This window comes from Aphelocoma coerulescens, assembly GCF_041296385.1.
Source record: "Aphelocoma coerulescens isolate FSJ_1873_10779 chromosome Z unlocalized genomic scaffold, UR_Acoe_1.0 ChrZ, whole genome shotgun sequence".
Taxonomy (NCBI): Eukaryota; Metazoa; Chordata; class Aves; order Passeriformes; family Corvidae; genus Aphelocoma; species Aphelocoma coerulescens.
In genome coordinates this window covers 39,123,748-39,267,926 of record NW_027184085.1, presented here as the reverse complement: position 1 = coordinate 39,267,926, position 144,179 = coordinate 39,123,748, and the positions used below count along the sequence as shown (strand labels likewise).

Genomic DNA, 144,179 nt, shown 5'->3' with positions numbered 1-144,179 from the left:
ACCTTTGCAGCATCTCACTCACCCTCCTCTGGACATAGTTTTATTTCCTTATGTTGTGACACTCACAGCTGCCCCCAGCACTCGAGGTGAGGCTGCCCCAGTGCAGAGCAGAGTGGGACAATCCCCACCCTTGCCCGGCTGGCGATGCTGTGCCTGATGCACCCCGGGACAGGGTTGGCCCTCCTGGCTGCCAGGGCACTGCTGACTCAGGTTCAGCTTGCCATCAATCCAAGACCCAGGATCTCTTTCCTCAGAGCTGCCCTCTAGCCTCTGATGCCCCAGTCTGTAAATACAATGAGGATTCCCCCACCCCAGGTGGAGGATACAACACTTGTTAAATTGCATTCAGTTAGTGATCACACAGACCTTTTTTCTATCCAGTTCTCTCTCCACTCTCAAAGGAGTCCAGAGCTCCTTCTAATTGAGTGTCACTGGCAATCTTACCTAATGTTCATTCAAATCCTTTATCCAGATCATTTACAAAAACACTGAGGAGAACCACCCCTAAAATTGAGCTCTGAGGAACTCCATTTGGCCACGAGCCTGTTGAAACCTCCTTCACTATAACACTTTGGACCAGACCCATTCACCAATTGTTCACCCATCCCATTATGGACTTGTCTAGTTTACATGCTGTGTGAGGTACTATCTAAAGCTTTGCTAAAATCCCAAACCGCCACATCTACCATCTTCCTTTGGCCAGTTAGATGGGTGGCCTACTCACAAGGAAATTAAGGTGGTTAAGCAAGACTTTCCCTCTGTGATTCTGTGCTGCCTATGACCACTGAAGACTGCATTGTCTCTCAAGTGTGTGTCTATAAATTGCAGAAAAACCTTACCCATAATTTTGCCAGGCAATAAAGTGAAACTGACAGGACTGTATTTACCAGGGTCTTCCTTCTTATACTTAAACTTCCTTCTTGAAAATTGGGATACTTTATAGAATCATAGAATTGTAGCATGGTTTGGGTTGAAAGGACCCTAAAGATCATCTAGTCCAAAATCCCTTCCAGGGACAGGGGTATATTTCACTCAGGCAGGCTGCTCGAAGCCCCATCTAGCCTGGCCTTAAACACTTCTAGAGATGGGGCATCCATCACTTCTCTGGGCAACCTGTTTAGTACCTCACCACCTCATATTTGCCAGCCTTTAGTCAACTGAGACCTTTCAGACTGTTGAAAAGTAGAGGAGAGAGGTCTTGTGATGACATCAGCCAGATCTTTCAGTACCTCGGGATGAGTCCCATTGGGCTCCATAGACTGATGTGCATCCAGCTGGATCAGCAAGTCACAAGCAAGTTCGAGTTAACTGGGAGTTTATAGTTCCTCCAGTCATCATCTTCCAGCTCTCCAGGCTCTGGGGCCCAGGGACCATAATTGCTGTTGAAGATGGAGCCAAAGAAGGCATTAAACCTTTCTGCTTTGTCCACATCCCTATTTGTGCCAGCCTCATCAAGTAATGGATCAGTGTTTTCCCTCCTTCTCTCACTGTTAACATATATTAAAAAGCTATCTTTGTAGTCCTTCACAGTGCTAGCCAGCTGGAACTCTAACTGAGTTTTGGCTACATGAATTTTTGTCCTACAAAGGCAAACAACATCTCAGTAGTCCTCCCGTGTTGCCTGTCCTGGTGTCCAGTGTCCATGCACTTTCATTTTCCTCCTAAGTTCTAGAAGATCCCTGCTTGCCCAAGCCTCATGACCCACTTGCTTGACTTCCAACATTTTGGAATTGCCTGCTTCTGCACTCTTAAGATAGGGGTCTCAAAAAGCTACCAGCATTCATGGACTACAACACCTTCAATCTTTAGATGTTGTGCCTTGCATTTTGTATATCCTTTGGTAGGGCAGGAAGAGCATTTTGAACTAATGCGGATCTTCGTACCCCGTATGTTGTAGATGAGCTGCATCTGTAAGGTGGAGGTGGAGTTTCCATTGCCAAGGCTTGCAATCTGTGTGGATCCCTCACACTATGCTCTGACAATTGCAGTGGTGTTCATGTTAACAGTAAAGCTCCTATTGATGTCACCAATGTACAAGCCCAGCCAGCCAAACCTACCTGGCTGCTGGATGGCATTTCACATAAACTATTGCCAGGAGCAACCCTGTGGTGGTAGCAAGGACAAGAGCCAGCAGCAGACCTCCCTGCTAAATTTTCTGAGCTTGGGCTTGGTCATGTCATGGACAAGGTGATATCAGCTTCTCAGAGAACAGTGGGAGATGTTTGTCCTTCAGCAAGGCATTGTCTTCTCTGGACCTGGTTAATCTGATTCTCCTGTGGGGTCACTTGTCGCAGACACTGACCTCAGGCAGAGCTCCAACCTGAAGCTGAGCATTTTCTCTCCTCACATGAAATTGTCCTGGCTACAGAAAATACAGTTTTGATGTGATTCCAAACATATGATTACCTAGTAATCAATGAAAGACTGTTTTTTTCATGTTAGCCTTCAAACTGAGTAATTAACTCTCCTCCTTTTACAAGGAAGGGTATTTTCTCAGCTTCAGGTCAGACTCCAGACTGTGATTCATTTAGGGTTTTCACAAGAAGTCAGTGAGAAAGGAAGGATTCTAGAGTCACTGTAAATACATTTCCCAGATGTCTTACACTTCAGCTGGGATTGGTACAAATGGCCTTTGAGACTAAATGAACCCCACTAATCTGCAGTGCAAAGCTGCCTCTATTGCATTTTCTGTTTGTTACCACAAGCAGTAGGATGACAGCTTGATTACATTTATGATGTTTAAGGAGCCAGGACTTCCCTTCTGTTACCAGACGAAGAGAAATCACTTGCTTTGAAACAAAAGAGGCTGAAAGTTCATATTTTGAGCCTTAATCAATAGCTCTGCGTGAATTTTTTATTTTAGAGATTAGAGGAAATTATCTCAGACTAAAGGTATGTGGTTATGCATTACCGTGAAAAAAAGTGGTATTCCACACTAGCACACCATTCAAGGACTGCAGTTAAAACCAGAAAGAGTAAATGTCACAAAGCCATAACTTCTGCTCGCAACTTCAGACTGATTGAAATGCGTGACCTTCTTGTATTACAAGTAAGAGTCAGCCTTTCTTCAGAGGACAGAGCAAATCCAAGGAGTGACACACACAGCATGTATCTCAAGTAAGAAGTAATGAACTTAAAAGGAAATGTAATTCAAATAATGGATGCAGTGTATTTTAAAATTAGAGTCTGCCTTCACTGCAGTTTCAGAGCTCCCACTGAAGTCTCTAAAGTGGGCAGTAAATAATGGAAATACAGGGCTTGATCTTCAAGTGACTGCTTCAGAAGGGGCAAAACTTCTAACTAAATTCACAGTGAAAGGGGTATGTTCAGCAGGAAATTTTCTGGAGAATGAATAACGCATGTCATTTTGTACTGATTTGAAATGGCTAATCGTATCAATCATTCTTTTGAATAGTCCTTCTGCTTATCAATCAGATTAATCATTTTTGGTAAAGAGAGTTAGTTCCGCTGGAATCAAAAGAAAAATTCTCATCAGGACAAGTAAGGCTGTGTCCATTACTAGTTTACTCCAGACAACCCCATCCATTTTATTTAGTATTTGCCGCTTTGTGTTGAAATTTCTGCATGTCTGTAAAAAGAGAGGAAAGACTTGGAATGGTTGGAGGGGACTGTGGAGGTGGTAATCTTTATGAAGATACTTGAATCTTTTCCACACTTAATAAATCTGGCAGTGTCGTCTGGTAATGCCCTTTACTTTAATATGTCTTTCAGGGTTTATCAAGACACCCTACTGTTCTTGATGGATGCACTCTTTCCTAGCATGCTAAAACTATATACATATATTAAAACACAGTTTAACTATAATGTAATTCCCAGAGCAGGTAAGAATTTATTTGGTAATACCAGTGACATCTGTCCACTGATTTCCTCTCTTAATTTAACTCACAAACTACTCGTTCCTTCAGAACTTATAAATGAGTGCTCAGGAGTCTGGTACTTATCTTATTAAGGAAAATAAGTTAGTTTCAATTGCAATAAAGCTTCAGATCTCAGAAAAAAGGCTCCCTTACAATAAAATCCTTAAAGCAATACGATTTTTTTAATCAATGGCAAATAACCCTATTTTGCATTGGCAAGAGTAGAGAGGAGAAAAGGACATGCAAAGGCACATCCATTTTACATTAAGTTAATTTTGGTTTCTGCAGTCACTGGGTCACAGTTGTCTACTGGCTTAGGTAGGGATAGACATCAGTCATTCATGGGTATCTTAGCAAGTAAAGACTTAATGAATCTTAATGAAACAATATGTAAAGCATTGTAAGAGAAAAAAAACATCAAATTTTCCTGGAAATGGTGAGGCAAAAGCAAAAAAGGCCAACTGTTTCCGTATATTTTTGCATGTATTTTCATGCGAATCCCAAGTAACTAGTGCAAATCTACCTATTTCTGATACTCTGATTTTAATTTCCGCAGGTACTGATTTTTAGGTTTCTTTGACTTATTTCCAAGCAAAAAGAAGCAGAACCAAAATCATAATTACCTCCATATGCAAATAAGTGCCTCTGTTTTATATTTCTACTCTCTTTGAAAGGTAATAAATGCCATTTATTACTTCCAAGATTGTCTGTTTTAAAGATAATGAAGTATATGTCAAGAAGTTATCTTGGATTAAGCCAAAAGATAGTCTCTACCAGATCTAGCTGGGCAAGTTAAAGATGATTTCCCCTCCATTTCTTTCCTTCTTTTTTTTCTAACATGTTTTGCCAGAATTTACCAAACCTGGCAAATGTCTGTAACCAAGCTGCCAGCACCACTCACTCATTTCCCCACCAGCAGGGTCAGGGAGAGAATTGGAAGGGTAAAAGCCAGAGAACTCATGGGCTGAGATAAAGACACTTTAATAGGGAAAGTAAAAGCCATAAACACAAGCAAAGCAAAACAAGGAATTAATTCACGGTTTCCCATGGGCAGGCAGGTGTTCAGCCATCTCCAGGACAGCAGGGCCCCATCATGTGTAATGGTGACTTGGGAAGACAAATGCCATCACTCCAAATGTTCCCCCTTCCTTCTTCATTCCCCCACTTTATATCCTGAGCATGGTGTCACATGGTCTGGAATATCCCTTTGGTCAGCTGGACTCACCTGTCCTGGCTGTGTCTTCTTCCAGCTTCCCCTGCACCCCAACTTCCTCACCAGCCTGTCAGCACAAAAAGCAGAAAAGTTAGAACTGTTGTTTGTGTAATGAGTATTCAACCAGGAAATCAGAAAAAGAGAAGGTTTAACATGTTTAAAGAAAAATGTTGTGAACACAAAATCCCATAATGATGCATTTTCTGTCCTGCAAAAAACATGCATTGCTTAGTGAAATTAATAGTTCCTGTGTTATTACTATGCTGTGTAAAAAAAGACAGGCACTATGGTACCTCGGCAAATACAACACATCATAAACTGTGTGTATAAATTAGGTTATCATAATAAATTTTTGCCATGATGTCAGCATAAATAATATCCAGTAGAGCAATCTTCCTGGCTGGTGTTAAACTGCTGTCCTTATTGCACCTTGTATGAATAGTCACAATTATCTTTTTTACCCATAGTTTAAGTGCCTCCTAGCTTAATAGCCATGTCAAAACCAATCATAGCTGCCTTCTATTTTCTAATTTTTTTAAATTTTATTTCAAGGTATTACAATATTTTACAAAATATATACTAACTGTGATCATTTGAGTTTTCTAGCTATTCATTAATAAATCACACACTAAGAGCTGTGTTATTTTTGCTATTCTGGTTAGTTTGAGCTAGTCCTACTGGTCCCAGATTACTTGAGCATGCAACAATATTTCTGACAAGAATACTTGTAATTCCAAATTTAAGTGTTCTTCTCCATGAGTACGTATGAATGGGAGTCTTTAAGTTATTCTTTTGGATTAATGTAAGTTAGTTGTGTGAATGGTAATAGTAGGTTATACAGATGAAGGGGAGACAATAAAAATCTAAAGTAGGAGTTGCATGGTTTTGTATTCAACCATTCCTTTCAGTTCTATAGAACTATACAGCTACTTTCTAAACATTTGCTTCTTATTCTTAGGATTGAAAACTCTATATAAGGACGAGCCACAAAAAGGAAACCAGTATAGGAACATTGCCTGGAGCATTCTGGGTTGGTGCTACTCCTGATTATGAGCCACAGCTCAGAGCTGGCTTGTACAGTTGCAGCTGGAAGGAGGTGGAAAGGAGAGATTCTGTAACTACTTTATGAGTAAGCAAACCAGGAAAAAAATCTGGTGTCTCGGTTTGAAAGACAGGTGTCTGCTAAGGAAGGCAGGAGCCTCCCTTGGAGTGGCAGAGATAACCCCTTTCCCTCTGAGTTATTATAATTTTGAAATCAAGGGTCTTTAGGCAAAGATGTGGGAAATAGGAATAACAGTTCTTTACTATATATATATAGATATATATATATAACTAGTCAAACAAAACAGCAACAACTATGACAGTAACAGCAAACACAAACCCAGTCCCAGCCTTCTCGGCTGTCAGGCTATTTCCCCTTGGGTGCAGTTCCGCTCGCAGCCGACAGGGATCGCTGGTGGCTCCCGGTGAGCAGGGCAGGTGCGATGGTTCCCCCGCGGCTGCAGGGGGCGCTCCGGAGCGAGCTCGGGGAAACACGCGGCCGCTCTGATGCCCTGGGATCCCGGGGAAGGATGGAACAAAGGAGCTTCACAAACCGGTGGGCAGCTGGTCCCGGTTCCCGGAAACAGCAGGCTGGACTGGTAGGCTGGAGCGGCAGGCACAAACACAAATCCCGGGTGGCAGACGAGATGTATCCAAAAGGGGAACCCCCCCCGGGGCTCCAGGTAGGCAGGGCGAGCACGGCTACAGCGTAGCGAAGGCTCAAAGCAGCAGCGGGGCGGGCGGCCACAGCCCAGCCTCCAGCAGGGCAGGGAAAAGCAGCTTTGGGATCCCCGGTGTTGTTCCCAGCAGAAAGGAAAGACGCCGAAAACAGGAACCAGCAGCTCTTCTCTCCGCGGCTTCTCTCTCCAGACGCTGAGAGCGAACTGAACTGCCCGCCAGGTGAGAACAAAAGCCTGGACGGGCCCTTTTGTCTTTCTTAAGTATGGCTATCTCCTCTCAAGTATGGCCATTTATCTCCTAGCAACATGCTATGGGAAAAAATTCCTTTAACAGAAAAAAACTAGGACTAAACTGAAACCCCAACATCTGGGTAAAATTGGGCAGGCTGGACTGGATGACCTCCAGAGGGCCCTTATAACCTGAATGATTCTGTGATGCTGTGAATGTGCAAACCAAGCAGCAGTAGCCTTCATCAAAACTGTTCTAGACAATTTTACAGAAAAGCATTCTTCATTCCAAACTGCTTTTGTCAGCAGGGAGGTTTTGTTCTTTGCAAACTATTTGTGTTTTGAAGTTGCATTTTTAACCAAATTCAACTTTTTTCTCTTGCAAACTCCATTCTTTGTGGATATCACAGTAAGCCTTTTGAAGGGTGAAACATTCTTAAAAGCATCCCCCAAACTGTTTCTAATTAGAGCATTCAGCAAATAACTTGAACAGGAATATTTCAATCTCAGTGAACTTTAAACGTGAATAATCAACAGAGCAGTTCAGAAACTGAAAGTTAAAACCATATTTGGGTGTTAGGTTTGGACTACAGCTCGGGAAGGCAAAGGGAAACAGCATCATTTCTCTCCTTTTGAGCCTGAGGAATTGCAGTCTTTATTGTAAGGTAAACATTTTCTGCAGTCTTAATACCTGAATGTTAGGTAGTCACAGACTAGAAGTCCAGAAATAGTTCGGAGAAAATCGTGGAAGGTCCTCCAAATAAGATACTGTTCCTTGCCATCAAAAGTTACAAGTTTTCCAAGCCGGAGGGAAAATTAGGCATGAAAGTATACTAGAAAGCTTGTTGGATATACTAAGTGAAAGAAAAAATCAAACGTAAAATTTACACTGCTAATACAATGATCTAAAATACAAGTTTACAGTGTCTTAAAACAAGAATGAATGCTACCCAGGAAACTAATGAAGAAGACAAGCCAAAAGAAGATATAACTTCTCAGTGAATCCTTAAAATTTGAACAAATAAGATTAAGCCTGTGATTAACCTTATCTGGAATCATACAGCTCACATTCCTATAGTGGTACAGAAACTATTTCAGAGAGCTGAAGTAGGATGCAATGTTTTGGAGAATATGGCATATCAAACGCCCCAACTCAGCCTTCCTCAAGAGGAAAGGTGTCTGTAGGACAAACTGCCATTCTCACAAAGTGTAATTGTTTGTCAGACTATTAAGTTGTCTAAAAAGAACATGGCTATAGAGAAAACAATATTGTTTCCAAATTGCTGTTATGTCAGAATTATGACAGAGATTTAGCAGTCTTCTGATGAATCTCCTGAACATTTCTGAGTGAGCAATTACTTTGTTTCAGTATCCATCTGACGAGGGCAGAAAGCTGTAGGTTTTCACAGCCTAAATAGGTTATCAGTAAGACAGAAGAATTCCTGGAAAGGCTGAGGAGCAAGATTGGGAGTCCAGGTTTGGTGTCACTGGATGCAAGATCAAAGTAGAACTTTTGGGGTCTCTGGAAGGTCTGTGACTGCTCAAAGCTTCAATAGGATGGATTTGGTCACTCAGCATCCCATATCAAAGTGTCTCTGTGTCTGTCCATCTTCAGTGTTAGACTCCACTGAAGGTTAGACACCATACCATCAGAAGAAATCTAGGATAGACTCTTGAATGTTTACAACTATTTTTTTCACTTATAGGCATACCAATAATTGCTTTTCTTGAATTTAATCTGCTACTTTTACATGAATAAAGCAAAATAGAAAGGGAAAGAAAAAGAACAATTTCAGCTCACATAACATCCACATTTCAAAAACCCATCTGGCATTTATCTTTGTTATTAATTGACTTCACATCTAAAGACTTCAAAGAGGAGCTGTGTGGGAACTGGTAATAATGTTATTTCAAAATTTGTTTTCATTTAAACTCAAATCAATGTGCTATATTTAGAGTTTTATTATAAAAACAGGATTTAAATAAATAATTTCAGTCTTGTAATATTACTTTAAAAGGCTATCAAAATAGTTCTTTTTAATTTTGATGGTTTTCTCCTGTTTTCTTGTTTATTTGTTGAAATATTTTTCAAATGGACTTTCATGAAAGAAAAAAATCAGAATATTTTCTTCAGACTTCTGAAATACTTCACACTGGTTTAGTCCATTCTGCCTTCCCAGTCATGACATTCCCATGTTTCAGTGCAGATTGAAAACCACCCTTTTCAGTGAAAAATTTGGTGAGATCTGTCTACAAAGAATCAGATTTCTAGAAGATGTTGTCAAACAATCTTTAAAAAAATAAAGAGAAATTGTAGAGATATTTGTACTGACTGGCCCTCATCATTATTGGTTGACATCACCACAATTTCTTGTCCATGTCCTATGGATGTTCCATCTGATCTGTGCTCCTGCCTGCTTTAGTCATATTGTCCGTAGGCACAAGTGATTCTATCCTGCAAGTTTCTGGAGCATTTCGTTGAAACTGGTTGTACACTATCTACAAAATTCACCTTATTTTGTAATGTGCTCAAAAAGGTGATGATACACATATACCATGCCTTTGTAAACTGACTTTCACTAAAGTAAGCTAGCACTGCTTGCTTTCAATTGCTTTTGTCTCATTTTGTTTCAAAAAGTCAAAACACGTCATTGTAATAGTAACAACCTTCATTTCCAAACCTTAATTTAAAAAAAAAATGCATTCCCTAAGGAATTTTAGTTTGTAAAAGGAAAGGAAAAAATCATCTTCAGGGAAAGCATAAGAAGTTTCCAGGTCATAGCTTTACTGGAAGTCAGAACCTGCAAAATTGCATTATAAGTTACTGTCCATTTTCAACCTTAGTGGAAGCTTTGCATTTCAACTGCAAAATTCAAACATTTTATGTATACAGTGTTATTATACAGTAATTTTTATGCTTTCCACTTTACAGATTAGAAATTTAAAAAATTAGAGTCCAGTTTATTTCTGTGACAAGAATTACTTGCAGATCTTCTCAAAGTGTATTCCACATGTGTCTGTGATGCATGCCAGAAACAGTAAAAGAATGTCATTTATGGTGGCTCTGTTGTTATCTACCGTTACAGAGACCAGGGGATAAAGCTGTGCTTTTGAAAGTTTGTGAAGAGCATAATTATTGTTAAAAGTTCCGTTTTAGCTAGAACGGGATGGGTAAGAAACAGGCAACCCATGGGGGATTTTAAAGGCATGACTAGGATGTAAGCATAAGCTTGAATTCACAAAACAAGCTCCAAAGGATTGCAGCATGTACAGAAGCTGTTGCCAATGCTGTGGTGCACATATACAAACACACACTGATAGACAAACCTAGATTTTCAAGAGAATATCCAAGTTTGGAACCACATTTTTTTACATCATCTGACCCCAGCCGTCAGCACCACACACGTGAAAATCTGGCCCCATGACACGCAGGCAAACAGCACACATGCCACTCTGTATTTAAATGCAGCTTCCAGATTAATTGATAGTGGGGCATTCAATTTTGCAGATCACACTCATTTTTAGCAAAGGTTAAGAAAGCTGCTAAGAAAATCCATCTGAATCTCAGTGCATGTCTGAGACAGTGTTCACAGCAAATGTGGGTGGGCAGCTCGGAGCTGTTTATGTATGCTGGCCTAGAGACAACACCAGGAATGCCAGCTGCTGGAAACCAGATGAGAAGGTACAGACAGCTTAGTGGTACCATTTTCCCTGAAGAAAGCATTACAAGGAAAAACTACAGGTCAAAGTCACATCACATGTAGCATTTTCAGACCTTTCCTGACTGTTTGACAGACTGCTTTCAAAAAGTGTGACTTGTCCAAAATTGTAGCTATTAAAAAAATAACTACAGTGCAACTCAGTACAAAAGTAGAATAAATGGAGACTGGGGGAAAGGCTCCCATTATTTTAAAATGTGTTCATAAAATTTTAAGGTAGAAAGGCTAAAGGAGTTGTTTCTGGGGCTAACACATTTCACAGTGTTTTCAAGTTGTTAACTTTTTGTCATACACTCCTTTGAAGAAAAGGGGGAGGGGCAGAAAATCTCATTGAAACTATGTATTTCTTCACAGAAAAAAAAACCCAAATAACAAAACTTTTCTCAGAATTCACATGAAACTAACTCCTATTGGGTATCTTTGAAAATTTCTTCTCTGGCTAATTAGGCATGAAGAAAGGAAGTGAGCCAGCATTCTTTTGTTGATAGCATACCCATGCCGATGAGACTTAGCCACAGCCCCCCATCAAAGGCAGCTCTCTGGAAAGAGGACTCACAGGAGGGGACAAAGAATAAGGGATGGGTAGGAATTTACTCTGTCACAGTACTGACACACTGGTATTTAGGTTTTGACATTGAGAGAAAGTTAAACTTTCTAGAGAACAGAAGAAACAAAAGAAAATCCATCTCCAGGCCATTAGGACTGCAGTCATAACTGAATTTATTATCTGACAGGGGAATGAGGTTTGTTTCTTTTTGCTTTTCTTTTTTATTTTCTTTTTTTTTTTTTTTTTTTTTTTTTTTTGCTGTGGGATGATGTAGGATGGTTGAGGAGTATGAGAGAATGAGAAAGGAAGATAGACTGGTGGAATCAAAACCTGGTCTCCCTGAGACAGGAGCAGCCACCAGAAATGGAGTGACTCACTCAGAGGACAAGGAAAGGATTACAGATATCATCTATCTGGACTTCTGTAAAGCCTTTGACATGGTTGCCCACAACATCCTTCTTTGTAAATCAAAGAGAGATGGATTTGGTGGGTGAACTCTCAGGTGGATAAAGAATTGGGGTGAATGGTCACATCCAGAGAGTAGAGTGGACACATCTGGTCCCAGTGGACACATCTCAGAGTCGTAGTGGACATCAGCGACAAGTGGTGTACGCCAGGGGTCTGTAGTGGGACCAGTGGCATTTAATAGCTTCATTAATGACAGATGGGATAATAGACAAAGGGATCAAGTGTACCCTCAGCAAATTTGCAGGTGACACCAAGATGAGTGGTGCTGTTGATGCACCTGAAGGATGGGGTGGCAGCCAGGGACATCTGGACAAGTTGGAGAAGTGGATCGATGGGAATCTCATGAGGTTTAAGAAGATCAAGAGCAAGGTGCTGCCCCTGGGTGGAGTTAACTCCCAGTACCAGCACAGGCTGGGGGCTGAACAGATGGAGAGCAGCCCTGGGGAGAAGGACTTGGGGGTGCTGGTGGGTGAGAGGCTGGACATGACCCAGCCATGGGCACTCACAGCCCAGAGAGCCAAACGTGTCCTGGGCTGCATCCAAAGCAGCGTGGGCAGCAGGGGAGGGAGGGGATTCTGCCCCTCTGCTCTGCTCTGGTGAGACCCCACCTGGAACACTGCATCCACCTCTGCGGACCTTAGAGCATGGGAAGGACATGGATCCATTGGAGTGAGTCCAGAGGAGGGTCATGAAAATTAGAGGGATGGAGCACCTCTCCTTTGAGGAAAGAACTGGGATTGTTTAGCCTGGGTAAGAGAAGGCTTTGAGGTGACCTAATTGCAGCCTTCCAGTACCTAAAGGGAGCCTACGAGAAAGACGAAGAGGGATGCAGTGACATGCATCAAGGCCATGCAGTGACAGGACAAGGGGCAATGGATTCATATAGAGTGTAGATTTAGATTAGATGTTAGGGAGAAAGGGAAAGGGAAAGGGAGAGGGAAAGAAGAAAGGAAGAAAGAAAGGAAAAGTTCTCTGTTACTCTGAAATCTGTCTTACAATATATGTATATGTGTGTATTCATATATGTGTATTCATCTGTGTGTGCATCTATATAAAAGAATATATTTAAGGGAAGCAGAAAAGATGTTATTTAAGTAATGATGAAAAAGGCCAGAGAGCATTTAACTCTCAGAGTGGATATAATTTTTCATAGGTGATTAGTGACTAATGTTTATGTTGGTTCTATATCATATACCTTTTAAGCTAGGATCGTATTAGTAGAGTCTGTCTTCAAACGATTTAAAACTATTCCTCAGCTCCCCTCTCTTTGCCCTTAAAAGCAATCATTGGTAACAAAAAATTCTACTTGCAGAACCTGGGTTCCTATGCTAACTGAAATTCAGTGCAAGATAGCTGGCTTGGCTAATGCATGACCAAAAAAAAAAAAAAATTAAGCTATGTTGATGCCGCAGTGGTAATTGCAGTAACATGAAAGAGGGAAATGTTTCCTCAAAAAAGCAAATATGTATTTCCTGAAGCACTTACTAGATAAGCAGATCTGTGGAATTAAAAAATTTTGCTTTCCTAATTTCAGAAAGCTGCTGAATTTCACACAGCCACATTTTGTTCATTTTAGAGAATCACAAAAGCTAAATGATATTTAAGAAGTTTTAGGGAAACAGGACTCCATGATTCTGAACACAGAAAAGCTGATGTGGATTTCTACACCCTGGCAAGAGTAGAATCATCCTGTATCACCGAAATGTCTGACAATGGCTACTTTTTAGAGAACTACTTTCTCAAAATAGACCTGCCTTGTAAGTGTTTTGGTAAGTCATCATAGACCAATAAGCTACTTTTCAATAAAATAGATAGTTTAAAATTACTAGCCATACTAGTCTCTTTTTGTGTGGTGCAAAAAAAAAGATAATGAAAGAGGAAAGATGCTGTGGAGATGACCATAGCAGGGTGTTAATCACCTATTGTAATAGCAGTTGCATTCTGAGTGACAGGCTGATGGAGACCACCAAGAGGAGAGGGAAAAAGCTGCTTAATAAAAACTTAATGGAAATAATAGAAATTATATTTAATTTATAGACATAAGTGATAAGAGGAATTGAAATATATGTATTTACTACTTGAACTTTTATTAACAGCAGTAAAACATCCCAACAGGAGTTTGACAAAGGCTACACTTTTTTTTTTTTTTTTGCCTTTAAAAAGCATGCAGTAATTTCAACATTCACTTTTATTTTCTTTTGTTGAAAAAGGCTTTAACAAGTGACAGATTTAATCTTCCATAGTTCTGGAAGCAAGACATTCTTTGATAAGAAGCAGGTTTTCCCCTCTTAATATTCTTATTCTTTAAACATGTAGCCAAAATTTATTATCTGAAATGACCCTGATAAAATAAGAGGGTAAAGGGGAAAAAAATTGCTCAATCATTCTTTTTTATCAATCTCAGAAAGAAACGCTTGGCTTATGAACACCAGGTAGGACGACTAGCCCAAATCCAGCACATAGAAGGCATCTTTCTAGAAACTTCAAGGAACACTGAATTCTGAAGAAAAGTCACAAGCCTCCAGCAAAAGTCTGGCCCTTGCTTAATCACAAAAACCCAACAGGAACAGTCTAATTAGTGGCAAATAACAAGCCCCCTTACAGTCTCTTACACCACAAGAATAATTCATGCTCTGGAATCTGGAATCACTCCACAGCCACTAACTATGCATCTAACCAAAGACACTGCGAGTGCATCTTGGCTAGAGATGCAGTTGTGCAGGCAAAATATACTGTTGAAACCAAGAGTGAAATATAAGATGAATGTCCTTATGCTGAAGGCTGACGTGGGGATAAGCTTCGCTGAGGGAAGACCATGGAGAGATGAGTGGTGGTTGTTAGGACGAGAAAGGTGGGAAGGGTGAAATTCATTGAGTGGTCCTTAAGAAGGAGTTGCCCCTGTCCTGTGGAGCCGTGATCCCCTGACTCAGACCTCTCTTGCAGCCACAGAAGTACTAAAGACTCCATTTGAAAGACTCGGAATTAATCTAGATTTCTCTTTCGCCGCTCTTTGCAATCTTCTACAGTGGACTGCTGCCTGGTTTTCTTATCCTTAAATTCACAATGCCCTGATTCATTACAAGATGACACTGCAGAATGATGTCCATCTGCTCCTTCCTTTTTGAAAAAAAGGTTTAAAAAAGCATAGTCTGCCTTCTAAAGTCTTCTCATGGAGACCCAGGGGCTTACAGTCCTGTCCTGGGTTGAGGTGTATTCTATTACCATCCTCATGAGCCGTTGAAATCAGGTGGGGCAGTGTTTCCTTGCCTCCTCCCCCCAGACTATCTTTCTGTTAATGGCCCATCATTGTCCTGCTGCATGACTCAGAGATAACTCCCTCCAGACTATCTTCTGTTAACGAGCCTAATCAACACTTGGCCTCATGACTCATTACCCCATTGTGAGATGCTCCAACCAGAGGGAGGAACCAAGCATCCCATCGTGGATATAACTGGGACTCTGAGCATCAAAGGGGGGACTCCACTGGATTTCCAGAGGACAGGAGCTACACAGCCACCGCTGGATTTTCTGAGGAAGAGCAGACCCCTTCTACTACAGGATCACCACTTCAGAGGATTGCAGCCACCATTCCACCAGACTGCTACCACTACCCTGCCTAACAGGGACTCAGGTTGTATCTTGACTCTGTCAGTGTTTTCTTTTACTTTCTTTTCCTTTTCTTTAATTTCCACTAAATTGTTATTCTGACTTGGTGCCTCTCACTGGTTTGTTTTCAAACTAGCACATAATTTGGCGCCCAATGTGGGGCCAGGCTGCTGAGAAAAGTCAGAATTACAATTTTGTATTGTAGAAGCCATCTACTCACTATGGTGCTCAACATGCTTACATGGGTCTTGTACCTAGCTCTCTATATTTTTCTGCACATGGGGACCTATCTGCCGATTGTAATGCTCCTGTGTAGACCAGGGTATGGTATAAAATTTGCTTTATTAGTGTATTATGCCTACTGCATGATAACCTCCGAGACAATGAACATAATTCGGAATATACACTCAACTTTGTCTGCCTGTCCTACTTTAGGCTGCTACATCTGGGGCCTCAACAATCATACTCAGCCCCTGGGGGGAGGATTAAAGAATGCTTTTTTCCAGCCTTTCAGACCGGACACAGCAGTTTTTGAAAATATTGAGTTCCCTGTGGATGTTAAGGATGGCATAATCTTTTTGGCAGTTCTTTTCTCTTTTTTCTCCATGACCTGCACTGTGTACACTATGCTTAGGATCAGAGCTATGGCACAGCATCCTCAGGATGAGAGGAAAAAAAGGAGCCAAGCAACAAGCACAGTGTCTACACCGATTGTCGCAAAGAAGAAAGGAACCAAAAGCAAAGTGACAGCATCCATCTCTACTCAGACTGTCACAGAGGAGAAAGAACCCAGACCCAAGACCACAGCGTTCATGTCCACGCAGACTGTCACAGAGGAGAAAGAACCCAGACCCAAGACCACAGCGTCCATGTCCACGCAGACTGTCACAGAGGAGAAAGAACCCAGACCCAAGACCACAGCGTCCATGTCCACGCAGACTGTCACAGAGGAGAAAGAACCCAGACCCAAGACCACAGCGTCCATGTCCACGCAGACTGACACAGAGGAGAAAGAACCCAGACCCAAGACCACAGCGTCCATGTCCACGCAGACTGACACAGAGGAGAAAGAACCCAGACACAAGACCACAGCGTCCATGTCCATCCAGACTGACACAGAGAAGGAAAAAACCAAAGGAGCTGTAAGCATCTCCACACAAACTGTCACTGAACCAGAACAGCCTAAACCGATTGCAGTTGCCCCCGTTCAGAAGAAGAAATCAAAACGCAAGTCAGTCCGCATAGTGACTGACGAGGATGCAGCAGGACCTTCGCACCCAGCAGAAGAGGCAGAGCCGGAGATCATCACTCGGTCACTATCCCTGGGTGAGCTGCGTGACCTGCGGAGGGAATTCACACGCCAGACGAACGAGTCCATCCTGACCTGGCTGCTCCGCATTTGGGACGCTGCAGCCAATGACACCATTCTGGATGGAAGTGAGGCCAGGCAGCTGGGATCTCTGTCCCGGGATGTGGTCATTGACCAGGGGATCGGGAGAACCCAAGAAACTCTCAGCCTCTGGCGGCGACTGCTTACAAGTGTCAGGGACAGGTACCTTTGTAAAGAAGACCTCCAGGTGCACCAAGGGAAATGGAGCACAATGGAGGGAAGGCGAGGACAGGGTGGGCGTCTTGGTGAACAAACTGAGGATTTACGAGGACACCGTCACAGCCCCGTTTCGCACCCATGTCTCATCCGTGGAAACAAGTCTTTTGGCTGAGCAAGTCCGGAGTTTGATTGAAGAAGGCCATCAGAAATTGAAAAAGGAACTTAAGGAAGAGATTTACCAGATCTCGCCAGAACCAACAAGAGTTTCTGCCATTAGGAGCCGGCGTCCCCCAACCAGGGAGAGAGGATACACCCCACGAGGTAATCTCTGGTTTTTCCTTCAGGAACATGGAGAAGACATGAGTAAGTGGCATGGAAAACCCACCTCCTCCTTAGCAGCCAGGGTACGTGAACTAAAGAGAGGGACAAATACCACAAGAAGCGCATCTAGAGTCAACATTGCTCCGGTCTCTCGCACACAGAACTCCAGACAATACCAGAATGATAGTATGACTGATCCTCTTGAAGGGACCTCAGGAACATACTCACCGGAAGGGAGCAACATGCACCAGAACCAGGAATAGAGGGGCCCTGCCTCTAGCCAGGTAGAGGAAAGGGATAATCGGGTCTTTTGGACTGTGTGGGTCCGATGGCCTGGCACAGCTGACCCACAAAAATACACGGCTTTGGTTGACACAGGCGCTCAATGTACTCTGATGCCATCAAGGTATGTGGGAGCAGAACCCATTTCCATTTGTGGGGTGACAGGAGGATCCCAGCAGCTGACTGTACTGGAAGCTGAAGTGAGTTTAACTGGGAATGAGTGGCAGAAACACCCCATCGTGACTGGCCCGGAGGCCCCGTGCATTCTCGGCATAGACTATCTCAGAAATGGATATTTCAAGGACCCAAAAGGACATCGTTGGGCTTTTGGGATAGCTGCTGTGGAGACAGAAGATATCAGACAACTGAGTACATTGCCTGGCCTCTCAGATGACCCGTCTGCCGTGGGACTGCTAAGAGTTGAAGAACAACAGGTACCAATCGCCACAGCAACAGTTCACCGTCGGCAATACCGCACAGACAGAGACTCTGTGGTTCCCGTCCATGAGATGATTCGTAAACTGGAGAGCCAAGGGGTGGTCAGCAAGGCCCATTCACCCTTCAACAGCCCTATATGGCCAGTGCGTAAGTCCAACGGGGAATGGAGACTGACAGTGGATTACCGTGGCCTGAATGAAGTCACACCACCATTGAGCGCTGCTGTGCTGGGCATGTTGGAACTTCAGTACGAGCTGGAGTCCAAAGCAGCGAAGTGGTACTCCACTATTGACATTGCCAATGCCTTCTTCTCCATTCCTTTGGCAGCAGAATGCAGGCCCCAGTTTGCTTTCACTTGGAGGGGTGTGCAATACACCTGGAACCGACTGCCCCAGGGGTGGAAGCACAGTCCCACCATTTGCCATGGACTGATCCAGACTGCACTGGAAAAGGGTGAGGCCCCAGAACATCTGCAATACATCGACGACATCATCGTGTGGGGAAACACAGCAAAGGAAGTATTTGAGAAAGGAGAGAAAATCATCCAGATTCTCCTGGAAGCTGGCTTTGCCATCAAAAGGAGCAAAGTCAAGGGACCTGCCCAAGAGATCCAGTTCCTGGGAGTAAAGTGGCAAGATGGACGACGTCAGATTCCCACCGAGGTCGTCAACAAGATCACTGCGATGTCTCCACCGACCAGCAAGAAGGAAACACAAGCTTTCCTAGGCGCCATAGGTTTCTGGAGGATGCACATTCCTGAGTACAGCCAGATTGTGAGCCCTCTCTACCTGGTTACCCGCAAGAAGAACGATTTCCACTGGGGCCCTGAACAGCAGCAAGCCTTCGCCCAGATCAAACAGGAAATCGCTCATGCGGTAGCCCTTGGCCCAGTCAGGACAGGACCAGAGGTGAAGAACGTGCTCTACTCTGCAGCCGGGAGCCATGGTCTGTCCTGGAGCCTCTGGCAGAAGGTGCCTGGTGAGACTCGGGGCCGACCACTGGGATTCTGGAGCCGAAGCTACAGAGGATCTGAAGCTAACTACACTCCCACAGAGAAGGAAATCTTGGCCGCCTATGAAGGAGTCCAAGCTGCCTCAGAGGTAATCGGCACAGAGGCACAACTCCTCCTGGCACCCCGACTACCAGTGCTGGGGTGGATGTTCAAGGGAAAGGTTCCTTCCACGCATCATGCCACCGACACCACATGGAGCAAATGGATTGCTCTCATCACACAGCGTGCCCGTATTGGAAACCCGAATCGCCCTGGGATTCTGGAAATTATAACAAACTGGCCTGAAGGTGAGACTTTTGGATTATCTTCTGAAGAAGAGGAAGAGCAAGTGACTCGTGCTGAGGAAGCCCCACCATATAATGAGCTACCGGAGACTGAAAGACGTTATGCCCTCTTCACTGATGGTTCCTGCCGAATTGTAGGCACTAACAGGAAGTGGAAAGCTGCAGTATGGAGCCCCACACGGCAAGTTGCACAAGCTACCGAGGGACAAGGTGGATCGAGTCAGGTTGCAGAGCTTAAAGCCGTCCAGCTGGCTTTGGATATTGCTGAACGAGAGAAGTGGCCGAGGCTCTATCTCTACACTGACTCGTGGATGGTAGCTAATGCTCTGTGGGGATGGCTGGTTCGCTGGAGAAAAGCCAACTGGCAGCGCAGAGGGAAACCCATCTGGGCCGCTGAGATTTGGCAGGACATCGCCGCCCGAGTAGAGAAGCTGACCGTGAAGGTTCGACACGTGGATGCGCACGTACCCAAGAGTCGGGCTAATGAAGAACATCGCAACAACGAGCAGGTGGACCGAGCTGCCAAGGTGAAAGTATCACAGGTGGATCTGGACTGGCAGCACAAGGGAGAACTACTCCTAGCTCGTTGGGCCCATGATGCCTCTGGTCATCAGGGGAGAGATGCAACATATCGATGGGCCCGTGACCGAGGGGTGGACCTTACCATGGACAGCATCTCACAGGTCATCCACAGTTGTGAGACCTGTGCTGCAATCAAACAGGCCAAGCGGGTGAAGCCTCTGTGGTACGGTGGACGATGGTCAAAGTACAGGTATGGGGAAGCCTGGCAAGTTGATTACATCACCCTTCCCCAAACCCGCCAAGGCAAGCACTATGTGTTGACCATGGTTGAAGCAACCACTGGATGGCTGGAGACCTACCCTGTGCCTCATGCTACAGCCCGGAACACCATCTTGGGCCTGGAAAAGCAAGTCCTGTGGAGACATGGCACCCCCGACAGGATTGAGTCAGACAACGGGACCCATTTTAAGAACAGCCTCATCAACACCTGGGCCAGAGAACACGGTATCGAATGGATATATCACATTCCTTATCATGCAGCAGCTGCCGGAAAAGTTGAACGCTGCAATGGACTACTTAAAACCACCCTAAAGGCACTTGGTGGGGGGACCTTCAAAAATTGGGAAGTGAACTTAGCGAAGGCCACCTGGATGGTCAATACCCGAGGGTCCATCAATCGAGCTGGTCCTGCCGAGTCTGAACCCTTGCACACAGTGGATGGAGATGGAGTCCCTGTGGTACACCTGAGAGGTATTTTAGGAAAGACTGTTTGGATTAATCCTACCTCAGGCAAAGGCAAACCCATTCGTGGGATTGTCTTTGCTCAAGGACCTGGTTGCACTTGGTGGGTAATGCAAAAAGATGGGGAAACCCGTTGTGTACCACAGGGAGACCTAATCTTAGGTGAGAACGGTGTGTAGGGTTTCATTGTATATATATATATATATATGTATGTGTGTTTAGAGTTTAAGAAGGTATTGATTTGGGATGATGTAGATGGTAATAGAATAAGGGGTGGATAATGTCCTGGGTTGAGGTGTATTCTATTACCATCCTCATGAGCCGTTGAAATCAGGTGGGGCAGTGTTTCCTTGCCTCCTCCCCCCAGACTATCTTTCTGTTAATGGCCCATCATTGTCCTGCTGCATGACTCAGAGATAACTCCCTCCGGACTATCTTCTGTTAACGAGCCTAATCAACACTTGGCCTCATGACTCATTACCCCATTGTGAGATGCTCCAACCAGAGGGAGGAACCAAGCATCCCATCGTGGATATAACTGGGACTCTGAGCATCAAAGGGGGGACTCCACTGGATTTCCAGAGGACAGGAGCTACACAGCCACCGCTGGATTTTCTGAGGAAGAGCAGACCCCTTCTACTACAGGATCACCACTTCAGAGGATTGCAGCCACCATTCCACCAGACTGCTACCACTACCCTGCCTAACAGGGACTCAGGTTGTATCTTGACTCTGTCAGTGTTTTCTTTTACTTTCTTTTCCTTTTCTTTAATTTCCATTAAATTGTTATTCTGACTTGGTGCCTCTCACTGGTTTGTTTTCAAACTAGCACAAGTCCCCATGGAATGGTTGTCTACCTGCATCATACATCAGAATCTACTGCTACTTGATCTGATAAACGTACATGGTGTTTGCATCAATCTTTCTGTTCCAGAAGAATAATGCAATTTAACCACACTCCTGTCGTAGCGCCAGGACTTTGCTTATTTTCAATAATAATGTCCAGGACAAAGTAGATTTTTAATGGCGTAAGACTTCCATGCTGGGTAAAAGACATTGAGATATTTAATAAAAGGTTTACATTGGACTAGAGTATTAGCAAAAGTGTGGCAATTGTTCTAAGCTCCACATTTTTCTAATGTCCTTGATATTAGCAATATTTATGCAAGATTCTATATTGATTAAAAGTAACACTACACGTATCAGGGTGTAATTTTCTTTCCCCTCCTCTTTAGATCCTCTTCATAAAGAGCTCAATGAGTGAAAAGTTCAGAGTATTGTCAAATCATGTAAAATGCACAGCCATATATGTAATTTCCTCTCTTCTGAGTAATTGTTTACAGCAGCACCTCTCTTTCATGGTTTTACATTAGAGAGTATATTGTAATTATTTAGCCAAGAGTTGAAATTGCCACCAAGATGATGGCATTTCCACATCTCTCAGCTGACATTGGTCCCACAAGGACATTGTATGGACCAAACCTATCCAACCCAATAGATTCAGATATTTAACAATGTGAGCAGGAGTCAAACTCCAACCATTTACCAAACAATTAGATGAATCTCTGTTACACACGGTGACACAAAGGGAGTGTAGATTTATCCACAGTACTTCAGTGAAATTCAAACCTCAGAAACACTAAGCTAGTCTACAACCAAAGTACTGATTCAGTTCTGACAGAGTAATATTAAAGAGAAAATATTACAATCTAACAATAAGCTGAAGGGGATTCCGAGAAAGAAGTTCATTTAAAAATAGATATATTATAAAAGATAGGCAGATAATTATTTCAGAGGGCCCCAAAACCTGAGTTTCAGATAAGCATAAGCTTAATTGTCTAACAATTACCTCACCCAAAGCCAATTTAAAAATCAAAAGGATTTAGTGTACACATCTCATACAAAGTGATATCACATCACATATATAGTGATGCCACATATATTCAAGCATATATGAAGCATTTTAAACCACAAGCCAATATGGCAAAACTCTATTCTATCATACTTTTAAGTTTGCCTATATGTTAGAACAATAAGATCCCAGAGACTCAGTTTTAGATAACACTGCAAGTTAAATGTTTGTTAAAAAGATTATATAATAAAATGAGATATAAATCTATGGTTTATCCATAGCATTAATCCAAGCATTAATTCAGTGAAGAAAAATTACAGCATTTTCTGGGATCAGAGATAGCTTTGAATGTACAGTAGTTCATTTGTTAATGAATGCAGAATAGCCAGGAAATAAGAGACCTGCTTCATTATGGCTGCCCCACAGTTACTCTAACCCTTATATTGCAAGAACATGAAGAGAATAAAAACTTCTTAAGATGGTTGTCCTTTACTCTGAGACAGGATAATCTTTGAGAAACATTTTACGGTGCATCTTTTGAAGAAAAGTGCATTAGTCTTTACTGAAAAAACATTTGGTTGACCTTGAAAATAAAGCATTCATGAGAAGTATGAGCAGAAGTTTTCATTATTCCTTAAGCCCTCCCTTCAGAGAGACAAAAAATTCCTCCCTCCATTGCAGCTCCACAATACCCAGTTGCCAAGCAACTGATCTTTTATGGTGGATCTCCATGGCAACTGATGTAAACAAAATCATAAATCCCATTACCTAACTAATACTAAGGCTGTGCTATAAAAGGAGAAAGAATCATGCAGAAGTTTAAAGACATAATATAAAAGAGTGACAATGAGATTTAAAAAAAAAGCTGTTGCTGAAATTACAGTTAATATGGTTCTTCTTACCAAACTTTCTCATTTTGCATTTTTCTGAAAGGAATTCCAAATAATTTTTCTCCTGATTTAGTAAGTGCATTTTCAGCATAATTATGCTGCATAAGGAAACCACTACCCTTGACAGGTAGACCTGCAGTCACCATTAGGACCAACCTGTGCACAGAAGAATTGTGCTAACATTGTTAGAGTGAATTGAAAAGCATTTGGGTAGATAAAACAAAGCTGAAGTTGACTGGTAAACTAGGGTGGCTAAGCAGGTTCCACCATCCTTGCCTATGAGAAAGTCAAAATAGAAGTTACAACACAAAGTTCATCTTTGCTCCCAGTGAGAAATTCAGGCTGGTCAGAACCAGGTCAGAATGGAACACAAGCTCACGAACTCTTCAGAAGGGTCTTGTAGTTATGGCAAAAACACCAGGATGAGGCAACGACCTGAACTGTGCATGCAGCATTTTCTTAACTCAGTGGTTGTAGATGTAATGCCCGCTTGGACATCCTTGTCAACAAGGATTTTAACAGAGTCCTTTAAAGATGGAAACAATGAAATTTTGCATCTTTGAGTGGAATAAGCTTCATTTGCATTTGTGTGTTCTACTTAGTCTATATTTATATCTTGCCCTGTATGTCACAGACAGCAAACATCTAGGGCTTTTCTCTACTTAAAAACCTCCTTCTGCAAGGACTGTGTCTTTTAAGTATCAGTTGGGACTACAATCTCCCGTAAGAAGGCATCTAGTTAGATCACTAGGCTTTTTGTTACTAGCCAGGCATCTAAAAAGTGATCCATAGCTGGCATTTTTGCGACTACTTTTACTTTTAAATGATTGGCTTACAATATTTCCATATACAAAAAAATCAGCATACATACAGATCTGTCTGTACTCTTTTACATCTGACCATAAGATTTCTTTCTTGAGCAGTGTGCATTCAAGTCATGCTTCCAAGAAGGAAAGAAATTTTTGCACCCAAAATATACAACACGCTTTTCTTGTCTGAATTTTTAGTGCAGATGAACGGATCAATTGTAGAACCAGGTATATGATTTGTGTTACATATTTAATGATATTTTTTTTTAAGTATGCTAAAGTTAAAACTCATGACCACAAACTAATAATAGTAGCAAGGGTGTTACAGTTTTGGGAATATACAAATTATTCTAAAGTACAGATTATTCCTTACGTGAACACCTCTAGCCTTTTAAAAACTGTATACATTAAAGGAGATGACCATTAAATACCATCTACCTCTCTTGGGCTCCTGCTCCCTCCAGGGTTCTGTCCCATGGCACTCTACCAAGGAGGTCCTTCAAGAGGCCAAAGTCAGCTCTACTGAAGTCCAGCACAGTGAGCTCCCTGTGTGCTCTCCTTGTTTCCCCAAGGATCTCAAACTCCACCATTTCACGGTCACTGCAGCCCAACCTGTCCTTGGACTTCACATTCCCCACCAGCCCCTCTTGTTGGTGAGAACAAGGTCCATCTTAGCTCCTCTCCTCCTTGGCTCCTCTATCAGTTGGAGAAGGAAATTGACATCAATGCATTCCAGGAACCTCCTGGATTGCTTATGCTCTGCTGTGCCCTCCGTCCAACAGGTACTGGGGTGGTTGAAGTCCCTCATGAGGACCAGGGCTTGTGAATGTGAAGCTGCTCCTATTCATCCACAGAAGGCCCCAACAGCTCTGTCTCCCTGGTCATGCAGCCTGTAGAAGATCCCCACAATAAAACACCTGTCCCTGCCCTCCCTTCACTCCTGAGCTGTAAGCTCTCAGTCAGCTCATCATCTTTCCCCAGGTGGAGCTCCATGCACTCTAGTGTCTTCTCAATCCACCTGGCTTTCTGACCACAGCTGTGATGGAAGATCTTTCTGCCATTATGTAAAGAATCTTCCACCTTCATAAATCAGTAAGAAATTATAATACATGGTGTTGGGTTGTGTAGGAGAAGTAGCCAAATACTTAAGTTTCTGCTTACCTTGATATTGTTTGGATGAGAATAATAATAAACACACACAGCACCAATTGGCAGTTGCCTACATCACAAAACCACCACAGAACTTGGCAAAATCCAACAGTTTCTGTTTCTTTGTGACTCAGGGCTGGAAACATATTGATGCTGTAGGTCACATATTTGTTAGCAGACTGTGTGCAAAAAATGTCTCTCCTTTTGCGGACTGGCCAGAACAAAAGGTTTACACCTTTAAATAAGTGTGGCATTCTCCCAGTATTTCGGAAGGCCATGGATAGTTATGGGTCTTGGTGTTAAATCAGGGTTAGTATTACATTCTACACCAGCTTCTAGTTCAACCAGAATACATAGGAACGAAGCACCTGCAGCAGTACCTCTGCACATCTCACATGTGCTGATGCACATGAACTAACAGAAGAGTAGAATAGAGCCTGGAAGATATAACCTACACAATGGAAGTGAGGCATTCAGAAACATACACATAAGGCGGAGACCCTCAGCATCAAAAACTCTGAAGGCCTTACTGTTTTCAAAATTATGAATTACAGTTCTTCATAAAAGGGGAAGTATGCTTTTTTTTTTTTGGTTGACTCATATTGCAGTCAGGAATGTCTTGATTTCTTCATATTCAGGGCTTTATTGCATATCCCTGCTCATTTAACTGGGAAAAACATATTGACTTCCTATGAAAGATGCTTGAAGGAGATTGTCACCTTTCCTGCTGCTATTATGCACTCCACCAAGAGAGATCATTGGATCCTACAAATAGATAAAAAAATAATGTAGTGGCAGATCCTCCTGCCTTGCTCTAAGGTCAAACCATCCCCTACTAGCCATTCCCCAAGGCCTCTTTTCTTCCCATTGGTAAAATGGTATCCAAATAGCAACATAACAAAGAAGCACCCATGCTTGCTGGGGACATTCATTGAAATTGGCATGTGGCTAATCCTTATGGTGGATATAACTTTTCAAAACCCAAACTGAACCAGGAAACATTCCAGCCTTCCAGCCCCACTGGAAAAGGCTGGGAGGGGCAGGTTAGGAGGTCTTTCTGCAGAGCTGAATGGCTCAAGCCTTGTATGACTCCTGTGTGCTCAAGTAGAGACCTCACAGACAGCCGTGTGTGTATTGAAAAGTCAGAGTATTATACAATTTGACATCTGCGCCTCAAACCTAGCTGTATCCCTGCAAATGTTTATGCAAACCCTAAATAAATAACCAGTCTTTCAGGAAACCCCAGGTTCATCCTTGAAAACACTCAGCATGTCCAAGTATTTTCTTAAAACTACCCTGCTCATCAGAAAATCCCACATGACCAAATAGAGAGCAAATGAGCAAAAAAGATTTTTAGAAATCTGTAATAAAGATTAGCCACTAAATTAATTCATGCCTTTTTGACATGTTCATTGTACTTACTCAAATTCAGTGTTTAAAATTGTTGTCAAAGTGATTTTAAAAACAGAAATTATTTTTGTCCTTTTTTGTCAATTCAATCATATAAGAAATCAATTTTGTAAGTGTTGTGTATAGACAGATTTAAATTATAACAGTAAGACCTCGTAAACTCAATTTCCATGTGCAACCAGATTGCCACCTATATGTGATCATCTGACTTTCTGGATTTCGAGAAGGAATTGAATTGTGTTCTTACTCTTATAGTTAAATCAGCTTTGCTACAGCTGTGGAGCTTCTGCCTGGGAATGTAACTATGCTCAGTAGCAGAAATAACATATTAATAACAGTTAATTTTACACACAGACTTCACAAAATTTGAAAAAACTCTCAACTTGCAATTCAGTATAGGGATTGTATATCTGTAAGTCATCACAAAATATTGTTTAGAATATCTCTATAGGATTAATTGTGCCTCTCCAATGCTATAGAATAGACTGCTTATTTTATTTTGTTGTTGTACCAACCTTACCTCTAGAAAGTTTCCCCGTAGTGCCTTCTAAGTACTTTTTAGATTCTCTTATGTCTTTTTAAGAACAGTTCCCCATTTTAACAAGGACATTATATGGAAGTCGATGGAAATCCTTATGCCCTTGTATTGATCACACAGATCATATGCGATTTTATATTCAAATTGCATATTCTACTCTGACCGGTCCAGAGAAGAAATACCTCCTTCACAAATATTAGATCACATCTTTTATGTCTCAGAGATGAACAGAAGAGGGAGTGGTTTGCCATCATCTTTTTGTTTTTAAGGGTTTTTTGTCTAATCTCAGAGTCCTCTTAAGCAATAAGATAAAGGTGCTTTTGATCACTCTTTCCTATAAAGCTCAAGAAAAACAGAAAGTAAGGAAAAAGGAACAAACAAAATTCACAGGCCATTGTTTAGTTCCAGAAGTGAACAAAATGTCTCTGTAATTCACAGCATACAGTTAAGCTCTACAAATACCAGTGCATTTGATTTGAGAACATGGAGGGTATAGTGCAGCCTAAAGATGATTGTCACAGAGCAAGTATTAATCTCCAGAGAAATATATCATATCTACCGCCCAAATAAAACATGCAGACACACAATGAATCCACATGGTTCCCAGATCAATTAAGGTGAAAATATGATCTGTTTCTTCCAGCACTTCAAGTGATTTGATGGAAAGGAGGTGGGCTATTCAACCAAGATGAATAACAGTGAATACTGGTAACAACCACATACAATTAAGAGAAAATGTTTCATAGTCATAATTCCACTCCAGTCACTCAAAGGAGGTATTCCCAGTTTTTCTAGAAAACGGCAGGTGTTCAGTAGAGGTACTGACTTCATGGTACTTTACAATCTTCCTGTGTCTCTTTCCCCACCATACAAGCATTAACACATTTTTTCCTCCATTCCAATGAATCGCTCTACTGTCTTATTTTCTGTCTGTGTTTGGCTCAAGCATCTCTTGCTCAGTGTTGTTGACAGCCTTTCCTGCTCAGGTACTATAATTAAGCAGCATTACCACAGTTACGCGAAAACAATTACACTAATTTTTATTTAGGATAGACTTTCCTGCTTCTTCTCAAACTTACTGGAGGAGTACTGGCACGCAAGGCTTTGCCTATGTTTTCCACCTATAGCATCTCATCTAGCGAGATAAGACCTTTTCCTATAGTCTTCCATGAAGAAAATAGCTCTCCATGTTAAGAATAAACAGAGCATATTGACTAGACTCATCTTAAGCACATTCCGCTTATATGAACATTTTAAAATGTTTTTAAGAGAGAAGAGCTAAATAACTGACTAATTCAGTAAATTACACCTCTGTATTTGCTTTCAGATACTTTTAAGGGGAAAATCTTTGCTTCTCTATCCCTCCTGCACAACTGCATAGTTCCTTGGTGGTTTGAGCAATGTTGGGGTATGGCAGAATACCAATTGAGTGTGAGGCTAAGAGCTTAGCAGGATTTAAAAAAGAATTATACATTTGTATGGATAATCAGACCTTCCAAAGTTATTTTAAACAATGTAAAAGTTAAAGGAATAAACCTTAATTCTTAATTTCTGACAGCAACTGCTATCTAGTTAGGACCCAATGCAAAGATTTTTACCAGTAAGTAGGTTACAGCAGAGTTATGTGACTAGCGTGCTGTTGCAATAATAAAATTCCTATATTCCTTTATTGCTGTGCAATCAGGCCTGCTTTAGTTGCACCGGTGCTGGACTGCAGTTTGCCACCTAAAAAAAATGGATACAATTCTATCTTGGAGAGCTTTTATACTTTAGAACTACTAAACCAGTAACATTTTCTGCAGAAAAAGTGGCAAAAATGAATATGTTAAGTGTACTTAAAATATAGCAATACTTGCATTTTTTACAAAGGAAAACAACTCCTTCTGACTTTTTTTGGTGCTAAATTCCAAAAGCCTCCTGTTCTCTTCTATAAACTGGCAGATTAGAAATAAGATAAAAAATAAAACAAGCAACAGAGTTAAGAGAAATTCAGCATGGAAAAGAATCATGCTGTTTCTCAGAGTCATAAATAACAAGGAATATTTGGGGTTTTTTTTCAAAGATAGTTCAACTTCAAAGGTTGAAACAAAATTAGATTACAAAATCTTTTTTATTTTTTTGTATGCCCTGTCTAAAGGAGAGAGAAGATGGAACAAATGAAAACACAAGTCTCAAACACCTCCGGGAAATGCTTGCATAAGGCTTATTTATCTTTTAACTATCATTTGTTAACCATGGATTAGTGGAACAGCCTCTTGTAATTATGGTTACTGTTCCATTTGTGGCTATCTTCATGAGGCCAGTGAATCTTTAAATTACGGGCTTGACCACCCGGGAGCACAAGTATTGAATCAGCCACATCTCCATAGGCACCACATTTGGATGATTATCCCGAAAGATGACATGCTAACACACACATACACAACAAAGAAGGTTTATGCTCCCAGCTTCAGAGTCACTCTCAGTCCCAGTAGTGGCTTTGAGTTCAATAAAACCAGGGTGGCCCCTGACATAATGTGTTCCAATTTAGTATGGGGGAAATCGCTGTTGAAGACAGTCTTTGTTAAACACCGGTCATTCTGACAGCTATCACAGCATCCTCCGGCTATAACTCAGACACGGAGCTGCAATAGGAGTTAGGAAACTGGGCCAAAGAAAAGAGGTTTGGTTTGCTTAAAGGTTTGCTGTATACATTTGGTTTGTTGTATACATTTTAGAGAGACATAAATTAATGTTTCATGTATACACATGTAGATATATGCATACACATATACACAAACATACACACAAATATATCAACTAGGAAGAAAAACAGAATTATTTTTTGTTCCTAGGAGTCTGTATAGGCAAGGGAATTTTAATGTGTGTTTGTTATTTTCCTTACTAATGCCTCAGGTCTTACCATTCAAATCACCACTTCCGAGACAAAAGACTTAATGATCTTTATTGAATGGAAATTCATCTTTCAGCCTTAATCTGTAGTCCCTTAGGTTCAGATCACAGAACTAGTTCTCAAAAACCTGAATCCAAAGAAATCCAGTCAGCCAGCAAAGAATGTTGAGAGACTGTGCTGAACCAGCCTTCCATTCTCTCATATCTCCACGGAGTTGTGCTGGCATCAGAGATGCACTCAGATGTTGTCTGAACGACTTAAAGAAAGCTGTTCCATCTTGAACTGAAATTTATCATGGTCAGTTTATAAATACACACAAATTCTTAACTAAAGGCCTTTCTGCTAGCCTTACAGCAGATCAAGAGACCTTGCCATTGCCCAGGGCATAATTATATGCAGAGAAGTAATGCCATTCAAAACCATCTCTCTTCTTCCAGAAAATTTGCTCTCATACCTGCATTATCCAATAATAATAAATTTTGAATAAAATGTCAGAAAGAGACCCAGCATTCTTCAAAAATCCCATGCTATATAAATAGAGGCAAGGAATCTGGCTTTTACTTAGTTTTTCAGTCCTTGTATACTGTATAAATGATACATGTGTAACATATACACACTTATAGACATGTTTTGATGGCATCTAGGAATTCAAAGGATTTGGTTTCTCCTTGTACAGGTCATTATATAAACACTCTTTTGTAAGGTGGTCCTTTCCCTAGAGGCCTTACAACATAATCTTAATGCTATACTGGTGGATGCTTCACCATCTGTGCAAAGTCACTTATAAAACAGCTGTCAAATTACATACAAGCAATGCACATCTGAACCAAAAATGTTTCAGTGCAGAGAGTTCCAGGTAGAAAGTGTAGATCTGCCGTTATTTTGCAACTACAATGTGTATTCTGAATTGCTTCTGGGATGAGTAAAACTCATCTGTCGATGAACATAGTCCTCTGCACTTGTGAGAGAGGATTTGGCTCTTTGTTTATGTAGTGTTTCTTTTCTTGAAGGCGAGAGGAAAGAGAGTCTTTTTGTTTCACTGTGCAAAAATAGTCAGACAAACTTGAAGTGTAGAGTGACTGTCCATAGCGTAGAACAGCTCACCCACAGTGTATATGGTAAACCTTGCCCAGAGCACACCTCCTGTTTGCCTCCTAATTCTGCATCAGCTCGGGATCCGAGTGCATTGATACCACATAGTGCTCACTCACTGGCTCTCTTTAGAATGGAAACCTAGATGGGAAACAGCCCTAGTTCACTTCAGTGATTCCTCTGGTGTGACAGAACAGAGGCTGAGGAGCACTAGGGGATCACCCTTGCCCTGCCACAAGAATGTGGCCCAAGGCAGTAGCAGGTACCCTAGAGTCCTGGTTTTCAGCAGAAGCCCCGAGGGGACGAAGACTGGAGCCATGTGGGAGTATCTGGGTTGTTATCCTATACCTCTTCACATCACTGCTGGGGGGCAGAAGTACAGGATTCATGCTTCCAGGAAGAAGGTGGCATGCCTTGAGGTAGGGAAAAAAGGGTGGTGGCTGGAGGGCCTGTCCGCCATGTTTTTCATTGTCCTGGGCTCTGGTGAGCATTTTGCATGAAAATCACCCTCTCTTTGAACACTTTTGTTGTTAGTATTTTTGCTGTTACTGTTCACTTTCTCGTGTCATTGCTGTTTACAATAAATTGCTCTTATTTCAGCCAGTAATCTCTGCCTTTTTCCTCCCTCACTAAAGGCCAGGAGGAGAGTTTTGGTTCATGGTTTTCCTTTTCATGGTACTACTAAATTTGGGAATACCATCCATAAAACAGGACAGCCTTAATTGGTGCCCAGTATGGCTCACAAAGGTTTGAGATAACAAGAGATCTGCCCAGAGCAGGCTGGAAACAATTTTGATCTAAGTATTTACATGCAGAGCCACTGGTCAAAATGTTGCTTGTCTGTTCATGGGGGTGTGGAACATGACCCAGTATATGTTCCCACATGTACTCCTCATAGTGCTCTTTTTCACATTTTCTTTTTCCAGGATTGCTTTGTTGCTACGTGTGACATCAGTTTATGACATGATAACATCAAGGGTAATTATGGTATGTGGGATTTGTATTCATTTCATTTGTATTCATTAATAATTTGGGATGAGTATTCCATGTTGCTCTCCTACCCCAGCCTTGGGTGAAACCTCTGGGAATTCATTAATAATTGTGCCCAATCTGTGGGGTGACAGAGAAGGACAATTTCCCCTGCCTTTCACCCCCTTTTCCTTCTTCAGGCCTGTTACAACAACTTTTGAGAATTTTGAATTCCCTTTGGAGGTTAAGGAAAGTATGCTCTTGTTGCTAGGTCTGCCAGGTCTCCTCAGTGTGATTCACACCATGTTCAGAGTGACAAGAGATGTTTCTAGGAAGGGCATTCGCAGATACACCCTGAGGGTGAATAATCATGAATGGTATGGAATGTGGGAGAAAATGGGCCAGGTTTTGAGGAAATTTTCTGCTCTAGTGATTTGGAAGTTCACTCCTGAGTAACTACAGGACCCTGCTAAAGTAACAGAATATTTTCGTGGATAATGCTGCGGCAGTGCCAGACAGGAGAAAATTATTGCAGTGTGTTGGGCCGCAGCTACTACGTATTGGACACTGCTCATCGGTATACAGAACCCTCATGGGTAGGAGAGGAAAGCAGACCAACAGGCACTCTGGGCACTCAAACTGCAGCTGAACCAGAGGAACAGCTCATGCCGGTAGTGGTCACACCTACACAGAAGAAATCCAAGAACAAATCAATTTGCTTAGTGAGGAGTGAAGAGGAAGCAGGGCCCTCAGAACAGGAGGAAGAGACAGGGCCGGAGATAATAATCTGATTTCTGTTTCTGGGCGAGCTGTAAGATATGTGAATAGATTTCAGCTTCCAGTTAGGTGAGATCCCAGTGACCTGTCTGCCCTGATGCTGGGATTTCCTGGCTTTTTGGGATGGCTGCTGTGGAGACAGAGGAAATTAGACAGCTGAACATCTTGCCTGGTCTCTCAGAGGACCCTTCTGCTGTGGGGCTGCTGAGGGTCTAAGAACAACAGGTACTGATTCTGCCACATCACTGCACTGTCAGCAAAACCACACCAGCTGGGACTCTGCTGTCCCCACCCATGAGATGATTCATGAGCTGGAGACCCAGGGAGTGGTCAGCAAGACTTGTTCACCCTTTAACAGTCCTATATGGCCAGTGTGTAAGTGCCATGAAGAGTGGAAACAGACAGTGGACTGTCATGGCCTGAATGAAGTCACACCACCTTGGAGTGCTGCTGTGCTGGATGTGCCGGAACCTCAGTACAAACTGGAGTCCAAAACAGCAAAGCGGTGCCACCACCAACACTGCTAATGCACTTTTCTCCATTCCTTTAGCAGCAGAGGCTTACTCAAGCCAGTCTGCTTTCAGCTGGAGGGGCGTGCAGTTGGAATCAACTGCCCCACGGGTGGAAACACAGCCCCACTATTTGCCATGGACTGATCCAGACTGCACTGGAAAAGGATGAGAACAGAACATTTGCAGTACATTGATGACATCACTGTTTGGGGCAACACAGCAGAGGAAGTTTTTGAGAAAGCGGAGAAAATAATCCAGAAGGCTGGTTTTGCCACAAAACAGAGTAAGGTCAAGGGCCCTGCCCAGGAAATTCAGTTTTCAGGAGTAAAATGGCAAGCTGGACATTGTCAGATTCCAGTGGATATGGTCAACAAAATAGCAGCTATGTCCCCACCAACCAGCAAGAAGGAAAGACAGGCTTACCTAGGCATTGTGGGTTTTTGGAGGATGCGTATTCCAGATTACAGTCAAGTTGTAAACCCTCTGTATCATGTGAAATGGAAGAAGAATGGTAACCCCTGGGCCAGTCAGGACAGGACAAGGTGAGAAAAATGTGCTCTACATTGCAGGTGGGGAGCATAGGCCTTCCTAGAGCCACAGGCAAAAATTACGTGGGGAGACTGGAGGACAACTCCTGGGGTTCTGGAGCTGGGGATACAAAGGATCCAAGGCCTGCTGGACCCCAATTGAATAAGAGATACAGTTTATGAAGAGGCTTGATCCCATCCAGAAGCAATTGACACCAAAGCACAGCTCCTCCTGGCAGCCTGACTTCCAGTGTTGGGCTGGATGCTGAAAGATAAAGTCCCCTCCACGCATCATGACACTGATGCTGTGGGGAGTAAGTGGATCACTCTGATCACACAACGAGCTCAAATGGGAAACCTCAGTCATTCAGAGATCTTGGAAGTCATCTCTAACTGGCCCAAAGGTGAAAATTTCAAACCATCATCAGAGGTGGAGGAGGAGGAAAAGGTGGCTTGTGCTGAGGAGCCCCTACCATATAATCAGCTACCTGGAAATGAAAAGCAGTACATTCTCTTCATGACAGTTCCTGCCATGTCGTAGAGATACATGGAGAAGGAAAGCTGCTGTATTAAGGTGTACCAGGCTAGTTGCAGAACCTTTTGAGTGACAAGGTGGATCAAGCCAGGTTGCAGAGCTGGAAGCTGTCCAGCTGGCTTTAGGTGTTGCTGAATGAGAGAAGTGGCCTGTGCTCCACCTCTGTACTGACTCATGGATGGTGTCAAATGCTCTGTGGAAGTGGCTGGAATGATGGAAAAAGACCAACTGGCAGTGCAGAGATAAACCCATCTGAGCTGCTGAACTGTGGCAAGACGTCACTGCCTGGGTAGGGAAGTTGGCTGCAAAAGCAGATCATGAGATGTACACGTGCCCAAGAGTCAGGCTACTGAAGGACATCACAACAATGCACGGTGGATTGAGCTGCCGAGATTAAAATGTCTCAGGAGGATCTGGACTGGAAACACAAGGGTGAATTATTTCTGGCTTGGTGGGCCCATGACACCTCAGGTCATCAGGAAAGAGATGCAACACCCAGATGGGCTCGTGATCAAGAGATGGGCTTACCCATGGACTCTATGTCCCAGGTTATCCTTAACTGGGAAACATGCTGGGATCAAGCAGGACAAGTAAAGCGTCTCTGGTATGGTAGATGATGGTCAAAATATAAATAAGGGGGGCCTGGCAGATTGGTTACATCACACTCCTGCAGGCCTGCCAAGGCAAGTGCTATGTGCTCTTGTAAACAACCTCTGGATGGCTGGAGAAGTACCTGTGCCTCACACCACTGCCTGGAACACCATCCTGGGCCTTGCAGAGCTACTCCTGTGGTGACCTGGCACTCCTGAGAGAACTGAGTCAGACAACAAGACTAATTTCCAAAGCAACCTTCTGGACAGCCAGGCCAGGGAACACAGTATTGAGTGGCTTTATCCTATTCCCCATCATGCACCAGCCTCTGGAAGATCGAACGGTACAATGGACTGTTAAAAACCACATTGAAAGCAATGGGTGGTGGGACCTTCAAACACTGGGATTTACATTTAGCTAAGGCCACCTGGTTTAGTTAACACCTGAGGCTCTACCAATTGAGCTGTCCCTGCCCAATCAAAACCTCCATGAACCATAGAAGGGGATAAAATCCCTGTGAAGCATACAAGAAAATATTAGGGAATACAGTTTGGATTAGTCCTGCCTCAAGCAAACCCATCCTTGGGATTATTTTTGCTCAAGAACCTGAGTGAGCTTGGTGGGTAATGCAGAGGGACCAGGAAACATGATATGTACCTCAAGGGGATTTGATTTTGGGGTGAGAAGAGACTGTAATGTTGAATTGTATAATACCGTTTGCTGAATGACACTGCCACTTTTTGCCAGAACTACCATGGACAATGAGTACGGACTGCTCCAGCAGTCATGAGCTCCTGATGCAGACTGCAACCCCTTGGGTTGCACACCAGCTGTCTTGCCCTGGAAGACATCTAGGATGGATAGAACCCACAGTTATGGACTAAATGAACTTAATAGACTACTTGGAGGGATGGCCTGTGGCTATGGAAATGATACCTGTGCTTGTGTGTGTGTATATATATACTTGGAAGGTGTGGGATCTGGGCAGGATATCTATGGCATAGAATAAAGGGTTAGTAATGTCCTGGTTTCCAGCCAGGACAAAGGTAATTTTTCACAGTGGCAGTGAGGGAGTGGAGGCTGGAACCATGTGGGTGTGTTGATGCATCTGGGTTGTTATTCTATACCATCTCAGGTCAGGTCTCAATGGGGAGCAGAAGTATGGGACTCTTGCTTCCAGGAAGAAGGTGGCTTGTGGTCAGGAAAAAAATGTGGTGGCCAGATGGCCTCTCTGCCATTGTTTTTCATTGTCCCGGGCTTTGGTGAGCATTTGTGCATGTCACTGCCTGCTCCCTCATCTCATGTCAAGAATGCACATAGATACAAAATAGTAGTTTATCCTAATTTGTCTTCTGCTACCATTATAATTGCATACCACCTGCCTGCTTCTATGAACTTGTGGGTCTGGGTTCAGGGCGCAGTCATTCACACCAAAATATATTTCAATTCCTGCATGACTTTCCTGCAGAACGGATTTTCCTTGTTGGCAGTTAATAAACAAAATGTTGAGGCTCACAACTTCATCCTGTTTATTCCTTGGTCTGTGTAGCCACAAGCATATTTATCTAGCAAGAATGTTACTCCTTAGACTGTTGCACTCTGGCAACAAAATGCAGTGTATGGAGAATGGCTCATTCTATTGTTTCCCTATCCAAAATAATTCGGGGGAGGGACAAAAGATGTGGGAACAGTTACAAGACAAGACAGCCACACTTGTAATTGTATAGTAGTCTTTTAGGGGTGCTGCAATACTTAAAAGTAGTTTGCTTTGGATACAAAAATGGTTGAAAAGCATTATCAAGGCATAATTTACACCAAACATTGCTTCTGTCTAAAAGGAGAGATGAACTAAGAAGGGCCAAAACTAAGATTGCAGTTAGGGACAGAGGGAAGTTCATCATATCAGTGGATGAGAAATCAAATTAACAACTGTCCCACACTTACAAAAACGCATTTGAGTGCACTGGTGGTTTGACATGGTCAAAAATATCTTTCAACATAATTCCAGGGCAGTTTACCTATCTTTTTTGTCATATGAGAGTGGACAAGTGTATTAGTTTAACGAGTTCACCCACACTACATGTACAAGTTGGACTATAGCCAAAGACCTAATAAAAGCCCCCACGTTACAATATTCCTGTGTTGTTGCTGTCAATACTTTTTCAGATGGCTGAAAATCTAGACTAACACCCATCTGCCATAAAAGTAGCAGAAGGAGCTGCATCCTATTAACTTTTCATGTTGAATTGGTAATGTATAAATATGAAAAATCTGAATATGTAGTGTCCAGCCTTGGCACATGGCATCTCAAGAGCCCTTGCAGAGTGTACCCCTGAGTCTCAGTGAGGTAGTGGTGTAGGTAAGCAGGAGAGCAGCTGTTTGTAGGAGGGTATTTTGTGCTCTGCTTGTTCCCCATTTTGTAACTGAGAGAAGGATGGTTTGAGTGTCAGCAACTGGCAACTGCTCTGAAGTCGAAGCTTAAACTAAAATTAATCTTAGAACCACAAACTGTTTCATAACATCTTTCATAATAACAGCAATTTATTGCCTTATGATGCTAAGTCCTTCCCTGTTTCTTCACTCTGTAAAACCTCTATTGTACTGGTTTCTTCCTGTTTCATTGAAGGGAACAGCTTGTATGAATCAGTGATGAACCACTCTCCAGAGTTATGAATACCCAGCTAACTCTCTGTCTTGACTGTCCAGAAAGGCCAGAGTTGCATCTTTAAATATCTTTCCATTCTTCCACTCTTTTGCCTCTGTGTAAGGAAGACATGGCTGAAACCAGGGTATTAGCCAAGCTCACGTACAATGGAGATTCAGGCCTCCTAATGGCATCAGAACCACATAGCTGTCAGTTTGTGTTCTATGTTCTGTGAAAAGCCATTTCTGCTGGTAATATTCTTGAATTATTTTTAAAGACAGTGAAGACATTTTAAAGACTGTTGAAGACAGTGTGTAGTTGAGACACCCTACCTGACCATGGAATATTTCACTGAAATATTAAGGATCATCTGAAGGTAACGTGAAGGCTTGCAATACACAAACGTAAAAGACACGAACTTAACATCTCAAGAAACTAATGGGTAAGTAAGCTGATAACAAAATTGTATCACTTATGAGTTGCCAGTCTTCTAAGAAATTACTCAGTCTGTTTTCAGATTTCCTGGTTCATAAGTACTATGGAAAATTTGCCTGGCTTAGCAATGTTCCTAAATTCTTCAGTTCCTTCTTCGATGGTGCAGAACCTCCTGTTAGGCCTCTTTGGCTCTTCTCATAACCAGTGTTTTCACAACCAAACTAAAGAGCTAATGAGTGAACCTTATAGCTTATCATAAATATGGAATTTAGAGCACATATATAAAAATGTAAATCATTACTAACGCCACTTTTCCACTCAAAACAAAATAAAGCCACTAATGTTAAAGGGTGGATATGTAAAGCCCATCTACAGAGCTTTCACAGTCCGTTACAGCCTAATACCAAGAGCAAAGCATTTGTTACGTGCAATGCTGGACACTGTAGGGTTTCATTGTGAATCTGCAAGAGAATGACTGTTCAGCATTTGGATGGAGTACACAGCCAACTAAGATTACCACAGAAAACATGAGACATGAGAAGAATATTGTTTTCTGACCATGAAAAGACCACACACAGAGTCCATGTGGAATGCACACTGGACCATCTTCAAAAACATAGAAGCATTCTTTGTTATGCTCACAGACTGGTTTAATTAAATATAGGCATTAGGCAGTAAATGTGTTGGCAGTTTGACACTGAAATGCTGCTGTTCTACAAGTGCTGTTCTACTTCCTCACTGCAGTTTATTATTTTAAAATGGTACCATATTTTTTCATTCTGCTTAAGACTGTAGAGGCTTGCAAGGAAACTTATTTCTATAAATCACAATCTTTAAAAACACAACATGATAATAATTAATTCATTAATTTAATTAATATATATTTTAAAATTAAGTAATTAAAAACATAGGTGTTTACAAGGCTTGAGCTTCAAAAGAGTTATGGGTCATATTATAAATTTGAATGTTTATTGTTTTATATTTCAACAATTAATTTTTCTGAGGGCAGTATTTACTCTTCAATATTATTATGTTTACATATACTTACAATTTTATCTATATGCTTAAATAAATACCATCTATATTTTACTCAGTTTATAGTTTAAGCTAGACTGTGCCTGAATAACTTAGGTTAAAATATCTGTGACCAAAAATGTAGTTAAATAAAACTTAATATATTAGCTTTTAGGAACATAAACCTGAGATATTTGACAGTGCATGAAGTTTTTTTAAATTCAAGATGTTTAATGATAACATTGATTTTCTTCTCTCAAAAGCATCCTTCCAGGGATAAAATGAATCACTGCCACTAGGTTTTCCTTCTAAGATATTTTTTCTAATTACAAATTAGATATTTGCCTAGAACACTGCTACAAAGTCGTGATCTATACAGCTAGTTGACTTGTATAGCTGCAAGCTTATAATTATGTCAATCCTCTGTTTTGCACAAACATTTAGAAAGAGATTATGAAGGTCATCTTTTCCAGTTTTTCCCCATTAAAAGCAGGAGATGCAAAACCTGACTGACAGATGTGTGCAGATTAAGGCCATAGCCACTAGCTGGGTTACCCATTGAAAGAATGCCTTGTCTTGAGAAACCTTAAACTCTGCTTACTGTAGCTGCAGTTATGTATGCACATTGTCAGCAGCTAAGCTCACAGATTCCAGTAAGATCAATAAAGTTATACCTGGCTCATAAACTCAGGAAGCAGCAAACTTAAGGATGGAAAAGATACTGATTCTTGTTGAGGAAACTCTTTTTATTCCTGTTTTAACCTGCCTGCAAAGTCTTAATGGGCTTCATTTTATGGGCGTATATTAGCATAAGCTAGCCAACAACACACAGCTAATGAGATGTAGGCACCAGGAAAATGATCATGGACAAGAAAAGATTAGACATGAGCAGGGGTGGAAGACCTTCAGGGCCCAGAATCAGTTTATAATCGCTGTAACGTAGGTAGAGCCCGCTCAGCAGTGGCGTGGGAAAAAAAATCAACATTTCTTCTACCTTTTCTTCACCCCTGCCAAGCAGTTTATCTGTGGGATGAGGTAGTGACAGGAGAGTTCTTCCCTAGTTATGTGTTCTTCTGATAGCAAATTGCATTACGTCTTCTCTTTTGATCTTTTCATTTGGAGACTTAACCTCTGAATTTGGGTCAGGCCTTGTTAATAAGCTGAACAACAGCTAGCAACCCTCAGCTTCTAGAAGCAGCATTTCCAAGTGGTTTAACTTGCTTTCTCCATCCTTGAGGTTGTGAGCAATTTGTAAGGCATATGACTTGGGGAAGTGGGAGCAGGATACAGCTGGTTATTTGTGTTATTTGTATTGTTCTGACTTTACTAGCTCTACTGTTGTTTTAAAACTCAGTATAAAATTCTCCTAAATTCACTCTTTTGAAGCTGCTTCTTTGAGACAAACTCTATGAATTCCGTGTGGTTGCCAAATCACATCTGATGCCTTCACTTGGGATACCTCTCTAAGACTTCCCGCTAGAATTACTGTATATATGAGGTGGCATTCTGTGGACTGCAGACTGGTGTCCATTCTGTGGACTCAACTCCCCTTAGTGTATCCCAGAGATCCTGGACCTGTCATGAAAGACGCCAGTGTGCCCAATAACCTATTTCCAGGCTACGCTGGTAGATAAACACCTTGAGCAGTGCAGTTTGTGTGTAAGAGGCTCTGTAGCTAGGGTACCGGTGCTAGTCTGAATGAGATATTCACCTTCCCTGGTAACTGCAGCTATACATCACTGTGTAAATAAGTGCTCCTTAGGAGGCACAGCACTGTTTGCCCCTGGTTCGAGGAAAAAGGTTATTTAAGTAGATGGCATAGATGGAGCCAAAATATTTTGAGGAATGGAATGACTATCTCAGTCTTTACAACTTAGGTTTCACCTTTTCTGCAGATCCCTGACCTTAATTTGCATAGTCCTTGGATCATGGTGTCACTGTTCTTTGTGATGTACATGGACAGGGCCTGTACATCACAGCCTTTTTCCCAGTTTGACAGCAATATATTTTTTCTCTTTTGAGCTTGCATCCATGTACATCTCAAGTCAGCATTTAGTATTGAAAACATATGTTGTTTTAATCTGCTTAATGTCTTGTATCAGTAATAACAGCAGCAATATAACCCATTTATTTTGCCTGAATGAAAGAAGCCAAAAGCCACTTATTTAATGATTTTTCCATTCCTGCTGTTTATATTTTTATAGTGCCTATTAATTGGAAACTCTTAGTAAAACAATACTGTGTACACTGTTTAGGAGCCACATTTAAAAAGAACTCATTAGCTGACAAGTTGTCACAGAGAAATACTTCGGTGTTTAAAATAAATAAATAAATAAGTGCATGCACTTCAGCCCAGTCTTCAGTGGCTGGCATTGAAAGGATTTCCCTCATTTTCTGAAAGCCGTTCCATGGGGGAGAGTGAGCTTACTTTCTAAGGAAATTACTCTAGAGGTGTCTGTAAGAGAAAACCAGGCACCACTTTGCAGCTCTACAACTGCAATGAGAGTAATCATGAATGAACGCTGAGCCAAAAGAGTGATGCATGTTTACATTATGCTTACTATATTAAGCCTGCAAATGCATAAAAATGTAGCTGCCATGAACAACTGCCATGTACAGCACTTAGTATTCAGGAAAGCATTTGGTTCTGGGTATGGGGCTCTGTGTTGACCTTGTGCTTTAAAAAATCCTCCTCCAGTCACTTGCAGGCTTGGAGAGGTGAATGCTCTGGAATGTAATGCACACAGCAGCAGACAAGCAGTGTCTGTGGGTGTGTTTCATTTAAAGAAACCCCACTGGCTCTTACACTGTTCTGGGACTTCAAAAGGAGCCAAGTTTGCTTCATGCCAGGCAGTTGCTTTGCCTGCCCCAGTGGCACTCGTGGGCAGGGAGCAGGGCAGCCAATGTACTGAATGTGTGTTTCCCTCAGCATCTGGAGAGGTTCCTCCTCCTCCCTCCCATCTGGCACAGGTTATGCTGGTACTGCTCTTTGTGGGGCTGTATGAGTGAAATGAGCCAATGACTGTGTCAAGTTGAGAATTACCCTTAAAAAAAACAAAAATAAAATGGTGGTTTTAACCTAGATATATTACCTGATTACTTTATCTCATGGCTCCATGAGCACTTGAACTGACACCACTGAAAGCACAGAAAAATGAGCAAGAGGAAGACTCTTTCATGACCTGGCTGCTGAAAAAACAGGCAAGACTAAACCATACCCATAGTGTGGGAAAGACAATCAATCCACAGGTATTTGGGTTGTGATTATTTTGGGATCATTTAATTGTATTTTCTTTCTATATTGTGAATTATCTTACTCCTTCTAAGCAAGGAGTTCCCAGAGTGATATATTTAGAGGGGCTAAAGAACCCTTACAAGTCATTTAGATGGTGAAAAGAATCAAACATATTTATAATTCCTTTCAAGGTTAACATATCAGCCTGATAAGGTTGAAGCTTGTGCTACCAAGTCTGTAATATATAGGAATATTAGAGACTATTAAAAGCAGAAGAGTTTCAAAGGTGATTTTAAAAATTATTTTTATCTTCTGCATAGCTCTGAAAAAAATTGATGTCTTCACTAAGTTGATCTTGAAGAAAAAATATTTTCCCAATCAATTGCTGCATTCTCTTTTGCACATTCACTTCTTGAGTAGTGTATTAGTGTTTTAACATTCATTACATGGAAAGAACACTGACTGAGTGGCTCTATAAATAGGACCAGAAATACATGTTGATTAAATTATTTTGAATTCCCTGACAAGAAAATAAGTGTTATGGAAGGGTGCTGAAATGAAATTATTCAAGTAGTGTTGCATTCACAATCTATTTTCTTGGGCCTGCCTATTTCCTTTGGACTTGCCTTTAAAACCCTTCCAATATCCCATGTAGGCTGATCAAGAACAAATTATCCTAAGTGTGAAACAAGATGGCATTCAATCACGTCTGTAAATCCTGGCACAGGTAGTACACCAGCTGTGAAGACCTGTGGTCAGCAAAATAGGGGTCTGCAGGCAAACAGGAGATTGGCAAGTGCTGTGCCTAATTTCTGTAACCATTATGCTGCTTGAGTAACAGCATCCTGTGCTACTGCACGGGCACAAATCACTCTATCCACTGATGGCTGTGTGGTGGAGGGAAGGGAAAAACAAAAGAAATAGCAATTTCTCCCTGCCTACCGAAACCTAACTAAATGCCTGGTACATGATGCTTGGTTGTATTGTACCATACTCCCAAGAAAACTTCAGCTTTTCAAGTACACTGTATTTGCATCTTGTAGCTAATTGTAGACTAAATAAATGTATCAAGTGGTTTTCAAATATTAGTATTTTGCACCTAGCTGATGTGTATGATTTTAGCAAGTCTCACTGACTAACTTCTCTCCCTTCTGTCAGCCTTAAGATGTTCCAGGGCATCTGTTTGGACATTTAAAGACTCAGGAGGGTGGCTTGTTTTTTTAAAACTGTTCTTGTTATGTTTATCCAGTTGTTTTCAATGTTAAGTTTTAAATCTCATTTGTTAAAAATAAACAGGTGAAAGTGTTGGGGTTCGTCCCCCCCGCCACGTAGCCCTGGGAAAGGGGCCCTGGGCGGGAGACACAGGGTTTTCCAAGCCCCTGGTCAGCCTCGTTCCCCATTGGTTGTTTTGTGTTCCCCTGCATGGGCAAGGACCCTCGGGTCCCATGATTGCTGCAGTTCCTCGGGAGAGCCCCGGCCATGCGGCTGGAGAAATAAACATCTCTGAAACATCTAGCAAGTATTGGTCCATATATATTTCTTTTCCACGGCCTCCTTGTTTGATACATCATGTTACAGAATCCCCACTGTAACAAATGGTAGAGAATTGCTGGCAAGACACTGATCCCTAAGGACAGAAAATGTGTGAGTAAAAACCACTCTAAATCTCTCTCTTCTCACCTTGGTTTGGATATTCTCTCTGGACTATGGAAGAATCGTGGGAAATGTGGCTCTCTGAGTCACAGAAAGAAATGTATCTAGAAGTTAAAGGAATCCTTGAACAGCAAAACAAGAAAGTATTTGTTCCGGGAGATCCAGAACATTTTTTTAACTGGCTTTTCAAAAATTTCTTTTATATTTCTTGAGACATATTTTTTGATATTAATCCACCCAGAACTATTTACAGGTGTTTTTGGTCCGAAGTCTTGTGTGAGATGAAGGATCAAACAGAACATGCATTAGTGATAGAACCTCTCCGTGCATCCCTTGTAATCAGTGAAGCTCTTCAGGAGCATTTGTATGGTCCCATTACCCCTAGAGCAGAGGATGGCTGTAATCCTGTGGCTGAGACCGCTCAGCAGCCATCCCAGGAGCGCGTGACTGCAGCTGTGCCGGCAGAGGTGCCTGCACTGGATGCGCCCGGCCCCCTCAGGAGCCCACGCCTTATCGCGGACTCCATCCCTGTCTCGGGGTTCCCCTGCCACGTGACCACGAGTGAGGGAGCGACGCCGCAGGCGCCGTGGTTGCTGTGGCCATGTGCAGCAGAGAGGCGGCCCCCACGAGCAGCCAGGAACCGGGGCTCGGCGTGGCAGGCCGCTCTGGGCACATGGCTCGGAGAGCCCCGTAGAGCGAGATGCAGCGATTTCCACAGCGACACGAGAAGCTGCGCAGCGCCGAGCCGAAACGAGGCCGCTCTCAAAGCAGCGTGGAGTTGGTGGAGCAGAACCACTCACAGGGCACAGGGCCGGCGGCGATGGCAACTCGGGGCCGCACAGAGCCCAGACACGCGGCAGAGCAGCGCCGCTCAGAGGGCGCGGAGCAGCCGCAACGCTGGGGCCCGGCCGAGACATCGGAGTCGGCGACCAGCAGCCACGCGGGACCAGCAGCCACGACAAACACGTCATAGGAGAAGTTGTAGCAACGAAAATCACAGGAACTGTGAAATGGTACAATGTAAGAAACAACTATGGATTTATAACACGAGATGATACAGGGGAAGATTTATTCATCCATAGAACTGCCATTAAAAGGAATAACCCTGAAAATTACCTGCAAAGTGTAGGAGATGGGGAAGTTGTACAATTTGATAGAGTACAAGGAAAGAAGGGTTTACAAGCAGGAAATGTTACTGGGCCTGGAGGAATTCCAGTCAAAGGCAGCCGTTATGCACAAAATTATAAACAATATCCATCCCAGCAACTTCCCTACCCGCAGCCTACTTTCCCCTTTTACCCTGTACTCAATATGAAACCTTTCCTAAGTTTACCCCATCCCCAGTTTATTCCCAATGCGTTTTTTAGCCCATGGCTTCCCTATACAATTCCCTTTCCCTACAACTCCTCTCCAATGCCGAGGGGGAAGGAAGAAAAGGGGAAGGGAAGAAATTAAACCCTCTCCTGCCTCAGTTTCCCCACAAAGCATGCTCAGAGAGTCCTGTCTCCCTTCTGTTAGCCTTAAGATGTTCCAGAGAATCTGTTTGGATATTTAAAGACTCAGGAGGGTGGCTTGTTTTGTTTTGAAACTGTTCTTGTTATGTTTATCCAGTTGTTTTCAATGTTAAGTTTTAAATCTCATTTGTTAAAAATAAACAGGTGAAGTGTTGGGGTTCGTCCCCCCCGCCACGTAGCCCTGGGAAAGGGGCCCTGGGCGGGAGACACAGGGTTTTCCAAGTCCCTGGTCAGCCTCGTTCCCCATTGGTTGTTTTGTGTTCCCCTGCGTGGGCAAGGACCCTCGGGTCCCGTGATTGAGAGTTCCTCGGCAGATCCCGGCCATGCGGCTGGAGAAATAAACATCTCTGAAACATCTATCAAGAATCAGTCCATAGATATTTCTTTTCCACTACCTCCTTGTTTGATACACGCGTGTTACAGAATCCCCACTGTAGCAAACCTCCTCTGTGTAGAAATTCAGGAAGAAATCATTGTAAGCTCTTTGCTGTCAGTTCTCCTCACCATTTTAAACAACTAGTTCTGAGGATTTTCACTGACAGTACCTAAAAAACATCTTTCCTTCAAAGTCAGTCTTGCATGTGTTACTCTATTATATACTGCATGCTGCATGCTGACATATCAATGATCATGTTGTGAACCCAGCCAGCCACACAGAAAGCCTGGTGCCACCAAGCTCCCTTTTTCCTTGGTCACATTCAGTGTATTTTTGTGCCAGAGAAATGAGTGGATTGATGAAAAGCTGATTTTCTTCAACAGAATCCTTACAGATCTCTCATCAGAGAAGTTTTAGGAGCAAGTAACTTCTGCTTTTTAAAGTCCCACTTTGAAGCAATAGGCATAAAGAAAATAGTAATAGGGAGATGTAAAGTTAGAGAGTGAAAAGGGTCAACTGAGGTTTAGATAGCCCCAGGTAGTGAAGCTGGCAGGCTGCATCAATTACAAAAGCCAAGACAGGGAAGGAAGAGTGAAATATATTGCTTATAGCTGTATTCTGCAATGTTCCTTGAAAGGCAGGTTGGTTAGAGATTATCCTGTCCAACGTTCAGATCTGGATACTTTTATATCCACATGGAATAATGTGAAGTGTCAGTCTAGACCCTGAGAATTTAGCTCGGTGTTAATTTTCAGCCTGTACTGGAACAGTAATTTTAGAGGTCCAGGATACCAGCTCTGAAGATCAAGTACATGGAGGCAAGGAACACTGAAGCAGTTTTCATGTAAAAGTATGTTAAATCACTTTAGTCAGGTCAAAGAATTATACTTGAAAGATTTACTACTGAGGATTTTCCTAAAAAACCAAATCAGTCCCAACACAGATTGGGACTGATTCAGTGACAAATGTGTGAGTTTTAAAAGAGAGAGCTTGGAAGAAATCTAAATATCACCCTATGTTAGCTTTCTGTTTTGTTTATTTTTTAACCATATCTTCCATATTTACTTCACAACAATGAATCGTATTGCTCCTAAGGACTGCCCACAAAACCTTCCATCCCCCAACTGGATTTTTTTCAGCTCACACCATGTAGAGATGATCATGGAAAAAAATAATAGGCTATGACTCAGGTGAGATGGGGCTACTTTGGCCCCCCTCATTTTTTGGATGAGAAGTCATCAACACAGCCTTAGCAATAAGGAAGACACACAGAGCCTTGTGCAATAAGGCAGCTTGTGAAGCAGAGAGCCATCCAGAAACTGAATTAACCATCTTCTGTGGCAAGAATTGCACTTGGGAGCTGTGCAAGGTGTGTAAAATCTAGTTCTGTCCACACTGTGACCTGTGGTTACCATACAATACACTTTCCGGTCCCATCTGACACCTGTGGCTTGCTACCTGAGTCCACAGTGGTGTTTGGGACAGCAAGCACACAGAAGCCAGGGGACCGAGAACAAATATCCAGAGGCCTTGGCACCGGCACATGGCAGTTCCAAACACCTGCAAAATCCCCACTGGCAGAAGTAGCCACACAATAAAATACTTCACCTTTTCAGCGTGTGTAACATGTGGTTGTTGTTGACTAATGCACCACACACACCTCAGTAGTCTACAGGTCACATACTGGAGAAGGTGGTCTCAGTGAGTAGCAGTACTTTTGACTGTACAGATTGAGTGCAAAGGTCATACAACCATTCTCAGGCATCTTGTTGAATAACACAGAGTTAGGCTTTTGCAGCTAAGGGGAAGTGAATGCGAAAAGTATAAGCAAAATTTTTTGCAAACAATGGATCTACGAATTAGTCTTTCTTGTCAGAGACCAAATTGCACAAAACTAGTGCTATACCTACAAAGCATTCTTCAATTCTGTATCTTAAGGAAGATGACTACATTATTTTAATCTGGTTTTCTGAGGAAATGGGAAGAGCAGAATTATATCATCTAGCTGTTCACTGATTTTAACCAGTTTTAAGTTTCACTAAGTTTTGCAAAAGGGTGAAATATGTCTGGGAAACAAAGATTCATTAGTACTCAATTGAATAGAGCAGCTGATTTGTTTGTTTCCATTTTCAAAGGCACTGCATGTGTCATCCAACTGATGCAGTCAGAAGTGAGACATGGAGAAGTTTTGCTTCTCAGCTGTTGAGTGAGGCTCTGAAAAAGCATAGGGAAGGCAAGATAGCCTTTGCACAGGCTACACGACCCCTTCCATAGATGGTAAATAAACAGATTTTATCTTACTTAATTTTTTAAAAGGGTAATAAAAATAGGTACACAACTGGTTGTTCTAATCAATGACTCAGGACCACCTGAAAAGTTTCTTGTTAATTTACTACATTATGCTGCTTGCATTGTTTTTTCTCTTCTATCAGCTATGATAACAATTGTGATTTTCTATGCTTTTTCTACAGGACAATTCTCCTCACTATGCTCTGTCTACATGGTCTGCTACCTTCTTGTGTTGGAGTGAAATGTTGTTGATTTTCACAGGCATTCCCTACCTCTCTTAGCACGTGACAAAAATGCAATGAGACAAGCAAGCAGAATATCATAACAGAATAATGCACTAACTTGTGAGTGACCTTTGAAGTGCAGAAGCTAATGTTAATGAGTAATTCATAAATCCCACAAAAGAATGATTCAATTCTAATCTACACTGAAGGTGGAGTATTATTGGGGGGTACTGATGTCCTTAATAATTCTTGACTTGACAATGAGTCCTTAGTGGAAAATGATGGTTGGTTTATGAAGTCTTGGTATTTAAAACAGCAGAATTTTATACAGCTCTTTGGCCATTTCTGGACACAATCCACATGATCAGCTGGTCTACACTGAAAACCAGTAACATTATTTTAAGGACAACAGGACTGGCTCATCTCTTTATGATAGATGATGAAGGCCACATTTCTTTCTCCTCTGACTTCATATCAGCCTTCCAGATATTTAGATTCTCATCTGTAGCCACCGATCACCAAGCAGGCTTCTGCTCTGGGCTGTTGTCAGTGGGTCATCCTAGTGATACTCTTACTTGCTCTGGACCATTTGTTGTGCCAGCTCTGGTGCCTATACAGCTACAAACAGATTACAAAACTGATCTGGCTGAGACATAATCGTAACAAGAAGAAAAACTGGTTATGAGTCCTCAAGAACTTTGCTTTGTCTGGATTGCTGTCATCAGTTCTCAGGCCCAACCTGGTTCAAATGCTGAGCAGTTATATCACAAGAACACATGCCTGCTTACTTTGCTTTAAGCAGTGCGCAGCAATCAGAGAGTGGCCTTGGACTGACCTTCATACTCTAGGACTGCAAGAGCTGCAATGGTTAGTCACATGAACATTTACTATTTTCCTAACATTTCTTGTTCAACGTTTCCTTTTGAACATAGCTTCATAACTTTCCTTCAGTCTGCTAGTGAATTGACTTTTCCACCAATGCTTTTTGAGAGGAAGAAACCAATTACAGAGATGTGGATATGTACTTTATTACCTCTGCTTAGCTCTATTTTATGAGGGAGAGTATTTTCTAGAATCCAGTTCTGGTAGGATACAATCCTCTTATTGTAGCCATATTGCAGCAAACTCAGTACACATTCAATTTTAGAATTTAGATATCATACAGGAAAGTAAGTGCTCAAGCTGCTGTATGAATGAAAAAAGAAATACAACTCTGGAACTATATTAAAAAACTATACTGTAACATCAAGAAATACCGAAATTAAGTGTAAATTTTTAACCTTAATTCTTGACTTTAGGCATACATAAACTATGATTTAAGTGTAGGCTCATTTTTCACATAATAAAGCAAAATATCTCCCAACATTTTCTAATTTCAAGTAAAATTAATGTACCATGACATAATGAATAGTATTTTAATAGCATTTTGTATATATATCACAATCTGTACTGTAACTGTAACTGTAAGGGAGTAGAGTGTGACAAATACTATTTTACACTGTTCTGAATTACATCCACTATCAGTAGAAGCTAGTCTGGGGTTTCACCCTAAATTAGCCATCTAAAGCCTTGCAGCTGACAGTCATCCCCATATTAATTACAGCTTAGGTGGAAGACCAAAACAGACAGAAGCCTTTTGTGGGTTCCACCATCTGGCCCACATGCTTCTGGTAGTGTTATATACACAAAACCCTCCTCTTTGAAAGAACGTTGTCGTAAACTGAAGTAAATTGCCTATTTGATTATTTAAGAGGAAATCTCTAGAAAGATTTAAGAAAGATAAAACTGAATGAGCTGAAAATTTCTACATTCAAAACTTCCTATTTGTTTTAGATTCAGAAGAAAATTTGTCAGATTAAACATACCCTGCATTCTGTCAGTTTAAGTGGATAAGTTCTAACTCAACTGGGTTTTTTTATAAACTGTAAAAGGTGAACAGAGTACTTTTTACTTAAAAATAAATTAAGTACTTGGATTACATGTCTTTAAAATGTTTCCCTTTATGTTTAACAATCTTAGCTGGAAGTGGTTTCCTATAGTTTTAAAAATGCTAACCACACAGTGCTGCACTGGGTGGTGACAGCATTAAAATCAATTATCAGGCTGAAGGAACCGCATAAAGCTCAAATCTTTGAAAATACAGAATTTGGTCTAGCTGTGTAGGTATAGATTTAAGTACCAAGTTAAAGACATACCAATTTGATCTTTACACAAAAGCATGCAAGCTATGAGCAATCTTGACAGCGCATTTAATAGAACACTTAATGCTTGACTATGCAATGAAAGGCCTTTACAAAATGGACTTCAGTACGGAATTTTTACTGAGAAAACAGGTCTTTGTTGCTGAAGAGTAAAGAAACCCATTACTTGCTACACTGTACATCACACCCACTTTTTCCTTATGACTGACTACATTTGAAGAGCCAGTATTCCTGTACAGGAACTTTTTAACACAGGGAAAAATATTTTTTCCTTTTCAAAGATAAGCTCTTTCAAGAAAAGTCTTAGAACAATTTAAAAAATGTTCCATGAGTCCTCAATTCATGGTAAAGAACCCTTCCTTCTATAGTACAGTATGTTTACTGGCTGTTATTTTAAATTACAAAGCTGCAGCTTAGTTTCATGAAATGCAAAGCGGAAGCAACCATTGAAAACCACTCAACCAGTGCTAGCCAAATATAACCATTGATCAGCAGGACTCTTAAATTTAGGACCTAATCCCTAATGTGATGCCTAAAAAGCCTCTACTTTATTTTGGTGGGTTTGGCCGTTGAAATCTATTGCCTTCTTCACCACAGAAAACAACTGATCTCTCTCCCCATCCCCTTCAGTTGTGTCACACACAAAATTGTAAGCAGAGCTGGAGCTCAGGACAAATACAAGCTCAAAGCAAGCATTGCTGGCAGTTTGAAAGACTGCAATTGTTTTATTCCATTGTTTTCCTCCTATTCTTTTTCCCCTTTTTTTCCCCTAGTGCTGTATGTTCTGATTCCTGCAGAGACTGTTATCGGAAATGGGGAAAGAACATAAGGAAACCTGTTTACAGAGAACTGTTCGCCTGCTCAGAAGCACCAGAAATCTCATGAGGACCCTGGAACACATCAGTTTTTCAGCCCAGTTTTACAAACTGAAGAGCATTGTCAACATTTCAGATTAACGTCCACATATCAATGTAGTATTATTATTATTATTATTATTATTATTGTTATTAATTTATGCTGTGGCAAGATGAAGAGATCCCATAAGGTTAGGTAAACTTCAAAATAGTCTCTTTCAGCCTTCAGATTAGCAGCGGACTTCAATATTGGTGTAATATGTCATTTATATTACAATAGCTTAGAAGTGTAGGAAAGACCGTAACCTTCTTAAAGAAGATAAAAGAAAAAAGCTTGATTGGAGGTAGAGTAGGAAAGCTGTGCCCAAATAGATTCCAACTCTTTGTCAAGCTGTGTTCTGCAGCACCTTAATTCATCCTGAAAATGTGTAAACTAAAAGAGAGGAAGGTCCATTTGCTCTCCAGTGAGATTGTACACAGCTGAAAAAAGCCAGAAAAAGCTGAAATTACATAAATTCAGACCCTTTCATCTGAATTCACTTTCAAGTGTTATCAAACACCTATAAGAAAGTAAAGTCCCTATCCTACACCTCAACTTCATACCTAAACACAGAGATGTTTGTTCAAACCAGTGTCTGAAAACTAAAGATTCCTCACTTAACCACCATTTGCCCATCAGGTTACCACAAGAGCTCTTAGTGTCTTGAATTCCTTCCCCATAGCATAGATCTACAGAATGTCCTCTGAGTACTTACTTGCCACACTGAACTCAGCCTTACTATTGTAGTATTCATGTTTCCTAGGTATTGTAGAAGAAAAATAAGGAGTATTATACATTTACATTTTTTTTCTTCATAACCAACTAACATTAGAAAACACAAGTTCAGGACAGCTTCCTTTTGGTCTCCTACAAATATCAGGGTGATTCAAGGGGGCTGCTGCCTACTGTATCAGCTAAGAATGAAAAATCAGGAATTCTAGATTTAAATGCATTTTAGTTGTTGTATTTCCTACTTTTCTTTTTCATATAAGAAAAGCCTATTCCAAAAAGACATTTATTACATAGCAAGAGTTAACAGTCACTCCCTAGTGATACATACATAACATCCATGACAGCTTTGCTCAGTTTGTGGGTCAACAACATATTCCGTAATGAAAGAAGAAAAAAACAGAGTTGCTGTTATGATGCAGGTGCTGAAATCTTGGTAACAGTTCCAGAGCAATATGAAACCCCTGTAAATCATTACTTCCTCACAAGGCAACCAAGGCAAAAAATTTCCCAAACTGCTCTTATTTTGCTAAGAGTGTCATCTTGTGGAATTCCTGGAACATTCTTTGTCCCTGATTGGCAGCTGAAGAGGAGGATTAGTTTTCCTCCTGGTGGAGTAATCCATTATAGCTGAAGGTGATTACTTTTAAGAAAGCAATGTGTCAACAAAGCCAAAGAAAATGTGGTTCCCTGACATCTACCACTAATGAGACACCATTCTTTTGTTTGCTTTCCAGTGGCATTTCCTAATGACAAAGTCAGGGGTGGTAGGAGTGGGGAGAATAGGGGGGTATTCTTTAAGCTACAGCAACTGCACAGACTTTGATATCAAGTTGTTGTAATCTCAACTCGAAAGACACTTAGCACCATAGAACTATACAGACTTCACTATACCCGATGGGTTGGATGTGCCCATTCCCACTATCACAGTTATTCTCACCTACAAAGCTCTGTGGTGCTGACAGCAATTACCTTAGCCAAAGCATAAGCATTCCTCTTGATGTCACATTACAAGAGGTGGCAATCTGTTTCTTCAGACTGTCTGATTTTGTCACCCTTTCTCTGATGGCTGATGGTATTTTAGGCCATGATACTTTCCAATTAACAGCAGAATTAAAAAACAAAAAAAGCAAATTCTGAGAATGAAATTTATTTCCTGTAACCAAAGCTATAATCTGTGGCAGTATGCTGAAAGGCATTTACATTTCTCTTTAATTATCTAAAGCAATTCATGTTCTAAAGCATTCTTTTGAAGTAATATGCCAAGAAAACATGGTTTAGAAGCTTTAATGATTTTATGTAGGTCAGCAGACAGAGATAGTTTTCGAAGTACAGTTCAGCACAATGCACTGTATAGTGGCTTAAAATTTCACCTGGTGTCTTTCAGCCCACACAGCTTCTATATAGGATATATAGGTAGCATACAGGCACCTGGTTTGCAGAAAACCCAAAACCCCACCAAAAAACCCAACCCCAAACCCCAAATAAAACATAAGAAAAAATAAGAAAAATAAAAGACAATATTCTGAATTTTGACTCTTGCAGGATCCACGAGCAGGTCAGAATGTACAGCTTTATTAGTTTTGAAAACAGCAGTGAACCCTTTATGAGCTTTAACTAGCTCATAATACTAAGACACACAGATGGAAGACTTCTGTTGAATAACGCAACAGCGCTATGTTATTCAAGAGCAATTAATTCTCAGAGAAGTCAACACAGTTGGAAATAAGCCCATGATTCTAAAAGGCTGCGTTTTTCTAAGCTTTTCCATCCAAATATCATGTAGCCTCAGTTTGCAACTGAAATATTGCACAAAAAATTATCACCACCAGGTATTTTAGAAGCATGACTTCTACCTGGATATGAACACACCACTTTTCTATGTAAAGTCCAAGGATTTTAAGGTGGATTCCTGTTTGTTTGTTTGTTTGTTTGTTTGTTTGTTTGTTTGCAGAGTGGCCCTTGGCAGCCTGTGAAGTGGAGGAAATCAAGCATTTCCCAAAATCAAGAACATTGTGCATGAAAAAACATGTAAGTCATAGGTCATCAGTGAACCAGAAGAGCTGCTATCACTGGTACCAGTACAAGCTGGAAATAGCCATTTGCAAAGCTCCAGCCACCCGTCCAGAGAACAAAATCATGCATTTTCAAAGTAAAGCACAATGGCACTAGTAGCAACAAAGACAATATACAGAAACATGAGTAAATATTAAACATAGATTCATGAACACTCATGAGTGTGTCCTTGAGTCATGAATGCTAGACTGTTTGTCCAAACTATTTGTTACAGATGAGTACAGAATTCTCAATAACACATCATTGAACATCACTTATACAGATGCTTTTATTAAGTTTCAGATTGAGCAAAGGTTTACTTAATGTAACAGGATAGTGAGTGCTAAGAGTTCATTTACACATTTACTTTATAATACATTAAATAATATCATTAATAAAGAAAACAAACTGATAAAATAAATGTAAAAAATGTATTGCGATGCATGATTCTTTGACAAAGAGGGAAAGAATTGCTCCGTGCATTCCTTCCCTGCTTTACAAAATAAAAGGCAAAAATTTTCCATTGTTGTTTAAGAGGAAATATACTCTACCACAAGAGTGTCTTGGGTTGCAATTGACAATGCAATATTTTTACCCAGCCTCATTAAATATAGTAGAGAAGGCTAACTGCCTGCTCTTCCCCCAGTGGAACATGAAAGTACTTGACAAAATGAAAAGGCAAAGAAACCATACAAAACACAGCTTCATCATGATTCTGAGGCACATAGCTGGCATTTATCTGGGGAGAAAAACTCTACAGCTAACCCAGCTAAGATAAAATATCAAGAGCAGTCAAACAGTTCTTATACCTCAGGCCTTAAATGCATCAGCAAAGGACAAGGCAGATTTCTGTCCTGACATCTATAGACAAGCACCTAAAAACCTGAACAGAAGAAAGTTAGGCTTCCTGATGAGCAGTTTGGCATTCAGAAACACTGGACTTCCTTGTAGCTGAGCTGCTAGTTTGCTAAAATGAGAAGATGTGAAGGCAGAGATAGAGTCTTTTATTAGTCCAGCTTGTACAGTTGGAGAGAAAAGGATAGATTTTGGGTGCACAAGCCCCTCAGGTATTAAAAACTCCCTTCAAAATATGCACTTGGGATCTGAAACTCATAAAAAGGGAAGACATTAGAAATCCTGGATTCTTTAACAGGTTTAGGGCATACTTAAATGTGTATATAAGATCCATAAAACACCCTCCTCTGTTTTCTCCCCCAGCTCCTTCCAAAAACCTCTGTGCGCTCCCTAGGAAACAAATCCCTGTTTCTCAACTATATTAGGAGATAACACCTCTTAACTCCTCTCTATTCCAGAGGCTCAAATACCTTTCCTCTCATTTCTAATTAAACTTAGCATAATTAAATTCATGGGCACTGTTCCTGACATGCAGGTAACTTTGAAGTTCATTGTTTCTCTTTCAGAGCTGAAGAAAGACTTGTGTACCAATGACTTTGCCTAGGTTTCCAACTATTCCACTTCTTCCAATTTATTAAAAAAAAAAATCACCATAACTTACCAAACCACCCTTGGGCATATCTTTAGCACATGTGACCCCAACATCCCAACATGACCATCACTCCGTTTAAAAAGTGAAGTCAAATACGGTTAAGAGCAAATGATGGCATAGGAAATCACCTCAGTCCTGGTGACCACCAGTGTTCTAGGAAGCACTGCAGGGAGAAGAGCAGATTGTTTAGCCCTTCTATAACACTTCTTCATCTGGCAGACAGGTAGGAATGACTTGTCTTGTCAGCAAAACCCTAGCAGAGTCCCATGGCTTACCAAGGTCACTAGTGCTCATGTTCCTGGGGGATTTTTCACCAAATTCCAAGACTCTATTGGATGAGGTGTCACTCTCTCTCCCATAGAGAGGTATGGAACTGGGAAATGCAGTAGAAACAGGATGCTTATGGACTGGTACACACTTCAACACCTTCTCCTAACCATGAATCCTCTCATTAATCACCACGGTTTCAGTAGGTACAAGGTGTGAGTCTGTTTCTTAGATCCAGATAAATTCCTGTCAACCACTCAGATACGTGGGGCTGCTTCTGTTGCTTTTATGTACCACACAAAGTCTTTGGTCCCATGGAGATGTTTTGCACCATATTTAGAACGATGTACAGGATCAACAAAAGGCCACATACATATATACAAAGTGGCCACTTACAAATATACACATATATGAAACTTCACAGCTCCAGCTTCGAGACTGATGGAGAAGAGACCATACAGAAGATCTGCCTCTCTTCTGCCTTCTTGCATTCTCTCTGTGCTTCTTGTATGAGCACATCAGAAACTGTACGTGCTAGGTTAATTACACCAATAAACATGAGAAATTTCTATGCCAGGGATGACCATTAGCCCAGGGATGACCTAAGGTTTCTCAGGTTTATCAAGCTCATATGAAGCCAGGGATGGCCTGAGAATGCAGCTTGAAGACCCACTTACTTACTTTCTGCAGAGTTTTCTTCAGCTCTACATTTCTGTTGGTATGGTAAGAATCCTTGGTGTGACATTGGGTCTTTTATCCTTGACGTCACTTTCTGAACTAAACTGTCAGTCTTAGCTAGTCAATGAATTAGCCATGTAAATCATATGCTGTTGAAGTCTTACAATAGATGGGCTAATTTCCAGCAGCTGAGCTCTGATACTTACTAATCTTTCAAGCACTTTCTATCAAAAGCTTTTTAGCAATAATTTTTAATTAAGTCAGTGAATTTTGAGCTCACTTGCAAGATTAACAAGCCTATTCTTTTTTCTAAAAAGGCCCAGTGGAGGTACGGTGTTAATATGTTCCTTAATGATAACCAAATTTTTATTGGAATACTTATTTTATTGCATTATGACACCAAGGAAAAGCAGATAAGAAAATAATGGTATTTCATAACAGCTGAATATCATACATAAAGGTGTGATGGAAGTGTTTTGCAGTGACATGCTTAAAAAGAAGACTTCAGGGAAGGATAATGCAGAAAGGGATCTGGGGATTATAGTGACTTCTATCCTGAGCACAAGCAAAAAAAAAGCCACACCTACAGACAAGGTGAATTCCATGCTAGGGTCTGTTGGGAGAAGTTCTTTGTGTGTGATCCTTCATACCACAACATTTGCACTGGCTATGGAGCATCATGGAGAGACTGGTAACACTCATTAGGGCTTTAGAGAACATGCCGGTGGAGGAAGGTAGAATGAATTGCCTAGAGAGTAAAGATTGAAAAAAGACATGGATAATCTAATTTTCTTTCCTTTATGTAATGAGAAAGGAAATATCTTTTATGGTCAATGTTAAAATGCAAAAGAAGCAATATGTCTAAATTATAGAAATGGAAATTTGGGTTAGACATTAAGAAAATAGTAATACCTTTCCAACAGCCAGTACCAGACCCCCCACTGTTTGAGCAGAAAAACTGTGGAAGGAGATTTAAGGGCCAGACTGGGCAACCATCCTCCAGGAGTATCATAGGAACCAATCCTACCTTCAGAAAAAGGATAGAGCACATGATCTAACACTTCTGGTAGTAGAGTTTTCTGGAGAACTTTTTGCCATTTGAACATCTCTTTTCATAGGGTTTCTTATATCACCAGGCATCTGCAAGATACACATCATATAAGTAGCAAAAGACTACCAGACTTGTATCGATAGCTGCGCTTCCTCTCCATAACAAATGAAAACAAAGTAGTCAGTGTCTCCCTTCCTCTCTTTCTGCTTCAGCGATGAACATGCTTATGTCTGAAAACCATGTGATTTTTAAAGTGCTGGGTGATGAGGACATGACACTCATTTTCTTGATAGTGAAGGTCAGGACTGGAGTAATAAGGGACTCTTTTCATACCAAAAAGAAAAAAAACCAAAAAAAAACAAACAAAAAAACCCAAGAAAACAAACAAAAACCAAACCAACCTCAGAAACTTGTTTCACTTTAGATCAGATCTGCAGAGGCTTGGTACAGGACTCAGTTGTCCAGGCATGAGGCTCTCTGGACAGAGACAGTTCTCTAAATCTCAGCTCTCTGTCTTCATTGTGTCTCAAACGGAGGTGCAACACATGGTTATTGCCAAGATGGCCTTGTCACATGCTCAGAATGGTTTTCTTGGCAGAACCACCCATAGTTACAGCCAAAATAGCTTTAGCTGAAGACCTTCAACAGTGACTTCAGAAGGAAAGTACAGAACTGGATTGAAACATGGTCTTTATCTGTATAAGAACAAAGGGGAATAAAACAGGATGAAACTGAAGCACTGAAGCATAGTGCTGCTTAGAGAGAGGATGTCTGGTCTTCAGCTGCAAAGTCAGCTTGGGCTTGCTTTTCTCAGTCTCCCTTCCCTCTCATGTTTTCCATGTCTGTTTTAAAACTCCTGTAAAACATCTTTTCCCATGCTCTTCCAACTCTTTGTCATTGACACAAACCCCGTCATGTAAAAATAAGTTCTATAGGAAAAAAAAATGTCCCTCTTACTCTTTATTTTGATATCCAGTCTGGGTTTATGCAGATAATATATATGGAGTATAGGCTGCTTAATGCAATTCCTAGCAGTTTTTCTTATACAATGCTTTTATATTGTTGATAATGAACACGACTGTAACATACACATTATTTTCTATTAGTGGAATTCTCCAACAATAGAGTAGTATAGATGAAATATGGCTAAGGCATATTCAAAAAAGTCATGTGAAATCACTGAACCCAATCATGAAGCATATTTTCAAAACAACACAAAGAGAATTATCTGGGCAACTTGGACACAGGACTACATCAGTATAGAATATATTTTATTCTCAAAATATATTCTGGAGACTCCAAATCTAATAGTAAATCAAATGTGACTGGCTAGAGGAAAAGGATCATCCATAAACAATGAGTGACAAGTCTTCCAAATTGGTCATTTATTCCTTGCAATGTGCCCTAATTCAGGAGCAGCACTTGACAACACTCATCTCAGATGCTGTAATAATACCGGCCACCACAAGCTTCTAAAAAAGTAATAGTAAATTTCTGGTTGTATGTCCTGCTTGTAACTATTCAAGAAAATGTTGCTTTTAAAATGAAAGTCACTGTGGTCTTCTCCAGAAGCATTCAGGAATTATTCAGTGGTGGTACTTCTTGCATTGCACTGCTTCACCTGAAAGATGAAAACAAGATGACTTTATAGTGGATTCTGCCAAAAATGAGAAGGACAGGCACAAAGCATTTAGAAAAAAATGTACTAAGCCAGGTGCAGTCTGCAGGGCTCAGCAGTCAGAAGGAAACTGCTTCTCCAGTTTCTCTGTACCCATCCAACTATGTATTGCTTTTGACAAGGAAACTGCATTCTACGACCTGGTACCTTTCACACTCCTCCTCCCCTCGACACCCAAGGTGGGAGAAGGGAGAGGAGGCAGAGGCTGAAGGAGACCCACGCGCTCTGGTGAGCTGTGCTCCGGAGGGGAGCAGCGGGGCGGGGGCAGCGGTGCACGGCTCTCCGTCCTCCCTTCCTTCGCTTTTTTTCCTAAAGTTTATTGTAAAGGGGCAACATTCGCGGGTCCGTCACGTGATCCTGTCAGGTCCTGCCTATTGAGAGCCAGACCACCCACATAGAGGACGATGGAGCTGCTTAATAGAAACAGGCATGTAATTGTGAGGCTTTCCAGCACTCGGCAGAATGTCTGCAACCTAGGAGGGTTGTTTTTTTTATATTTTCAGTTCCTTTGGTGCAAGGAAGGAAGGAAGGAAGGAAGGAAGGAAGGAAGGAAGGAAGGGAGGGAGGGAGGAAGGGAGGGAGGGAAGGAAGGAAGGGAGGAAGGAAGGGAGGAAGGAAGGAAGGAAGGAAGGAAGGAAGGAAGGAAGGAAGGAAGGAAGGAAGGAAGGAAGGAAGGAAGGAAGGAAGGAAGGAAGGAAGGAAGGAAGGAAGGAAGGAAGGAAGGAAGGAAGGAAGGAAGGAAGGAACTAAAAGGGGAAAGAAAAAGAGAGAAAAGAAAAGAAAAGAAAAGAAAAGAAAAGAAAAGAAAAGAAAAGAAAAGAAAAGAAAAGAAAAGAAAAGAAAAGAAAAGAAAAGAAAAGAAAAGAAAAGAAAAGAAAAGAAAAGAAAAGAAAAGAAAAGAAAAGAAAAGAAAAGACTTATGTTCCATTTAAGCCGCCAGTACCAGTGAATGAGGGCGCACCCAGACCTCCAGCACGGCTCTCCCCGAGCGGCTCCTGCAAGGGCAGTGATGGTAGGTGCCTTCCCTTCGGCGGGGCGGCCGCGGGCCGGGGGCCGCAGGACCCGGAGGACAGGGCCCGGGCCCGGGGCGGTGTTGGAGGGGCTGCGCGGGGCCTCCCCGGGGCCCGGAGCTGACGAAGGGGGCGGGGGGAGCCTCCCTCTCGCCGTCGGGGGCCGGGGCTACCGACCGGGCAGCGGGTGCGGCCCGAGCGGGGACGGCAGCGCGGGGCACGGCGGGCGGAGTGTGGCGGGGGCTCGGCGTGAGCTGGGGCGGCGGGGCTCCCCCGGGGCTAGGCGCTGCTCCCTCTCGCCCGGCTTGGCGGTGCGGTGGCTCTGAGCTGCGGTAGGGATGCGCGGCGGGTACTCGCCGCTGATCGGAGACGGCTCCTGAAGTGACTGCAGTCCCGCAGAGGACGGCAAACGAGTCCCCGGTCTCTGCATTTCACACCTGTGTGAGCTTTGGTCCGAACAAGCTTTGGTCTCGCGGGGAGCAGAAACTTCTCTGGGGCTAGGCTCTACAAGACAGGGGCCGCCTTAGGTTGAAGTCAATACTGGCTTCAGCCTCCGGCTTCAGGGTTGGGCTCCGCGTGGGGCTGGTACCGGGCACATCAGGACCGCTACAGCGCTGCTGTCACCGGTTTCGTGCGTGCTGTCTCACTGCTTCCAGGGACTGGAGACTGGGGGGATGTTCAGTGACAGATGTCTCCCTCTCCGCTGCCTTAGTCCCACTTTGGGAGGTAGACCTGGGGGAGGCAAAAGCGCGGAGGGGAGTGGGGAGACATCTGGTGTCGTTAGATGGTTTTAAAAGAAGTGTTGGAGCCAAGGTGGGTATTTCACGGCTCCTAACCTGATAGCCTCTACCAGCTGTGGCTAGAGAGTCTCACCTTGTTTCGGCACCAGTCTCATAGGTGTATCTAGTTTCCGGTTAGGGCTACGAGGGGCGTTGTGCGTCTGGATTATAATATGACATTGTATCTGGACAGCAGATAGTGTTGTTTAGAAATATTAGGGCTGAGGAGGGAGGAGGAGGAAAAGGAATCTTTTAAAATCTATATGCTTTTAAAAAGCCTATAGATATAAAACTGGCAGCCCACTCTGAATTAAAATGTCTTAGGCTTCTCTGTTTTTATCCTTACTTCACACACACATACACACACACGCACACACACACACGCACCTTTTATTTTGTTCTGCCTTTGCCACAGTGTATAAAGCCCTATTGAGACATGTAGGCGTGATGTGTAAACCGGATTAGCAGTATGAAAGAAAGACATACAATGAGCCTGAATTGTTTTACTTCCTTTTCATTTCTCACGCCTATATCTCTAATAAATTTGTTGCTCCGGCAGTGGGTCAAAGAGATTGTGTCGCTCAGCTTTTTTTTCTGCAGGGCCCGATGGCAGAGATCATGGAAGTGAATGCCCTGCCTTCTGGCACATGCAAAACTTGAGCTCTATCTTTACACAGACCTGGTGTTGTCCAGGCTGGCTAAAAAAGGTTTAGTGTAACTTTCCCCTCTCAATGCACATTCATGTCCTACAAGTGGCAGGGTATTTTGCCAGGAAAATAATCTGTTTTGAAGATGACTTGGGTTTATAGAGGTAAAGCCCCTCGTGGAATATGACAAGGTCTGCTAGGTCTGGGATGTCCTCGTAGTTTTGGAGGGAGCAGGCTGTTGCTCCTCCTCCATCCACTGTCTTCCGCAGCTCTCCGTGCGCCCTTGTCCTCCTCTGGGAGTCCGCTGCTGCGCGGAAGGAGCCCAGAATCCTCGGAGACTCCTCTGGAAGCACATTTTCCTTCAGCCTTCCGCAGAAGAAAATGCCAGCGCTCCTGGGTTGGTGCTGTAGATCCCTCATTTGCTCCTTTGTGGCGTGCAGAGCAGCTTTCCATTAAAGGAGATCAGGGGTAATTAGCCGCATTATTTTGACAAGTTGGCTAGAGCAGTTCCCTTTCTTCCAGGGCTGAGGAGGGGGAGAGGCCGCCCGCCTCCTTCCCCAGGCGCGGGCGCTGCGCGGCGGCGCTGCCCTGCGGAGCGGCTCCCCGCTGTGCGCCGCCGCCCCCGACGGCAACCCCCGCCGGCCCGGTGGCCAGCAAGGCACTGCGAGTGGAAAAGGAGAGGGAGGCTCAGGCTGCCCTGCAAAACCCAGCGACTGTGATCTTATGCCAAAGCCAGAATCAGGTGTGCGGGTGGAGCACAGGGCCGAGGCAAAACTGTGCACTTGTGCGATGGAAACCTGTGTGAGACACAAAAACTTGAAGGAACAGAAAAAAATCTGATTATTTTCCCCCAAGTCGGTCTTCTCCCATGGTCAGCTCTCTTGTAAACCGTACAAAGGGAACCCAAAGTGCCTGCGCTTCATTTCTGTCTTTTCTTTATTAGGGTAATCAGATGCTCCAGCAGTGCAAATGCTTTTGGTGGGTGTCTGCAGGTGAAGAGCAATCTGGAAAAAAATGTGTTAAAGTAAAAGTCACTGCAAATATCTGTTACCCACTGTTAACCTCTATTGGATTGACCCCTCATCTGGCTGGAGAAAGTGTGAACCTCTGCAGTATCGGGGGTTATGAACACAAAGGAAGCCACTACGACTAAAGTCAAAGCGGAAATTCTTGTACACCAGCCCATTGAAAAAAGGCATTGAAAAAAACACGTATGAATGGTTATAGACTGCAGCCCCTCTATATAAGGAGACACCTTCCCAGGCCTTCACCACAGAGCATGTCCTAGATAAGAAATCTGGGAGATACCTTCGAGTTGCTGAAGATGGAGATAGCCCTTGGTGTGGAGGAGCAGTTGCACACTCAGGGAATGCATATCACAGTCAGCAGTGCTTACAAATGTAAATAAGGGCAGATTGATTAGGAACAACGTTATTGCCAGGAATGTAGCACGAAGGCATCAGCTATGAGGCAGACTGGGGGCAGCCACTGCTCTGACCACCCAAGTGGAGAATTTTACACTGACATTTCTTCCTTGAGGGGAAAAAAAAACCCAACATACATACGCACACCCATCCCAGAAACAAGACCAATTAGATCTCTGCAGTAATTAATCTCTTGTGTATGCTTAAAAAAAAATATCCCTCTAGACCACAGGGAGAGAGGGGAGATTAAGATAGTGCTTGTTAAATTTGAGTCTTCAGATAGAGTTTTGGAACCAGCAGTGAGAATGGGTATTAGGCTACTGTGTGAAGCCTAGCAGGCAGGAGGCACATAGGGCAGTGCTGCGGATTCCAGGTACTTGAAGGGACAGTCTTCCCTGGTTTTAGAGCCTACTAGGAGGCTGAACCGAAATGCTTTTGTGCCCATCCCTTCTTTCTCCATTCACCTGCCCTGCTACCCGACCAGACACGGTGAGGTTGAGCACTTGCGGAAGTAGTGTCACATCACTTCCCAAGTGGAAACTTGAATTGGAGGTGGCCGACTGCACCCCAGGTGCAGGTTTCAGCCTCAAACACAAAACAGCCTCCAGCTGCAACCGTTTCAGGTTTCCTTCTCCCATACGTATGCACCTACGTGTGCGTGCATGACAGCTTGCTGCTCCTAGCAGCTTTCCTGGAGACAGTCCTGTGCGGAGCAGAGGGCAGGGCCTTCATGGAGACAGGTTTCCCAGGGTGGGGAAAAACGGAGCTGGGATGAAGTGAAAGGAAAAAGGAACTCCCTAACCGGCGGCTACGGCCCTTGAAAAGCCCTGACCGTCGATGCCTTTAGGCAGTCTCAGGGAGGGAACGGTGAGGTGCGGTGCACACCTCGCTCCCGCCGGCGGCCCCGGCCCCCGGGGCACTGCCAGCCCGCGTTGCCGGCACCGGGACGGCCCCATTACCGGCGCTCGCCAGCCCGCCGAGGGGAGGAGGACGTTTGCAGCGACCGGGGCTCAGGGCTTTTGCTCAGGAGCGCTGCCCCAGGTACATGCATGGCGGGGCTGAAGGGAGAGGTGCGCAGTGCCGGCGGGTTTGTCGAGCCGGGCGCCGCACCGGGCAGGGGTTCCACGGTGTACTCCTCTCACCTCGGGTCCCCATGCCCCACTCTTTTTCGCTGCGTTTCTCCCACGCCCCCTCCAGCTCCCAAACTCTTTACAGCCGCGCTCCTCCGCAGGCGTGCAGCAGCCGTCGTACAGGAGGGCAGCCCCCCAGAGCGCCTCCCCAGCCCGGGCCGGGGGCGGAAGAGCGGGCTGGCCGCTGCCCCCCGCGCCGGTGCGCACGGGTGTCCGCCACGGCCCGTAGCTGCCCCCGCGGGGAGCCGCGCTGCGGGCCGGGGCCCGAGCCCAGGGCTGGGGGGATGCGCGCAGCTCTAGAGGCAGCAATTAATGGCTGATTCTCAATGAAGAGAGACGGGGAGAAGCGGTGCCAAAAAAGTAAACAATCGCGTGTAGTTCAAGAAATGTTCAGCGCGGCCAGGCAGGCTGCGTTTCATGGACTTTTACACTAAAAACATTAAAATTGGCTTTCCTCAGGTTTCAGTTAAAGAATGAGCCCTAAGTTGAAACAGGCTAGCTACCGCGCGGCTTTAAATCCCTTAAGTGTTAAATTTTCATTGTGTTTTTCTAACTGGACGTGGTTTTCTTGCAAGGAACTAAGTCTCCTCTTTAGTTAAAAAGAGAGAGGGAGAAAAATCTGGCACTTTCTACCGCAGTATCCACCACCCTGACATTATTCCTGCAAGCCTGGGAACTCAGCTCGGACCTCCCAGTATTTGTTGCAGCTCGAGGCCAAGGTGCCTCTAAAAGGATTTTCTTTTAAGGCCTTTAGAAATCGTTTAATGCTGCTTTTTCCTCGCTTTCCTCTCCTTTTCTTAAAAGGGAAAAAGGTATTTCTGTATGTCCTTCGCGAGAAAGTTCCGCGCGTGTATTTGCAAGCACCCCGGGGGGGTGCGGGGGGGGGGGGGGACGGGACTGAGGGGTGTTGAGGGGTAACGCTGTTGAAAAGAAAACGAAGAAGAAAGAGGGAGAAGGCATTCCTTAATGGAAGTATTGCATGCAAAGAAGACTGGATCTCTTTAAGGCTCCCCCTGAAGCTGGAGATGCACACACAAGGGTTGCCGGCCTGGGTGGTCTCTCTACTTTGGTGAGCTGTTGCTAAGCAGCTAATAATAGTCATGTTTGCTGAGTAATTTCTGCCCTCCCCGAGCCAATCACCTCGCAGAAACCCAAGCCATCTGACAGCCCCGGGGGCGGGCTCTCAGCCCCTTTTTTTTTTTTTTTTTTTTTTTTTCCTCCCTCTCCCTCTCTCGCTCTCTCTCCACTCATACTCCCCCCACCCCCCCCCCCCCCCCCCACCCCTCCTCCTCTTTATCCAAATGGAGAGAGTCCTTTTTTTCTTCTTCATCTCATCTCTGGAGCCGAGGGGCTGCAGCTCGGTGCTGCCGCGCACACACCGGGGGAGAGCGCCAGGCAGCCGCCCGCCCGCCGCCGCGGCGGGGCCAACCGCGGAACCCCGCCGGCCCCGCGGCCCGCGAGAAGCACCCCGGCGCTGAAGCAGGATGGTGCAGCGCGGCGAGGCAGCCCAGCAGCAGCAGGAGCAGCCGCGGCCCGCCGCGCCGCCGCCCCGCCGCCGTCGCTGAGCGCCGCCGCGGACAGCGGCTTCCCGGAGGCAGCGGCGGCCGGCCGGAGTAGGCGATTTCAACGGGAGCGGAGGATAGCGCTGCGGCGGCCGGGGGATCCCGGGGGTCGCGCCCGCCCGTCCGCCCGCCCTCGCCGGGCGCGGGGAGCGGCCGCCTGCAGCTCGGGGTCCGCGCGCGATGTGGCAATGGGAGGCGCGGGGAGCGACTCGGCCGGAGCGGCCGCGGCGGCAGCCGCCGCCCCGCGCCCCGCGTGAAGCGGCCGCGCCGCAGCAGCCCCAGCAGCAGCCCCGGCGGCGGCGGCGGCAGCAGCGGCGGCAGCAGCCCCCGCAGCAGCAGCATCAGCCCGCGGCCCGCAGCGCCGCCAGCCCCCCGCGGCCCCGCCGCGCCCCCGGGGCCCCGGGCCCCGGCGCGGCAGCGCCAGCGGCAGCTCTCCCGTCCCGCCGGCGGCGGCAACATGGCCTCGGCCGGTAACGCGTCGGAGCCGGAGACCAGCAGCAGCGCGGGCGGCGGAGGCCACCCCGGCCGGGCGGCGAGGAACGGCGGCGGAAGGCGGCGAAGGACTGGAGGGAATCGGCGCGCCGCGGCGCCCGACCGGGAGTATCTGCAGCGGCCAAGCTACTGCGATGCGGCTTTCGCCTTGGAGCAGATTTCAAAGGTGCATTCAATCTCTCACTCTTTTTTCCAGAGATACACGCTAGTGGTAGTGCTGCTTTTTCCGCGGGGGAGGAGGAGGGAGGTGGTGTGTTTTCTCGCGGGGGTGGAAGGAGGAGATGGAAACGAAACGGCCACCAATAAAATGCTGGGAAAAAGAGAGGGACGTCTGTGACTCTTCAGTGCGGGAGAGAGTGCCCTCCTTCCCTCCCTGCTCGCCTGTGCCTGCTCTGGTGCGTGCCTGTGCTGCGGAGCATTTCTCCTCTTAAACTTCCCGAAACAGCCTCGGCTCGGTCCCGGCCTCCCCATGGCTAAGCCCCAGGCCCGCTCTCCCGCTCCCCCTCTCCCTCTCTGCTTCCTTTCTGCTTCTCCATCCTCTCGTAGCGCCCTGCGACCTCGGCAACACCCGCTCCCGCCCGGAACAGGGGAGAAACCGGCCGGCTGGTTTCTTGGCAGAAGTTGGGTTTTTGTGAAGTTTTCCGCCGACCGCCGAGACGGCGACTGCCCTCGGAGAACGGGGTCCCCGAGCAGAGAAGGCAGCGGTTTTCTCCCTTGCCCGGCGGTCAGAGGGGGAGCGAGGGCCGTAAACAAATTGCCACCCTTAACCCTGCCGCGCCGGTCCCTGCGGAGGGCTGGAGGTGCCGGCCCGGGCGGGGCGGGGGGACGGCCCCGGCCGCCAATCTCCGCCGGCCAAAAAATGTTCAAAGTAAACAATCTCCAAAAGCTGCCTTGCTGCAGGGATGGTTTCACTTCAGGGAGCGGATTTCTAGGCTTTGTAAGAAGAGGGAAAGGAGGAGGAAAAAAAATCCATGTGGCTGCCCTCTTCCGTTCACAAATATTGTCGTAACTTACAGATGGCTGCTCTACTTCCTAATTCAGATCACACAGCGTCTCCAAACTCTATGGAAATGAATTAGTGCAGATCTTACAGCGCTGCTCACCACGTGGGTCCTGCCTCAGCACCAAGCCTCTGCTATGAGCTGGGAATGGGGGAAACGGCCACTGCTACCCACTGTCTGTCACACAATCCCCCCGCCTCTCCTCCCCGGCCATTCTGGGGTTCCAAGGAGAACAGGAAAAGGGACTTTTCTTTCTTGTAGCTGTTGAGGTTCATCGGGAGTGGTTCCTTCTTCTCTGGAGCCACGGGTCTCGCCAGCACGAATGCTTTGCAGCCCGAGCGGGTGGCGGTGCCTTGCGCACGAGAAGAGTGTGGTGGTGGGCAGCACAGGCGAGGGCCCGGGGGCCGACGCAATGTTGTCACCCCCAAACCCGCGTGTTGGTCTGGGGCGAGGATGGCTGCCAGCAGGTACATCTTGTCCCTGTGTGTGTGCTCGAGGGTGGCTGCTCGGCAGGGCCGCGGGGCACAGGGCCCTGCTGGAAAGATGCCTGTTTGAGCTGTTCACGGCGCTCCATCCTTCCCCCGGGGGCTGCGCCCCGAGGGACACGAGCTGTCGCGCTCGTGGGAGGGCTGGGGGGCTCCCCCCACTTCTGCGGCTGCCGCAGCCCCCAACTACTGACCTCTTCTTGCTTTGCAGGGGAAGGCGACGGGACGGAAAGCGCCGCTGTGGCTGCGAGCAAAGTTTCAGAGACTGTTGTTTAAACTGGGCTGTTACATTCAGAAAAACTGCGGGAAGTTTTTGGTTGTCGGCCTCCTGATATTTGGGGCTTTCGCTGTAGGATTAAGGGCAGCTAATCTCGAGACCAACGTGGAGGAGCTGTGGGTGGAAGGTAAGTCCGGGGGGTGCCCCTGTTTGCGGTTGCCGTCCCTTGCCCGCCTGGCCGGCCGGGTAGAGCTGCCCGCGGCGGCTCCGCATGCCCGGGAGGAGCGGCCGCCGGCAGGGAAGGCGGGCGGTTGTCGGGGCGGGAGGCGGGCACTGCGCTGGGGCGCGCAGCTCCGGGCGGCGCATACCACTTCTCCGCCCGCGGGGGGTCGCGGCGGCCAGGCCGTGCACTCGGCGGAGGGCCGCCAGGACAGCTCGTTCCCAGCCGCCCGTGCCTTCCCCTCTGACCCCCCTCGCAGTCCGGGCGAGCTGCGGGCGACGGGTCTCCTCGTCCCCGCCGGCGGTGGGAAGCGGCCGCGCTGCCGGCAGGCGCCCCCGCCGCCATTTTGGGAGTGCGCGCGGCCGCGGCTGGGGAGGGGGCGGGCGGCGCGGCGGGGCGGGAGCCTGTGTGTGGTCCTGCGCTTGGACTGCTTTCAGCTGGGGGGGAGCGCGGGACTCGGCGCTGGAAAAAAAAGAAAATAGCAAAGAGGAGGGAGAGAACGAGGGGGGGGAATCCAAACAAAACAAAACAAAAAAGAAAACAAAAAGAAAGAAAGGCAGCCGAGGCGAAGCGGAGCCCCGAGTGGGGCAGGCAGCCGGGCGGGGCACCCCGCGCTGAGAGGCATGGCTCCAGGTTGCCGCGGGTTTGGGCTTTAGGTGTGTTCTTGGTGGGGTTTTCGTCTTATTTTTTTCTTTCTCTCGTTTTTTTTTTTTTTTTTTTTTTTTTTTTTTTTTTTGTTTGTTTGTTTGTTTTGTTTTGGTTTTTTTTGTTGTTTTTTTTTTGTTTGTTTGTTTGTTTGGGGCCTTTTTTGTATTGGGGGGGGGGGGTTGGTTGGTTGGTTTGTTTGTTTTTCCTGGGGAAAAAATACCGTTTATTTAGCATCACGTTCCCCCGTTAGCTGCTGGGTCGACGTGGAAACGGAGATCCTTGACTGCAGCAATTACTACTCTAGGTTTATGTCAAAGTAGCTTGCAGCAGAATTTGGCTTATAAAAGTTAATATGGGAGGCTGCATAAATAATCATTACTAAATAGCTCTCTGTACGAGTATATGTGGAAAAGCCAATGCTGAATGCAGTCAAAGTCGGTGCCTGTTCTGAAGGTGGTCTGTCCTGCCCGAGGTGAATTAGAGCGTATAGGATCGGAGTCTGTCCTTGCAGATGACAGCTGTATTGGGGTCAGGATGGGATTTGCGGGTCATTTAGTGAGTGTTGGTTTTTCTGTTGTGGAAAATAATGACTTTTTTGGTCCATGTAGTGTAGTCCAGGAGTTGAAAATACAATGAGATCTGCTGCCAGCAGATCTGCCTGAGAAACAGAACAAGACAGTGCTGGGTCCCATCTGTAGGCAGAGATGTGCAGTCAGAGTTTGTACTGGCCACTAAGTACAGCACTTTAAATTCTAATGAAAATGACTGAATTCTGTTTTTCTTCACTTCTGATTTTTCTTCCAAACTCACTGTGGAGCTGTGAAGAAGTTTCTTTTGTCAATTTTTGCTCTTAGGTATTTTGTCTCTGTTTTTCTGTGTTGGGTAAATTAATATGTGATTGCAGCTCTATCCTGCATGCTCTGCTGACATTTATTATCCTTATGTTACCTGGTGTTCACTTGCCTGGAATGGTGATCCTATTCAATTAATGCCATCTGCTTTTTGTAGCCTTGTAGTACCAAGAAATGACTTGCTGATGATGCCTTAGTGACTGGCCTGGCAGTAAAAATACAATTATCAAGGAAGAAATAGTATTTGCAAAATAGTTGTGTAGTTCAGTTGCTCCACTGGCCTCTTCTCATGTCATTATTGTTATGGGGAAGGGGTGAGCGGAAGTCCCTAGTATGGAATCTAGTGGAAATTGATCTCTGAGGTTTTTATGGCCGAGATGAATTCATAATGCAGCTTATCTGACAGAGTTGACTTATGTAATTTCACATCTATTTAGTTTAGTTTTCATATAAAATTAAAAAAAAAAAAAAGTAAAACTCTGCTTTTAGAAACCCTTGCATTTCAAAACCAACCAGCAAAGGCTAGCAGATTAAGGTGAAATAATATATTCTAGTTTTCCCATCATAGCACTACATGCCCATCTGCAGAAAAGAGCTTGCTAAAATGTGCTTTCTTGGTAGAGGCTCTGTAAATGTTCTGCTCATGAACAAGGGTGTTGTACAAGGTAGCAATTGCATATTTTTGTTGCTGAATTATGAACAGCAGTACAGATTGAGAGTTTGAGATGGAACAGAGACAGAAAGAGATAGTATGGAAAATGCGTTTCTTCCTATGCAGAGGTGTTCAAAGCAGTACCAAACTTGTTCTTCCGCACTTACATGGAACTGATCCTGACAGGTTTAAAGTATGCTTCATGGAGATTGGTATACTAAGGGACCCTTTAGATCAAGGTTTCTTAGAACAGAAGCAGTGGCTGAATTGTCCTGTTTATTAAAATAGCTGTCTCACTTTACCTTTTACCTTTTGTTATCTGAGAGTTTGAATGAACTGGGCAATGCTGACCAAATATAGAATCATAGAATTGTTTAAGTTGGAAAGGATTCATAATATCATCAAATCCAACTGCTAACGTAGCGCCATTGTGCTCATCACTGAACCATGTCCTTAAATGTCACGTCTAAACACCTTTTAAATACCTCCATGAATGGTACTTCAAGACCAGCCTGTTCCAATGCTTAATAGTCCCTTCTGTGAAGAAATTTTTTTTACTATCCAGTCTAGACCTCCCCTGAAGCAACTTGAGACCATTTACCTCTCATCCTGTCACTTGTTGCCTACAGCCTCCTTTCATGTAGCTGTACAGAGGAATAAGGTCACCCCAAGGGTCCTCTTCTCCAGGCTAAATTACCCCCGCCTCCTCAGCCGCTCCTCACAGGACTCGTGGTCTGTTGCCCTTCTCTGGACACACTCTAGCCCCTCAATGTCTTTCTTGAAGTGAGTGGCCCAAAACTGAACACGGCATTCGTGGTTTTGCCTCACCAGTACCAAGTACAGGGGGACAATCACTGCCCTGTTCCTGCTGGCCACACTATTGCTGATACAGGCCAGGATGCCGTTGGCCTTCCTGGCCACCTGGGCACACACTGGCTCATGCTCAGGCCCCCCAGGTCCTTTTCCTGAGGCAGCTTTCCAGTCACTCTTCCCCCAGTCTGTAGTCCTGTGTGGGGTTGTTGTGACCAAAGGGCAGGACCTGGCACTCTATGTTGCTGAACATGGTATGAACCTCATACCATTGGCCTTGGCCCATCAATCCAGCCTGTTCAGATCCCTCTGCAGAGCTGTCCTGTCCTCCTGAAGATCCCAGCCAACTTGGTGTCATCTGGGAACTGACTGAGGAGGCACTTGAACCCCTCATCCAAATAATTGATAAATGTATTGAACAGGACTGGTCCCATCACTGAGCCCTGGGAGCCACTCCAGTGACTGGCCAACACTTGGATGCAGCTCTCTGGGCCTGGCCATCCAGCCAGTTTTTAACCGAGCAAACAGTACAGCTGTCCAAACCATGAGCAGCCAGTATCTCCAGGACAATGCTGTAGTAAACAGTGTTAAAGACATTAATAAAGTTCAGGTAGACGATATCCATAGCCTTTCCCTTATCCACTAAGTCATAGAAGAAGATAAGGTTGGTCAAGCAGTACCTGCCTTTCATGACCCCATTCTGGCTGGGCCTGATCCCTGGACTGTCTTGTATGTGCTGTGTAGATTCATAGGTTACTTGAAATATATTTCAAGTAACAGTTTTGATTTGCTACTGAAGCTTTTTACAGTTATTACTGCTGAATAAATTGGCAGTATTTACTTTAAGAGACAGATTTGATATGGTGTGTTTCTGAATACCATGGAACATAATACAGCACTGAAGTTTGCTGGAAGTAAACGGTTGCTTTAAAACTATAACACAACTAATTAACAAATAGTGACGTGAACTTTGAATGAGTTTTAAGACCATGCACATTCCAAGTTAAATGATTAGTAGTCTGAGCCTGCAGCTATTACGTATCACAGGGGGTCCGATGTTGGTCAGCACCGGTGTGCCGCGACCTTCCTAGAGAGAGCGTCCTGCAAGGAACAACTCTTCCAGGGGTGGTGGCAGGCCTCCCTGGGCAGCAGGGGATTTCAACAGGTGTAGCAACTTCTCAGCTACAGGTGATATCAGCTCTTGTGATTCAGCCCTTTGTGAAATTACCCAAGGCAAACTTGTGGACAGAGAGACAGGAGGCTCACTTGGCTATTCCACAGAGGTAGCTTTTATTGTCCAGCAGCCCCTGTGAAGGGGAGGCCAGGGACAAGGCTGCCTAGTCATGGGCAGAAACGGGGCTTTTTATGGGAAAGGCAGGGAGTGGGGTAGAAACCAACTAGCCAGCTGGGTACAGGCTGTTACCACATAGGAACGAGGCATGCTGGGGGTGGTTCACTTTGTCACCATGACGCAGAGGAAGGTTGCTTATCTCTGGGGAAAGTCTTTTTGCCCTCAGGCCTCTTTCCTCCAAGGGAGTGCAGAGGGCTCTTGCGCCAAGGGCTCACAGCCCTTCACAACTCTCCCTTCCTTTTTTACCAAGAACTCCTCCCCAACGGCCTTTTTAAAGTAGCGTAAAAAAACATGAGAACATAAGCAATACAATAAGAATTACAATGAAGATCTACAAAGCACCCTTAACTAAAGAAAGTGCCCACCCTTGGAGTCCCCATTGTCCGAGAAAGTTGTTGAGACCGTCTGTGATTTTTTCTTCAGTCTTGATTTGGTGGACTTGATCTTTTAGCAGCTGGATGTTCTTTGAGATGGAGTCACTATGTGATGTTAAATATTCATGTGCTGCTAGAGGAATCCCTACCAGGCACGTCGACAATGAGTTGTCTAGGTTGCCCATGGACAGGCACAAGTTATCTTATTTCAGTGTCCTTGCTAGGGTCTGGGGCTGTGGGACAACCCAGCTGAGGGCCTGTGGTGCTGTGAGAAGCGTCCAGGCAGGAAGTGAGGGCAGCACCAAGGTAGATGTGCCTCATCTTTAGACAGGGATGGGGCTTCTGATAGGGAATATAAACGAAAATTTGTTGGCTTTGAGGTGAAGGGGAAGGGTTGTCTTCCTCCCTCCTCCCTTTCCATTTCCCCTTCCTTTGTTTTTTAAAATGAATACTGTTGGGAAGGATAGAAGGTTTGGGATATTCTGGTTGGAGGTAAGTGAGGGCTGGGGAGGAGAGGGAGGGCAGGGATATAGGTAAGTGGGGTTTTAGGAATAACTGAGGAATAACTTAATTATAACAGCGTTGGCCAGACTATGTCTGGCCTGTAGTTTGCATTTTGTTAAGTAGAGTCCTTCTTGGAGCTGCGTTTTTTCTGTGACTTAGTGACGGGATGGTGGATTCTTCTTGGCAGTCGATGCTTCCTCCGTCTCCAGGCTGAGCTTCTCTGGTTATCTGGACCCGAGGTGTCAGAATCCGGGATATTTCGGTTATTATTTGTGGGGGCAGTGTTTGCACGGCCAAGTATGGTTTGATGTTTTTTCCTGGGAGCCATTTGCGGCTGGATCGTAGTGAAACACAGGCATACCCCCTCCCCCAGGTAATCAACTGGAAAGGCCCAGAAATCTGATGTGTTTCTGGGTCTTTGATCAGCACTGGTGGCTTTTCAGTGAGCTTAGCTTGGGTCGAATTCGAGAAGTGCCAGAGTACGGGGGGTCAGGCTCTGATGATGTACAATTTAGGAAATTAATAACATAGAGAGCCTTACAGAGTCTCTCAATGGGAGACATAATCTCTGTTTCTCTCTGCTGTTGATTGAGGAATCTTTTGAAGGTCTGATGAGTCCTTTCTGCTATGGATTGTCCTGTGGGATTAGCGGGTATGCCCCTCGTGTGTCTTACTCCCCACTGGTTGAAGAAATCTTTCAATTTGCGGGAGGTATAGGCGGGCCCATTATCTGTTTTTATTTGTTCAGGGACTCCTAGGGTGCCAAATGCAAGGAGAAAATGCTTGATGATGTGGGTGGCATTCTCTCCTGCGTGGGCTGATGCAAACACTGCCCCAGAAAACGTGTCAACTGACACGTGCACATACTTAGACTTTCCAAGGGATGGGAAATGGGTAACGTCAGACTGCCATAAGTGGCAGCTGTTCAGACCACGGGGGTTAACTCTGGTACCCATAGATTGTATCTGGTAATTTGGCAGTTCGGACGTGTTGCTACAGTTGCTCTCGCTTGGTCTTTTGAGAGCTTGAACATCCTGATGAGGGCAGGTACATTTTGATGATAAAATACATGGGATAACTTCGCCTGGGCGAAGATGTCAGGATATTAGCAGTCTCTGCCGACATGGCTAGCGCGTGTGCCCTCCTGTTCCTTTCCGCGATGGCACCTGGAAGGTCAGTGTGTGACTTTGCATGCATAATATCGTAAGGTTGCTTTCTATGGGAGATTAAATTAATTAATGTAGAAATCAGTTGGTGTAAGTTCGGATTGGAGACCTCCTTGGGAAAGGCGTGTTCAGCCCTCATAGCTATGCCAGCAATGTAAGCTGAATCTGTGACCAGATTAAAGGGTTTGTCTTTGAATTTCTCAAAGGCTCTGATGATTGCTAGCTCGGCAATCTGTGGTGATCCTTCCACTACTTGGACATCAGAATCCCACTTCTGAGTCCTGGGGTCCCTCCAAGTCATCACTGAGTTATGGGATTACCCTGAGCCATCGGTAAAAACTTTAGCGCTTTGAGAGCTGTTCTACTTTGGATTAATTTTGGGATCAAATTAAAGGCCAAATTGAAAGTCTTATGTTTCGGCACATGGATGGAAATTTGGCCTGTGTAGCTATCCAGGGGAACTGGAGGCTCCCATTGCTCTGGAGCAAATGCTGCAGATCCCCAGTGGTCAATGGCAAGTATATGCATGTGAACTCCCACCCTGCAAGAGAGCAGAGGCGAGTTCTGGCCTTTTTTATTAGATGTGCCATCATTTCTTGAGGAGTGGTTATTGTTTTTGTAGGCTGATTGCTTGTAAAGATCCATTCAAGTATTAATAAAGGGTCTCTGAGCTGAGGATCCCATTGAAAAATCAACCCATAGAAATGGGGGCCTTACCCAAAATGGTAAACTGGAGGGGCAGGCTGGGCTCGACGCGATGTGCTTGGCATGAATACAGGGCCTCCCGGACTTTGGTGTTGGAATCTCAGGCTTCTGGCATGAGGGAGCATGGAGAGTCCAGGTCCTCACAGCGCGGAGAAGACTGAAGAGGGGGGCCAGGTCTTCTGTCATCTCTAGCAGGGGATGTATCCAATTGATGAACCCGCATAACTTGTGTAAGTCTCTTAGGGTCTTTGGGTCATCTTGGATGGTGAGTTGCTGGGGTGCAATGGTCTTGTCACGGATCTGGAATCTGAGGTAAATCCATGGGCTGGTGTACTGCACTTTGTCTTCACAAATCTCTAACCCCTGCTTCCTCTATGGCTTCGATAGTCCTTTTAACAGTCATGTCCAAATAAGTTTTTTCTGATTCATACATCAGGATGTCATCCATATAGTGGTGGATGATTGCATCTGGGAACCGGCTCTGGATGGGGGCCAGAACATGGGCAACATACCACTGGCATATGGTCGGGCTGTTCTTCATGCCTTGGGGAAGGACAAGCCAATGGTACCTTTTGAGTGGAGCCTTTCTATTGAGGGAGGGGACGGAGAAGGCAAACCGGGGGGCATCCTGAGGGTGGAATGGGATGTTGAAGAAGCAGTCTTTTATATCTATGATGGCAAGCATCCAGTCTCTGGTCAGCCTCGATGGTGAGGGCAGGCCGGGCTGGAGGGGACCCATGTCCTCAATGATTTCATTGATCTTACGGAGGTCGTGGACAAGCCTCCACCTGTCCTTGCCGGGCTTTTTCAGCACAAAGACAGAGGAGTTCAAAGGGCTGGTGGTCTCGACGATGTGACCCTTGGCAAGCTGTTCCTCCACGAGGGCTTCCAGAGTGCACAACTTTGCCTTGGAAAGGGGCCACTGCTCGATCCACACTGGATCCTTTCGTTTTGAGGTGAGCCGAGGGATGGAAGGTGGTGTACACATCAGTGGCCCCAGTTAGAAATCCTTACTGGGGATGTGTAAGGAAGCCCCCCATTGGGTCAAGAGGTCTCTGCCCCATAAGGTGATGGGGGCCCTCACAACAAATGGCCAAATGGTTGCTACCTTGCCTTCGGGGCCTTCAACAGTGACATTCTGCTTGCTCTGCATAGACACTGTGGCTCCAGCGATCCCAGAAATCACACCTGCTGCTGGCTGTAGTTCCCAGTTCGCTAGCCACTCGGAGTGGGCGATGATGGTCACATCTGTGCCGGTGTCCAGTATCCCTGGTCGGTAGATCTGCTCTCCATTACAGAGCAGGCCGCATTCAATGGCAGACGTATTTGAGCCCACAGCCTGTGCCCACATTATGGTTGGATTGAACGGAGCCTATTCTGGGCAGTCCTGTGAGAACAAAAAGGCTTGTGCAATTGGTGTTTCCTGTGAAAGGTGAAAGGGTGGGTCTGTGCAGCAAAGCTGGACAAAGATCTCTTGTCCAGGGTATACTGTTTGTATTTCTGGTAATATGAAAATTTGTTCTGGACCATGAAAAGTGTCACCTGGGATGAGAATGTCCCATGGACCGTTTTGTGGTCCCTACTTGCCTGTGGGGATATGGTAAAAACACTTATCTGTAAAGTCAATGGACAGCGCGGTTACCAGCTAGCGCCGGGTTCCCATCTGTATCACTCCATGTGACGGGTCTCTTTCATGTGCGTTGGGATCTCCAGGGATGATGGTGCCTTCTGAGATCCACCTGCTTGCTCCTGACACTTGGCAGTAGACTTCACACACTGATCGAAGTGATACGGCTTTTGATTTGTTGTCAAATTGCAGGGCCATCCTGCGCTCTGTTCGAAGTTTTCCAGGCACTGTTGGTACCGCTGCTGTCTCTGGGACCTTTGGTAGCTGGTGCAATGGTCCTGAGTGGGTGAATTTTCTGGGCAGTCCTTTATAAAGTGTCCAAATTCTCTGCAATTGAAACAGTGGGCATTATCTTTTGAAGCCACTGCTGCAAATGCACCAGATATCCTTTCTGCAATGCCCTTTGCCACTGCTTGGGCAACTGCGTTTTTGGTAGATGTATAACATGTGCAGCCTTCCACCATTTGCTCTATGGTGGGTTCCATGTCCAGGGGTAAAGCCCTCAGGATAGTCTTACATTGTTCATTAGCATTTGCCATAGCAAGTTTACTCAAAAGTTCCTTTTGTCCCTCTGGACTTTCTGTTTGTTTTTCCAGGGCTACCTTTAACCTATCCACGAATTTAATAAAACTCTCATCCCCTCCTTGTTTGATGTTAGAAAAATTTTGTGTGGGTATCGAGTCATCAGGGGTAAGAAGCAGTGATGGTTTTGCTGCAATGGCTATATCCTGCAGTGCCGCTTCAGGTGTAGTGTTTGTTTGGTCTGAGGGTTTTTGAAATTCACCTTCTCTGACTAATTGTTCTACAGTCAAATTTGGCCAACCTGTGTCTTTGGAATAGGAGTCAGATAATGTTTTTAGTTGTCTTTTCCAATGCTTCTCCCATAGCATATATTCTGCTGGGCTAAGGAGGCAGTTAACAGTATTTTTAATGTCATGCAGAATGAGCATGTAGGTGGAGAAAGTAACTTCTAATAAGTTTATTAAAAAATGGGATCCCCGCCCGTGTTCCTTAGCGACCTTGCAAAGCTCTTTGGTTTCTCTGTAGGAATTGGCTCCCATATCCTTATATTTGTGGGTCCCCTCCCCCCCCCCCCGCCTCCCTTTCGTAAAAACAGCTGGGAAGGCTGAAATCTTTTGTGCTAATTCGCTCCCGGGTGGCATCTCTCCGTGCCTGCATCCAGTGATCGTCGGGTTCTGAGTCAGAGTCCGCGGTGCTGCTGTCATCCTCTGAAAAGGAGGATGAGTGTTTTCTAGGACGAGCCGTGGCAGCCTGGAGCTGAACGACAGGGGGAAGAACGTGGAAACTTTTGGATGCCAGCACCACTCGAGCCAGACTGGGGGCGGGAGTCGCGGGGGACCAAGAGTGCTGTGCCGGAGCTGGGGGCGCGTCCCGGCTGCGGAGAGGCGGCGGGGAGGCTGCAGCCGTGAGGCAGCTACAGATCTCGAGGGAAGCAGGGCTTAGGGTGTCGCCGCTGCTGCTGGAAGGTTGTTTGAAGTCAGCGGCAGCGGCTGGAAACGGTTGCGGGGAAGGGGTCGAGGCGATGGGGTTTAAAGCAGAAACTACGGGAGCGGAGTTTGCGGGAGAAACCGAAAAGGCGCGGGGGGGGGGGGGAGGGGGAACGGGACCCGGGCTCCCCCTCCCCTGAGGAGGGTAGCGAGGTTTGAGGCAGCGAAACCGGTAAAACAGGTTTGTGTGGAGGGGCAGGAGCATCTCATCAGCAACGTGAAAGGGAGGGGGAATGGGTGATAGCAAGGGAATAGCCTGCGGGCATAGAGGCTGGTGGATCGCTTTCCAGGGAGCCAGGCGTTTGTCCACCCGCTGCTGAGGTGTGGATGGGGGGGTATGAACTTGGTAGAAGCGATAGCATCAGAAAACACGGCAGGGGGATTGAAATGCGCGAAAAGGGGTGGGGGGGAGCGGCAGGAGGATGGGGGTGCGGGGGGTGCAGGGGCGCGCCCACAGCCAGGGGAGCGGCAGCGGGCCGGCTACCTCGGCAGCGCCGTTTTGCGCGGGGAGAGACGGATAGATAACTGGGAACAGGGGCTGAGCTTGGGGGGTGGGGAGAGGCTCCAAGGCAACTGGGCCAGAGTCGCTTTGGAAGCGGGGGAGAGAGGCTCGGAAGGCATCAGGGTGTCCGTGGCAACCCTGTTCCGTACGGAAGCCTGCATCTTCCGACTCCCTCTCATGCGGAGAGGGGGGCTTGGGAGCACAGGTAGGGGGGGTGGGGGGAGGTTTTTGACTGGGGATTTCGCGACATTCCCGAAATACTACCTTTTTTTTCTACTAATGTAACAATAATATGAAACAAGGGGATAAACTGAGAAACAGAAAAACCACCAGAAGCTTGAAGAGAGTAGGTGTTTTTTCCAACGAGATCCCAAAAGGAGTTGGAAAGGATAGAGTCACCCTTAATATCAGAGAAATGCTTAGAAATCCAAATAATTAAGAATTTGAGATTCCCCTTAGAAAACTTAAAATTACTAACAAGAAGGATTTTTAGAACTTGAGAATAAAGGTCTCTCTCAGGTTGGGTACGGCTAGGTTTTCTCAGCCTCTGTCCCATGCTGGTGGTCCCATGCCCTAACCCAGCAGAAAAAAGAGGAAAAAAAAAAGCAAAAAGAACCCAAAAATGTAGAAGCTCGCAGAAAAACCCCAATTTCAACTTAGAAATCTTTGTCCAGGCATGGGGGCAGCTAGTAGGGTCAAAGAAACGTCTTCTGGGAAGGTGGTCAGCCTGAAGGTCGATCCTCATGGAGTTTCTTCTCCGAGATGGTAGGCGACGGTCTCATCTTTGGATAGCCTCTACTAGAACGCAAGGGGGTCTCCTCAGAGAAGTGATGATTCAACGGTGGCTTTCAGTCCCTCCAACAGCTGTGTAGGAGTCGCTCTCTCCAGGGACTTCCAGAGTCCAAGGAGTTCGGGTGCCACTTAACCGCACCGGTGTGCCGCGACCTTCCTAGAGAGAGCGTCCTGCAAGGAACAACTCTTCCAGGGGTGGTGGCAGGCCTCCCTGAGCAGCAGGGGATTTCAACAGGTGTAGAAACTTCTCAGCTACAGGTGATATCAGCTCTTGTGATTCAGCTTTTTGTGAAATTACCCAAGGCAAACTTGTGGACAGAGAGACAGGAGGCTCGCTTGGCTATTCCACAGAGGTAGCTTTTATTGTCCAGCAGCCCCTGTGAAGGGGAGGCCAGGGACAAGGCTGCCTAGTCATGGGCAGAAACGGGGCTTTTTATGGGAAAGGCAGGGAGTGGGGTAGAAACCAACTAGCTGACTGGGTACAGGCTGTTACCATATAGAAACGAGGCACGCTGGGGGTGGTTCACTTTGTCACCATGACACAGAGGAAGGTTGCTTATCTCTGGGGAAAGTCTTTTTGCCCTCAGGCCTCTTTCCTCCAAGGGAGTGCAGAGGGCTCTTGCGCCAAGGGCTCACAGCCCTCCACAATTACAGCTAAAATATTTACATAAGAAGTTTAGAACCTCACCTGGTAGGCAAACTTTCAGAGAGATCTTCAAAACATCATTCTTTCAGATTTCCTGTAGTAGTCTTCTTCCTTCAGAATTTATGCTAGCATTCTTTGCCTTCTTTGAGCCTCCTGATACCAAAGCTTTCCTCTCGGCTTGTTTCTTGGTGCTAAGTGTTGCAGAGTAGCTTTTCTGTTTTTTGGGGTTTCTTTTAAACACAGTCCTCCTCTGGCTGCTGTTCAGAATACTTCAGTTATTACTGGGTGTCCCACAGTGGCTTCATCTATGTTCCTGTCTTGTAGACTTGCTCTTAGTTGTCTTTGCCTGGGACATGTACATGTATCTCCTCAGTACATGAATAGATCTGTCATCCCCATATGCATACCTTGCTGCTGGAGGGGGTTGTCTGCTGGGACAGACAAATTCTGGACTGCCATTTTAATGCCAGTTCTCTTATTCAGCTTGAGTTGAGTTGAGTTGTATGTGGGTGTCCATGCATCCTGGAGGTGTCGAGACTGTTTAGCATCTTTATACATTGTACACACAAAGAGAAAAAAAGGGCTTTGCATTGATTTCCTCGGTGACTGAATTTTGTTGGACACAGATGTGCTTTTAGAATTATCCATTCATAACTAGAGAGTGCTCTGGATGGAAAAGAAATCATGCTCATAACTAGTTATGTTTATTTGCTACCACTCTTAATAGGCAGTCTAAGACCCAGTGTGTCAGCAGCAGTCACACATGTAAATTCACAGCCTCTGCTTCTGAAAGAAGGTAGTTTTGTGGCTCCAGAGAAGGTTCTGTTAAATGAAGCTTGAAATTTGGCTACTGCAATGCCTTAAGTGATGTTAATTGGAGCAGCTTATAGTGGGAGAGATGATCTAGTCTTGTGCTGTGATCATTCATTTTGTGTCATCATTGTCTTGGAAGTTTTTTTCTCCTCACTTTTTTCATTAGTTTTCTTCCTTAAGTGGTCAAAGATCATGCTGTTCTTTCTTTTCTTGCTTTCTTCATTTTTGCACTAGCTGTAGCCCAGTCAAACTATTCCGCCTTAAGCAGCCCTCTTCACAAAGCTTTGTGAAGCTTTGTGAGCTTGAACTGAACTCTGACATGCAGAGCTCCTTCTTTAAGAAAATTTGAAGGAAGAGGGTGGGTGATACAAATAGGTAGGACATCCTACAAGTAGCTGGCACAGTTTAGTTCAGGTATGTGGAACAAAGTGAGTGTGTTCTAACTGTAAGTGAATTAGGACTGATTGCATACAGTAGAAACACCTTGTAAGTTGAGATTTGAGCTATGTGTCGTATTGTTTCCTTTCTCTCTTAAGGGACAAAAATCAGGTTGCTCTATTTTATTTATGGCTGACCCTTCTTAAAATATGTTAATCTACCCATGCAACTTAAGAATGAGGTGAAAATGAGGAAAGTGTATGAGTGATGCAGGAACCAGTATTATTTCCATAGATTCTCAGTTTTCTTAACCCACCAAGATTAAGTGCAGGTGGAGAGAAAAGTTGTTCTTAAATTCTGCCTAAAGGCACCAGTTAACTTTACACTAGTATTCTTTGGAGAAACAAAAAAGAATAGTAAAGAAACAGATCTGCACGAATTTGTTTTTTCAAGGAGACAAACTTATGTGAGTGGGCTGAAGTAGCATGTTTGGTTTGAGTACAGTTAGCAGGAACTGACCCAGGCAAGTGTAATTCCTTTCTGCCACAAACATATGCATTTGTGGACAGCAGCAGACAAGTACTGTTTTAGATACGCTTGCTCCTGCATCACCTCATTGGCACGGTATAGATGGCAGAAGAGCAGAAGTTACTCTGCTCTTCGGTCTGTGGTGGGGCGTTGGCAGGCTCTGCGGCAGTCAAGACATTCTCTCTGATTGCATCACCAAATTCATTAGTTTCCCATGAATCGGGTGACATAAGAGCTTACTTATCCCTGAATGCTGTCTTACACTGTGTTGCATTCCTCAGCTCATATTAAAAGTTCATTGGAAGGTGTTTATCTGGAAAATTTCCAAGCCACTGTTTTGTTTGATTTAAGTATGATTATTTATTAAGTCTTCTTTTCCACATGATAGCTGAAGGATGGTCATCTGAGAAACATGCTTATTTTAATGTTTACTGATAAACCGCAGAAGGAGTTCAGTCCAAGCTACTGTTTTGAAAAAGAATATCGAATTCTAATATTTAGGATTTATATAATATTTGTGGATAAAAACATCAGGGCAGTGGGTGTTATGTTCCTTTGAATTTGAACTCTCTCTGTTTCCATGTATTGAAAGTTGTTAAGAAAAGATGCTTAAAGGTTTTACTTACATGGATATTTATTTGATTGTCATCTTTCAAGAGCCTGCTATTAAATTCAAAATCACTGGAGATCTGTGTTAAGTTCCATCTTGGCAGGTGTCCACATCATTGCTCAGAGTTGGTACTCCTTGCTGAAAAGCTTGTACAGAAAAACATCCTTGCAGCTTCAGTGCATAAAATTCCTCTTTTATCTGTAAGAGTTTTAATGAAGGTATTGCCTGTGACCATTCTTTGGTCATTAAAAAGGTAAAGGATGAAATCCTGAATGCACTGAATGTAGTGGCAGAACTTGGGATGACTTTAGTGTGACCAGGCCTTATCCATGTACAAAGCCACAGCGGACTAACAGTGTGCCCATGTGTTAACCTCTTCAGGGAAGGGAAAGAGAAGCTTCTACTGTAGAATTGTCACCCCTCTAAGCTGTAAGTGCATTGTTGCATGGTTCCTTGAGACTTCAGAGGCATTTAATTTAGTCAAGCCTGGAGAAAATTAATCTTCGTTATTATTTCCAAACTTAACACTGTTGCCAGTGTCCCTGCCAGAATGTGCCCTACAGATCATTGTTTGGAAGGGTCTGTTTCTTTCTCTCTTGGAATGTGTATTTAAACAGGCCGGCGCCTTGGCTATGGTATTGTCCTCCTCTTCTGAGCTTTGAGTGTCATCTTGTGCTCTGGGGATTTTGCAGCTTATGAACAGGGTTTGAAGACATTTCTTGCAGATTTGGGAACAGAAGTCCTGGAGTGAAATAGAATAGTTGAAAGCAGCATTGTTTTATTGTTGTTCCCCATGCTGCTGTTGCTGAGCAGAAACAGGGGAAGAGTAGGTAAGCAAAAGAGCTAACTCAGCTGTAGGCCTGGCCTGCTTTTATGTTTGTTTGCTTGTTTTTGTAGAGAACTGACCTTCCTTCCTCCTTATTCCTCAGCAGTCAGTGGGTTCAGAAAAGAATGAGCTCCAAAAGCAATGGGTACTCAAGCTTTCTTTCAGCATAGAATGCATTAAGGTAAATCTGAGCTACTCACCCAGAATCTGTCCATTTTCATGATTTTTTGGAGGTTTTTTGGTTTTTTTTTTGTGAGTTTGTTTTGTTTTGTTTTTGGGTTTTTTTGTGGCAAGAGGTGGTCCAAGCCCTGTCATTACATAATATTTTCAGCAGTTCCCCAGAAAGTCATAATATGATGTAGCGTATGCATGTAACAGTTCTTGACCACTCAAAAAATTTAAAGGCTGTTGCATCTAAGTGAATGTTGCACTTACACATAACTGTTAGGAGGCTCCAAAATATGACAGCTTCCAGATGTATGAACAGACTGATCCCTTTGTTTAGATTATGCACCACAGCTGATGCCTAGATTAATGCTGGCTGGACAAAGCTATGGGAGATTTGTCTGGTTTCCACTATGCCATGTTTATATTTCAGTTGGATTTTTCCTTCAAAACTGACCTCCCTATGACCTATTGGAGCTGTGTCCACTAGGATGTTGGTTTTAATGTGTCTGCAACTACTTTCCTTTTGGTGTCTAATGGAACATGTTCTCATTTTCCCAATCCTGGACTATTACACACAATGTTTTTAACTTAACTGTGAATTACCTGCTTCAACCTATAAGCACTCAGGTAAAACCATGTTTGTAAAGTTCTTTGCTGCACAGCTAGTTGTTTTTGGTTTTTTTTGATCAATTAAAACAGCATTTTGGTTATAGCTCTTGCAGGGCTGTTATTTGTCAGGTATTTTCTTCTGTATATAGAATAAAGTTCAGTCCTTCGCACAGTGCTTTTTTTGTCTACAGAGGATGGTGTGTATATACATGGCTGTAGCTGCTCTTTTTCGGAGTTCAGCAGGATCTGAAGTGCAGAATTTTACCAAGAAGTTCATTCTTCTTTGTATATACTGTACAGTTATATGTATTTTCTCAGCCATCCTTATTTATCTTCAGGATTTGTCTTATTTGTCTTCAGTATTTCAGCCTTTGGTTCTTTTAATTTCTCTGATCTCTCCTGCCTTGTAGCATGCAGGAAGTCTTGCCCCAATTATGTTTGTGAGTTACTCTTCCTGGGAAAACATGAAGAAATCAGTTAAACTTCTTAAGGTCTGCATGACAGTTCTATAACAAGAGGATAGAGTCACCTATCAGAGTTCAGAAAAATTAAGATGTACAATTTCCATTAATACTTAGGAAACCATGTAATTTTCTACTGTCGATGCTTTGCTGGAGTGGCAGATTCCAAAGACGATTCTGCCTCATGACAGAAAACTCAGTGCTTTAAACTATGGTATCTGTGCTGAGAATGCATGCCATGTTATAATGGCCACTTCATTTCTGTGCCCATGAACTAAAAAGAATGGGAAGATATTTTACTCCAGTTTTGCATAATCTGTGCTATTTTATTATCCATTCAGATTGTGCCAAATATGACTGATGAATACCATATACAATAAATTATGTTCACCCTTGTTGTTAATTGAGTGACTTTTGACTTGGAGTAGTTTTTCATTGTACAACACAGTAGAAATAGATGGAGTGGAATTGAAAGGAGTAACTTTTAATTCAGAACTTAAAAATAAAATATTTTTCTTGATTCCTTTTTTTACAGTGTAAACTTAGTTTAATATCTGTAAATACAATGTACTTGTTCTTGGTTTTGCTCTGTTATTTTCATTTACTATCACCTCAGTTACGATAAACATAACTGATTTTGGCAGCAATAGTTTCATGACGTAGAAAATTCTTTATGGAAACTGCTGACCATATACATGTTTTGATGTATGGAGAATTTTAATTTTGGTTTTTAGAATGAATGTCTTGGCTTTGACTTCTGCTTGGTTTTGGGAAACTTAGTTATTTCAGTGCTTGAGCAAAATATACAAGAGGTAAGGAAAAGAACAGAACCATAACCTGACTCTTTCTGCAAAGGTGCTGCTTCTTTAGAGAATTCTACTGAACTTAATTCCAGCTTCAAATATACAAGTAATCATTGTGTATTTGAAACATCTGTATTTTGCTCTTGTGCAAGCATGTGTGCAGTGTTGTACACCCATATACCTGAAGCTGGAACTTAGTCCTTAAACTGTAATACAGTCTTCTTTTATTAACAGTGAGATAAATTAAAAGAAGCAATCTTCTCTTGTTTACCAGTGTGATGCATTTCTGCTTTTCTGTCAGTAATCAAAAGTTAAGTGCAGCAAACTAGAAATGAGTACTGTTGAGTCAAGTTGTATGATTTTTTTCCCCTGTTAAATCATTGCTTAAGGGCTTCTGGCCCCTAGCTCAGGAATCCTGCCCAAAAATGCCAGATGTATTACACAGTCAAGTATTGCAATGTAAATAGTGTTCTGTGCCATGAGAGCAGGGTGGTCCATCTCCTAGTCAAAAAAAAAAAAAAAAAAAAAAAAAAGAGGCAGAAAAGGGGAAAATCCACATGCTCTGAAATAAACAGTAGTTGTAGTGTTATTTCTGTTTTTGGCTGCACAACCAGTGTTTTGGAGCTGAAAGAACACAGATAAATTAGTGCTTGGACTGGTAGAGAACTGAAACTGAGATGCTAGAAAGCAAGATGTGTCTTGGCTGAGGGTCTATAATTTAGTCAAGCAGGCAATGTAATAAGTAAAATATTGAAGTAAAGACCATTGCTGACAGGCAAAACCTGTTATTTTACCTATTGTGAGCAGCAATCTCTTGCACATGGAAGCAGATTGGACAAAGGATGGGAGGTTGGGAAGGCACAGACATAGGGATCCTCTTGACCTCATGGTGTGACTGGGTATGTTACTGGACCTTCTGAGCATAAACATTGCTGAGCTGTTCTTGTTTTTAATTAAATCCCTTTGCTGTATATTAACAATAATTTACCTTCCAGTGTGCTTATCTTATTCAGATGCAGTGGATATAGAAGGTTTATTTGCACATTTTTCCATTTTGTGTATGAACATGCCATTTCATAACATTTAAAACTAGTTGAAAGAAGATTCCACAAATTTAACCTGAAAGGAAATTGCCAAAGGTGATGCCATAATCAGATTTACGTTTTGGTTATCTGACAAATCTGTGAACTGCCATAGCTTCCTTGGGTGTGTGCAGAGGAGAAGGGGGTTATAGGAACTTACTTGTACGTGGTAAACTGTATTTAAATAGCTTCAGGAATGTAATCCCAATGCAGATCTTGGTGTAATCTCTTCAGTGTGATACTCAGAAGAAAGATGAGCTTTAGGGCCTCAATTAAACATCTCCCTTCCTGCTGACACTATGATAGCATTAAAAAACTCCTTATCCATTACGACTTTAATTTTTTTTCTTTCTAAGTTACTTTTTCTGTAATGGTAAAATAAGTACTTAAAGAAGATACTTTATTACACCAATTCTTCAGGTGACTATTTCCTGGGCATTTTTCCTATTTGCCTCTCAACATGGGCTTCATTCTGATTTCATTTACACCAGTCTTCACTGACTTTTCAAAGGGTTCCCATAGTCAGAAGAGAAGAGAAGCCCTTGCTGTTTAGAAGCTGATGCTGTTTAAGCAGTAGATAATAGAAAATGCAGTATTCTAGTGGAGATTATTAAGATCAAGAAACAAAAACTAAAACATGTTTAGTATGACTTCCAACTGTAGATAAAAGGTAGAAACTTGAGAGAATTAGAGAATTGTGAGCAGGTGTAAATATCTATTAAACTGCTCTTTCTAGAGATTTGGGGAAATAGGATGACCTTTTTCTTCTTTTTTCTCCTTTTTTTTTTTTTTTTTTTTTTTTTTAAATAGGCTACAGTTTCACATGGCTTGCAAAAGAAATCTTTCTCCCTTTTTGTTTCCCACACCAATTGATTTATCATTTTGCTTGCAAGCAGACTTAGAATGTTAGGGCAGGAACACACTCACTTTTTTCTCGTAACTTTTTTGTTGCGGACCGAAACCAGTTGACTTGAATAAATTTTTCTGTGGTCTGAATGAAGCCAGCAACGTGGAAAAATCTTGCCATTCAGAGCCGTCTGAATGTACATTTCAGCCACACAGTAAGCTGTATTGGTAGGCAGTGGACTGCTAAATACAACCATTTTTCGCAGCAGAGAGTTAGACAGGTGATTAGCATAATTAGCACAGACTAGGCTATACATATGGTAATGCTAAGTGTGTAAATGCCAGCTGCGGTGTAAAATTTATGTCAGGGGTCGACAGGGCTGTGCGAAAGTATTGTGTTACAGCTGCAGGTCAAAGCCTCCATTGCTCTAGCCCCTTTTCTCTTGTCGGTGAATGCGCTAAACAGAAGAGAAAGACAGAAATATAACAGATAAGGCTTTGATTGAACAGCCTGGTTCTGTGCAAGAGGGACTTCTCTTAAACCCCCTTCCCTCTCCCCCCCCCCCCCCCCCCAATTCCTCCAAAACTACACATGCAATACAAAAGTCCCGGTCTTTCATTATAGATTTTATTTTGCATCATGCCAGCTATAAAAGTGTTGCAGTCTTTGAGTGATGTCATTACGATGGGATGAGGGGCATCTTGCTGGGGGGAGGGGGGGAAGTACAAGGTGGGTAATTATGCTTTAAAGAGCAAAAACAAACAAAAAACCCCTTTAATTCACCTTCTCATTTCTGGAATCCAACCCTTTTTTTTTTTTTTTTTTTTTTTTTTTTTTTTTTTTTTTTTTAATGTCTCTGTTACTTACTGCACTTAGGGGGGTAGGAATTAAATAGTCTTGAAGGTGACAGCATTAAATGTAATAAAATCTCAGCAGTGCAACCATCTTGGAGCTGCATGACTGGTTTTAGACTAAGTGCCAGAAGTTCCTCTGTGGTTTTGTGTGTGGGTTGCTACACTTATTCCCCAGGTTCCTCCCACCTCCTAAACCACTAAATTCTTTATAAATTAAAAATGACTAATACGGATTTCTTGTTTTAAAGGAACGCAGCGTTGAAGGGTACACATCTTTTTCAGCATTTGAGGGGGAAATCGGTAAATCTTTTTGTTGCTGCAAACTGTTCATTCATATATTTCACTTGCAATTTCCTCCCTCCTCCCTCCCGCCCCCCCCCGCTTTTGTATTTTTTTTTGTAGCCGGCTATAAGCAGTGGTGGTGTTGACAGAATATAGTTCACACCACACTGACCTTGTGATGAAACTTCCTCACAGCCGCAGGGGGTCCTTATGAATCGGCCCCTAATCCAGCTAATCCCGCTCGCAACAAAATCATGAAAGTGGCTCCCAGCGAAGTGTGTTTCCCTGCGCAGATGCCGCGGGAAGGAGCGGCGCTGGGAACGCACCAGCGCCTCGGGGCCGGGGGCGGCCTTTGAGCGCGGCCCTCCGGCCGGCAGGGCCGGCTCCTGGCGGGGCTCCGTGTGGGACCCGGCCGTGTGGGACCCGGCCGTGTGGGCCCCCGGCCGTGTGGGACCCCGCCGGGTGGCTCCGCTCCCGCCCCGGGCCTTGGAGCCGCCCCCCGTCCAGAGGGAGCGCGGAGCGCTGCCCTGGGCTCCCAGTAGTAAAAAGCCACCAGAGTGGTGGTTTGGGTCAGAATGGCCTAAAGCAGAAAATGAGAGCCATGCCAAAGGGGTGCGCTCGGCGGTTTGTTCGGCTTTTTTTCCCGGCCCTTCCTGCTTCATCATAAACCTGGCCATATGGTCGCACACTCAGGGTGTCTGATGGGAATCCCTGAGTGCATCCCGCACAAAGCGAGACGCGCTCTGTCCTGCTCAGTGTGAATGGCCAGCGAGCGATGAAAAATGGGCCTCCTGACAGATGCAGCGCGGCCTCGGGAGCTGGTGGCCAGTAAGAAATATCGAGGTGGGGGAAGCTGTGACAGGCAGCAGGTTCGGTGCTGGGGGGAGCGCTGACCTGACCTGATTGTGTCCAACAGTGAGAGCAGTTCTGCTTCAGTGCAAAGCCATTCAGAAGGAAGCTGCTTAGGCAACAACAGATGGTACAGCAAGCAGCTGGTAGGGAATACTTGAAAGGAACTGTACCCTGTGTCGTGACATGTTCATTCCTTTCATTTTTCTGTGTTAGTTTTGCCATCTCCTAAAAGTGCTATTTAGGAAATGGTATCCTCTAAAAGGTTCTGGATGCTGTTTGCATCTGTTTTCTGCTCCGTTAAAAAAAAATGCATTCAAATTTTGTGCTACTCCATGTACAGATGAAATTTGTGCTATCCCAGGAGTACAGATGAAAAGACCTAAAAATGCTGCTTTTAACCGCACAGGAAAACAATTACATATTTGAGGAAAGGGCACTGAGAGGTTAAATGAAAAGTTTGGCCTAGAGGAAAGCTGACTGCTGTGGAACAACACAGCAAATTGTTTGTAACATATTACCCAGCAGAAGCTCTTATTCAACCTAAAGCAACTTAAAGAAATTATATTCAGCTGTTTTGAAATCCTTAGCTTTAGACCTCGAAACCCCTTACATACCCTTCTCAGCAGAACTCCTCTAAACTTTACCACTTTCACGTACTGAGGATTTTTGCCTGTTATGAAATGTGCTCAGCTCTTATCTTAAATTACTGAAGAATAAAAATTCGGCTTGCTCCTCACGGGGTATAAACTGTTACATGACCATAAACTGTTGGGACAATTGCAATAATCTGTATTAGCTGATGAAGGTAGTCCCCTCTATATCTAGGAAAAAGCAGAGTCTAAGACACGTTTGCCACTATTCCTTTGCTTCTTGAGCCATAAAATTTAGTAGTTGGGCTTCTCCACTGAAAGCTGTGGTTTAGTTGTGACTTGAAGGGACCATGTCTTTGGAAGAAAGGATAGTTCGCTCTCCATGCCTATTGATTCCTCAGTTTCTTTGTTGGGATGGTCAACAAGGATGCCCGTTGTGACAGTGCTATTCTATAATGTGGACACCTGCCCAGTAGGAAATGGACTGAGACCACCAACTCATTTCACATAAGTTAGCAAACAGCTGTCAGATGGTAAACAACTTGTGGTCACTATTGTTCCTGGCTGGATTAGAAACGGTGACCCAGAGGTGAACAGCTCATATCCTGTTACCAAGGACATGTGTCGCAGCTCAGTAAGCAGCCACTGCATTTCATGTTTAAATGAAAGTTTGAATTGCATGTACCAGTTTTGTACATTATTTTATGTTTCAAAGCTGGTTGCATGTTGGTTTTGCTTTTTATTCTTAAGTTTGTACTGTTTAATTTCTTCATTTTGGTTTGCTGGTTTTTTCCCTGCACTTTTCCACTCTCTCATCTCTAGATGGGCACCAAGCAAGAAATCAAAATGTCTCATTTTCTTTAGCAATCTATCTGTTTTACCCAATCAAAAACAATATTTTTCTGCCTATAGATAACACAGATGTAAAACTAGCTTTTAGCTGATTTTTAGAAAGAAAAGGTTTTAGATCCTAAAATTGCAGGGAAGGTTTCTCACTACAAGAAGTGGCAGCTGTTGTTGGGCTGTCTTCCTGAGTATGCAGACAGCTTTGTGCCCTTGCCACAGCTCTAAACTTTATCATACTGTGACAGAATGAAAAGGCAACTTTGATGTGTGTTTTTATTTTTGCTATTCATAATCATGTCAGTATTAATGAAATTTGTAACAGCAACACTGGAGTCATCCCCAGCATGTGTGAGGAGTAACTTAACTCATATCATATGATGACTTGAGAGATAAAAAGCAGCCTTTTGAAGTGCTTTGTTGTTGGGTGGGGGTTATATGTTAGCTTTTTTTTTGTTTGCTGTAGGTTTTTATCTTTTATTTTTAATTTACTCCCTCCCCCCCGCCCCCTCGTAAGTAAAAATGAAGAACCTGGTGTTATCTTATTATCTTATTCTCAGTGTGACAGAAATGGTTTAGATGGTCATATTGCTTTTACATTTTCCTTCTCATTGGGATGTGATGATGGTGTCCTTTCGTTGGACAGTATAACTGGGGAGAAGGATAAGTGTGGAGTGTCCACCTGTGTGTTGGGGAGGGAGATGGTAGAATGCAGCCTGTTTTAACCTGGGGAGGCACAACAGCTGCTCCGTGTGTGCTATACAGATAAAGAAACGTGTATTCAGCAAACGCTGTGCAAGAAAACCTAGACAGATACAATATGCAATTTCTGACTGCCTGTAGTCCAGTGCTGGCACAGATCATGTCTAGTTACATGATTAATATGATATTTTTTAATTGAGCTGCTGCACAGTCCACTGAATGACCATGAAATCTCTTTAAGACACTGATTGTTAACCACTGTGTTCTAGCTTCTGTAAGCTCACCATTTCTCAACAGATTTTTTTTGGTAGCTCAGTTTCATTCACTTTCTGTGAAGTCTTTATTTTGCATTACCTTTTATAATGTAATTCTGATGGATTTATGAGAGCCAACCTTGGCATCATTAGATACATCAGATGCACGATAGATAATATCTCACAGTCCGTAGTTAATACATTCAGAGAGCAACCATGTAAACCAGTAGCAATTCTGACTCTACAAGCAGAAGGATTTTAAAAATTTAAAGAAGTGGACATTCCAACCAGTCCCATTTCTGGTACTGATTAAACTTGGACTTCCAGAAGGTGTTTTGCACTTTCTCAGAACAAATGGTTTGCCTGTCAGGCCTAGAGAATGATAATTCTGAGGAAGGTGCTGTCTTCCCTGCTCTTCTGTCAAGATGCTGACTAAAACTGTCTGTGTGCAGAAAAACTATATTCTGTTGCTGATAAAGAGCAGCGCAGACAAGCTCAAACATCCGAGAGAACATGAAGACAGAACTCCCTAGAGAGCAACAGGAAGTTTTAAATCAAAAGGCCATTATTTTTCTGTGCCCAGTAAGAGGCAGGATAGTCTTTGTATCTGCCATAGAACTTCAGCTCTTTGTATCAGTTTTTTTATAGGAGGTTTCAATCCTGTGTAAGTAGTATTTGGCTGCTGTGTTTTTTTTCTTGTGAGGTCTTTGTTCCTTTATCAGTAAAACTGGAAATTGTCACTGGTGCCATTAGGTACTGCTTTCTGCTCTGTGGCAGGTGTGAATGCTTGTGATCCTGGTTAAGTTAGGGTGGAGAGGTAGAACTGTGTCTTGCTGTGTACCATTGTGATGGACTGAAACTAGCTTCATTGCTTCATGTTTGAGTAACACAGCACAAAAAGAGACTTCATGAGTAAGCGGACTAGAAGAAAGCCCATAAGAGTAGTCAAAGTTGAGGGAGATGGGCTATGCAGGGTGTCAGGGAGAGAGGTATAAAGTCCCTCTCTGGTTCCCATCATGGCAGAGAGAGGTGCTGAAGAGTGAGAAGGCAGGGTGGAGGGGTGATGTCTCTTCTGCTTGTAAGTCTGGCATCTTTCTCTCTACCTTGCTACTTTTTGGGTTGGTTGGTGAAGGCTGAGTCCCAGGTGAACATGTTCAGATATTGTTCTCAGTCGTCCTGTATGGTCACTGAGTCATTACGGCTTTTTATCTCCTGTGCCTCCTGTTGCAGTGATAAACCGGTATTGCAAATTGCAGAGATTCCCTGCTTTGGCTATTGCTCAGGCCATAAAGTAAGCTCTGTAAGGGGTACTTATCCATGCACCTGATTCATAAAAAAGGCTGCATCTTCTGAAGAAATAAAATAAAAACACTGATTGTGTGAGATATCCATGACTATTAGAGGTATGATTCTGTTGCTTTGAGTTGTCACTGCCAAAAGGTTGGGCTCGATTGCTCTAATACTACACATTTACAGTCCCGGGAAATATTTAAAAGGTGGTGTTTCTCAAACAAAGCAGAGGTGTATCTGCCCTCAGGTGCTCAAATGGAAGCACCTAAAGGCCCATAGCCTTCAGAAGGCAGGTTCTCCAGAAAATTTTGTGCTGTTCATGAACCTAAACTTTGTCCCAAAAGAACTTAGGCTCCAAAACCTGTAGGTATTTGTGGAAAACTTGGCTTTGGTTTTTCAGTCTGTCCTCCACATTTCTAGGCAAACATTTTTATCCCAAATGTTTGTCTCTTAGGAATGTTCTTTTTTAGAGAGAGCTTGCTGTCTACTAAGCTACTGGTTGCGTGGTTGTGCACAAAGTAACTACTGAATGGTTAATAGAGGTAGTGTTCCAAGAAAAATAAAGAAACCTCAGGCTATGTGATGCAATTCCAGTAACCTGAAATGAAACATTGTAAGAAACTCTGAAAAATAAGTATTCCATGCCTTTAGAGCCACCAGACAGTAAATTAATAAGCAGTGACTTCTGACTGTCACTTATGGTGTGATTTAGCATTGATCTCTAAGTGTGACAGAGGTCAAATTTACTCCTCAGACTACTTAAGTGTGAAAGGGACTGCAGTGGTAGATTCCAGACTTCTTTGTAAACATGTTAATGTAATGCCATGTAAATTTTGAATTCGGTTGTGAGAAAGGTGTAGGTAAGACTGACATTCTCAGTGGAAATGAGCACATGAGCTGAATGACAGAGGAACTTCAAAATGGATACTAAGTATCCATAAGGAAATGCGTCAAAAACTGTGCCAATGAAAACAAGCACACTTTTCATTCTTACGTCATTGAAAGGTGCAGCAGTGTTATGCAGCAGTGTTAGTGCAAATGTACACTAGGGATTCTGGGTGCTTCTCTCGTAAGGTGTACTGAAGCATTTTAATGTGTGATGACTGAAACACTAGGACTGTGGCCCCAGTGCTGGGTAATGGGATCTAGAGCCTTTCTAGATCCATAGGTCATGGATTCAGGTCTGCCTCAAGTTAAGGATGAGTAAAACTTTTTACCACTTGACAGCTGTTCATTGCTCTTGGGGGCGGGAGACACTGGTCCTTACATGGTTCTGGGCAACCCAACATCCACAGTGACAATTACTGCTGTCTTTAGGCTCTTCAGAAGGGCAAAGAATTACCTTGACCAGCTTATGTTCCAATTGGTGGGTGGGGAGGCTCAGGAGGAGCAGCAGGATGTTTCATGGTATGAGATGCTGACTTGCTCAAGGCAGATCTATGGTGTTCTGGCGAAGAGCTAAGAGGGAAGCCTGTGGATATCAGAGAGGGTGGGGAGGAGGAAGACGCTTTTCTCTTCTCTGAAAAAAGCAGCTTTTTAACAAAAACTAACACTCAGCAATAAGAGATGCTGTCAGTTACAGTGTTCCATGTTGAACAATGGCCTTCAAACACATCCTTGAGAATTAGAAACTGATACATTAAATGCGGAATAATGCCAGGACACTGGTGTTACTGCTTTGCTGGGACGTTTTTTTTCCTTTAAAAGAAAAAAGTAGCAAATCATACAGATTGCATGGTATCTCATTTTCAGTAGGCAGACACCCACGGCACTGCTGGAAGAGTAGTGTACAAGCCATGAGACGCTGCATTGACCTGTTACTTAAATAATCTTTGGATTATGGGAATTTTTGCCACTAGCTCAGCTATCTAGGTACTTAGTCATAAGGAATCATGTAATAAAGGCCTAGAATGCCATCAAGTGGCTTTTGGTATGTCAAAAAAGAAGAGTGATAGGCGGATTTTTTCATCAGAATATTAAAGTGACATGGCTCTCTTTGATACGAAATAGAATTGGAAGTATATTTCTGTTTAGCATTTTGAGTGTAAAATATTATTGTCACCAAGCAGAACAAAACAGAGTCCATAAAGGAAAGCCACAAAACACCAGCACTTTGTTCATTGATATTTTCCATTACATCCACTTGTCCTATGGTGTGGAAATACTATTATGACTATAATGCTTTTTTTTTCCTTATGAGTGTAAGGAATGACTTTCTGCAGAGTGTGTGAGTCTTGCAAGTGTTATCATATATATCCAGCGCAATGAGGCCAGAGGCTTCAGGTACATTTCTGTGACACTTCTAGTGGTTTCTCTCTTAGGTTTTTGCACCACTTGGGGATAATCTGGAAAAAAAAAATAAGGCAACAAGAGGTTTGATTTTAAAATAACACATGTTCAGCTAATTGTACTGATTGTGTGGGTTTAAGATATGTGAGTATGGCAGCCTCCAGTGATCTTTGCAAACTTTTAATTGAAATGAATTGAAGCATAACAGGTAAGAACTTCCCTTTCATTGGTTTTTTCCTTCCCTTTTACTCTCTTTTACTTCTGATACATTTAAAGGCCACTGATGTTTCCACTTGCTTCTGGTCTCTCCATATGTTTTAACATAATCTGGCTTTGCAGGGAAACTTCTGTCAGTGTACGTTTATGAATTTTTTGTACCTGACTGCTATGTTGTATAAAATATTTTCAATATTTGAAGTTACTTTTACTATGTTTGGCTGAAGAAATGTAGATAACAGACCCATCAAAGGAATAGTTAAATGGTGTAATGCGTTAAGAAGAATGTGAAGCAGATCTGCTGCTGGGTTCTGGAATCTGTGCCCAACTTCTTGGGTGGTTTTGCTATTCCTGGCTGAAATGTTAGAAAGGGGAAAAAACAGCTTCTTTTCTGGTGACTGACTTGTGTGATGCAATTTTGATTAGCTAGATCTGCCTTGTTCAGTGAAGTTAACGTGGTTTGACAGGACCTTGATTACGAAGCGATCATCTTTGTTGATAGTAAACAGTTAGTCACTTTCAGCAGAGATGGGAATGATGCCCTTTGTCTTGTTTGAAGTATGATTTGTTGGTTCAAGTTCTGGTTAAATTCAAAAGGACAGTGTGGGTGGAATGGGAGAGAATATAGTACTAGGAGTAGAAGTTTATGGCAGACTCCACAGTCCTCATAGCATTGGGTCTTTATTGTCTTGACTGTCACTGAGACACAAAAGAGGGAGAGAGTAATTTTGTCTTTGAAGCACTTGCAGTGTAAAGGGTTGTGTAAGAAAGGTCTGGTTACAAGACATACAGTTTAAGATAACTCTGCTCCCTGACTTCCCATATTCCTTTAAGATGAAGCAAAATTCAAATATCAAGGACTACTGGTTTGTGGACTACTGTGGAAAGACAGCAGTGAGCATAAACATGGGGCTGATGAATGAAAGTATTTTTTAGAGTTTAAATCTTGATAAGAATTAACAGTAGCTTTTTGTTACCATGCAAATGCAGTCTCAATGATAGTATGTCCTGTCCTGTCACTGTAGTAAGAGTGATGTTAAAACATTCTAAAGGGACTCTAGGTAAAGGGGTTGTGTTTGATTTCTTTTTGTTTTGTTTTGCTTACTGTGTGCTGGTCTCTGCTCCATGGTATAAAGGAGATAATCCCACATGTGACAGGCTGAAAAAATTTGAGTGTGTTGTGGAAACACTTATTTCTTCAAAGAATTCTTGACCAAGAAATTAAGCAATGCTTCGCGCCAGAATGTCTGTATGGTTTAATTGTTGAGGGTCTCATTCTGACAGCTTTATGCATGTTGGGGCCCAGCTTCTTGCCTGGTGGTCGTTTTAGCCCCAGGGGTGTTACGGGTGGGTTGAGGACCCAAGTGATTGAAAAAGTATGTCCCTGTTCGGGCTCGGGAATCTCATCTCCCCCTCTGCCAACTGGTTACAGATCAGTCTTCTGTTTCATGGTCTAGGAAGAAATCAATATATATGCTTAATTTCTGTTCACACTGTTGCAGAACTAAACTTTGGCAGTAATTCAGATCACCAGTGTCAAGCTTACTGGGACTGAGAAAAATGTAACAAATTAGACCAGATCTGTAGCTTGGACCTACGTTCTTGTCCTCCTCATCTGGATGTGGTCTTGATTCAGCTAACAGGCTGAATTAATTGACATTGCCTCCCACATGCATTGGCTAGAGACACTACAGGGGAGGTTACATGAAGTATATGAACTCTAGCTGACTGGGGTTTTTGTAGAAAGGAAGACAGTGTTCTATTCTTATGCAATGTTTTCTGGCACGGCAAATTGTGTATGGCTCCCTCTACAGCCTGTCGACTCAGCAGTCTACCTCTGCCTCTTTTCTTTTCTTTTTTTTCTTCTTTTTTTTTTTTTTCCCCACCATGTTTTAATATGGAGCACACTGTTCAGCTCGTGTGGGTTTAGAAACAGATGTTGTACATGAACAATCTCCTGCATCACAGCGTGTTCAGCCAGGTACTGGGCCACTGGGGTAAATAAGCTGTAGACTGACCTTTCTGCTACACTCAAACTGCATCTCTTTATATGAACTTGGCATTTTTTCTTTTTTTTATTTAAGGCTGAAAGAAATACTTCTGCTCACTTACTCTTTCCCTCCTCCCCCCCCCTTTTTTTAACCAAAGAGAAACATTTGCCTTCTATCTTTGCCAAATTATTTAGTAGAAGAGTGTAAATTAAAGCCATTTATCTTGAAATGTGCTTTTGAAGCAGACTGTTTATACAAGTGTAAGAAATTGTAACACAGTGTTTCTTCTGGTCTGCCAGGTAAAGGTTTTCCTTTTTTCTTCCTCTTTTTTAATTTTTACACATGGGATATTGGTTATAATGTAGAAAAAACAGAGGCTCTGGTTTATGCATCAATGTTTCAGTACAGTAGCAGTAAAGGTATTGTTATGAGGAATGTGGGGTTTTTTTCAGAGATACTAAAAGCTGTTCCTAGTTTTAGAGTTACACTGTGATCAGTTTGGGAAAGAATAGGCCCTGCACATAGTCAGGGCTTTTTGACTGAAGAGTGCTCATCAAGGGAATGCAGAATAAGCAGGTACTGGCTAATACAAAGTGCTTAATATTTATCCATCAGTTGGTGGACGAGTGAGTCGGGAGTTAAATTACACACGGCAGAAGATTGGAGAAGAGGCCATGTTCAACCCCCAGCTCATGATCCAGACTCCACAGGAAGATGGTGCTAATGTACTAACAACAGAAGCACTCCGACAGCACCTTGACTCTGCGCTTCAGGCCAGCAGAGTACATGTCTATATGTACAACAGGTGAGGGGAAAATCAAAAGTTTTCTTGATCATCTGTAGCAACTGAAAAAGGGACACGTGCTTTTCTCAGTGTGTTTTTAAATGTGTTTTTAAGGCACTTCTGAGCCTTTCCCATAGGGTTGTGTTTTGATTTGAGTGTCACTGGTTTCTGATAGCTCGACATTGTGGCATGATAGCAGCAATAAGTTGGCACTGAACAAGTATGATGGGGTAAATGGTGTTGGAAGAGATTCTGAGAGTACACATGCAAGCCGTGCTACAGCAGGCAGCATTTCTTTTGATTCATGCTGTAGCACGGAGGAAAGGAATGATGTCTGTGATCTTAAACAGAGAAACTTATGGATGGGATTCCTAACATTGAAAATCCTTCCATATTAGAGTTGAATTCACTTGCTAGTATCATAATGAGGTACATAATGACTGTGAATAGTGGCACAGGTTAGTGTTCTTCCAATAGTTTGGATGTAAAGGGAAATGCAGATGTGTTGGAAATGTCAGCAGGTGGAATAAGAGCTGCTTAGTAACATAGATAGCAGAGCATGCCTTAAAGATGAACATTGAAAGGTGGGAGTTGTGTGTTGTCCAACAGAGAAATAATGGTGCACCTTAGGAAGGTACCAGCACAGGGCTAGGATGCCTCCCTGAAAAATGGTTCTTTCAGGGTTGCTACTTACACAGTGATGTACCTAGGAGTCCTGCCTGTGAGGCACAAAGCTCCCTGTCTTTCAGCAGATATCAGCACACCCAGCTGGTTCCTCCATGAGCTAATGCTAAGGCTCCAATTATCTTTTATGCACCTCTTGCCCTGTCTAAGTCCTCAGAAGCCATGGTAGTGGAAGTTGTAATATAGCTGAAGCAGGAAGGCAGAAATCTTAATGGTTTATTTTCTTCTGCATGTCTTGGTCAGCTGTGTATATTTGAGTCCTCTGAGCTGGAGGTGGCTTTTCTCTTACTTGTGTCACTGAGTGATATCTTCAGTCACAAGCAGTCTCATTTATTTCAGATGTATTTCTGTCCTATTAACATGTGTTGGCTAGGCTGTACGTTCAAAAGCACCTCCCTTATTTTGGATGAGTTTTACAGAGATTATGAAAACAACTGAAAGAAAGGTCTACTTTGTAATGACAAAAAGAAAGGCAAGGTCTTGTATATCTGTTTTTTAATAACATTTGCCTTAATTAATTTGCTGCTTGAGGCCAGTATGTGTATATGAATGTCTGTTACATTTTAAAAATAACTTCTCAGTAATTGTGGAAGAAGAAAATATTTGTCCTTCATGTTTCTTACAGACAGTGGAAATTGGAACATTTGTGTTACAAATCAGGAGAACTCATCACAGAAGCAGGTTACATGGACCAGGTATGTGCAGCAGGCATTTAATTACAAGGTTTGTGTATTTTCATGATTCATCTTGTGCTACTTTGATTATATTCTAGTGACTGTGTTTTTCTTCTTTCTGATTTTGACAGATCATAGAATATCTTTATCCTTGCTTAATTATCACTCCTTTGGACTGCTTCTGGGAGGGAGCAAAGCTACAGTCAGGAACTGCCTATCTATTGTAAGGAATTTTTTTATAACTTTCTGGTCTGACTGGTTTTAATTGTATAACTGTGTACAACTTTTCAGTTGCATTTCCATTGTTTATTCAGATTCTAATCTAACAGGAAAAATAAAATATAAAGAGTAGTGTCTCTACATAAAAAATACGCATGTATTTTTTTTTTTCATTTAACACAAAGTTTTTCTACAAGATTATTTGTAAACCTCAATTTAAGTCCTCTGTTATTTTTCCTGTGCTGCTAGCATGCAAATTAAAATGTAAATTCTGAATTGAAGTTTTAAGAATTTTATGCTTTGCTTTTCTTTTCCTGAAACAAACTTGTTTATGGTGGATTTTTTTCCCCCATAAAATACAAAAACACTGATTGGCTGAGAATTTTAGACATAAGAAAATGTCTTGGATTAATTCCCAAGTCTTCTTAAGGAATAAAGAACAAATCCTTTGCTTCAGAGATCATGAAAGAAACCATATAGTATCTTTTATGGGTGGTTTCTCACAGTTTACAAGTGTGATATTAGATGCCCTGAATTCTTTAAAGAGTTAATTGTTAATCCGTGCAGGCATTTTCTGTTAATTATGCAAGAGTTAGCATTTGAGTTATTGTTTCTGTCCTGGTTTGCATGTCTCTGCAAAAGCAATTTGCAATGGCCATCTCCTAACCTTTAGTGTACAGTTTTAGATGGGGAAATAAGGGGGTTTGTGTTTTCTGGTTGGGAGATTCGGAATAATGACTTAAGCCTGGTTAAGCAGATACAGTGTGGTTTGAACCACAGAATAAGGCAGTCAAAAGCCTTTCTAGTCTGTCAACATCACAAATTCAGAAGTGGGGGGTGGGAGATGTGACAGTGATAGTGGTGACAGCCATGGCAGCAGGAAAGCTTGATGGTTGATAGTCAAGCTGCTGGGGCACTTGAAGGAGCACAGTATTGTTACAGATAAACAAAGATCAGTTATATTGATTGATTACATTTGCAAGATGATTATTAGTCTAGCGAGAAGTAATCTGATACTATGAGAAAAGCTTTCTTTCCTCAGCTCCCTCTCTTCTGTCCCTCTCCCCTCCCCCCTAATTCTTTGAAGCAGCAGTTGGCTGCTTTTTTGTTATTTAGGTGCTTGATAATTTGTTTTGCTTTGTTTTTAAGTGAAGGTATTTTAAACCGGTTTTATAAGATAACTTTGTAAGAGCCAAGTATTTTTGTTAAAATTACAACTGGACTGCAGGAAAAGTACGTCAACAAATCTAATTAAAACATGCCTTACATTTTATGAAACAACCTTACCAGAAAAGGTTTTAATTTGTAGCAGAAAAGAATTCAGTTATTTGTTCAAATATGAATTTTAAAGTATGTTTATTTCAGACCTTCTTTTGTCTTTTTTTCTATGTGTCTTTTTCTCCTGGTTGCTCTTTCAGAGGGAAGCCTCCTTTGCAGTGGATCAACTTTGACCCTTTAGAATTCTTGGAAGAGTTAAAGAAAATAAACTACCAAGTGGAGAGCTGGGAAGAAATGCTGAATAAAGCAGAGGTTGGTCATGGTTATATGGATCGACCCTGCCTGAATCCTGCTGATCCCGATTGCCCAATCACAGCTCCCAATAAAAATTCCACCAAAGTAAGTTTGCTTGTCGTTGTGCATGTCTTTTCAAGGGAGACTGGGGGGTGGGGAAGGGTGGGGGGGAAGGTCAAACAGAATAGAAGAAAGTACCATTTTCTTCCAAGCGATACATAGTTTGTATTCTTGCATGATGTAATTTTTCTGGTCCTGTTACCTGCTTTTAGCTCATGGTCATACATTTTGCCTCCTTGTGTGATGCAATGCTTAATGCTGTGCATTTAGAATGAAAGTACAGTTCTCAGCTATGCTGTGGCTGTGGCACTGCAGTGATGTGGTGTTTCAGTGAACCGGTGCCTCAGACAGACAATAGCCACTGCTGGAACACAGCTGCTGCTGCCCACCCCTACCACGCTGCAAAGCCTTGCCTCGAGTAGCACCAGTTTTGTTGATTTTTGTGATGACTTTGAAGTCATGTGCCTTGAATTTATATATCCCTTTATCAGTCACATTAGACTTCAGAGAAATGCCGTCTGGTCAACAAGCATCTGGGTGATTTCTTCAACTTGATTTGTTGAATGCATTTCTTCTAGTAGACTACCCAGATGGTCTTTAACATCCATGATTCTAGGTCACTGGGTGCTGAATTAAGGTATGAGTTTGTCTAAAGTTATGAAACCTATTAATTGCTTCTTTATAACTTTTTCTAGCCTCTTGATGTAGCCCTTGTTTTGAGTGGTGGATGCTATGGACTATCAAGAAAATACATGCATTGGCAGGAGGAGCTGATTATAGGTGGTACAGTCAAGAACAGTTCTGGTAAACTTGTCAGGTAAAAAAATATTTAAAGAAAAAGTCTGTTTTAAATTTCTTAAGAGTTCCTTTTTTGGGGCGCAGTCGGAGGATGATGCAAAATCTATTGCCCTTCATGTGTATTATAAATTTTCTTTTAGGGTGACGTCTTAGGAGAGCAGAATTTAAAAGAATGCTTAGGCAGTTGTTTAAACTTACCATGGTGTCATTGTTTCCTGCTTCTCACCTCAGAATGATAGTGTATGTTGCTCAGAATGAAAGCTTCTTACTGGCAGCTTTGCTGTTTAGAATGTATGTATAAAACACTGAACAGTGTGTAAAGCACTGAACACCTTTGAGCATATTTTGCAATATGATCAAAGGAAAAAGGAAAAAAAAATGTGAGTAATGTGCTCACTCATTTGACTTCTCTCAGAATTCCAAAATATCCACTGAATGTTTTATTCAGGGTCAATACAGAAAATAGTCTATTTTTATGTCCCTGTATTGTTAATACAGCTTTGAGTGGTAAAACGAACCCCTTTGTTTTAGACTTCCAAATGAAGACATGGAACATTGGACTTTAGTGGGGGAAAAAACTATGTAATTTAACTCTTCTGAAAAATGCAGGCCAAACTAAACAAAACAAAGCATAATTTTTCCAGAGAACTTTTAAACTTTTTAGCATTGACACAATACATTGATAAGTCTTTCAAGAAATAGACAAATAAGGCACTTCTAGTGAAAAATAAAATGGTTCCTCCTAGTTAATAAGAACTTCTGAAGTTGTTGGATGCAGTTGCATACTGTGCAAATTCAGGATGGATTGCCCTTGTGTAGTCCACACAACTTATGAGGCATGAGGAGCTTAACTACCACTTCTCTCCAAGGGATGAAAAAGACCAAAATCTTCAAATGACGTTTTGCCAACAGCATTTACAAGACCTCGTAGAAATAACTGTTCCTGTGGCATCCTCACAGCAATCTGTCTTATCAAGCATGATCTTTATAACAGATTTGTAGGGGTATATTCTTTTCTCCTGAAACTGATCCTCCTGAAAATAATGTCAAAACTCTTACTAACTTCAGTGAAACCAGATTTAGCCTCAATACTGGCATGGAGCAGTACAGCTGCACCAGATACACAGTAGAATAATTATACTCTGTTCAATTTTAATACAAGCATGTGCCCTATAAAATCAAGAACTCAAGCAAGCTCCTGTTAGAATTGCGTTTGGGACTTCATGCCATGAAAATATTTTCCTGAAAATACTCGGTTTATGCCTCTTTCTCCTCTCTCTATGTCACAGTGCCCAGGCTTTACAAACCATGTTTCAGTTAATGACCCCTAAGCAAATGTATGAGCATTTCAAGGGGTATGAATATGTTTCGCATATCAACTGGAATGAGGACAAGGCAGCAGCAATTCTGGAAGCCTGGCAGAGGATGTATGTTGAGGTAAAATTGAAAATAACTTAGATATTATACTACAAAGTCCTACTAAGATCCACTGCCTTCTGTCACAGTTCTTTACAGTATTTCTTTTAAGAAAGATGCTTGAACTAGAACTGAGTCATTGCCTCCCCGTTCTTAAGGGTTCTTTTGGGGATTTGTTGGTTGGGTATTTTTTCCAGTAAGAAGCTGCTTGGTTATTCCCATATGAGAAGCCATGAAGGTTTTAGTTTTTGCTGTCTGGGACAATTTTGCTTTGTTGGGGCTGAGAAGAAACCAAAGGGCTAGCTGGAATTTAAAAGCTTTTGGTTGGTGTGGTTATTGTAGAGGTGTCTGGAAAACATTAGCCAGCCATGGGTTGCTCTCTCAGCAGCAGCCCAGGTGGAGAGGCTGTGTGACAATGTCTGGCCTCTGTGTCCCAAACCTTGACCTCCACTGCGCTGCTTCTGACCTCTGCAAATGGCCAGGCAGGGAGGGGCAAAGAGATGGCTGGCCTGAGGTTAAATGCAACACTGGTACTGCATCGTGGAGTTACAGGAAGGGATTCAAGTTAAATGTTTGTAATGAGCTGGGCGTGCAGTAGGCTTTCCCCAAGGGTGCAAATTCTGTCTCATAATCAGCAGCTTGCCAGAAAAAATCGCGAAACACACTTTTGTAGCATCGGTGTAATGTCTGTCTAGAGCATGAGCTTTAGCAGGAACATTGAGGCAAAAAGAGTTGATTTCAGAGGTGTGCTGTAGTAGATGGTAATGACTTCTTTTGAATAAATGACTAAAATAAAAGAAAAAATTCTTTATTCACTCAAAGTTTTATTTTTGTTTTCATAGGTTGTTCATCAAAGTGTTGCACAAAACTCTACTCAGAAGGTGCTCTCCTTTACTACGACCACCCTGGATGACATCTTGAAGTCATTTTCTGATGTCAGTGCTATCAGAGTAGCTAGTGGCTACTTACTAATGGTAATAAAATAAATCTATTTACCCTTCTTTGGTAGTGGAGCAAGGCTTAAAAATCTGCTTTACTGTTACCAGTTAGTAGTCCAGAATATTTTACAAATATTTAAAATAAAAACTGCAGTTTGTAAACTTTACCTCAGGCTTCTCACCTGTTCCACTTTGTAACCTTTGTGATATGCCTATTCTGATTAAAAACTGTGTGAGGATCTGTAGGTTGGGTGGGGAGAGACAGCTGTTAGAGAAGGATCCATTCTAATATTTTGGGTTTTTTCCCCCAAATTCCCCACTCTGCTCCTCTCCTTAGCTTGCCTATGCGTGTTTAACGATGCTGCGGTGGGACTGTGCCAAGTCTCAGGGTGCTGTGGGGCTGGCAGGAGTCTTGTTGGTTGCACTCTCGGTGGCTGCAGGATTGGGCCTGTGCTCATTGATTGGAATTTCCTTTAATGCTGCCACAACTCAGGTATTTAGAAAACACAAGTCTGCTGTAAATCACAAGTATTCTGTTAATGAATGAACACAAGTGAATCTTTGAGAAGTAAAGTGCTGAAAAAATATTTTGGCTCTAGATTTTTACTTGTGCTGTTTTCCTATTTCAAAGCTTGTGCTGTGATAAATTAAATGGTCATGGTGCCAAGTGATATTGAAGGGAAAAGCTGGTATTATGTAGTATGTATAATTCTGTGTTGTTTGGTTTTTCTGTGTCCAAATATGAGTGGAGGTATGCAGTTTTACCTATGGAGCTGCAGATTTATTTTTACATCTGAATATACAAGGATGTTCAAATTCTGAAAATATTTTGAATGTAACTTGAATTATTATCAGATATTCTTTGTCTATCCAAAATTTGAATTACTTATGGTGAGAATTCATACCTGTAAATGGTATACTTTAAGTTCCTCAGCTATATTCCAGAATAAAAGTTAATACCTGTATGGCATCCTTTTCATTTTCATTTTACCCTTGGATCTGTGTAGAGTGTAATGTAAAAGTTGCTTTAATTAGCCATTTAATGGCTAGCTGCATCGCAGATCATAAAACAACCTGTTTGGGTTTTGCTTTGTTTTGTTTCTTTCCCAAGGTTTTGCCTTTTCTTGCTCTTGGAGTTGGTGTAGACGATGTTTTCCTTCTGGCACATGCATTTAGTGAAACAGGACAGAACAAGAGAATTCCATTTGAGGTAATGACAAAATGGAGATTTGGGGGAAAATAAAACAAAAAGTTTCATATAGGAACAGATAATCATATCCAGAATTAATCAGTAGAGGTTTTCCTAGGGTCTAGAAATTCTTATTTCTGTCAAAATAGGAAATTATAGCAATACATGTGGTCCTAGAAGGTTTTGGAATGTTCACATTCTTGTTTTTTGTTGTTTTGGGTTTTTTTTTTTGTAGAGTCTTAGTTTTGTCTTGAAATTTTAATTTATAAAGTGTTACATAAAGACTAATTTCCATAATCCAAATTCTGCCCAAAATTTCAGTGAAAGTTAATGCAAATTTAGGAACAAACTCAAATAGGAATCTTGACAATTAAATGATAGAATGATTTTAATAAAAGAACACACAAGAGATAAGGGGGAAAGAGAGGGAAGACAGTTATCTTTACTTATTTGTTATGGCCCTAAAATGGAGTTATTTTCTGTATTTTTCTCTCATTTTTATTTTCTGAAGCTTATAATTGACCATGGCAAAACATAACATATAACTGATAGGAAGTCTAAGGTGTCATCACTTGTATGGTCCTTTACTTTTATTAGTCTTTTTAGTCTCAGTCCAAAGTTTCATATCCAAAGTACATCCCATTTAAAACTAATGTATATTTGCTGATTTTGTTTTGCACAAGCAGTCTTCCATGTGCTCTCTCCAGCTGGCTCTGCATGCAGGCAGTACAGCCTCACTCTACTATAATCTCTGTCTTTTTCATAATAGCTCTTTGGGTTAGGAAAGGGTCATGTGTTTATCTTGATTTCTTGCTGGGTTTTGTGTGTGGTCCCTAGATTTGGCAGTGTTCTTTTTGTTTGTTTTGTTACATATTTTTTCAAGATGTGTAGCTGTGTTGTGCCTCTATGCTGTTAATACATGCTTATTTTGTCTGAAAAACGAGAACACCAAGTGATTCCACTGGTAAAAATTACATCCTTCTCAACTGCAGATGTATTTGCTATGTTGTCAGTACCCATTTAGTTTTGTGTTTTGAAGCTAGAATCAACTCTAATGATGTTTTCTACCCTCAAAAAACTTGAGTGCTTCATCTGTATTCCCACTGAACAGTAAACTCAGTATATAGTTTTCTCACATATTCTCAAATGAAAATATATATTTAGAATTTAATTGTAATAATTTTTCACTGCAACTGTGTTATATCTGTAGGATGATCCTTTCATTTGCAGGACATCACTTTATTCACTTGACTTTTAAGATACATCATTTGTTTTGCAGGACAGAACAGGTGAATGTTTGAAGCGAACAGGAGCAAGTGTAGCCCTTACATCTATCAGCAATGTTACTGCTTTCTTTATGGCTGCCTTAATTCCTATTCCGGCTTTAAGAGCATTTTCACTCCAAGTAAGTTTATATCCTATTTTGTTAGCTCTTATGCACTGGTGAAGTCTGATGATGATACTTGTTAGTGATAGCATTGAAGCTTGGTCTTGGTGCTGCTGCAGTTCACTGAACGAGTACATCACTGCTGTTTACCACAACTGCTGTCTGCCCTTGATTCTCCTGCTCCCTTTTCTCATGTACAGAGTCTCTCACGTCCTATCAGCAGGTGAAACAATACAGATGGGTTGAGTGCAAAACCCAAGCTACATGTAACTGAGCAGAAACAAGTTTCCAGAAAGATTCGCATTGTAAAGTCAAGAGCAGTAGTCTGCAGTGTCGTGTGTACTGTAATGCTCCTCAGCAGCAATTTAATCCTTTCATTTATGTTGGTCCAGTTTGCTGCTCTTAAAAACTACAAATGTAATGACAGCAGTACATATGCATTTGTAATATTAATAATTAGTGCAGCACTTTTTACTGCCTTACTCCCAGTAATTTTAGCAAACTTGGAGAAAACTTCAAGAATTCTGTGTTCCAGATGCCTAGAGAGAAAATGTGAATTTTATGTGCTAAACCATGCATTGCTTGCTCTCTCTTTGCCTTCTTGATTTTTTTGTGATAATATACCTTCAGAAATATGAAATATTTATGATATTGGAGAAGAATTTCTTCTAAAAGTGCAGACTGAAGAAAGCTTTGGGAGTTTCTCCCCTGACACAAGCAATTTATTGCACTATAGAGCACTGTACTGTTTCAATAGTTATTTTTCTTCTTTTTCCCCTACCCCCTGAGCAGGGACATCTTCAACTAAACTTCTCTGGGCAACTTGTTCCCAGTGTTTTCCTACCCAAATGTTAGAAAAGCCTTCTTTCTTATAGCTAATCTAAACCTACCCTCTTTCAGTTTAAAAGCATTCCCCCCATTTGGTCACTACATGCCCTTGTGAAAAGCCCCTTTCCAGCCTCCTTGTAGCCCCCTTTAGGTACTGGGAAGCTGCTGTAAGGTACCCTGAGAAATTTATCTTCTCGAGGCTGAGCAATCCAATTCTCTCAGTCTTTTATCACAGGAGAGGTGCTCAATCTCTCTAATTACCTTTGTAAACCCTCCTCTGGACTCACTCCAACAGGTCCATATCCTTCCTATGCTGGGACCCCAGAGCTGGATGCAGTGTTCCAGGTGGGGTCTCACCAGAGCAGAGTAGAGGGGCAGAATCCCCTCCCTCCCCTGCTGCCCACGCTGCTTTGGATGCAGCCCAGGACACATTTGGCTCTCTGGGCTGTGAGTGCCCATGGCTGGGTCATGTCCAGCCTCTCACCCACCAGCACCCCCAAGGCCTTCTCCCCAGGGCTGCTCTCGATCTGTTCATCCCCCAGCCTGTGCTGATACCAGGATATCAGGTACAAGTACAAGTGCAGGTGCAGGACCCAAGTGCAGGACCATGCACTTGGCTTTGCTGAACCTCATGAGGTTCCCATGGTAAAGACTAAGCTAAATGTGTGAAATACTTTAGGTAGTATATCAGTTCTTCCACTGGAAGAAGTTATTTATGTCTCCTGAGTCTGTGGACCAATTTCAAACATTTAACATGTACCTTCAGCAGCTAACAGGATACTGGAGGTCATCAGACTCTGTAGTACCTGTGCTTTACAAAAGTTACGTCAGCCTAAATGCATTTTATAAAGAAGTATTCAACACAGGTGGGCCATTTTGTTGTAATCACACTGCTGAGCTGTTGAGTGTGAACCACCAATATTAATTCTCTCTTTTCTGATCAGATTTTGCTCATTTTTTTTCTCGTTTTCACTCTTCAACTTCAGAATGTGACAGGTTGCCTTTGGAACATATATTGGAGACAACAGCTGTAATTGATACTGTAATCAGTTAACTTACATATGCCTTTCCTAAAGTAATTTATTTTTGCCTACTGCCATGCTACAGAATGAGTCACTGAAAGTCTAAAAACAAAGTCTGCATAGCAAAATGACAAACAAAAAGTTTCCAGTGAGATTTCTATGTATTATTGTATGAACATGTTGATACTATTCAGAATAAAAACATCAAAGTCCTTTATAAGGCAGTGAGTGATTGATATGGAATTTATGCATAGGAACCCACATAAGAGTCCAGAAATTAGTGTTTGAATTGCTCAAACTTTTCTCACTTGGTAATTTGTCTTTGCTGGAACCTAGTAGCCCCTTATATGTATGTAAGAGGTGAAATGTGCAAAAAAGGAGCAGTGGGAGGCCTATAATGGGTATTCATTGATGTCAGAGCAACATACATACACTTATAAGTTAGCAACCACTAAAACAAACATCTATTAGTTGCTTTGCCCAGCTTCACCAGGTAAAATCAAAGTCAGGTGATACTTTAATCACAGTACTTGGAATCAGAGAACCATGCAGTTTTGGTGGGTGGTCTGTATTTATGTATGGATTTCTTTATTTACAGTCTCCTTCCTCTCTCTCCCCCTCTTACTCAGACTTGTTTAAACAAGAAGTCCTTGCCGTCTTTGATGTTTTCCTAGCAAAACTTAAAAAGCAGTGAAATACTGCATTTACTTTTCGCAGATACAGATAGATCTTCTAATCTAGATAGTGAATTTTTAATAGAGGGGCTTAAAAATGAAGGATTGCTCTTGACCTTGTTTTGCTCTTCATTGACTTAAGATATTACAAAGGTAATTGTCAACCTTTCTGTAATTTTCAGTCCCAGTGTTGGTAAAATACCTTGGCTGCTGAGGGAGAATAAACAGTTTCCTGCATCTACAAGCCAAACTTCTAGTTAGAAGCTCATGTTTTGCACATCAGTGCCTTCTCCTATCTCAGCTTCTGTCATATTCTACCAGCTAAAGCAGTTCACTGATACCTCTGAGTTGTTAATTTACTTTATGGAACTGCAAGCCTGACGCTGTCTCTTAGGAATTTGCTAGGGTTAGCTCTTTCCAAAATTTAAAAAGTCGAATTTAGGTCTATTGAAAGTGAGATCTTTGAGGTTATTTACATGCACAAGTAGGAACTGTTTTAGCTCTTTCAATTTTCTAAATTTTTCTTTTATCTGTTGATCTCATTAGCCCCTTGTTTAAACAGTTTTAAGGCTTTGAGATTGCTGAATATGACCCAAATACTCAGTCATAAGAATCATCTCTAAGAGTACTCAGGACTTTGAAGGAGTAGGTCCTGAATTTTCAGATGCGTTTCATTTCTTAAAATGGTGGTGAAGGAAGAGGTTATCAGAGAAATCCACTGGAAGTTTTGAGGTTTACGGTAGGAATGTCTTAAACATAGCCCTTTGTTTTGAATATAAATGAAGGAAGGCAAGGCTGAGTGTAACTACCTTTGGGCTGTATTATTTCCTAAGACAGACTATTCAGAGACTGTCACACAGTAAATTCTGCCCAGGAAAGATAAGGTAAAAAAAATTGTCAAACTCTTCTTTCTTACGTCAGAAACTTCCTTCCGTAACAGCAGAGTGGTGTGGATCCACTAATGAGCAGAGCACTTTTCCTAATAAGTGTTAGAAGTAACTTTTTTCCTCACCATAAGAACGACAAGTTTTTTTCCTAAATGTAGAAGTCCATTACCAGGTGGCAGTGGTGGGTTTCTGGAGAGACAGAATGTATGTTTTTAAGCTCATTCCATTATCTTACTCTGCTGAAGTGGTTTGTCCCCCACCTTTATTTACATAATTTACCTTTCCCTGCCCCTGACATGAGAATTTAACAAGCAGAATTAAAGCCTAAGGAAAAAGTGGGCAGGGGACAAGGATCCAAGCCTATACCACGTCAGGAGGGAGCTGCAGATAGAGAGCAGTAGGGTAGAAGTTTTGCTGACAGACGACCTCATCTGTTCATCACCTCTGGCTATACAGCACACCCGGTCTCCTTGGGTGGGCTGCCAGGAATGGCACATAGCAGCACATACTTCAGCGGGGCCCCAGCACATACCTACCAGCCTGGCTCCCCACTCCCTTGCTGCCTCCAGCACAGACTGCCATTCTTCTGTCTCCGTTAACAGTTGCAGCAGCAATAATATTTTTAGGCTGTGCATTATGAAAAGATGCAAAAACCATAGCGTGTTTCTCAGGAAGTGACCAACATAATTTTTTCTGTTAAATGGAATTTTTTTACAGCTCTCTGATCTCATTTAACTGAATGCCTTCATTTTACACCCTTGAGTAGGTCCCATTTTATTCTTTCTGGACTAATATTACCTTTGTTGATTTCCCAAGGAAAAGGTGTAAGGCCCTTTTCTCTCCCTTTTGACCATTGGTCTCTGACGGTGTGAGAGAAGATGTCCTGTTCCCAGAAATCCTAAGCATGCTTTCAGCCTAGGTACTGCCTGTACTCTGGAAGCTTTGCTGCCACAGTTCGTTGTTGCTTTTACAGATTATGGCTGTTGTCATGATCTCAGTTCTCATACTTTCCCATTCTTCAGTCCTGTGTGTATGAATGGCACTGGGAAGGAAGCAGTGGCAGATGCACTGGGTCAGGGACTGAATCACTTCCCAGCAATTCTTCCTTCCCTCCCCTTATCAAGTCACAGGGTGGGTTTTTTGATGGGAAAACAAATTAGAATTCATACAAGAACTTACTTAGTTGTGAAAACTGAGAACTGTTAATCATTGTAATGCTGGAGAGGTGGGTGAGAGAGAGTGTGCAATATATAAGAAGTGCAGTATTGCCCTAGGAATCTATTTAAATTCAAATCAGAACAGAGATTGCTTTGAAATACTTTACTTGCAGAGCAGTTAGTACATCAACACTGGGATGGCACAGTGGAAAAGCTAGTTGTTCAAAAACAGATTTCGTGTAAGTAGGCAGATTTATTGTGCGTTGTTGGATTAGTTTTGATGCTTCCTAAAAAAAATCAAATGTCAATATAACTAACTTCAATGGCGTTACTACCACACAGTTAAGTATTAGTTTTCAGGTTTAGTATTCTTGGAGATTCAAGGATGTTGGAGTCTAGAGAGGGAACTGATATGGCGTGAAGTATTTGCAGTTTATGGAGCAGAAACAGAGGACTTCTGTTAGTTTTTCAGCCATGCTGAGAGGAGTAAGAATTATTGAGTCAGACCTCAGCTGTTTTTTCCAAATCTGAGTAAATCTTAGCTGATCCTTGATACAAGATCTTGGTTAGGCACAACTAATTATTCATGTTATATGGGTGATTCAACCTTTTTTTGGTTTAGCACCAGTAAAGAAAGCAGTTGTAAGAACGAGGTCCAAAACACCTTTCTTTCAACAGCAGCCATTTGTTTTTCTGACAGATTGAATTAATTCTAGAGAGGATCAAAAGCAAATCACTTAATTTTAAAGTCTTGGCTATGACCTTGCATACCTTTCTGTGTGAATATTTATAAATCATTAAATAGTTATTGGATCTTTTCTCACAAAGAGGGTTAAATACTAATTTGGCTTCAAGTACCAGGTAAGTTCTGTTTTAGTAACCATGTCTACAGACAACCAGCAGTCCTAAAATCTTACTTCAAGCAGGCTAGAGACCAGAAAGGAGAAACAGCAATAAAACCCACTTTTGTATGCATTATATTTATGATTGAAATGACTAAAAAATATTCACATAACTAGTTGGTTCTGTCATTTTCAGAACAGTAAAAACAATATCTAAGCTTCTTACTATACTCTGACAGTTTCAAAACTGTAAAAAACATTCAGTGTGTTATTACTTTGATTTTCACAGATAAATTTAAGCAATTTATGTCATTTAACTGAAAAGCAGTTCAAGAATTTTTAAAACATGGATTTTGGATATCACATCACTTGTACTGCCAGATATCTCAAGATCAAAAGAAGCCATACGTTTCTTTTGAAAAAAAAGAGATCACATTTATATTGGGTCATTTTTGTAGCCCAACTTTTGTTCTTCTTTAAGACTGTTTCAACCAAGCAGTCATTATTTCAGAAGTTACAGGTGGAGGCACATGATAGTTTGTATATGGACCACCTTAACATGAAACTGAGCTACTGTTGAGATGGCTACTGCTTTCCTAATGGGTAAAACATAAGGCTTTCACGGGTTGGTTTTTTTCCACCGGTTGGTGGCTGAACTATTTTTTTCCCAGTGTTTCTCCTACTCTTAAAACTGTCTTCCAGTTCTCAGTGCCCAGCTTTCCCTTTGTGATGGCTAGTGCTCCTAACAATTCTGCATTACAAATAAATGCTATCAATAATAATGATAGATGCTGCACCACATATGTTTATGGAAATTCTCTGGGAATCTCTGTGTGGGAAAGGGTTTGGAGTATGGTTTGAAAGGGGGTGGGCGGGGAGGTTGTTTTTTTCATTATGTGATACTTGCATTACAAATTAAATCAAGTATTCTTGTTCCAATTTAAGACTCGTTTTGGTAGACTGGCTCATAAATCAAGCTCTGTTAAACACAGGCATATTAATACATATATTTGCTATGTGGTGTTGGTTTAATTTTGATTTTCCTTTAAAAATAATCCCTGAAAAATTCACAGTGTTGCTCTTTCTTGGCCAAACTTTTAAGTAAGAACATCAAGTGCATAGTATTTTACTAAACAGATTTGTTTCTTTAAAATTTACTGAATCTTAATTTCTGATTTAATAACATGCTTTAATATTATTGTGATGCTTAAATTGCTTCAGACTCCATAAATGTAAGAACTTCAGTTCTAGTTTCAGGTTTGCTTCCATTTTATTTTGCCTTGAGACTCTAAATATGTCAGAATTTTATGTAAAAATATGCTTACTGAGTAAACAGACTCTGTTTTTCCACTTTAAAAACAATCACAACATATCCAGGCACAGATGTATTAGAATAATACAAGGTTTAATATTAAAATAAATCATTTCACTACAAGAGACTTACCATAATGAAATGGGAATGTAAATATCTCTCAGTTTGCTCAGGCAAAAGCTTCAAAGCATCAGATGGGTTGCAATGGTAAACGGGGATGAGAATTGAAAGGGATTTTTGTGCTTTGTAAAGCTGATGCCCTACGTGAAATTTAGCAACATCACTTATCCTGTGATTGTCTCTAGGCAGCAGTTGTGGTGGTGTTCAATTTTGCTATGGTTCTGCTGATTTTCCCTGCTATCCTGAGCATGGACCTTTATCGTCGGGAAGACAGGAGACTGGACATATTTTGCTGTTTTACAAGGTGAGAGTGAGCAGTAGGTTGATGTGTGAGCTGTGTCCTTTCTGTGGTCACCAATCAGTGCTTCCATTCCTTGTCAGGAGTGGGAGTTCTTCATTAAACTGGGGTCAGCATGTTATTGTTACGATTTCATTGCTAGTGACTGGCTTACGTTTCCTACTTGGTTTTTTACCTGTCTGAAGGGAAAAGCTAAAATATATGTCTCACTCTCCCTCTCTTCCCCCACATCCCCTTTCCCCCACACTTTTCCCGTCATTCCTACATATGTTCATTTTGACTGTTGGAGAACAACTTTCTGAAAGCAGATGAAACATCCACAATTTAAGTACATCTTGAAGTATTTTTAGAATGTTATGAGGTACTGCAAGGTGTCCAGTGCCAGTACTGGCTAATCTTGGAAAGCTGTACATAACTCAGGATACTAAGAAGCCTGACTTACAGTAAATCATTATGTGTTAATTTTTACACTTTTATGCCTTTAAACATAAACAAATAAGCTGTAAAATTACTTCCCCTTGGGTGAGTTTTTCATAGAATTATAAGGAATGATCAGTACCATTACAGGATAATGCTTGATGAAGTGTCTGTTGTGGCTGCAGTGGTAATCTATTAGGGTTTTGCATAGACTAAAGGGAATACTTAATTACTTCTGTGATTTTTTTTTTCTCTTCATATTGCCCACCTTTCCTAGGAATGAATCCTTTCATTAATACTTTACTGTTTTCTTGACTTATAAAATATTCTGTCAGTGTATGGCAAGTGGTTTCAACCTGCCTCCCGAAAGTCTGAGTTGTTACCCAGAAGGCCCAAATATTATTTAACAGTTACTTCAGTTGTTCTAAACAGAAGAACTAAGTATGTCATGTGTTTGCCTCTTCATCTAAGTATCTTAATTCTCAGCGTATGTACAGAGATGCAAACTGACAGACTTACTGTGCATTCAGACTCTGCACAACTACCTGATGAGCATGTGTAATTAATGGAGTTATGTGTGTACATGTCAATGTCTTCAGACAGATGCTGTTTCCTTCTTCCTGGAGGACAAGAAATGTGCACATATTCTCAGGGCCCTACACTATGAACCATGTCTGAGAAATGTTTCTTAAAGGCACAGAATGAAATTAACATCTAAGTGTTATGTGTAATTAGCATAAACCGTCTAATAGTAGAAGCAATCTCAGATCAAAGCATGTTACCCTATCTAGCCTGATTAAAATAAGGATCTGTCCAAATGCGATCAGATGTTTTTCTCTTCTCTTACAGTCCATGTGTCACTAGAGTGATTCAGGTTGAGCCTCAAGCGTATGTGGAAAACGAGAGTACTTGCTACAGTCCTCCACCCCCATACAGCAGCCACAGTTTTGCACATGAAACTCAGATTACAATGCAATCCACAGTGCAGCTGCGCACAGAATATGATCCTCACACGCAGGTGTACTACACCACAGCAGAGCCTCACTCAGAAATATCTGTGCAGCCAGTGACAGTGACACAAGACAACCTGAGCTGCCAGAGCCCAGAAAGCACAAGCTCGACGAGGGATTTACTTTCCCAATTCTCAGACTCCAGTATACACTGCCTTGAGCAACCCTGTACAAAGTGGACACTCTCATCTTTTGCAGAAAAGCATTATGCTCCATTCCTCCTAAAACCAAGAGCCAAGGTAATCAGGGAATTATTTACCTGTTTTTCAAAATTAGACTTCTGCCTTGCCCAGTAAGAAAATTATCCTGGCAGTGGTATTAAATATAAGGCATAAATACAACTCTTGTGGAATGACAGTTTTTAATAATTTTACAGCTGATTTCTTACTTTGAAAGTTTTATCTTACAAGTGCTGTAGATACATACTTCAAATGTATGTTACAAGTGAGGGTTCTGGTGACTTTTAGTAATATAAACTTGTGAATAACGAAATTAAAGTCACTTTTAAACTTGATTACAATATAAATTTCTCATCCCTGAAGCAGAGCCCCTTCAGGGAGGAACAAATGAGCTTAATCTTGTAGTATGTACATGGATGAAAAAAAGCAAGAAAAATAAAAAGCTTGAAAGTACTGATGGATGTTAATTTTGAATTTGGCTTTGTAGTATGATGTTATGAATGGTTAGTTCCTTTAAAAACCTAAAATCAAATATGTTTCTGTTTTCTATTGCAGATTGTGGTTATTTTTCTTTTTCTGGGTTTACTTGGGCTCAGCCTCTATGGAACTACCCGGGTGAGAGATGGACTAGATCTCACAGACATTGTACCACGGGAAACACGGGAATATGACTTCATTGCTGCACAGTTCAAATACTTTTCCTTCTACAACATGTATATTGTGACACAGAAAGCAGACTATCCAAATGTCCAGCACTTGCTTTATGAACTTCACAGAAGTTTCAGCAATGTGACATATGTTTTGTTGGAAGAGGACAGGCAGCTCCCCAAAATGTGGTTGCACTACTTTCGAGACTGGCTGCAAGGTAAGAGAGCATTACACAAACTTTTCTTAATTCGGGAGAAAGAACAACTGCTCACCCTGGTGTTGCTGCCTTGTTCAAATACAGTCACACAGTTAAAGACTGAGCAGTGGGGAGAATGCCTATGTGCATCTTCGAACCCACGTGTGGACTCACTGTCACTTAAATTCTCTGTGTTTAAGTTCACTCCCCAGTAAGACAGTTTTGAAGCTTTAAGTGATTATATCCATGCCATTCATGTCTAAGCAGCTGATGAGGCATTATGCATTATGGCCAAATATGGCTCATTGTCTTGGTTAAATAAATAATTGCTGAGTGTTTTCAGAGCAGTAAATGAAAAATCCCAGTCGGTGATGTATTCTGACACAGACTTAACTTTCAGCTCTTGAGTGATCTTGCTGGCTTCAACTGGGACTGCTGGCATGAAGAAAACTCAGTGTGGCTTATGTGTTTTATTGGATTGGGAACTTATTGCATATTCTAGGTTTCCAGTCAACTACCCTCACCCTTTCTGTGGTGCTGCTTTTCTGTGCTGAAGTGTAACAGGGTGGGAAAAGATGAAGAGAAGGCATGGCCTTTCAGGTATTATGATGATAATTATATTGAAGTCAAGTAATTAAAGATATTGAAGATACTATAATTGCACACGTTGAGACAAATAACTGGTTAATATTTAAAATAAGGAGTACTGTTACATCTTAGCAAATTTAACAGCAAACGTACCTTACCCAGGATTACTTTGGTCCTACCTGTGTCTTTCTATTGGGAAAATTTCTAGGAAGCTTTTGCCAAAAGAAAAATAAATTGTGCTGACCTGGTGAGATTGTAAATTTTAAACTTAATTGTGTACAGATGCTCACTGCAGCCAATGATTCTCAGAGATCATGTAGGTAACTGTAAGTATCTGATGTATTTTATTCCTTCTGAAAATATGTTGAACAATATTAGGAAAGCAGATGCATATAAGTGACAAATCTACACAAAATGAGCAAGTTTCCCATGTGTTTAATGCATTGCTAAATAATGCAAAGCAGTATTTAGCTATTAGCTTTGTGGGTTTTTAATGGTTTTTAAATACATTGGATCCATTCATTGCAGTCTACTTACTAGAAGTTTTATTTAAAATACTTTGCTCACATAAGCACATTGAACTGTAAGTGAAGGCATTACTGGCAGGAAGAAAATTCAGCATAGCTTAGATGTTTGCTGGATTGGAACCTTACTATACTTTCTAGACTTCTAAGCAGTCGTCTTTCTACATGCTTTTCAAAATTTTCTTAAACCTCTTCTGTTTACTTTGTTTCTTTTGTGGTTATTTTTTGCTGCTGTTCCAAAACAGTAGGAAGAAATGTGTCTGGTGTCCCCCCTTCCGCTTTTTCCCCCTCCCCCATGAGGGAGATGGAAATCTGAGATTGTGTTCAGGAAGCTTTATTAGTGCTCAACTTCAGCACGGTCTGCCAACGATAAAGTCAGGAGGAGGTGCCCTTGGATCTGCTCCCTTGCAGGCTGCTCAAAGCGAACTGCTGGAGGCTAGCCCACTTGGTGTTACTCCCAGGAGTACTTGCATTCCCAGTGCCCCTGTGTCAGGCGCATCACATACCTTCCCAAACCTCTTCCACTTTGGGTGCCGCCCTGTGCTCTCTGTAATCCTTTGTGTCCCTCTTGTGCTAAGGACTGTTGGAGTGGCCAAGGGCCTGCATGTCTCCTTCTTATGCTGTATGTCCATGCTCGTGTGTGTTCTTTCCAGACATGCTCTTCTCATAGGGGTGTTCCTTTTTTGTACTTAGTTCAGCATATAGTTACTTTTCCCCTCCAGTCCACGCCTGCCTATCCTTATTTGTCCTCTGCTTTTCTTCCACTAGAGGAGCTGTGTGTATTCCTGGTGCCCAGGGTATACTGACAGGCTGCATGGAGCCTGTTACAGTAGATGTTGTGTTAAAATGTTACAGTAGAATGGTCAGGGAGACTCCAGGAAGCAGTAGTGACTTGCTGTGGTCCATGTGACATGTGTGATGGAAGGCACATTGATTGGCCTCTTGATCACACACAGCTTTAGAATGAATCATTATGATTATTAATTAGTATTTAGGTCTGTATATTTACCTCTTCTCCCCACCTTTCCTGAGAGGATCACAGTTACTACAGCCCTGTAAAGTTGCAGGGCTGTCTTCACAGAGTGTGATACTGCATTCAAAGGGCTGTAAAGGAGGATATTGAGATGTATCAATAGAAAGAAGTTTTGTTTTCAAGTGGTACAGGGCATTGATGTTACGGGGGGAGCTAGACTGTTGTACTAAAAGCTGCCACTCTTGTCATAGTTGAGGAATTATTTAAAGGTCCAGACTAATCGGCAGAATAACACCTGATTGTTACCAACTGTGGCTGGTGACAAAGGAGTCAAAGGAAGGGAAGATGAAGATAGAATTTACAAACAAGGTACAGGCTTTGGCTGGATTCAGGGAGAATCCTCTGTGAGGTGAAATAGTGAATAGAAACTACTGGCATAGTTTTATGTGCTGGAAGGACTGGATAATTGAAGTAGGAACAGCTTTGAACTGCATGGCTAATTCCTGCCGACTTGACTGTGAATCCAGTGCCAGAGGTTAATGGTTCAAGGTGGCCTTCTGACACATACACATTTGTCCAGCAGAAGGACGGATGTGACAACATGTGAACAAAACCATTTTTTATCAAGAAGGCATCTTTGGCTTAGCTGTATGCTCTTCCGCATCTAATAGCAGTGGAGTGTGTCTTCTGCCTCACGCACTTCTCTTTCCAGAGATCCCTTGTACTTTGCTTTCTAGTATCATATTATGTTACCATATTTTCTCTTACTGAAAATGCAACAGAAGAAAAGTTAACACTAATCATTCACTTCATCTGTAAATGTTTTTGTTAGTGACTGAATGTAAATGAGGTAGCTTGGATTCCCTAATGGCTTCTAATTAGGCTTGTTTTTTCAAAGGGAAATCTTATCTGGTGTTTCATGGTGGCAGCTGCTCACATGAGTCAGTAGGAATTCCTTCCTCACCCCCACTGCCACATTCCGCATAATTTTGGATGTTGTCACTTTCTTATGAAGCACTAAGCAAAAGTGACTGCTGATGTGAAAAAATCCCATCTATAAGATTTTTTAAATTCCCTTAATTTCTATATTTTTTCTGCAAAAAGATGTCAGCAAGATACTTTCATCTTTCTGCCCAGAAACGTATCATTAATCCCATTTATAACAGATTAAATGTCTTTTAAAATAATTTTTATGAACATGTTTGCTTTGAAAGCAGCAAACTCTACTACCAATTTCAAAGTGCAATGGCAAATTTTAATTATTGAAAGTTTGAAATTCTTCAGAAATTAAGTACAACTGACAGTGGTTTCTTGATATTCTTTCTGAAGCCTTTCAGTTTCAGCAAAGTGAGTAATAAAATGATCCAGAATGGAAAGTGGTTAAGCTGGCTGAAGAATAAAGGTGTGAAAGGGAGCAGGGTTTGCAGGATGACCAAACTTGCGAAAACGGGGGAGCAGGGGGAGATGTAAGAGAGCTGATTTCAGCTGCTGTAGTAATGTTTAAAAGTACATGCCCTTTTTTGCAGTCTCAGACTGGTAAAGTCACATGCCAATGGATTTATTTGTTATTGTGTCTGTGGAGCCCTGTGACAGGGGTGGGATGTTTACTTGAAAGCTCTGACATGCTGTCTATCATCAGCAGATTGTGTGCTCCTCCTGCAGAAAGGAGACACTTTTACTGGAAGTTGCACTATTCTTAGGTCATCTCCTCCTTTTCCATGTACTTTTCTGACAGCCTCCTCTTAACTTCCCAAAGTCATTGTGTTTCTTGTCACTGATATTATAGCCCAAGTACTCTCACCTGGCCACTTCGTGAGAAACTGACATTGAGCTGGACTTAGCACAGAAGGGATGGATTGGTATTTTTGCATACTCTAACCAGTGTTTCCCATCTCTGTGATGCCAGCAAACAGTGCTTTTTTTAAAGAGAACCTCAAAGTCCTTTGGTGATGCCAGAAAACCTGATGGCAAATCGTCCTCCTCCTGAGCTAGGGCTAGAGGACTGAATGCAGAGATCTAGGAGGCTTCTTTCACCATTTGGTTCTCAGCCTGTTAGCTTCACATGATTTGACATGGTTTAACAAGACAACATGGGAGGCAGTTTTCTAAGGAAGACGGGACAAGTTGGTAAATGGGAAAGGGTACTCTGTCCTGGAGGTGGTGTCAGCCAGGTGCATTTTCTCTTCCAGTGCTCTTATCTCAGTACAGCTGTAGCTAACCTACCCAGTCTGCAGCAATAGTTTTCATTACAGTTCCTCAGGCCATCTGTGAGGTGGTTTGATGATTTCCTCCACCGCCACTCCCCTGGCCTTTTTCTTCCCTTCCCTGGACATGTGGTTTGTCACCTGCTTGCACAGAGCCTCCTTGTACTGGGCTGTGGCTTCCTGTACTAAATCGGATCCAAATTTCTGCTGTGAGGTATTCCCTCCCCCTTGAAGGGTGGCAAGGAGGAAAATAACAGTTGAGAGTGAATAGGTGTTGGCTGTGATCTTTACATGTGCTGGCAGCAGATCCCATGACTTGTATTAGCTGCACAAGTTGAACAGATGGAACAAATTGACAAAATCGTGTTCACTCACGCTGTGCTTGAGGAGCAGCTGAGTTGCTGTTTGAAGTTGAAAGTTTGAGTGTGTTTTTTTCCCCCCTTGTAGTGGAATTTCTGGTTACAGTGTAGAAGCTATTGCCCCAGTGCTCTGCAGTAGCCCAAAACAGTAATGAGAGCGGTGTGTGTCCTCCTGTGTGGCTCAGTGTGCTCAGCCAGGGTTTTGGTGAGGCAGAGGCAAGTAAGGAGAATGTTTCCCTTCTAGGTAACAGACTAAATTCCTCCTCTGGTTGTAAGGTGGTGAAGCTGGATGAGGGCTGAGCTCAGCCCTTTTCTGTTTTAGACAAGATTAACTCTTTCCCATACACTTCTCTAAGTGGAACACTTAGAGAAGATCTTCAATTACCCTTGAGGGGAAGCCATTTATGCCAGTGCACAATGCATCTGCACCTTGCTAGCTCAACTTTGCTGGTCTGCACAACCTGGGAAGACTCCTGAGGCTTCTGTCTTGCATTTCTTTGGTTCCCCCGCCTTTCTTTGGGCGAAATACGGGACATGCAACTGGTACTTCCTATACACTGAAGGAGCCCCAAATTTAGGAAGCACCAGATCGATAATTTTCATCCTCATTTAGCTATGAAAAAGCATAATTATTCTTTCTGCTTCTCAAATTTGAATGCAAGAGTGATTATTCACCTGCTTGTTCTGTCTTCCCCTTGCCTCCCTTAACTTTTCAGGACTTCAAGATGCATTTGACAGTGACTGGGAAACTGGGAAGATCACTTACAACAACTATAAAAATGGTTCTGATGATGCTGTTTTGGCTTACAAACTCTTGGTACAAACAGGCAACCCTGCAAAGCCCATTGACATCAGCCAGGTAGTGTATCAGAGTCCATGCTGGTTTACACAAAAATATACAAGTCATCCGGAGTGGGGGGAGGTACAAAGGCTACAAAGGTCATAGTTTCTTTTTTCCAACTCAAGGAGCTGAATGTCTGAATTACATGTTTCTTGTATGGCCTCGCTGACTTTGCTGAAGTCACTTGTTAGCTGCAGTATGGCTTATGTTGCGAAGTGTTCAAATCAACATGGGGAATGCTAGTCCTTGACTGGTACTGGTTGGTGTGCATTTTGTGCGCCTGTGCCAGACACGCTCAGTTTCCATGGAAATTGTTGTGAAAAATGCTTCTCTGCATCCATAGGTACATGGAGTTCAGTCCTATGCCAGACATTTGCAATAATTTGGTTTGTTCCTACTGATTTGTGCAAAGCAGAACATTTAAAAGAAGTTATTAATGAATCATAGAGGAAGGAGACTGAAATGCTTACATGCAGAATCATATTCTTGTACCACTATCACTAAACACATCTAAATTGCTGTAGAACTACAAATGGCAGTTGTTAGGGGTGACTAAATAAAGTATGCCTGAGGTTACCACAGCATATGATTGCATTTGCTGTAGCCATTTCTAGGTGGAAATACGTTGGGAATGACTCCTTACCCTAAGATTAGATTTCAAACCCTGAAGAAGAATAATGTGCCTTCTCCTCTCTGAGAGTCATCATTGACTCACTGTGCTTTCAGGCAGAAAAACAGTGTTTCTAATGAGCTTCTTGGCAGTTCTGCTTATCGTCTTTCTTTTTCCTTTCCGGCATTAAAGGTGACAGATTTACAGAGCAAATTGTTCAAAGTTACTGTAGTGTGTGAAACACACTGCTGTATAGCAACATGCAACATGCTGTCAGGTCTGAATGAAGCTTCAGCAATGAATTAGGCAAAGAAAGGGAGTTGAAGAGAAAACCTTCAGTGACATTTTGTTTAGGAGAGTGTACCAGGTACGCTGTGGAACAAATGCAATTGGACTGCAGCTGCTGATATAATTTCCTGTGCCTGGGAGGGAGAAAAGTGTGGTGCACCCACAGGGGTTGAGCGCTGTGCTGTGCAGTTCCAGAGACAGCTTGAAGACATACAGTTGTTGCATATCCTGTGGACTAATTGAATCCAGATCCTTGGAATCCAATTTTTTATTTTTTTTAACTGCTGTCACTGTTGTTTTTCATTTCATTAAAAAGACCTGGAACTGGAGCTGAGCCAGAATTTTAAATAAACAAAACAAAAAACCCCAGTAATATTTTTCACCCATGGAGTCCTCTGTCAGAGCTCTAGCTGTGCAGGATTTGGCTAACAGAACCCTGGAAGTGTACCACTGCTGTTTACCCCACAGATGCATTTGCCCACAGTGACCCAAATAACACAGGGCACTCATCTGCTTATTTGACGCTGGACATTTTCTGAATACATAGGTCATAGGAGGCAAGTGTTAGCAAAATTTATACAGATGTTGTTTTATTTTTATAGCTCTCCTCCATTTACTGGGTGGCATTTCCTTCAGTGTTAACAACAGAGGTTAACTGCACACAGACATGTACAGGGACTCTTGCCAGGTTTTCTTTCCGTGTCTTTAAATATGTTGCTCCAACTTGGTTGTTTTTCATTCTTGGCTGCGGTCTTTCAGAATTTGTATTTAATTGGTTCAGTCTATTCTGAAACCATCTGCTGATTTAGTGGTTATTGTAAATATTGTATGAGTACTAATTTATAAATAGCCACTGTCACTGCATTTTCTTAGATGTTGGTTTTGTTGTCAAACAATAGTTTTCTGCTAAGTCCCTTCAAGTGAAGATTCATATTCTCTTGCTTTTACTCTCCTATATTTGTGTTGCATCTCCAGGCCATTTGTTGAAAGCATTATGGCAAGAGCCCTGAAAGCAAAACTCATTCTGAAAGGCTTCTAATTTTTTTCCATTTTGCAGTTGACTAAGCAGCGTCTGGTGGATGCCGATGGAATCATTAACCCAAATGCTTTCTACATCTACCTGACAGCCTGGGTTAGCAACGACCCTGTGGCCTACGCTGCCTCGCAAGCTAACATCCGCCCGCACCGCCCGGAGTGGGTCCATGACAAAGCAGACTACATGCCAGAAACAAGGCTGAGAAGTAAGTAGCATTTCATCTTAACGTCCTACAGTTTACACGAGTGCCCCCACTCCTTCCTTCAAGCATCAGTAACTCTACTTGGCTGATGCTACACAGGGCTCAGAAGCGTAAGCAGGAGAATACATTGTGTTATGCTGTAGCCATAGGAGATCCAAGCACCACTGCAATTGTGACACCACTGCAGGGTTTTATCATGTTGAAGAAAGAGTTATAGAACAGTTTAAAGCTCTAAAAATCTATAGCAAGCGTTTACCTTACTAGTGTTACTTGGTAGTTCTGTCTGTGTGAGAAACTTGGGGATTTCACAAAATTCCCGCCCAAGTTATTCTGAAATTTCATTATTGAAATTCTATCATGGTTGTCCTCAGTTCTTAATACCTAAGAAATTTTTACCAAGGTAACTCATAACACCAAGCTACTGCACTGATACGGTACAAGAGCTACTTAACTAGGGGAGAAGTCCCACATCACGCCATTCACTGTTTTCCTGGCATCAATACCACTTGGCATTGCTTTGCTTCAGCTTTCAATTTATTGGGAGGATTGCTAGTTGGACACCAGTAGCGAACGGGAGAGAGTGTATAGGGGACAACTGGTGCACTTGGAAATGTAGTTGGATAGCCATGCTTCAGTGTATCTGAGCCCTAGAGCTTTGTGGCAGTCAGCCAAGTTTTGTCTTAATGAAAATTTATAGTTGAGATTATAATAGGGCAAATCATGTTAAGCAAGTCAACTGAATGAAGCTGCAGGGTCTGGCACACAAAATGGCAGTAACCAAAAGCTTGTTGCAGAAGCCTTTTTTTTTCTAGTGATAGAGCAGACCTTGCGTTAGATTCAAAAAGAAGTATGGAGAGTGTTGGTTTGTCAAATAATTAAAGGATAAAAGTTATGTATTTCCTCAGTAAGTCATTACTTTTATATTATGGGGGTTTTTTTCTCCACTAATTTCCATCAGTAACAGAATGTGGATTTGTGAATCTGAATTTCCAAATATTTGATGGAAATCTTAAAAAAGCAACCAACCTGACCAAGCCTAATTTTTCCCCAGTTTTGTGTCAGTTGACCCCAGTTAATCTCAGGGAAATGACCTTTGATTTTGAAGAAACTGCACTGCATAAAAGAGGAGCATTTGGATAAAATTTTGAAATTATGTGATTGTCTATTTTATGCTGCAGTTAGGGATTTTTGACCAAGTATTCAGTAGAAAGCATCGCATGATAAAATAAAGTAATCTCACGTACTGCTCCTCGTTTCTGTTTATTGGAGAGTTTTTAAACTACCACTCATTCCAAACAAGTAAAATTTAAATTCGCCACCCTTTATGCATTTTGCTGTGGAGAATAAAATGTTTTGCTAACCCTGGCCTCTGTGTATTATCTCCTTCCCAAACATGCATTTTAACACTGCTATCATTTTCCTAGTTCCAGCAGCTGAGCCCATAGAATATGCTCAGTTTCCTTTCTACCTCAATGGATTGCGTGAAACTTCTGACTTTGTGGAGGCTATCGAGAAAGTGAGAGCTATCTGTAATAACTACACCAGCCTGGGGATCTCCAGCTACCCAAATGGTTACCCATTTCTGTTCTGGGAGCAGTACATTGGACTTCGTCACTGGCTTCTCTTATCCATTAGCGTGGTTTTAGCTTGCACGTTTCTGGTGTGTGCCCTCTTCCTCCTAAACCCCTGGACAGCTGGGATCATTGTAAGTTTATTATAAGGGTCTTTGTTGAAGTCAAATTCCTTTCAGCATAGCTCTTGCTGTAGTCGGGAAGGTTTTGTTTATGTCTGGGCCTCTGGTGGAGTATGTATATTGCATCATTCATTATATATTTATTCAACTTGAGGGGGTAGGGTTCATGCTAAAGGTACAAACCTTAATAACCTTAATCTTCTGGCCACCTTTTTTTCCAGGTTTAAAGGTTTCTTAGAAAGGTACATAAACTTTTACCCTTGCTCAAATGCACGCTAACATAAGAAATAAAGGCACAAAAGAAAAATAAGAGCTTTATTAAAATAATTTCTAATTCTATATACCTTCTCCTCTTTTGTCCCATATAGTTATTTTTCAAGGCAGTTGCTTATGACTAGCTTGCCCGTAAATTTTCCTAGCAATTTCTGAATGCAATCTTTCTGGAAAAAACTGAAATGCTTATGTTGTACGGTATGCACTGTGGAAAGACTGTAACTGAGCTGTCGGGGAGAAAGAGCATAAAATTGTAAAATGCAGAGAATACTCCTCCATGGTTTCTGCAAGGCACCATAAGCCTCTCAGTAAACATTCAAGTTAAATTGAATGATGATGGTCCTGTGTTTAAATTCCATAAACTATCGTATGGTTTATAAAATGCCAGAAGTAGAAAAGCATAAAACAGTTACTAGTTTTTGTAATGTACATTTATATGACAGGTATGTTAAAAGGTAAATGTTTAGTCTAGAATATTTTTCATAGCACTTAATCAAGCAATTTATGTTATTATGCTTGATTCATTAGCTTATAAAATCGTTTATTGTAGTGCACACTTTTTTTCCTTTGGAAAAGGCGTTTATTTTCAAGAGTCCACCATTGCTTTTATAAGTGTGCCTTTTTTTTTTTTCTGCTTGGCTTTAGCTACTTTTAAAGTTGATTCCCCAGATTTCCTCCCCTCCCTTTTCCTCAGTGTTTTTTTACAAGGTAGATGAAAGAAAAAGAAAAGCTTCCTCCTATATTTAACTGTTCACTTTGTCCATGTCAATCCCCCCAAATATCTTAAAAGCTCAGAGTCCCTCTGAAAGCTGAGACTCATCAGCTGATTATGGCATTCACTTTCTTCTGGGCTTTAGACATCCTCAGTTGTATTTGCAGTTCTACAAAAGAGAGTTCAAATACAGATAGTTGAAAGATGCTTTTTCTGGAAGGATTGTCTGAAAGGCAGGTGAAAAAGAAAAATTTACCTGTTGGGAGTATCCATGATAAGGAGGAATAAATAGTTTTTCAGCTCACTGATAGATTGTAACCAATACAAAGCTGGTGCTTCTGTTAACTGGTTCTCAGGATGTAATTTAGACTGGCTATTTAGCATTCATTACCATTGAGAAAAATGAAACAAGTAAAAGCAGCTTGTCCTTGTGAATATAGGATGGCTTTGAGGAATATGTCTTATGGAACCATGTTATTTTGAAATATCTTTCTCTTCATTGTCTGGAGTATAAGAAGTTACTAACAGATGTTTGAAATCATCTAGGTGGTGGTGCTGGCTCTGATGACTGTGGAGCTGTTTGGCATGATGGGTCTAATTGGAATAAAACTGAGTGCAGTGCCTGTGGTTATCCTGATTGCTTCTGTTGGCATTGGTGTGGAATTCACCGTTCATGTTGCTTTGGTACGTAAAATCAAGAAACATTTTAAAAACATTTTAAAATAAAATGGTGGCTATGTTCAGATCACAAGTCCTTACCATCTCTTACCAGTGACGTGATTCTCAGGAGGAAAATGGTCACAGTTTTGTTTAACTTTCTTTTTGTCTCAATGGAACAGAGTGGATCCTGATGAGTTCCTAACTATTGAGTCAGTCTCCCAGGAGACAAGAGAGGACACATTAGCTGTGATACCTATTTGTCTGATTGATGCAAGTATATAGAGAAAACAGAGATTTTAAATCACCTTGCTTCAGTCCAGACTCTCATGATCACTGTTGTTGCTTCAGTGTTACACGGCTTTTTGTTCCCTCTTGCATGTAGATTCTCTACCTTGCAAAAGAGAATTCTTCAGAGGAGATTTTCAAAATCAGATATTGTGTCATTTGGTATTTCTGGACTTTTTGAATGGGAACACGTTTGAATTAGTGTTCCATTTGTAAAATCTGCACCTTCTTTTCAGAAGCATTGGCTAATAATAGTGGGCACAAACATGCAGTCTGTAGGAAAACATTTTTCTACTGTTTTTGTAGTGGTTTAGATGATGTACAGAGTTAGGGTATATAAAATATCCCTAAATGAAAAGAATCATTTTGAGAAAAACCACAGTGGAAGTAGGGTAAGGTTAAAGCGGAGCAATTGGGTCCTTCAAGTGATGACATCTTTTTTTCCCCTCCTGATACAGATAGTTAGACTTTTGGAAGTAATTGAGTTTGCTAGGACATGGAACAGTTTGGGAAGTGTTAGAAACTAATGGTGTAGAAGAGGAAGAAAAATGACAACTTCTTAGTATTGAAGATTTAAAACAGGAAAATGGAATAGAAAAGGACAAAATAGTTGTTTCTAGATGGGAAGAAACTAACTTAATTTACAGAACTTTACCTGTGCCTGAAGGTAAAATGCCAAGCAAACTGAAAATAGTGGTTTTCTCATATTGACACTGGAGATAAAAACTTTGGAATATATAAACAGTGAAATCAGTGCTGTATATACAAAAAAGGCAGTGCTGGAACTTTTAATACCAAAATTAATTGAGTTTAAGAGTGATTCACAATCCACTTGTGGGTCAGTTCTCTGCTATTGCTTGTGAATTGTAACGTTTGGTTTTTTTTAGTTCTAGAGAAGAGAGACTTAAATTCCAGGACTGTGAGGAAGATAGCTGCTTCAGCACATATCTTAATAGCCAGTAGGGAATTAACCTAATTACTAATCACAGGAAAAAGATCAGCCAGGTTCTTGTTTTCTTAAACCATTAAGTCATACACAGAGTAGACAAATTCATAACACACATCACCATTTGAGTGTTCTTGATACAGCTTGTTCATAAGGAGCTGGAGGGATGAAGGCAGTTCATTAGTCATATTGTTGCTCAGGCACTACCATGTTCAGCACTATTCCTAAGATAATTTTGTATGTACAGAACTATCTTTGAAGTACTAAAAGTTTAAAAACCTTTTATTTTTGAGTGAAAGTGTTAAAAAAAGTCATGGAAGCCATGGACCCACAAGAATAAGGGAAGTAGCCCTGCAGTTTTCACACCTGAAGTGCTTTCACCAAGACAGGAATTCTTTCCAGGTGGAAATAAGGAAAGCTGGAGACAAAAGGCTACTGTTGCAAGCAGGCATTGCTTCCAATATTATCATGGTCTGACTGTCATCAGTGCTTGCTCTGGTTGTGTGACCTCAGCAGCTTCTATGTGGTATGGCTGCAGGATCAGGTCTTCTCTCAAGGGTCAGCCAGCTGCAGAGATAAAAGTTTGATAAACTGTAGTTTGGAGTAATTAACTGATGGAAAACTGTGTGTACTGGGAGAGAGGCTGTTTGGAAGGTTGTATGCATCAGTCTAAGGAGATGGACTTTTTTGTTTTACAGGCGTTTTTAACTGCCATGGGAGACAGGAACCATAGGGCTGTCCTTGCATTGGAACACATGTTTGCACCGGTGCTGGATGGGGCTGTGTCTACTCTGCTTGGCGTGTTAATGCTTGCAGGATCAGAGTTTGATTTTATTGTCAGGTAAGACATTTGTGTGTGTTGACTTTCTTTCAAAAATAAAAAAATGTGCTTTTAATTTTTAGTCACTTCAGTGAATCTGTCATTTTATTGCTATGCATGGTGTGTCAAGTATGCTTACATCATGGTCCTGCTTTCCCTCTGTTTTATTAACTCCTTGTTACTTGCTAGACATGGTAGGGTTTCCATTGCTGACATTAAAATCTGTTCCAGGAAAATGTGACACTTAGCATGAAGGAACACAAAAATGTCACTCTTTAGAAAGTTTGCTAATTCTGGGTTTGAATTAGTTCAAAGCATCTTGTATTGTCTAGTATTAGCTGCATCTGACCTTTAGCCTTGAGGTCCTCCAGACTTCTTGTATGCACAAGAATTTGTATGCAAAGGACACGTGAACCTACAAACACTCAACTGTGCTGCAAGTGACTCTCTCAGGGCCTTCTTTTTCTATCCTTATGCGGGGTTTATATAATGAGGAAAAGGGGGGGTGGGAAGAAAGCCCTGTTTGGGAGCTGGGGAACCATAAATATGAACACAGAACTTCATACTAAAATTTTGTACAGCAAAGCCTAAAGGCCCTTCTGTTTAGAACTACAAGCAGGCTGTTTCTTGTGAATATAATTAAGAATGTGAGTTTGTCAAGTATAGAGGAAAGCAAGTTTTTTCTTCAGGGGAATTTGAGAAGTGCAATGAAACAGATCCTATTCTATTCCAAACAAACTGTGGAGCTCTGCAGAACGGCTAATCTTAGAAGTAACACAGGCTCTTTGTGGTAAACTACAGCACACACACACAAAAATAATCCAAGCCCTAAAAATGGAACGGAGGTAGAACTGGGCCAAATAAAAGTGCTCTGAAAGATGGCTTAACTACTTAGGTAGACATAAGCTGGATAGATAACTAGACTTAACTGACATCCATTTGACAACAAGAACAACGAATTGTCAGGGGCAGGAACTGAGAGAATGACTGCTAAATCTCATCAGGCTTTTTGTTTATATATGAAAGAGATTTGAAGAAAGCAGGCAGTTTGCAGTTAGGTCTCATGAAACCTACATGAGTATTATTACTATACAGGTACTCCATGTCCTGAAATAGAATTTCTTTCCCCCCAGATCACTACTTTTTACTTTATTGTATTGGTATTGGAGAAATATAATTATTCTTTTAGGACCTGGTTTTGTAAGGTTGGAACATTTTGACATACAGGTTACTGATAGATTTAACCTAAATTTACAGGGCTACGTTTTTGTTGTACTGCTTTCCTATTTAACAGATGAGATTTTGGCACACATTTTTGTGTCATAGCAAATGGAAGATCGTAGCAGCTCTTCACACCAAATTTGGATTGGATGTGCTCTCAGTTTATAAAATGAGCCTTTCAACTTTTCAAATTCTGTTATTTTACTTTTTTTGGCCATCAGTTTCTCATTTTATAGCACAATCTCACTTTAGTTTGCTGCGTTTAAAAAATATAATAAAATAAACTATGGGGAGCCTGAGCATTGTTATAGTGGGCGAAGAAGATCCCAAACTTCCGGAAAGCGACAGATTAGTCCAGCAATGTGGAAGATTAAGTAAATTAACAGACATTGTATACACCAACTGGTCAAAGCTATAATCCTCCTGTTTATTCTAACGTTAGATGGATGAGATGCAAATGTTTTTAATGCCTGTTGTTGATCTGTGTCCGAGTTTAAAGTTCTGGTGGTTTATGTTAGTAGAGTAGATTGGCTTGCTGATTTTTGCTAATGCAGATCAGAAATTCCCAAATGTTTACAATAGCAGGATATTTATAGTTTTACAGGAGTCTGATATATTTGATCAGATGTGGAAACAGGGAGGCAGTAAAGTTTGTTGCCAGCTAGACAATGTAATCAGCAGACCCATTAGTAGCAAACTTGCCCTCTGTTCTTCTCCTTTGCCTTCTCCTCCAGGAATTTACCAAGACTCAGTCCTTGAAATCATTAGTTACAACGCAGCCTTAAGTTTAGTCTGAGCCCCAGCTGTGCCGAATACCAACTAGCAAGACTTTCCTTTTACTGACAGGTTTACCTTGGTATTCATGAAGGATCCCAGACCTTAGCCCTCAGTGGTGGGAAAGGACAACTACTTGTGCACTTTTCTCTTCTTCCATAGTATTTCAGCCTTTATGTTTGAATTGGCTGACGCAAAACAAGAGTATTCAGAGATGCTAAATTGTTCAACAAAAGATTAGCCTGCAATGCAGCTCTGCCATTGTGGAGCACTCTTACTCAGTACAATGCTGAAGCTTACTATAGAATGGGCATTTTCTTTGCAGAAAGCGGATTCCTGTGTTGTAAAAGCGTTGCAATTCAAGCTATTTGGTAAAACTGGAACTCACAGAATTCTAGGCATTAAGTTTGATTAATGAATGGCAAGGAAAACCCTTACCTGATATACTGTAGATTTAATTAGACATTCTGCTGTAACTTGCGGAAGCATTTCACAGTGGATTAGCTGCTGGGAGAAGAGGGCTTCTTTTCCTTCTACACTAAATTGTTTAAATTCTACACCCTTCACTTCATTTGTTTGCTTCTGCTGGGTTTTCACTAATGGGGGCCCCTTTTCATTGTATTTGTGCTTTCAATCCATTCAGCCATTCCCTGCACATTCCATATTTTTGTGTTTGTGTAACACATTCATAAATAACATTACATGCTTCCAGATTCTGGGAAATTAACAAATGTAATTTTTTTCTTTCCTTTCTCAACTAACACTTTGTGGAATATAGCTTCTCTAATTCAAAAGGTAAAAACCCCTATATCTTATACAGAAAGTGATAAAATTGTTTTCTTTGATATTAGTAGTATATTAGAGTCAATTTAGTATCGCTATTATTTTAACATACGCAGGAGTAATTTGTAATCCCTTGTTTCTAACAGTGGCTATTCTCTCCCCCAAACCCTTTAAACTGTACTTCAGGTATTTCTTTGCTGTTTTGGCAATCCTAACCATTCTGGGAGTTCTCAATGGATTGGTGCTGCTTCCTGTTCTTCTCTCATTCTTTGGACCATACCCTGAGGTCAGTAAAATTAATGGTGAACAGAAAAAATAATACTATGTCTGCACTGCTGTCCCCCTCAGTCACCCACTGAGGTGACTTTAAAATAGAAACCATTTTAAAAATTTTCTTGGATTAATTTTTTTGCTCTCAGGCTTTTAAATACATTTTTATTAGAAGTGCTGTTTGTTATGTAGTTGATACTACTCTACTTTTAAAATTTGCTTTAATAAGTCTTGTTTTAGAGGTCGCACTAAGCTAACCTGATAGTATTTATACTACTAGCATAATGTGATATGCGAACAAGTTTGGAAAACAAGGATTTCCCTCAATATTTTGCAAAAGATAGTGTGTTTTATACACATTCTTCCCTACCTCACTGGCTCTGTTGAATTCCTCAAAGTGTTTAGCTGAGCAGACCACCAGGAAGGCCTGTGTGGACCAACACACACAGTGGTGGTCCACAGACCACACCTTGGTAACCATGATTGGTCTACCAGAAGGTCCCCACTGTCTAGTCACCTCTCCCTGCAGCATTTTTCTCCCTCAAGTAGCATTTTTGATGCAGGGAAGGCTTCACTTAGATGTTGATGACTTTACAGGACAAAGCTCAAATCCAGACTCCAGGTTCAGAGATACCAACATTATATTTAGTTGTTGATCATTAACTCTGGAGTTATGTGGGGTTATCTTTATCACGTGTCAGTAGAATCAGTGTGCTATGTTTCACATCCCTATATATATGTGTGTGTGCACAAGACTAAAACACAAGGTATGTATACAGCACCGGTATATTCCAGAAGTGTTTGGGTTCTTTTAATATTAGTAAAACAGTTTGGACAACAATGTGTAATCTCTTAATTCCTAACAGTGTATGTGTGACCTGTCTCTTACTCAAGCAATGTATATGTGTGTGTTATTACCATATATTGCTGTGATGTGTGTATCCATCTCTCTTTGCAAATAGACACTGAATCACACTGTACCAACCCACAGAGGTGATTTTATGAAATCCCTGCTAATGTTTGCGGAAGGGGGAGGGAAGCCCGCATATTATTTTTATTTTTATATTTACAAGGGCAAGTGCATGCACATACACACATAAAGGCACTTCCTGAGACAATGATACCTAGAAGAATCTTTGTAGTCCTGTTTACATACATATCCACTGATGGAGATCATGTCTTTTACACTTCCATTAATTTTTTTCACTTCAGAATCTATGTTCATCAGAAAATTGTCGCTAAGGTTGTTGTGGCATGGCAGGGTGTATTTGTGTCAAGCACTAGTGATTAAAAGGTAAAGCTAGCTGAATGTAACTGAAAGCACTGCTGTCATCAGGTTTCTCCAGCCAACGGACGTGACAGATTGCCCACACCATCTCCTGAGCCACCCCCCGGTACCGTCAGGTTTGCACTGCCACCTGGCCACACACATAATGCTTCGGATTCCTCTGATTCTGAGTACAGCTCTCAAACCACCGTGTCTGGCATCAGTGAAGAGCTTCATCAGTACGAGGCCACACAAGGCCCTGGGGCACCAGTCCATCAAGTAATAGTGGAAGCAACTGAGAATCCTCTCTTTGCAAGATCCACTGTAAGTAGCTTTCATATGGACTAGCAGGAGGGCAAGAAGGAGTTTTTTGGTGTGGTTGTTTTTTTTTTTTTTTAAATCAATCTATTTATTTTCATGGAAAACTCTTTCTAGCTGATTGTGCTTTGTGACTTTGTGCCAAAACCTGTTAGCAGGGAGCGAAGGTTTTCCCATTCTCTTCTTTAGAACTGAGTTGGGGGTAAAGCGGTGGTACAAAAGCAGAGGCCTTTGGCATGGATAATTGCTGTTACGTCCTATTGGCACCAGCCACAAGAGAGAGCTCTCAGTCTGTTTGATGACTGTTTTCAGAGAGAGGATGAGAGATTACAAGATCTCAACCTCTTTCACACATCTCCTTGTGAATTGCTATCATATACCTCTCTGTGATAGTACATTTTGGGGAGAAAGAGCCAGAAGAAAGTAGTTCAAGTGCTTGACCAAATCTTGGGCCTTGTTGCATCTCGCCACTGGGTTGGCATAATTGCGATTTCAAAAGAAAGTGAAAAAGCTCTGTCTCCTACCCCTGCTGATGTTGCATGCTGAGCTGCAATGCGGATCTGGTTTTGTTCAGCAGAGGCCTAGAAATAGGTACAAGCACAGCCACATTTGAAGTTGGTCACGGTTTATTGACTGATGTAGCTGCTGTGCTTCACGCTCTTTATGGAAATCAGAAAACAGATTCCTACAGTCTATACAAACTACCCTACTAACATCCTGTGTATGTTCCCTGCATGGAATAGACCCTTTTCCAAATGCCTGCAATTCTGCTTGTTGAGTTAAGATCAAGTGCTTGTCACCCATCCCTTTGAAAAGATGGACCAGCATGTAGGAAGCTTACAATAATGTTTTCAGCTGTCATCCTGTGTTTTTCTGAAGGTATGCTTTCCAGGTTTTAATAACTTCAGACAAAAACCATGGAAAAATCAATTACCAGATTCCACAACATTCCCTTTGTGGGGTTGAGCATCATTATAATTATTCTCAGCATAAAATATAAGCAAGCATAGCATTTGTTTGCTCTGCTTTGTCAGAGGTGTAACCGTGCGTGTCCCTCTCAGGTGGTTCAGCCGGAAGCAAGGCATCAGCCGAATCCCAGGCTGCAATCGAATCCAGAGCCCAGCACACAGCAGCCATGGCGTCAGGGCAGACAGCCCAAAAGGGAAGCAAGGGAAGGGCTGCGACCACCTCCTTACCGCCCTCGCAGGGATGCTTTTGAAATTTCTACTGAAGGGCACTCGGGACCCAGCAACAGAGATCGCTCAGGCCCCAAGGCTCATTCCCACAGCGTGAGAAGCCCGGCGTTCGGGGCCGCGGGCGCCGCAGGAGCGGCCTACTGCCAGCCTATCACTACTGTGACTGCCTCGGCTTCCGTCACTGTTGCTGTCCACCCTGCCCTGCACAGCCACAGCTCCCGGGGAGCGAGCTTTCCCTCCTACGATGGACACCATGAAGCTGGCCATGCACCGTTTGAGGACCCACATGTGCCTTTTAATGTGCGGTGTGAAAGAAGAAATTCGAAAGTAGAGGTTATAGAACTGCAAGATGTTGAATGTGAGGAAAGGACACCTGGCAACAGCTCACAGTAAGGTAGGTCCATCGCATGTAACTGCAAGCTTTGGCTTGCGTCAGGCAATGGTGTGATCAAAAGAAAGAGGAAAAGTGAAGTTCCTCAGAGGTACCTTTTCTTTAGATAGCACTACTTACAGGTCACACTGATCACCTTAAATCTGCTAACTATGAATATAGTACATTTTGCACTAGATGAGAGGATGGCTAAGATAGTCCTCTCCAACACTGTGAAGTCATAGTGCATTCAGACATAAACTACTTTAAAAAGCCTTGCAAGATGGGTGAGTATATCATACAATCCCAGTTTACCAGATGAGGAAAATGAAGCAGAGATGTTGTGTAACATCTTCAGAGCTGTCCTGACTGCCTTTACCATTGCATTAGTTCTGTCTTTTGATCCTTGAATCAGTCATGCTCTAAAATGTTATATAAAATGACATTTCTTAGGAGAGTGTAAAACTGCCAGCTACTTTAGGAGTTGTCATCTCTTCAATGAAATAGTTTGTGGAAGAATTTAAAGTCCATAAAGAGGAATGAATCCCTCTGCAGGATGAGCCGAGTGAGAAGTGGGAAGTCCTGCCATGCCTAGTGCACTGCTGCTCAGCAGGGTGTCCCCTGCTCTTTGGGGGACCCTTCAGAGGGCCTTCCCAGTGACCTCGCACACTGGAGGAGTCTGAGCCAACCTCTGCCTTGCCAGGGCCAGCTGTTGTGCCTATTGCAGATTTGCATAGGGTAGAGCTGCCCATTGAGTTTTTACACTGAAAACTTTTTGGGGCTGTTACCTGAAAAACTATTTCTCACTGTTTTCACACTGTTCTTCTCTTGGAGGGGAAAAAGGAAGTGTTAGAATAGTTACTTATCTGTGGATTCCTGTTTTTTCTCTTTGCTTGTCTGAGCTTTTTTATTGACAAACACTAGTTTGAGCAGACAAAGTAATTTTATTTTGATTCTAGAATATTTTGCACATATTCATGCATCTGCATGCACACACATAGAGTTTTGATGGAAATTTTTATGATAATTCAAAGTGAAACTACTTTCTGAATTATAAAATGTGTTTTCAAGCATCCCAAAACATAGAAATGAATGCCTTTAGCCATTCAATCTAGATGTATGACAAGTAATAGTATCCACAGTATAAGGAAATACTTGGGCTCAGCTTTTTCAAGCTGAAGTGCATGGTACTATGAGATTCTTAAGTAAGCTCGGTATTAAATGTAGTGTACTTGTCCTCCAATTGTTCCTTGGTTTTGACTGAATTTGTCACAGGTATCTAAAATTGGGAACTTAGAAATGAAAGCATCTACATTTTTTAAATTGGCATCAATATTTTTTCACCCGGAAATTAATGACTGAGATGAAAGCAGAGCCAGCATTTTCTGACTGGTAACTCTAACCACAAGAATCATGAAATGAGTTGGCTTAGTTTGATTTGCTTGTTTTTCTTGAAATTTGGTGAATGTTTGCTTTTTTCCCTCTCCTTCTTTGTACAGGGTAATAACTGAAGCAAAGAAGAGGCCAAAGATGGAAAACTGTATTCCAGAACTGCTTGAAGAGAAGAACTGCTTGAAGTTGTAGAAAAGGACATGCTGCATCAGGACAACAGTTCACTGTTACTGTAACCTATTGTATTATTTTGTTAAATATTTCTTTTAAGTATTTAAAAGATGTACACATATGTAATATACAAAAGAACGATGTAAAGTAGTATAATCTGGAGTAATTTGCCTCTGGGCAATAGAATGGGGACAATATTGTGTGCTCTTTGTACTTTTTGTACATTGATATCTGTGCCACAACTAAGCTTAATCTAGTTCTAAATTTCAGCATAAGTTGCTGCTGCTTAAATATTTTATAATTTACTTGTATAATTCTATGCAAATATTGCTATATAATAGGAGTTTTTAAAGGTACATGTCTTAAAAATATTTTAAATTTGCGTATCACAACCCTGTGGTAGTATGAAATGTTACTGTTAACTTTCAAACACGCTATGCGTGGTAATTTTTAAAATAAGCAAATATGAAGAAAAGCAAGTTAATCTGGGAGGCTTAAATAGATTTAGCTATGTGCAGGTTTTATTTTGCTGTATGTGTCCATGTGTGCATCTGGAAATATGCATGCTTCTGTGTGTATGTTCCTGGTGTACTGTAGTTTCTCTTTTACTGTATGTTAACACTTGGTGGGCTTACAAACCCACTGATGCTGATGTGAGTCTGGCTTTCCCTGTTAGTAGGCACTAGTGAAAACTCTGTTGTTGTTTACCCATATATACAACTATAGACTGCCATCATCAAAGGCCCAACTAAAATACTAGAGAAGACAGGGAGTTGAGGTTTGGAATTATGTTTCAGTTCCCAAACCCTTAATGACTTGGTTCACATGACTTTGGTCAAGTCACTTAACTGCCCCATGGCTCAGTTTCTCATTCTGTAAAATGGTTATATTTACACTTACCTACCTCCCAGGAATGTGAGGCTTAATTACTGTTCGTGTAGTGCTTTGATTTCCTTTTTTCCCTTGCAAAAGGTGTCAGGTAAGTGCAAGCACTATAACCATTATTTTTTTACTTCCAAAGGTGCTGGATATTGAGAGGTGCTGGTGGTTATAGAAATACAATGAGCATCTGCCTTATTTTGATACTGTTAATTGTGAGTGGCATTAGAAGCTGGATAATGAATTGTTTGAAGGTGAGCCACAGCTTAGCTGAGTCATTACAGCAATTAAAGCAGTATCTTTGGTCACCTTATTTTCATGGCAGGAAGGAGTTAACAGTAAGGGATAAAAATTAAATGGAAGGATTAAAAAAAAATGTATATTCACTTTTTAAATAGAAATGGCTTTCTGGTGGGCCAGGACGGTAATGACACGTAAGGCCTGGGTAGTTCTTTTCTCTATTGTTTGTGTTTTCCCATGCTGCATCGGCACTTTTAATTAAAACAGCTAAACTGGGATCTCTTTGCGAAACTAATTTAGCTTTTTGTACTATTATTTTTAAACTAAAAGGGGATTGCTGCAGGTGAAGGGTCTGGAAAAACACTACAATCTGTGTTCCAGTTGGAAACAAACCGTAGGAACAAAGAACCTTAATTTAAAATAATGCAACACAAGTTTTCGTTCTCTCTGTCTTCTTTTTTCATCTTTTTTCTGCCCTTCTCCAAGCTGTTTTTTAAAGCAGGTAGATGTTAAATTTTGTATTCAGAGCCAAACACAACCAGTATTCAGTTTTCTAAACACAGCAGTGGTAGGGCTTTTCTTTATATATATATATATATACCTGAACAGCAGTGGCCAATTCTTTGATGGGAAAGTGTTTTTCTCCAGTGGCTTCAGGGAGTCTATCTTTGCCCACAGACCTTGCCAGCAAAACGAATGGGGATAATTAGAATGCACAAATTTCCATGCCTTTTTTGCTCACTTGAAAACACTTTGATATGAGGCACTTGTTTACAGATCTCCAATGTGAACACTCGAAGAGCAGGTGGCGAGAGCCTGGTGTCATTCCCGTGATACATAAGCTACTGTTTCAGTGCACACCAAGGGTTAATGTCGCAACTGCCTACTGGTCCAGTTCACTGTCTAACATGAAAACTCTTGATGACAAAAAGATGAGGGCCCCCAATTTAGCACTAGCAGCATAGTGACCTCAGATCATACAAACTCTGCAACAAAACTGTATGGTACTAATTGGAAGCTGCCTTCAACCACCAAGCTTGTGCGCTTACGTGTCAGAGGTTGGCAGGGCTCCCACTGGCACTGCTGCTGCCTCTGTGCTGCAGGCTGCCTTGCTGCCTGCTCTTCCTCGGGAGGGAAGGGGCCCAGGGCAAGCTGCAGTGTCTGCCACCTGCCCAAGTCTTCCTGCGTACTTGTGTGTGGGTGAGCTATCTGCTGCTTTGTGCACAATGTAGACCTTCTTCTTCGATAGTCACATTGGCAAGGGGAGAACTCAGTGGCTGGCAACATTTATTTTGTTTTGGTTTTGTTTCTTAACTTTTTTAATCATGGGTGATATTTATATTTTTGTATCATAAGAATGTTTTTCTTACAGTATTTGTCATGCCAGTTTATAACAAACAAAATGCAGGGATTTTATTTGTATTGGAAACACTATTACAGTTATGTTTTTACTGTTTAATGGATTTTTATTTGTATAGAGTGCTTACTAATGTTAAATAGGAAAGAGTATATAACATTTACATTATGGACTTGTTGTAGCTTTTAGTGTAAGGAGTTAAAAGGAAAAAAAATATTCAAACTGGGTTTCATTGCCTGCCTGTTTGGTAGGAGTGGGTTTGTGTCATTTCAGTTACAAAGATAAAATTATGCCATATAATTTATTTATATGAAAATTTATTTTTGTAGTGTACATAGTAGTCATCAAGTCTTTGACAGAAGTATATTTTTAAAGAGTTTATATGTAACGATGATACCATTATGTTTTGGAACACTGCTGAGATACAATTACAGTGCACACTTTTCCTTGTAAACCCTGGGGAGAAAAGAAAGTGTTTAACAGTGTTAAGAGAGAGAGAGAGTGTGAATATTCATACAATTCTGAACTGTGTTTTAGTTACCATTTGTGATCTAGTGTGGTTCTCATTTTAAGCTTTGAATGGAAATTGTACAAACTCTCTAAATATTAATGTTCAAACACTGATAGAAATTCTAACATGAATAAAAAAATATTATAACTTACAGGGTATGGATTTGGTTGTTTATGGAATGCTTCTTTATTTACTGTGGGTCATCTCTGCAGGTGCAACCATGCAATCATTCTGATTTGGAGCGTGAATCTGAGATTTTTCAATATTTGGGATGTGTGGGATATTCAGATTTGCCCATTTTGGAGCAGGAGCCATTTGCTACCCTGTCCAAATGGTAGCATGCTGGTCCTTGTCTGTTGATTCTGTTACCTTTGTTGCAGGTTGGGGGATAGGTTTAGGACTGGGATATACATGTCATTCTCACTCTGAATGAAACAATTTGTGTAGACTTCAAACTCTTTCCTAATATAGAAACACTTGGCTTATATAAACACTGTATATAACAGTTATTTCTTCTTAGATGTGGGAGGAAATTCTTTGTCTTTTTCCCATCTCTGTGGTTGCTCCCTAAATTGGATAAGAAAATCAGTCTGGTATTTCCACTTTGTGGAAGAAAAAATAAACATGCAATTCTGAAAACTACAGCCCTCCATAAGAAGGGAGACTCTTGACAAAATTCCCTCTGGGAAGCATGCTACCGCTTTGCCAGCCAGGGTGCAGGTCCCTGTGCCCTGCATGAGCCCCACTTGGCAGGGAGGAGAGGCTACAGTGGGCAGCAGAGTGAACAGTGTTAAGTAGCAACATCTGTCTGAAGTCATTTGCATCATAAACCTCAGTGTGGTTTCTCCTGTGCAGATACTCTGCTGAGCATCCTTCAAAGTGCCACAGAGCCAGCAGTCCTTTATTTTATCCTGTAACCCTTAGATCACTTTTTTACATGAGTCTTCTAAATTTCTCATAAGCAGAAAGCCCAAACATGTCTTGAAATAATTTATAATTCAGCCTCTACTTTCCATGGTCAGAGGAAATACAAATAAAATTTTCTATTTTATGTTTTCTGGAAGTTTTACCACACAAGAGAAAAACAGAGTTAAAGCACTTGAAATGCAAAACTTCTACACATGTATTTTTGCTACTCAAAATACTCCCCCTCACCCTCAGGATTAGCCAGCCTGAGTCAGGTTGCTGATTTGGCTTTTGTAGATACAGCCCATGAGAACAGTGCTCACTTAGGCCTTGCTTTAGCTCAACTCACTCACTTCATCTTCTGTGTCCCAGCCATCCATGGGAGCAGTTCCATTCACACAGCTGGAAACCATGTAAATAAATCAATACATTCTCTCGTCAGAACATATAATTTTTTCTTTTAACATTCCACTTTGCACCAACAAAAGCTATTTACATGATATTACTTGTCATGTTATTTTATCATTTTGCTGTCAGTCTTATTAACCACAGGTAAGAACTTGATTACATTTTTGCCAGAGATTGGCCGTATTTATTCAGGCCTTAAGTAAACATGTGGCCAAATTTTTGTTGGCATAATGCATGTATTTAACAGCTTCAGGAATGCTGCATGCTGCTAAACTGCAGCAGCACTGATGTATGAACAGGTGTTTCATTTTTGTTAACTTTTACTCCCAGTGAGAATTTGAGACACTGACTGTTTATATCTGAATATACCACTGCCAAATTTTAATTATTTTTAATGTCTGCTTCAAGCAATGAGAACAATTACTACTTTCCAGCTCCATTTAATCATTCTTGTCTTTTTTGTTGCATACATGTTGAATCTTATTGCTAGAACAGAGAGCGTGCCAGGAAACTGCACTACCTAGCTTGAGTGGCTTGAAAAAATACATGCCCAGTTTAACTTTCCCTGGTTAATTTCAGCTAATTAAGCACAAAAGCAAAGCAGTATTTTGCTTTGACCAAAAAAAGAAAAAAAAAAGTATATGCTGGCATATTTTACATATTTGATACTGCAGATATTATTTTGCTCCTACAGACACTATGTAAGCAAAAGAAATCTCTGCCTCAGATATTCAGTTGTCTGCAGTGTCATCCAGGCCACTTACCACAGCTTTCCTTATGAACACTTCCACTCTCATTTTAACAGCCGTAACTGGATGTGTTGCTAGTGTTTCTGCTGCCACAGCAGCTAGGCCTGCTTGCCATTGGTGCAAGGTAAGCCTGCAGTGGAGAAGATTGTATTTAGGGTTAATGATGCACGGAACACAAGGCATCTTGTGTTTTAGTCTGTTCTGCTAATCCAAGCATTCTCACAGGCTCTTCTCCAGGCTTTACTCAAGCTGCCAGTTAAGACATGCTGGATCTGTGAGTCACCTAGATGAATTAGGATGTCGTGTGCACAGGGGATACAAACTTTAGCACAATGGAGCACAAAAAATGTGGCTTTTCTGTTTGGTCTTTCCATCTCTTGAGCTCAAATCTTTGCAGCTTGCCGACTCTATGGCCCACAAGACAATCCAGTGGGGAAGACTACTGCCCTGGCTGAGCAAGGAACTTTCACAGGAGCTCTGGGGAAAAAAAGGAGAGCTTATGACCTTAGGAAGAGGGGGCAGGCAACTCAGGAAGGGTAAAAGGATGTCTTTAGGCCATGTAGAGAGAAAACTAGAAAGCTCAACTAGAATTCAGTCTGGCCACTGCTGTGAAAGATAATAAAAAGTGTTTTTATAAATGCTTTAACAACAAAAGAAGAGCCAAGGAAAATCTTCATCCTTAATTGGGTGCTAGGGGAAACAGAGTCACCAAGGATGAGGAAAAGGCTGGGGTACTTAATGCCTTCCTTACCACAGCCTTTAAGAGAAAGCCCAGTTATCCTCAGGGCAGCCAGCCCCCTGAGCTGGTAGACACGGATGGGGAGCAGGACAGACCCCCTGCAATCCAGGAGGAAGTTGTTAGTGATCTGCTGTGCCACTTAGACAACCACAAAGTCTGTGGAGTCAGATGGGATCCACCCAAGGGTGCTGATGGAGCTGGCAGAAGTGCTCACTAAGCCACTCTCCATCATTTATCATCAGTCCTGGCTAACTGAGGTCCCAGATGTCTGGCCAGTGTGGCACCCATCCACAAGAAGGACTGGAAGGAGGATCTAGGGAACCACAAGACTGCCAGCCTGACCCTGGTGCCAGGGAAGTTTACAGAACAATCATCTTGAGTGCCATCACACAGCACATTCAGGACAACCAGGGGATGAGGCCCAGCCAGCAGGGCTTTGGGAAAGGCAGGTCCTG

At 42.3% G+C, this 144,179-nt stretch overlaps 1 protein-coding gene across 3 annotated transcripts; it reads left to right on the top strand.

Moving 5' to 3' along the window:
• Positions 1–66,435: 66,435 nt before the first annotated feature.
• Positions 66,436–141,068, top strand: PTCH1 (patched 1). 3 transcript variants are annotated; one of them, XM_069001550.1, is made up of 24 exons: positions 66,436–66,727; positions 68,259–68,451; positions 98,524–98,713; positions 100,002–100,071; positions 100,182–100,273; positions 101,688–101,886; positions 102,537–102,658; positions 103,929–104,076; positions 104,898–105,029; positions 105,331–105,486; positions 106,105–106,203; positions 107,462–107,587; positions 114,597–114,715; positions 115,976–116,375; positions 116,871–117,180; positions 122,524–122,666; positions 124,604–124,787; positions 126,209–126,489; positions 128,009–128,146; positions 130,052–130,194; positions 133,138–133,237; positions 134,558–134,812; positions 135,868–136,396; positions 137,872–141,068. In XM_069001550.1, the coding sequence occupies exons 1-23, from the start codon at positions 66,527–66,529 to the stop codon at positions 136,393–136,395; spliced, it is 4,329 nt and encodes a 1,442-aa protein (XP_068857651.1). In that variant the 5' UTR covers positions 66,436–66,526; the 3' UTR covers position 136,396; positions 137,872–141,068. The 3 variants fall into 3 exon arrangements, with proteins under 3 accessions (XP_068857651.1, XP_068857650.1, XP_068857649.1); XM_069001549.1 differs by lacking the exon at positions 66,436–66,727 and having other exon boundaries at positions 68,263–68,451; XM_069001548.1 differs by lacking the exons at positions 66,436–66,727; positions 68,259–68,451 and adding an exon at positions 69,067–69,140.
• Positions 141,069–144,179: the final 3,111 nt, after the last annotated feature.

Coding starts and splice junctions, on each gene's coding strand:
- PTCH1 (XM_069001550.1), top strand. CDS start 66,527: ATGGCCTCGGCCGGTAACGCGTCGGAGCCGGAGACCAGCAGCAGCGCG. Junction 66,728..68,258: donor CCTTGGAGCAGATTTCAAAG/GTGCATTCAATC, acceptor CTTGCTTTGCAG/GGGAAGGCGACGGGACGGAA. Junction 130,195..133,137: donor GAGTTTGATTTTATTGTCAG/GTAAGACATTTG, acceptor ACTGTACTTCAG/GTATTTCTTTGCTGTTTTGG.